Genomic DNA, 121,896 nt, shown 5'->3' with positions numbered 1-121,896 from the left:
AGGCCATACAAAGAGCGGTTTGTTTCAGCATGAACAGATACATGTATGCACCTCGGAAGCAATTCAAGTCAAAGGTATAATCACTTTATAATTTTACTATTAAAATTTTGTGCATTTCTCTACTGCACTAAGGAATACTTTTTGATACTTTCCTATTTAAACACAGTGCATTATTCTATTACAGGGCAGAGTCTGCACATGCGAGGTTAAAGCTATATTTGGGGGATGTCATGTTATCGCTACAAATATCTTTTGATAAAATAGAAAAGATGTTGAAAAATTAGTTCGGAACAATTAAGAAGTCATTTGAGAAATTTATGAACATTCCACGCCACAAACAATTACGTGACGACATTTTTGATCAAGTAAAGTGTCGCATTTCGTTAGAGGCAATTGAGTTCATACATGATCAGCTAGAAAGCTCTTTAGGATATTCAGCTAGAAAGCGCTTTAGAAATATCCCCCCACATAGTCGGCTATTGCAACTGTACGATCAAAATCACACACGGATTGCCATGCATGCACGATTTTGCATATTATCGTTTTATTTCCACTCCAATTCCGCTGTGCAGTATCCACGCTCATTGGACTAGGTTGTCTATGCACGGAAACGAGTTTAATGACGTTGGAACACGATCTGACAGGATATCTCAGGTTGTTGAGATATTAGATGGGATGGATCCACATATGCGAGAGCATATCATAGACAGGTTTATCGATATGACAGATCCATCTCGTAGCACAGTTCAACCTCCATCGTACAACACAGAACATAAAGGTCAACCTGCAGGTAGAGATGAGCAAAGTACACGTCGCATACCTTCTTTTTCAGAGCATCCACTTCAAGATCAAGGACTTCAAGATCAATGACTGCAGCATTGCGAGTGAGAGGGAGAGGGAAATGTGGGAGGGGGTCGAGGGTTCACAACACTCAATCTACAGTTTCATTCATCCTTGATCGCTACATTCATCGATTACCTCAGGTTTATCACTGTTGACGTGCTTGGTGACGGTCATTATGGATTTAGGGCGATAGCTACACAAATCGGATATAGTGAAAATGATTGAAATCGAGTACGAGAGGAGTTTATTGAAGAGATTCGACAAAATTATTATCTATACAGTGTGATTTATTCAGCATATGATTGGGCAAACCGTCAACTACACTTACTGGATTGCTTCATGTCTAGGGCACCGGAAGCATATTGAATGTATGTTCGGCAGTTATTTATCGAATATTAAACATATTTTCTACATGTAGTTACCGAAATATAATATTGTTTTCAACAGTTATTTATCGAAATGTTATGTATGATTTTCAATAACTATACCGAAATGTAGTGGGCTAAGGAAGAAAATATGGGGTTACAAATAGTCGGCCCCTTCAAAAAATGAGTGTAGGTGTCAAAAAAAAAAAAAAAAGTGCAGAATACAATTTCCAAAGTCTATTACAGTATTAGGCTCCATTCCAGAACAAAAAATAAGTCCTTATTTTTTAGAAAGACAATTTCAAGCTCAAAAAATTATGGGCTTATTGAAATATAAAAATATGCAATATGGATCTTATTTGAAAGATCTGGATGAAATCTTTTTTACGATGAAAAAAAATTAAAAAAATATTTTTTATTTACTCATTTTTTTAATTTAAAAACGTGAAATAAACCGTTTAAGACTGGAACGGGCCTTACTCCTCCGGTTTCCTCCTCTTCGGCTCCTCGTTTTCTCTCTCTCCCACAGCAGCCCCCAGAGTCCCCACCACCAGCAGTCCACCACCACCGGTCCACCACCACTCCCCAGTCTCAACTCTCAATCTCTCTCTCTCTCCGACCTCGAATCACCCTCTCTCACTCTCTCTCTCAGAGGCCATAACTGAGGGAGACTCTCCAGTCCACCACGCCACTCCTCCTTCTGCCGATCGCCCCACCGACCACCATGGTACTGGGTTTTTCGAAATGAAAGCACTGAGATCGCTTAGAACACTCGCCCTCCTTTCTCCTCCTTCCAAACCCACCAAAGCCCAGCTCAATTCACCCGTTCTTTACCGCTTGTACTCCGCCCAACCTCACCAAAACGACGCAGTCGCCGCCACCTCAGATGACGAGAGTGGTGAAAATACGTTTGACAGTACCCAATACACATTACCCAACAAGGGTTTTGATTCAATAACTTCAAATCCGACTTGGGATGAGAAGTATAGGGAGAAAGCGGATCGAGCGGTATTCGGGGAGGAAACCAACGTTAGGAATTTGGTGAAGGAAGAGGAGAGGAAGCGACGTGCGGCTGCGCTTGCCAGGGCTTTGCTTGAGGCGGCGTTGGACCGGCCGGATGAGGACGAGGAGGAAGAGGAGGAGGGGGATTTGGTGGTGAAGGAAGAGGATCAGAAGTCATTGTCTGTTGGCATCATCGGAGCGCCCAATGCGGGGAAGTCAGCCTTGACTAATTACATGGTTTGTGATTGTATGTTTGATTAGTATAGCTGATGATGCAGTTTGGGTGTTTGATTTTGAGCTCTACAGTTTGTTTAAGGTCCCCTTTTTAGTACTATCTATGTTTGTATATGTCCGTGCTGAAAATTATAGGATGTCAACTAGATTGTAGCTGATGACAGCCTGATGTGTGTTTGATGGAGGGTAAGAGTGAACAAATTCGAAGATTAGGAGGAAAAAATGATATGAAGTTATGAACACGTACATGACAAATTGGTTGGTGGGAAGTTGTAAAGTGGAAATAAGCCATGTATAATCTAGTGTTGAAAATGCATAAAAAGTTCTTGGAAGATGATTTTTTTGAGAAGAAAGTGAAATCACTAGAAATATCTCATTCAAATCACATTACAATCAGTTGCAATACATCTCTACATATACATAATACACTGAGCTTTAACTAACTGAATTACGCACATTCATATTTACATCCACTTGATCAGTGTGCCATCGCATCGACTCACTAGCAAACTTCTAACTCAACTGAACTATGATCCAGTGCTAGTCAGGCTCAGTTGAATTCAGTGTGCCTAAGATGTTTTACGGATAACAACTCAATTTAAAGCCACAAGCCCCTCCGTCTCCGATGTGGCAATTTACTTCACTTTTTTTGAGTTTCTTGTTCTACTTAACATCTATCATTCTGCTTCAACAGCTCGAAGTAGTTGGAGTGTTGGACTGATGCGAGAGAATTGACTTTGGAGTGTTGGACCAATGTGAGGGACTGGACTAACATATCCATCATGAATGAGCGAAATGATTCCCTTGTTAAGCCCAAGGGGGTAGCCAATAGCCTAGTGGCAATTTAAAGACATAATAATTATCTCTGGAAGTGCAGTTCATGAGTTTGAATCTTTTGTAGCGCTTAACCGATTTGGGCCACCCCAAGGGCTTATGCTTGTTATTTGCTTTGTATGTGTGGGACAAGCCGGGGATAATGACGTGAAGCTTTTTTAAACACCCTTCTTACCTGAAAAATGAATCCGTGGTTCATCTTTTGTGACACATTGTTGCTAGTAGTGGATGCCTCTAACTTGTTCCCACGTATTTACATTCCAACTTACTATGGAATTGGATGGTCCCTCTTGCATTTTCTCTCTTGTTATAGCCAGACTTGATTTTGAGCTCTGCTTCTTCTCCGACCTTTAATGGCTAATTAGCTAATAACATTCTTGGTAATTTTGCATCTTTGAGACCTCAATCTTGGATTATTGAAGTTCCATCCTACTCTTGAATGTGGGACGTCTAAAAAACTTAGAATTTTGATAATGAAATGGCAGCACATGGAGATTCCCAGGTTTGAAGATGCACTAGATGGATTTGTTTCTGTATATCTTATGAAAAAACTGTTGGAAATCATACAATTGATTTGCATTTTTTCTTTTTGTGCAAGCAGATATTTATTCATAGAGACATTGTGTTTTCAATCAGACAATTGATTTGCATTTTCTCTTATGTGGTTGCATTGTTTTCTGATTAGGGTTTACTGCTGGAGTGACTGCATGTATTTTTTTGTTTATGGTTGTACATGTTATTCCTTTTAGGTTGGGACAAAGGTTGCTGCTGTTTCTCGCAAGACACACACAACTACTCATGAAGTATTAGGAGTGGTGACGAAAGGAAATACCCAAATTGTATGTCACTTATCAACGCAAGTCTTTATCGTGTTCTATTCTAGATAATATTCTTTGTTATTTCTCCTCCACTCGCAAGAAAAGCTTATCTCTTCTAATACAAAAGTAGAGTCTCTACCTTGGTTGCATGTTTATATAATATTAAAACTGCAAGATCCACATGTTTATAGTTTGTAATTGGATGACATTGTTACAGATATATATATCTTACTGGTTTGTCGATCAGTGTTTTTTTGACACTCCAGGAATTACACAACGGAGGATGGGTTATGCTTATAAGGACGACATCAAAGTTCGTGTTGAAAGTGCATGGAGTTCTGTTGACCTATATGATGTGGTCATAGTTATATTTGATGTTCATAGACACCTTAGCAGGTTAGTGACTCCTCACTTGGATTTTGAGGAAACTTCCATGAACTGTACACTTATTTGGCTTTGAGCAAACTTCTGGTTGCCCGTTGACTGACAAGTTATCACTTTGGCTTAGTGAACTTTCAAGTTTATGGTCTTTTGATTTTTTCTTTTTTTTTTGGGTGATATCATCAAACATACTAGGTGTTGGTGGCTGAAAACTATCTGGTGCCTACATTAGGTTCATCAATTTTCTTGGAATTTTACGTCTTCAAGATCAGATATTAGTGTAATGTTTTAAGGAAAAAGCTAATTACCACCTATAGGGCTGTGGGTAGGCTTGATGTAGGTGTGGAAAGAGTACAGAAATATGTAACAGGAATGTGCAATGTTCTTCGTTTTATCCTCATTTTAACCCTGCGCTATAGGCGGTTTTTAGCATGACCGTACTACTCATTGCCTTCAATATGAAAATTAGGCAATGTATGCAGAAACAAATGAAGTCAGAAGGTAATGGAATACCGAATTCCCATTCCCACTTCTGTGATTGGTTGCCGGCATGGAGAGGCATGTGAATTGGACGACTATTCCCATTTGAATTCCTCTATTTGGTTACATGTGATGAAATTCTGGAATAGAAGGAAATTTAATGCCTAAATGACAAATGTACTATTCTACACATTGTAGAATTTCACACAGTTCTGGCAAAATGAGTCCAATTGAATCAAGACAGGCAGATACTTGTGTGTCAACTGCTTGATAAAAGTTAATAACAGTAGAAACATCTAAATGGTAGGAGAAAAAAGGAATTGTTTCTGAATCAGGCACCAATTATGTAGTGGTTAAACATTTCATGACTCCTCAAATCACTCAAACATTACTTATTTGATTTGTTGAATTTTTTGGACTTAAACATCTTCCGGTGACGTGGTCCACTTTGAAATTGTTGAAATTCTGAAGGGAGTATAATTATCAATTGGGGAAAACCCGCACCCATTGAGTACATAGGTTAATTAGTGATGGTTCAAAGTCTTGCGAGATGATGGTCTACAGTGTTTGATTAAATTGAAAGAAGACAATGATTGGTTTAGCCAATGGACTTTATGCCTTGATGGTATTCTACTCAAGGATGTTTCATGATAGTAGTTGTTATTGTATAATGATCAGACAATCTTCATCTGTAATTCAAGAACGTGCATCTAAAAACTCATGCGACAAATAAACTCCCATTGTTGATACACTTGGCCTATATCCCCACAAACTTTGGGTGTAGGTTGTAGTCATGGGAAGAGTCTCAGTGTAAAGTGGAGGTAAGGCTGTGTTTACCTACTCCTCTACCAGACAGTGGGCGGGAGCCTTGTACACTGGCACAACCTTGTGTTATTTCATTTTTTAATATTGTTCTAGCAGTTGTGGTTCTACTATAGAAAGGAAAAAGGTGTTGTGTGCCAACACATTTTTCTAGGCTCTACTTCGTATATTTTGATACATGTTTGACATAGTTGCGTCTATTGAATTGGAATATACTCTGCATTAGTGACATAGTGATTTCATTGTTTATTATTCGTTACGTTCCTTTTCTGGTTCATTGAACAGGCTCATGTGTGAATATAATGTGAAATATTCTTGTGCATATTTGATAGTAGATGTACCTTCTCTTGTATACGTTGTAACTTGATATGATCATTGGTCACTTAATGGGTTTAATTCGTTCTCCGATACAGGCCAGATGCTAGAGTGATTACATTGATTAAACGTATGGGCTCACTCGTGAACCCAAAACAGAAGCGAGTGCTATGTATGAATAAGGTGGATTTGGTAGAGAAGAAGAAAGACTTGTTGAAGGTGGCTGAGCAATTCAAAGATCTACCTGGATATGAAAGGTTAGTTCTCTTCTTGCTGAAAGTTGTCTGTTAATGCTTGAGATAGGCTATAGCGCCTTGATTTATCTTCTTCTTCTTCTCCTTCAAGGTACTTCATGATCTCTGGGTTGAAAGGTTCTGGAGTAAAAGATCTAACTCAATATCTGATGGAGCAGGCATGTTTCCTTTTAGTATTGCCACCTTTCATAAATATAACCTGCTGAAATCTATTATTTTTTTCTTATAGCATTCAGGAACGCGTGCTCATTCTGAATGTGGTACTCCACAATTTTTTTGTCTTCATGAATGTTATTTCTTGATGGCAAGGTTCATTGTGTGTGAATTATAAGTTTGAAAACTTCTGCACATGTTGAACATCTACTACTATTATAAAAGGAACACCATTGTGGTGTGAACATCAATTTTGAGGCTGGCTCACAGTTTAGTTTCCTGAACTAACCCTTTTAACTACCTAAAGAAACTGCCAAGAAGGAAAAAACATGCCACCCTTATTTTGTTCTCCCTTCTTTTCTAGCTTCACATCTCAGATTTCATTTCAGATTAATCTCAATTGAAGATTTTTTTACTTTCCCTCTGCATAATAGGTTCCAACTTTTGTATGCACCTGATGTGCAAACATGAGACATGGCTCTTGCTTTCAGGATTTGCCGCCTTCATTTATCTTATTAGGTTGATCATGTCCTTTGCATCTATGCATGCTTATTATATATCACGACTTCTGAGTTAAGCATATGTGCATTCTGCTCTGTATGTTGTAAGATACCATTTACCATTGAACCGCAGCACCTTTATATGGTTTTTATCGGGCCGAATCTAGACGTGACACTAGTACTGTTAGTATGCTTGTCCAAACTGCAGTTTGCCACATCTTTCCCACACCCCTTAGGAAATTGGAATAAAATAATGTCTTGGGTTGGCTCTTTCTTCTGGACACTTTCCCCCTTCAGTGTTTCCAACCATTGCCATGCATATGTAGGTGGAATTGGGGAGCTTAAATGGTGGAGTTGATAGAACCCTTTATGTTTTGTACATTACTGTCTGGGTCCAGGTCTTTCCTACTGGTGTTTCTAACAATTGAACGAAAGCTGCAGGCTGCATTTGAGTATGATAAATTGATTTATTAGATGCCCAAGGCTCCTTGTGTTGTGTAATTATTGCATTTTATGGCAAAAAATGGAATATGCTCATACAGTTTGTTACCAATTGTCCAATAACTACTTCATAATGCTTTCCCTTTTTGGATATTGTTTCTTTGGCTTTATCGTCTTTGGGAAATAACTTTCTTATAAGATGCAGCTATTCTCACTATGGGCTGCGATTTGATCCTGCCTTTATTCAAGTGCTACCATTAAAAGGGGGAAAAGAAAAACAACGAAAATAGATGTCCAATTGTTAATCAAAAGTTTCTTTTAGAAACTGCTTCATGTTTGTTTTTTTGCCATTGCATGTGCCAATATTTGACAGTTCTCTCATGTTGGGTTAGATTCCTGTTGCATATTTCATTTTAACAAAGATGTCAAATTGGCAATTAAGGAATAATCTCATAGATTCTGCTTCATAATTGTTTATTTTCCATTGTGTACATTGTAAACGGTCGTATTATGTTGGCGCATTGGGTAGTTCTCTTTAAGCAATTCATTTTAACAAAAAGAAGCAAAATGAGTTTTATTCTTTGTCGTGGCAAATACCCTTATAACTTCAGCATTTATTGTCCATTAGGTTTGCTCAAATCATTTACCCAATGCAAGTTATGTTAAAGCCATTCTGCTTGATTCTCTTCATTTTCACTGGGGAAGTCATGTACCTAATTTAGTCACTTCATCAGTTTTGTACTTCGTGTAGGCCGTTAAAAGACCTTGGGATGAAGATCCCCTTACAATGAGTGAAGAAGTTATGAAAACCATATCTTTGGAAACCGTGCGCGAAAAGTTGCTGGACCATATACACCAGGTTTGCTTAGCTTCCTACAACTACCTGTCGTATGACAGAAGATTATTTGATTTTTCTGGTGTTAATTTAATACATTTTTTGTATTTCTTTTATCTAACTTATTTCACGAGGAGTTTAAATTGGGAAAGTTGCTTTTATTTCAGGAAATCCCATATGACATTGAACATCGCTTGGTTGATTGGAAGGAGTTACGAGATGGTTCTCTTAGAGTCGAGCAACACTTGATCACTCAAAAGATGAGCCAGCGCAAGATTCTTGTTGGGAAGAATGGCTCTAAAATAGGGTACATTCCTAACCCAATCCCAACCAATTCAGGCTAGCTATATTAATCCTTAGTTGCCATTCCCCTCTATCAAGAGGCACATGCTCAGTTTATCATTTTTTCTTGACAGCATCCCATTTTGATTTAGGTCTTCCACTAAAATGATTACCTAATGGTTTTTGTTGTACATGACTAAACCATCTTAATCTATTCTTTCGTAACTTTCCTCAAATATTGGTGCTAATTGTACCATTTCACAAGTGTTATGTTCACTGAAGCAGTTTTTTTCTTCTAGTCCTGTTACTGTTGATTTCTATTTTTAGAGGTACGCCTCTAATGTGGTTAGGTGCAACTCTAAACCAATTGGTGTAGGTTTTTATTGTGATTTAGGTAGCTTGTATTCTTGTATTGGTATAGCTTGTATTCTTGTATTGACCAACTGGTGCATTTGTATTGATATAGCAAATCTTCTCCAACTTTTCAACCTTCAATTCGTGTCTTGCATCAAGAAGGCGTAGATAGGAGCATTTTCTAAACACCCCAAAAGAGATCAAACTAAGTCTAGGTAGTAGCATAGCACCATCAAAGTCTGTCTATTAATCCTCTAATGCGTAACTGCATGTTTTTTTTCCTTCTCTCAATGCCTGATCTGAAAAACAGAACTTTGATGGCCAAATACCTTTTCATTTTTTTTATTTTTCCAACCCAACAAAACGTAAGTAAATTAATTTAACTACTTCACTTCCTTTTCTCTCCCTATATTTTCCCTTTCATTTCTCGTTCGCTTCCATGATCTAATCACAGCTTAGAAAATTTCGTGAAATGAAATTAGCAAAATTAAATCAAGGACTCCTAACATGACTGGTTACTAGCTAACATAGTAGGAATCAGGATTATGTTTGCATAGGTCCGACATCAACTTGACCACATCAATCTACTCTTGTGGGGAGAACTTGGTCTCAATGATTGTCTTTTTTTTTTTTTTGGCATCAATTTAGCTTCTCCAGTACCGGTGTTTTTTTGTGTTTTGCTTATGGGAAAGTACAAACACTCTCTTTTACGACTTCATCATTCTCCCTTCAATTTCAATCTCCTGTACATCTATCTCCATTTTTTATCTGTGGCCAAACCAAATATTTCGTGTTGACCTTGTATTCGAGCATTCAGCCGAATTTCTTTCTTTACTTCATGTTATGGAGCTACCATTTCTCCGAATGCATTCTTATCGAGGAATTTCTGCTTGCTCTTTCACACAGGAGGATAGGCATTGAAGCCAATGAAGAGCTAAGATCCATATTTAAGAGAAATGTTCATCTCATTCTTCAGGTTAGATTAAAATGATGCAGTTGGCTAATGAAGAATATGTTGCCGGGTACCATTTTCTACGATGCCATTTTTTGTGTGTATATAAAATATGACATCTACTGTGTGTACTGTATTTGTATCTGAGCAGCTGACTTGCGATGCTTCTCTTTATGTACGTGATTAACAGATTGGTTAAGGGCTATTTCCCTTTTTTTTTTTTCCTTCCCTTTTCCCATTGTTCGCTTTTTTGTATTCTATAAAAAAACGCACAGAAGATATATGTTTACCCTCTCAATTTGTTGAATCCTTCCAGTTTTCGTACCATGTTATCCTTCCTTCAGACTTTTACTTATTCATTTACGATCCCGAGTTTCCAGACACATTGCACGTCCGCTCGGGTTGAGGCTGCCAGCCCTCTTTGTTTGAAGCTTTGCCAGGAAGCTTCTACTTGTTGAAGCTTTGTTTCTTATTGCGTTATGCTACTAAGCATTTGAAATTTGTACATGTATCTTAGTGCGTCTAAGAGGGATATGAAGGCAACATTCTGGGAGTGCAGTACTTTTCTGATAGATCTCCTTTAGGTAACATTGGCACATTCAGAACACCACAAGAGGGGTGAAAAAGTGGGGTTCAGATACTCTCTCAACTTCTCTTTCGTTATCTTGTCAAGGTTTCTTTCTCCTTGCGATGGCTCGCGACCTTTTCCGATCGAATGGCTCGCGTCCTTTTCCGATCGAATGGCTGAAACATATCTCGCACCGCCACCATTTAAGTAAACCGACAGTGTTTTAAAAGTTTCTTACGGCCATTCAAACGGCAGCCTAAAGCTGCTTGTGCTTCTCTCTCTCTCTCTCTCTCTCCATATGTAGACATGTCCATTCGTGCACAGATTGTGTGAAAGATCAGAGGGCTGTCCTGTTCCTGTATATGTCCATTCGCGCACAGATTGTGTGAAGGAACAGAGGGCTGTCCTGTTCCTCATCACTACCATTCTATTGAAGCAGCTCTGGTTATACTCTATTGGGTAAATATCAATGGCACCCCTTGAGGTTTTCCTTAATAATAAATGTCCCCTTACTTATGGAGAGTGACTGTAAATCCCTTACAGTTTCAATGTTCATATCACCGATTAGGGCTATAAACTAACTGAGCAGCTCGCAAACTCGGCTCGGCTTGTTAAGGCTCGGCTCAGCTCGACTTGTTTACTAAATGAGCCAAGCTTGAGCTCAAGTTTTCGGATCATTTAGTAAATGAGCCAAGTGGAGCTTGGCTTGTTCGACAAAAGCTCGGCTCGTTAAGGGTTGCTTGACTCGATTAAAGAAGCTTATTTAGTAAAAGACTAAGCTCGGCTCATTAAGGCTTGAGCCGAGCTCGAGCTCGAGTTTTTGGCTCGTTTAGTAAACAAGCCGAGCTCGACAAAGCTTGGGTTGGCTCATTTACAGGCCTATCACCAACAACCCAATCAACAATTGTTCGACTAGACATGTGATGAAATTAGTCAGAAGTGCTTTATTTGACAAATATACACCCTTTTCTATGATAACATAAATTTGTTCTTTTTTACAGAACTGTTCCTTCGGGGAGTACAAAATAGTGGGTTGTCAATAACTTTTATCATTTATTATCAAACAACTCTTCTAGTGTGCAATACAAAGTCATTTGGATTCAAAACAAGTGAGTTAATATTTTTTATTACTTTTTACTTTCAGAAAGGTTGATTTTTTAAACATAAATTACTTTTTACTCATTCCATCATGTGTTCGGATAGACAATTGTCGCGGTGAAATGCACATAGAAACCTCATAGGATTCATTTGCCGTGTATCAGTCATAATGGAAAACCTCAAGGGTTGTGGAAATTTGCCTGATTTTAATTTGTAATACAATGTCCACCGATATGCTTGGTCCTCGTTTCAAAATCAAGCCCTAAGCCATATTCCTCTTCTCGGCCACTTTGATTTCAACCTCTCTTTTACAGAAATGATATTGGTACCGACCTCCCGGTACCGAAATCGTACCGCCGGCCGCCGGTGGGCCGTCTCCGGCCACCGGACGGCCGATCCGAGCCGTCCAAAAATTTTAAAAAAAAAAAACGAGGGGGCCTACGCGGGAATCAACGGCATCCGAGGTGTTTAAGGTGCTTGATCCGAGCACCCTTTTTTCGTGTATATATGTATATTCCCGCGAATATACATATATACACGAAAAAAGGGTGCTCGGATCAAGCACCTTACACACCTCGGATGCCGTTGATTCCCGCGTGGGCCCCCTCGTTTTTTTTTTTTAAAATTTTTGGACGGCTCGGATCGGCCGTCCGGTGGCCGGAGACGGCCCACCGGCGGCCGGCGGTACGATTTCGGTACCGGGGAGGTCGGTACATGTAGCACTACTCTCTCTTTTATGCGTGCGCATGGCACTGTTATTTTCCTTCATGGCTTCACCCAAAAGTATAGACTTTGTACGTATGGGCGGGGAGGGTTAATTTGATTGCATAATGCATATCATGATATGATGGTTTCATCCAAAACGGGAACACTAGGTGATAGCGAAGAGGAAGAGAAGGCGACACGACCTGGCTAGCGGGAGGCTTAATTTGGAAGTGAAAAAAACAGTTTGTGTACTGTTTTTCAAGTCTAAATCCCAACGAAGTAACTGTAAAGGTAGAATTGAGAGAGCTGGCATTTTTTATTTTTTTATTTTTTGTGTGGCTAGAAGGGCCTCAATATGGATCTTGGATAGTGTGTGTATATATCACACAATGAGCTTCCATTAAGGGATTCCTTAACTTGCTAAGTTAAGGATCTTATGAGTTCGACATTGTTTTCGATCATATTTTGATGATCTGAATATTAAAATAGAAGTGATGGATGAAAATAGAGCCAGTGCGTTAGATATGCCAAAAAAAAATTACGAAGGCTTCTCGTTTCAAAAGTAACGGATGACCGTTTTCATTGTCATTTCTACCTGGTACTGTAACGTCTGTAATGGCAGCTGCAAAAACCATAGCGACAATAAGGGCAAAACCTATGGTGCATGATGTGGTTGTATCTTTCATCCATCGCTCACCCTCCTTTACCAAATCTTGGTGTGTGTCAGAAAATACTTCTGCACGTGTCAGTCCATCGTTATTCCTTCTCTGTCACTAGGCGGTGTAAGTATTTTTACTCCCTGCATCAATCAAGTGATTTGGAATCAGAAGGACTTATAAAGAAAGCAGACCATTGTATGTAGCTGTTCTTTTATCACCGATTGAATTCACCATATATATACATGGCAGGATATGATGCACTCGTCAGATTTTTATTCACATATACTTGAAGCAAACATGAAAAGAACCACGGGCATCCAACTAAGCAGTCTTGCAAGAAAGCAGGATAAAAAGTGCAGTGACAAAAAAGCATTTGTGAATTATAATAATTTTTCTTTTATTAATTTCCTTTACATGGTGGAGAAGGGGCAAACTAACCTTAAACCATTGCATTTCTCGCTGCATTTGTAGAACTGCACCAGCAACACTAGCTTTGAGATTGATTTGTTGCTCATGTCCCAGACGTGCAACCAAATGCAGAACGTTGTTCAACGAATTGTCCACTCCATATATATATTTCCAGCTAGTTTGATGTACGAGATTGAACACACATTCACGGTGATTTAGAATTGCATATGTGATGATGTTTAGGTCTCCTAGACTCACAAAAAACAATGCCGAAGGGTATGACAATACAATCTCTTCAATAAGTTCGGGTATCCCAACACTAACTGCTTTGCGCAATGCTGCCTTAAATATCTTTTCCACCTCTAAGATATCTTCTAATTTTGCAACTTCGTTGCAGAGGGATTTGACAAGATCTAGTGCCTGATGGTGTTTCAGTTTATCTTTTCAGATGCTTTCGACACGCGGCACTGTAAAATCTTCTTTTTGAGAATGCAATAACATTTTTCAAATGAATACTAGTCTATAACTTGCATTGGCATTGAAAGTGGAGGTCCGCACGGTAAACTGGTAAGGGATTCCTCACTGGATCCGTGGTGTATATTAGTCCGGTTCCCTTAAGGGATCCCGCACGGGCTTACTGTGCGGGACTCCCATTTCCCAATCGAATTGGGACGATCCGAGCCGCTCAAAGTGATCAGAACGTGATTTTAAGGGTACCCGCGAGAAATCAGCAAAAAAAAATGATCGGGAAGGGCTTGATCAGAGCAGTTTTTTATTGAACGGTTCAGTAAAAACTGCTTGGATCAAGCCCTTCCCGATCATTTTTTTTGTTGATTTCTCGCGGGTACCTTTAAAATCACGTTCTGAACACATTGAGCGGCTCGGATCGTCACAATTCGATCGGGAAAGGAGAGGTCCGCACGGTAGACTGGTAAGGGATCCCTTACTGAATCCGTGGTGTGTGTGTGTGTGTGTGTGTGTCTATATATATATATATATATATATATATATATATATATAATCACAGTATCAATCCTTACCAAGTTTTTTAGCGACATCCCAAATCTTAATATGCAATCTTTGCCGCACTGCACAATAAGATTCTACAAGTACTCAATTTACTAAGTAATCACATCTAACAGAAATCAAAATTTACTTGAAATGCAATGGGAATGAAGTCACTACTCATGACTACCTTCTTGACTAGTCTCTACTGAGTGAGAGTTGACAAAATGGGGTCATTTATATCATCAAGATAGTTACAGCTATCAACTACTACATATACTATTATACTAATGAGTTTTTGGGGTTGATAGGAGAGCAGTGCTAATACACACCTCAGAGTCGTTTGAAATCGTAACATTGGGATAAGAATTCAAAATATTTGTATAAAAGTTCATAACATTTGCATATATATACAAATTGCTACAATAGCAAGTTGCTACAAAAGCTCTTTTTGAAGTCTTCAAAATTCATCAAAACCAACGAAAAAAGTTGCATGAAAAGCTTCAAAGTTATCATAATCAGTATAGTATCATTTCTTTTTTGAAGAAGAATACAAATTAGAATTTATAGTCTGTATTCAAGTTATCTAGAATCTGTGCATTTCAAGTGTAGGAGAGCAATAAGCTTTCCACAATTACGCACCCAAGCTTTCTGTTAACTCAAGTGTCTAGCTTAAAAGAAAATTAGCTCAAGCGTCTAGTGAATATAGATATTGTTTTTCGTTGTCGCTAATTATCACTTTTGTTTGTGAGAATACCTTATTTTTATCTTTGAGTGAATTGATCTCACCTTTCCTCCCAACGAAGAAAGGATCTTGCCCATCTAAATGAGTTTTTCATGTGCACGCTTTTTGAATTGGTTACTTCATTTCTTTGGAAATTAGTGCCCGTAAATTTGTGTAGCAAAGATTGTAACCGTTTGACACTAATTAACAAAGATAATCTTGGCTGTTTCCAAATTTGCTACTAGCACTTCTTCTTTTTTTGTTATCATTTCTCCGTTTAGTTTCCTTGTAACTGTTTGACACTAATTAAAAGTTTCTTGGCTGATCAAAAAGAAAAGAAAAGAAGTTATGTGTTGTGATAGCCAAACCAGATATGCAACATTTGGCCTGATTCTCAATGTCTCCGGCCTCTTCCTCCTCCTTCGTTATGATGGCTTACAATGCCTTCGGATTTCACTTGAATTCCTACATGTGATGCAAAACAAAAAGTTACACGAATCATGCTGAATTGCGTTTTGAGCTTTAATTTTGTAGTAAGTAGTAATACAATAGACTTATTTTAGAAATTGGGTAGGTAAGTGGTACACCATAACAAATTATATCAAGCTAAAGAAAGAGGAGAGAAAGGCCGAAAGAGACTAACCCCAATAGATTAACCGGTACCAGTATTTTGAGGGATTTCCACTCCGGAATGAAGAATGCTTTTCGGCAATTATTTCGAAAGGATTGGGCTCTGATACCTTGCATGCCATGCATGCCAGCGCAGGTTTTTGCTGAAGCAGTTCTAAAGCAAAGTCTGTAGCATAACTGATGGAAGATAACAGTCAGGCAATCATTCGGATGTTATTCCACATTTAACATCTTAGACAGTGGCGGCTTCATGACTTTTTGGTAGAGTGTTCAGAAATCACTTTAGTAATTCAATAACCAACAATATATGCACAAAATCTCATATGTTAGTATAAACAGTGTGGTTAAAAAACATAGACCCTATTCCAAAGAAATAGTTTACTAAACAAGTTGAGGAAATTAAAAAAAAAAATTCATCAAAAAAATTCGAAAATGTTTAAGTTCTTGCATGGCTTACGTAGTTGACAATATTTTGGGATGGAGGGATGTAGTTTTATAGTTTCTCTTTCACTCTTGAACAAATAAAACAAAGCTTCCAAACAAAATCCTCGCTTCTCCTTCTATTGTTTTTGACAACTTACGAACTCGGCAACTCCTTTTGCTTTTTGTGTTGTTCTTTGATTGAATAGGCTTGAATTGCTCGATTGTATCGTCTTGAATGTTCGATTTTAGCAGACATGTGATTGTATATATCACAAGGGAAAACGCGATGCAATTTTTTTTGAAGCGGCAAAAATATTATTAGGGAGACTCGATAGGGTCAAGTCAATCTTTAGATGATTTTCAATATTTGAAAACACGTCAGTTTCAGTTTGATAGATTGTTAAACTACTTTTGTTCTATTTTAATGGATAATCAATCTTTAAAAAAATGTATTTTGGCTTATCCTTTGACTATGGATGTTGGTAGTTGTTGTTGTGTTTTTTACTTATTTGTCAAGTAAGGAATAGAGAGATGTTTGATGTTGAAAATTTTTCAGTTATAACTTGGCTCCCGAGATTCTTAATCCTAACTTCGCCACTAACACAAAGAAATACAAATCAGGCCAGTATACCTTTATTTTTCCTTTTTGGTTCTTAATATATAAAATCTTCACAATTACGAATATTAAGTCGTCTATCAATGAGAATAACTACCATTACATATAACAGAAGCTAAAACGACTGCACGTGCAAGTACGTAGTAGTAGTATTTTGTGTTGCAAAAAAGTGTAAAAACAAATTAATTAATTAATTAATACTCACCATAAAGTTCACACGCACTGTGTGATTCCAAGCAGAAGCTAGCGAAGCACCCTTCTTGTAATCCTCCAATATGTCTTCTACCCTGGTGACTTCCTTTAAGTAAAGAACCATGTCTTTATGCCCGTACGGGCTGGCAGCGTAATGCATGGGAGATCAGGTGTATCTCCAATTTGGTACCGTCCTCGAGAACATTTGTGACATCCGATCTTTTGCTGCCTAATTTCGTTTGGTCTCCTTCCTTCTTGTCATCTTCTGCAGTACTGTAACGGAGATCAGGTAGTACTGTATCTCCAGATTTGCCCACAAGAACATTAGGAAGATCATCCGAGTTTCTGCTGACTAACGCTTTGGCTCCTCCCTTGTTGTCAACTTCCGCAGAGCCTGCAGATTTGCACGCAAGAACATTAGGAAGATCGATCCGCGTTTCTGCTGACTAACTATTTGGCTTTGGCTCCTCCCTCTTTGCCAACTTATGCAGCGCGCGTAATGGTCATGATCGGGTGCATGTATCTCCAGATTCGCGCACACCGACATTAGGGAGATCCGGGTTTTTGTTGACCAACATTTTGGCTCCTTCCAGGTTGCTGACTTCTGCGGCGTAGTGAAGAGCCGGCCGTGCATCCCCAGCGGTCGACTAGACGTTCAAGATCCTCCTGTGGTGTCATCTTCTCCAAAAGCCTCCTCACGAAGGGATCTCTCCCCGGTGATGAAGACGTGATAGCGAGATGAAGCGCTAGCTGTTTCTAAGTAAAAGACCGGTGATGTGGCACCTGATAGCATTTGGTTAGTAGTCTTCGATGATTTCCATGGCTTTGTTCCGATCCCCGTTGATTGCAGCTTTCTGCAAGGCTAGATAAAGGGGGCCCTTGCATATGTTTTTTCCCAAGAGAGAAAGAGAGTAAAATTGTGTTGAATGTCATGAGATTTACGTACAGCACCGGAAAGCCAGCTCGTATATCTCATATCATATAAGTAGTATAAATTAAGCACCGGAAAAACTCAAGTCAAAGTAAAACTTTTGAGTTAAAAACTTATATCAATGGCATAACTGTAACATCGATCTACTTTAAAATTTCAAACATTCTAAGTACTTATATTTAAGTCCCTCTTACTTCGAGTTAAAATTAATCATTTGAATAAGTTTGATTTGACTCGAGAAGTTGAGAGTATTCTAATTGCGTTTTTATAGAAAATCTCAAAGGGCTGGGGTAACCATCAAAATTAAACCATATATATTTCAAAATCCTATGTCAGTAAAATGGACTCTAACGAAAAGTAGGAAACTTGCTACACCATTTAAGTTTAGCTAGCTCTCTTACTCTTCAAGTTTGAATAGTGAGAAATGAGTTCTCAAACTTCCATGTCATCAATTTTTTTTATTTATGGTTGGCAAACTTATTAATCTTTTTGGCAAAGTGAGTCCCTTAAATTAAGCAAAAAAGTAGTAGTAATAATAAAGAACATAAAATTTGAAAAGTCCATTGGAGTACACTTGTTACAAGTGGTTATTCAACTTGTCACATGTGTCACCAAAATTATATATATTTGGTATAAAATTATGTTATCTCCCTTGGAGATGCTCTTCCTGAAAGTTTGAGTGGAGATTTGAGTTACGGCATCGATCTCTAGCTCTTTTTACCGGACGTTAGGATTTCTAAAACTGGAAATCTAGATTTAATTACTCAAAATATCTTTGAAAAAGTTTAGTAATTACCAAGTCGCGGTATTACTGATCTATTCACGTCAAATATTTCCTCCAACTTCGTCCACAAATCTTTAGCCGTATGTTTTTTAGCTGATCAGTGCACTTTTTCTCGTATGCGGGTCTCTTCATTGAGGTTTGCCAGTATCCATCCTTGTACAAGATTGTCCGATCTTTTCCAAGCCTCATCTTGGTTGCTTTCTGTTGGGCCCGGAGTGCATCCATGGATTTGGTTGATCGGTCCGACACTTTCCTCCGCAGCCGCGGCTGGGATGAATCCAATCAAACCTCGTCTATCAAAGAAATACAAATCATGCCAGTATATATGTGTGTGTGGAAAGCAATACAGCTTAATAGATTATTGTATTCAATCATGATGCCAGCTCGTTACAGGTCCCACCAAGCATTTTTTGTTATAATCTGAACCGTACATCTTGTAGAATATGAACTGTTCAATTTTTAAAATTCTTTCCACCAAATGTGGAAAGCTTTGATTTTTCACCACAGTCCGTTACGGGTCCCACCAAGTATTTTTCTACAAGATGAACAGTTCAGATTCTAACAAAAAAAGTCTTGTAGGACCCACATACGGTGGTGGAAACCCCATGATTTCCACCTATGGCGGATAGAATTTACACTCTTGTTTATGTTACTCAACCTTTCCATCTGATACTTTGATAGTTTGCTCATGGTGATATAAATTGTATGGCCCATGCATGCACTTTTAAATTAGCTAGGAATAGGACTCAAAACATCTTCGTACGTACCTATCAACTTTAATTTGTACGTACGAAATGTAGTAGTATATCAGGCGTCTCCTTCTTCTATATATCTCAAATTGGAATACCTTTACGATTTTGTTTTTCCTTTTGGTGAACTTCCTGGAGAAGATTGAATCAGTGGTCAGCTGCTAGACTCGATCAGGGGTGGGCCTAGTTGCAAGTTAGTGGCGCGGTGAGGCACGTGCCACCTGCTTTCAGGAAAAAGTTTTATTTTACACTAATTGATATAGTATTACGCACTTACTCGTATCCAAAAACCTTTATTTTTTAACACAAAAAATTATAACATGACAGCGATTTGAAAAATGAAGGGTTCGGATAGAAAAAAAACTCTATGACTTGCATTTAAGGGCGGTAGAAGAATTCAATCAAGTCTTTAGTTTTGTTTTAACAAAAAAAAGAAAAAAAAACAAATCAAGACCAAAACAATGCTTGACTTTACACACTTAACCTTTGTCTTCATCTTTCTATAAAATAAAATAAAAACTGACAATATCATTAGACTCTCATTAATTAGACAGTGCTACTCTGAACCTCAATATTCTTGACTACACCACCGGCCTCGATTGTAGTGGTAGTTCGGGGGATTGTTGTGCCTCGGGAAAAAGTAGATTTAATTATATGCTCCGAAATTACATTTCATCCCAAGCTTAAAAGAAAAAATAATGAAAATTTGATCCCTGTTATTAATGTTATAGAACTCGTAAAGTAAAAGTACATACTCCGTAAAAAATCAAATTAATCGGATATTGTTAACCTAGTGATCGAACCATATTGATTTTGCAAAAACGAACAGCAAGTTTAGTTTCGGGATTGCACTTCCTGGATAGTTAACCTATTCCATCGTGTGGGGGTTGTTGAGATTAGATTGACGTATTATTTTTGGAGAAAGAAATATTTTGTTTTGTTGAGCTCTACAAATTAAATTGTCTCAATCACACTTTGAAGCTTTGGGGTAAAACTCCCTGTGGACACCACAATTTAGGAGCACCAGATCGAGGTCCCCATGTCCCATTTTTTAGCTTAAATTCTCTCCACCATACGTGGAAAAACCGAAGTTTCCATCACCTCCATTTTTGAATCTCACTGTGCGTTTATTGCAATAATTGAAACTGTTCATCTTGTAAAACCTTCAAAGTAGTATATCCACGTAGAAAATTAATTTGACTGGACATCGATAGCTACATTAAAAATTGTATTTTAGTTTGTAAAATGGACGGTATGATGTTTTAAAGTTAAACTATCTATGTCCGTCTATTTTCTAAACCAAAATTTAATTTTTGATATACCTATCGATATTCGATCAATTTGATTTTGTGCGTTGGTATATTACTCTGTGAGTCCTACAGGATGAACTGTTTCGATTATTGCAATGAACGCACAATAGGATCCACTGTGGAATCTTGGGGTTTTCCACCTATGGTAGAAAGAATTTAATCCCGTCCCATTTTTGTAGTTTCTGATCTTTTTCATCTTCATATAAACACCTTCATATTAGAACAAAAAAAAGTGAATTAACTGAATGCACTGGAGTTTTGACACTGACAAAAACAGTTTTGGCATTATCACCACCAAATTTACTGTCAGAACTTTTTCTACGGCAGAGAAGAAATTTTTTTTCACTTGAAGGAGAAGAAATAAAGATTGTAGACTAATGCACAAAAAGTAAAAACAAGCATCGATCACAGCTCAGAATTAATGCAAGTAGAAACACTAACTAGGCAAGCAAAACTAGCAAACCATCTTGAACCTGATTTAGAGCAATTCTAGAAACGTAACTGTCAAGGGTTTTTGAATCGTGAAAAGATAGGAATTTATTAATCTTTGGAAGAGATTACAAGAAATTAAAAGGATCGGAGACGCGACTGCATCACAATAAAAGAAAGCATCTCAACTATGTTAAACACCCAAACTCACAACATCATCAAATGGGCGAGTTTGGGTCAAATTGGGTAAATTATTCGTGGATTGGGTCTTTAATTAATGGGTCATTTACCTATTTAGACCCAATTAGTTATGAGCCCAATTACCCATACCCAATCCAACCCATTATTTGAAATCAAACCCGACCCGTCCATTAACCCGGCCAATTACATATATACGTATTAATATTTAAAATGACTAAAATTCCCATATACACTAAAATGACCATATTACCCTTATACATTTTGACAACCAAATTACCATGTATACTAAAATTACCATAATACCCCCATATACTAAAATGACCAAATTACCCCTGTATACTAAAATTACTTAATCGAATGGAGATTCTGCTAAAATTTTAGCATCTAGTAAAAAATGATTTGACCAAATTGACTAGATCAAAAAAAAAAAAAGACTATTGCCAACTTCAAAAGTTTTCTTCGAAAACAAAAAAAAAAACTTTTCAAAAATGAACCAAGTTGAGCAGCTCATGGCTCAGCTCGACCCTTTAGTGACCGAGCAGAGTTTAAGCACAAGTTTCTTGCTCGTTTTCTAAACAAGTTGAGATCGACACTCCAAAGTTCGGCTCAGCTCGCAAAAGCTTGGCTCGTTTGTATAAACTCGGCTCGTTTGAGCTCGAGCTCGAATTTTAGGCTCATTTAATAAAAGGGTTGAGCTCAAACACTACGAAACTCGACTTGGCCATGCCGTAGAAAAATTAAAAGTGCAAATAGCAGGGTTATGATAACAAATCAATTAGCAGGGGTAGTTATACTGACCTTCCCTTCGGGTTTCTAACAATTAATACTGGATGCTATCAATTAGCAGGCGAATTCTATGTCAGAGTCGAGTGGAGGAACAATGAGATTGATGAAAAAAATTTCAGTGCCGAGCGGGTACCACGTGGTGTCCGTTCAGTGCATCCGAGCCATCCATTTCAGTTTTGGATAGCTCGGATTTTGGAGAGAGAAAAATGAGAGAGAAAGAGGAGAGAGAGTGGTAGGGTGAGAGGAGAGAGATGGGTTGGACCCATTCCGACCCAACTAATAAATGGGCTGAATTGGATCTATTTTTTAGTGGGTGGGTTTGGATTGATTAATGAGTTTAAGTTTAATTTGCCACCCCTAATCATATGACATGTTACACATGTAGTATCCTAAGCTAGCAAACCCCCCATCATCAAGTATCCTAAGGATTCAGCAAACACCATCAAGGATGTCTTGGATTGATGAAGAAAAAAGTACACTTTCATACTGCTTTTGGTCAAGAAATTTAAGTAGAATTTGAAGAGTTTTGGAAAATATATCTTCGTTAGAGAGATTCATGCATGTGCATGAGAAAAAAAAAATGCTCAGATGAAGGAATCATTTTGCAGTGTGTTCATAAAACGTACTACTTTGAGTAAAATATTGGTTTTGTATTTAATTTTGCCCTTTTTTATTGGGTAAATTTCACTTACCTCCCCTGAGGTTTCTGATAATTACAGACACCTCCCCCCACGTTTTGAAAATTGTACTTACCTCCCCTCTAGTTTAGTTGTCGGCTGCACATAACCCCAACCGTTAGTCAGTTGTCACTAAAGGTGACGGAAATTGGAGAGGTCAGCCAAAAATGGAGTTTCATTTCCCATTTTGCCCTTATCTCGTCTTTAGCCTTTTATACCCTCTTTTTCATTTTGAAAAATGCAATAAACATACACCAAAACACCACGTGTTCTACACCAACAATTGAGAATACATGTTCAATATTTTCGGCTAACCAAAAGTGACTTTTTTGTTGTCCTTTCTAAACTTTTAAGTTTTGGAAAAAAAATTATTACTTTTTTATGGTTTCTCTACATAAGAGGAATTTAAGAAGTAGAAAAATATGGACCAATTGAAAATTTTAACTTAAAACAAAATAAATGAAATAAACAAGATAAACCAGCTTATTTTGATTATTTTGGGATTTTTCTAAAGTTTGAAAAATATGGTTCATGGTGTTTTAATTTTTTATTCTACTCGTTGAGACAAACCTAAAAATTAAAAATAATTGCCTCAAAGTTTAAAAAGGTTCACTACTGATGAGAAAAAACCAAGAAAAATAGTAAAGTTTTAAGGTCCATAGATTTGTAAGTGAATGGGTGGTTGGTTCTTAATTATTATCAACTACTTATTTATTTTTCTAGTTTCAGGCTACACATAAACATATATAAACTTATGTATAAATCTTTGGCATTTTCGTGAAATTAAGCTTAGTTTAGCATGAATGAAAATTTATTTTTTTTGTGTGTTCAGGAAAAAAAAACTTGCTTGTATCCTCAACTTGTATAAATATAAATAAGTCTCCGTAAATAACCAAACATAACTCTTTTAAAACCCATCTTAAAAGCTCATAAGTATTTAACTTTTTTGAGCCAACGAAAAAATAAAAATAATATTTGGCATCTCAAATTAATTTTTGCTACAAAGACCAAAAAAAACCTACTAAAAAAGTTTTTTAACTGTCCAAAATAATATTTGGCATCTCAAGTTTTTTATTTCTTTGTGTTAGAGAACTTTTATTATCTTTGGTTCAATTTTATACTTGTACATTGAATGATTAAAGAAATTCATAAAAAACTAGATAAGAATAATGAAAATAAAAGGTTTCAAAATTTTATTTTTTTGAGATTTCATGCAGAGAAGAGGTGACTGATCAAATGTTAATGTGGTTAATTTTGTGTTTTTTAAGTTATTTATTTATACAAATAGACTAACAATATAGTAAGAAAATTTATGAAGGGGTAAAAAAGTAAAAGCACAAGTTCTGTTAGCAGAAGTTACCCGACAACTCTGACAAGGGAGGTAAGTGCAATTTCAGAAACGTGAGGGGAGGTTTGTGGTGTTGTCAGAAACCTCAGGGGAGGTAAGTGAAATTTACCCTTTTTTATTTTGTAAAGACAAGAACTTATTTCGAAAATTTCATTACTTGTCTTGGAACGACAGAAACTTTTTTTTTTCTCAACAACACAAAAATTATGGCATCAATGATTTGAAATGTACTACTTTGAGTAAAGTATTGGTTCTTCATTTAATTCTGCTCTTTTTTCTCTTTTCTAAAGACAAGGATTTGTTCCGAAAATTTATGTACTTGTCTTGGGACCATATCTCAACAGCACAAAATTTGTGCCATCAATGATTTGAAACCTACTACTTGAGTAAAGTATTGGTTCTTCATTTAGTTCTGGTATTTTTTTCTTTTCTAAAGACAATAATTTGTTTTGAAAATTTTAGTACTTGTCTTGGGATGGTAGAAATTTTTTTTTTCAACAACACAAAAATTGTGGCATCAATGATTTGAAACGTACTATTTTGAGTAAAGTATTGGTTCTTCATTTCGTTCTTCTCTTTTTTCTTTTATAAAGACAAGAATTTGTTCCGACAAATTTCAGTACTTGTCTTGGGACGACAGAAACCTATTTTCTCAACTACGCAAACAACGTGCCATCAACAATTTGAAATGTATTATTTTGAGTAAAATATTGGTTCTTCATTTAATTCTGCTCTTTTTTTCTCTTTTCTAAAGACAAGAATTTGTTCCGACAAATTTAGTACTTGTCGTGGGAAGATAGAAACCTATTTTCTCAACGATGCAAAAAAAGTGCCATCAATGATTTGAAACATACTATTTTGAGTAAAGTATTGGTTCTTCATTTAGTTCTAATCTTTTTTCTTTTCCAAAGACAAGAATTTATTCTGAAAATTTGAATACTTGTTTTGGGACGATAGAAACCTATTTTCTCATCAATGCAAAAACTGTGTCATCAGTGATTTAAAATGTACTACTTTAAATAAAGTATTGATTTTTCGTTTAATTCTTTTCTCTTTTCTTTTCTTTTCTAAAGACAAGAATTTATTTCGAAAATTCCGGTACTTGTCTTGGAAAGACAAAAACCAATTTTCGGGGAGACCAAGAAATGAGATCTGCTCTAAACTCTTCACATTGTTGATGAAGCGCGAGCGCGCGAGAGAAGAATATGACACGATCCTACAAAATACTCTTAAAATTAAATTAGAGGAGGATACATGATTCAATTTTCATTTTGGGGATTTCAAAACTTTGGGCCCATACTTTCACAATTATTCTAAGTCAATACCACTCATACGTAATTTCTCTACCTGGGAAAAAAACAAGGGGGGGTCTCCCTCCCTCGCTCTCTCGGAGAACAACAAAAGAAAAAAAAAACGCAAAACGTTCAACGTAAGATCTGCAAAGAAAATGTTTCTCTCTCTACCCCCTCTCTCTCTAAAACTTCTATTCTAGTACCATTTTAGTTCCTCTACTCGATCATTGTAGAAAAACCACCATCAGCCACATTGAGCAAGCGAGAGTATCACATATACATCCAATCAGGTAGAGGGGATGGCTTTCATGGCGGTTTTGGAATCAGATCTACGCGCTCTCTCCGCCGAAGCTCGCCGGAGACACCCTGCCGTCAAAGATGGCGCGGAACACGCTATCCTGAAGGTCATAATTTCATTTTCACTTCTTTGCCTATCGTTGCAATCAGTGCATTCCAAGTCAAAGTGTAATCTTTTTGTTGTTTTTTCTTTGCAATAGATAGATTGTTTCTGGTGAATGAGTATGAAGATACGAATTAGATAATTAGCTTGAAGCTTTAATTGAACAATAGAGTTCTGATTATAGTTGGATTCAGTGTGCGTTTCTGCTATATTATTGGAATACAGGCCAATGACAATAGCAAGTTCTTTATGCTAAATGGACAATAGTCAAGTTGTTTCTGCTGAATGGTATTTTAGTTGATATGTGCGAGGAGAATTGCCAGTCTAGAAGTGCGCAAAACATAGGCTTTAGTTCATTTAGTCTATTTAGTTTAGCGAAAACCCCCCCTTTAGTGAATTCCAAGTCAATATAAATCTCTACGTTATTTTTCTCTGTGGCATAGAGATTGTGTCTTATTAACCCCCCCCCCCCCCCCCAAAGAAAAAGAAAAAGACAAAAAGAAAAAAGAAAACAAAAAAGGTGAGATTGTTTCTGATAGGCATGTATGAAGAATCCGGATTAGCTCGAAGTAGAGAGAAGGGATGGCTTTTAGCGTCGATCCCATGGTTTTTTACTGGAGTAATAGAGAACCAAAATGCTTGTGATAGATGGATCTCACATAATAAAGCTCAAATGGAAACGTCAACTCACTTGACTCTTCTCATAAAGAACTGATACTTCTTCAAATTCTTCATTAAAACCCTAAGAGTGCAGTTTTTCCTATCATTTTCTTTTCCCTTGATAAATCGCTGTTTAGATCCTTGATTAATGACAACATAAATATCACCGCAGCAGTATGAATGTAGGTATAAAATATATGTATCTGCAAACGCACTAGCTGCCCGGCGCAAGTTCGCATTCAAGTTGTTGATGAAGTATATATGTCAGCCAGTTAGCCTAGTGATATTGTTGCGTCTTAAAATCTTAACAAGTTCGGGAAATAGACACGTCGATGACAATGTTTTGTAGAGTTAAATGTACGAGGTTTGCATACATTTTGGAGATGTTTTGGTGCGAAATAAAGTGTGAATAGGTCAATATGTGCAGATGCTCAAGTCAAAGTCTTCTATGATCAAATTAGGAATCATAAGCTTGTCAAAATTGTAAGTTAAGGGGCTGGCAAAGACATAGTTTTGCATTCTGCAAAAATTTGTATGATGTTAACTTCATAAGACCACGACTAGGTTTCTTTTCAGTATAGTCATTTGAAGTACCCAAGTACTGGTTGATAGTTCGAGTATGCTTAGTAGTTTAACTGAGTTGAGCTGGGTCAGAATTTATTATGTGTATCTTGTAGTGATGGAAAGCAAAACTTTTGATTTCCTTTACTTTCTTTGGTTGGCCAAAAGTGGAGCTGAGTTAGTGGTTCCTTTCATAATGATCTTGATTTTTGGTCTAACTTGAGCTGTCACATAGAAAGAATGTAACATTGGGATATTTTTGGATGCACTAATGAGACCTGAGATTGATCTTTCTTTTTGCTTTATATGAAATTGCAGCTCCGGTCATTGTCGACCCCTAATGAAATTGCGCATAACGAGGACATACTACGGATCTTTTTGATGGCTTGTGAGGTTAAAACTGTGAAGCTCAGCGTTATTGGACTTTCTTGCCTGCAGAAGCTCATATCTCATGATGCTGTGGCTCCTTCAGCTTTGAAGGAGATACTTGCGACGCTGAAGGATGTACGGTCAAACCTCTATTTGTTAATTATTTCTTATGCTAGGGATAAAAAGATCAAGGGTACTTTTGTGAAGCTATAAAAATGTGACCAATAGATTTCTTCTGAACCCACTAATACTTGTGATAATTAAAGAGCATGCTCATCATGGTACATATGCTTTGTTTAGAAATGGGATCGTTTATAAAGGAAAGTTGTCTGTAAGTTGGAATATACTAATGTCTGCAATGCTATAAAATCATAAACTCGATGTTCAACTTGGTGCGTAAAGCCAAATGTATACTAGAATAATGCAAGTTAGAATTTCTGAACTGTTATTGCCAATTGTACTGTAGTGTACTATTCCCGTTTTGAATAAGCTAGACTTTTGTGCTACTTAATGAGTGAACTAGTAACAAGCTTCATGCTCAAGGATTTAGTAGTACTACTATTTAAGCTTTAAATCTCTTATTTCGCCTCAATGGTGAATGAGAATATGTCTCTAACTTAAAAGAATGTAAGAAGCAACAAATTCTTAAGGAGCTTGTGCTCAAAGAAGAAATTGGATGCTATCAATGTCCCAATTTAGGAAAGAAACAAGTAGGAGTTTGAAGGCGATGCGAAATTGGTGGGGATTAGGGAAGTATTAATGGATGAAGAGCACTGAAGTCCTCTTGTATGATATGTTGACCCAGTTGTTGCTTCAAATTAAGAATACAGGTAGAGTTACTTTTGGAGATAAAAATGCCATCCACTTAAACAACTGATACCATAGTGCTAGAAAAAGAGAGATGAACAATGACAAGATAATCAGATTTAACATACTGAAGCACAATGACGCATAATCTATCAAATCAAGCGCTAGGGGAATGACTCAGAACATAGAGATCCTTTCATAGGTGACATTCAAGGTGCTGAATGGTGGAAAAAAACATATTGGATGGTTGATCTATGTACATTGTTCACATCCTTTTGAATATCTGTATATAGGAATAAATTCTTTATGTCGAGATTGCTTCTTGAAGTACACATTGTTACATGGCAATCATTAGAAGGAGGTTTATTTGGAGCAACCTCTTGGGTTTGTTTCCTTGTGGTAGTCGGAGATTTCACCTTGTTGAATAAGCCGTAACATGGGCTCAAACTGTCTCCCCAGCACGTTGTTAGTTTGTTTTTTGCTTTTAGATGCACTGCAGCTTACATGATGTTGTAGATTGTGAGTGGTTGAGATGGTCATTACAGTGATGAGTGCAATGGTATTTTAGTCAACATTATTTTTGTAGCACAAGTTTCATACTGAAGATTTGGACAACCGAGGATACTCATTTGGTATTGAAGTAGCCACAAAGGGCAAGGCATCTCTTCCAGGAAGAATATATGTCATTGGTTGGTTGAGTGAGCTAGGGATGGTGGGGTTTAGACATTTAGATTCTCCTACCATGCTGACACTAAGCTAGTTGCAGACTAGGGCGTCAACCAGGATGATATCGACAAGTGGATGGCAGCTGAATTGTTGGACACTTGGGACTGTTATTAGACTAGATATTTCTGTTGTTGGTTAGTCAATGCTTGGATGCCCCACTTACTTGCTAGTGAATCTCTCTCTGGAAGCAGGTTTACTAGTTTTCTGCTTGTTGGAAAGGTGATTTGGTGTCGGCGAAGGTTAAGAATTGAACTAGAGGTGTTCACAGACCCGTTCTGTCTAGATCTATTGTGAACTAACATACAAACTGGTACCTAGGGTTCTGAAAATTTTGGAACCAAACGGAATCGCAGAACATTTGTAATCAAACCGGAACCTTACAGCAAAAAATAGTTCGGTGGTATTCGGTTCCTCAGTTTATGCTTAAGCAAATTATCACCACGGCATACAAATTATCTAGTTCGACAAGAAACTATTTTGCCCTTACAACCATCCTAAAGTCAACAAGCCTAGTTCAAAATTTAACAATATTCTCTAAAGTAGCTTTTAGAGGTGGACAAATCCCATCAGCTGTTAAAGAAATCATTGCATAGGCATAAATATGTTTGTATTGAGAGGGAGTAATGAATTAGGAAATGATGTGTAAAAGGGTGTATTGTCGATTAAGTTGATGAATAATGGGGAACGGTTCAGTTTTATGGGGTTGTTTTAGGTATACATGAACCGAGTCACAGTTAACAGTCCAGAATTACTTGGAAAATGAACCAAATTGTTCATTAAAAAGCCCAAGCAAACCACACGGTCAGACTTGCCCGGACCATTGGTTTTCCAACACCCTTAAAACAATGGTTTCTCAATCACGCGCTGAGTTTTAATTTAGAGCTAGTACACTTGCCGCTTGTGAGTTGATGTTGCAAATTATATGTTACACGAATTTGGTTTGAAGTAGCATTATGTCATAGCCAAGCAGCTATTCATCTTTTTATCCAATCTTGTGTTTCCTAAAAACAAACAAATCATGTTGAGGTCGATTGCCATCTATTCGAGAGAAGCTGACAGGTGATTTGACGACCCTCTTGGGTCTATTAACGAAATTGTTCTGTGGTTGACTAGTTTATTAGATCTGTAACAAGTCCAGAACGCAACCCATGCACGCACCAGCTTGGGGTAAGAAGACTGTAGGGATGGCAATTTGGGCCGAACCGATGGGTACCCGAACCGATAACCGAAATTTTCCAAAATTTTCCCGGTGGATATGGGTATGGTTGAGGCCTTGGATAAACAAACGGGTATCGGTTCAGTTATGGTTTTACTGCTACCCGAACCGATACCCAAACCGAACCGAAATTGTAATTACAAAAATGCCCTTTATATATATAAGTATACCAGTATTGTCTAGGGTTACTGGGTTAGACAGAGTCGCAAACTCACACAACACCTGCCGACTTCTCTCATTCTGACCTTACCTCTCTCTCTCTCTGGATCGCAACTCCTTACCCTTCTCTCTCAAGCGGTCACAGGCGATCGTTGTCTCGCCAGTTCGGCTGTTCCTCTATCATCCAAACAGAGCCTTCAGATCCTTCCAATCTTCCATGACTGTACATGGTTGTATGATCTGTTACAGCAAGGGTTTGAAACCCCCCAACTAAGATCCTGTATGCTCTGTTTGTAGTCATTTCTGGTGAGGATGGAAGAGCTGCGATGAGAGCTACGATGGAAGAGCTGCTGTTGTGCTCTATGATGGAAGAGCTATTTTGTGTCTTGATTTACAGATAACACTCAAACACAAACTTAGGAATGTAATTTTTCGATTATAGGTTGATGCCTAATGATTGAAACGATTGAGTTTTCCATGGGACAAACCGATTTTTCCATCTCAAATTTGGTTACCCGAACCCCGTTTGGTTCGGTTATGATTCATTCCTCCCCTCCCCGTTCGGGTATCGGGGCGGATTCGGTTTCGGGGATCGGCATATCCGCCCCGAATGCCATCCCTAAAGACGAGTGTGTTATGTGTTGTGTATCTGGATGCCAGTGTGTAAGAAGCTTTTAGTACACAAGTTGTTCAGCCAGTTATTCTTGCAGTTCAGATAAGAAAGTCATGAGTGCATAGGCCCCTTAAAGAGAGACTTTTGCTCCAGTTGCTCCCCCCCTCCCCCCCATCATTCCACAGCAAAATGTCCACTTAGCTCCTTGGTTCTTGGAGGTACACTGGGGCCACTGCTTTAGTGGTATTTTGAGAGCAGCCACTTTGTGCATATATTGCCAATGATCTATCTCCAGTCTTCCCCCGCCCATACCCCCATCAATTGGGGACTAGATGGGTTGTGTTATTGTTGTAAAACTCGATCATAACCTCAATCTTCATTTTCTTTATTCCGATCAAACCTCTCACCGTGCCTAGAGGCAGTTGGTGAAAAGTATCATCGGAATTACTATCTTGGACGATAATGTCTTCTAATCCTTGTAACCATTCTGGTTCCGCTTGCCGCAAAACAATTTGCATGAGTTGGTTTACTTGCTATCTCAACTCCCAAAACATATCTTCGATGGAACATTCACTACTTAGAGCTTTTGCTGATCTACTTCTCTCGTTGCTGTGATGATTTGGATTTTAGTTTCCTTATCAAACAAGGCTCTGATACTGATCTGATGCAACCCAGATGGCAAGGGTAGCTAAAAATCTAAGAGACCAATGAAAGAGGCTTCGACTCTTGATAGGAAAAAGCTTGCTGTCCAAAGGGTTTAGCAAAGCTACTATTATAACCTACTTCAGAACAGTCCTTAGACTCTTGATAGGCTTAAGAATAACTCTAGAAAGGTGTTCCTCTTTCCTCAATTCTCAGAAAATGTAACATGAAGTATGACAACCTTCCTCAGACTTCATTCTTTGACTCCTGATTCAATGAGTCATTTATTACTTTAGACAACTTGCTCTCTCACTGCCACGATATACTTTCTCTGGCTTGAAAGAGATCGGAGGATCTTCCAGCATAAAGCAGAACCCAAAAAGTTGGTAGTCAGAAATATTGTTGGTATCATCAGAGATTACCTGTGCTCTATATCTCAGGTGGTTCCATCTGTCCAGAACAGGCTTTATGCCTTCAATGGGGTATTCCTGCCACAGTTTTGCTGAATAGGTGATGGCTGTTTAGATTGTATAGTTTGTCTTCTCTGTTGTTTTGTTTGTTTCAGTTGTGTAGTGGTTGAGACGGTTTGATTGTTTTTTTGGAGCTATTTTTGGAGCTCGGTTGTGTTTAGCCAGGGGTATGCCCCTGTGTAGTTTGTATCCTTGTTTGGGCTTTTCAATGGATTTATGGAATTGTGCTTATCAAAAAAAAAACTAACTTGCATGTACTATTATTCAGCCATCTCTTGTCTTATTCTTGCCATGCCTATTGTGGCTTCTTAGTTCCAACAACAGTTATTGCATTTGCTGCATCAGATTTTCCTTTTGGTACCTGCTCATACAAGCCCACCTTTGAAAAAGGGGAGATATAAGTGTTTTTCCAATATATTTTGGTTGCACTTTTTAACGGGATTTTATAATTTATTTGTGCATCTTTATGCTCTATTCATAAATCATAATGACTATCAGTTCACAGCCAAGCTCTTATGTTGCCTGATTTTCCTTCTTTTTATTCTTCCCCAGCATGCTGATATGGCTGATGAGAGTGTTCAACTCAAGACCTTGCAGACGATATTGATAATATTTCAGTCACGTTTACAACCTGAAAATGAGGTGAGAGCTGATCTTATATTTGTACTTCTAAGTTTGAACCAGATCTCTTATAGCTGTCTTGGTTTTTTTTTTTTTTTTTAACGTAAGGTGATTTGGCAAATGACGCATTGGACTCTCATTTGATACTGATATATCTGTACATCTCCATTTGAAGTTTGAATGTCTGATGACCAATGAATATCTTGGGCATTTTTTCTGAGTTCTTTTTCTTTCTTGAATTTGGATGAACCAAACCCTTTTTCAATCCTACCAAAGATTTATAATTAGATTGACTTCTGGGCTATTGGTTTTGTAATAAATGACCAGTGACCACAGTTACCCATCTTACAGGCTTAAATAATTTAGCCTGTTTGGGTCTTATACAACAACAACAACAACAATAACAGAAACCATCTAGTCCCCAATCATTGGTCCCCAATTATTGGGGTATGGGCCGGGGATGATTGGAGACAAACCTAACCTTTGGCAATATATGCACAAGGTGTCTGCTCTCAGAAAACCACTTAAATACGTTTTGCTGTTTGGGTCTTATAGATATAACAAATGACTGATATGATTGAATACTTCTTATCTTAGATGAGGAATCACTTGCATATGGTCAGATAGCATTGGATTTTGTATTCATCGGACATCATCTATTAATTGATCTATGTTTTCTCTCCTTTTCTTGGGCAAAGGCTATGTTAATTTGTTGAAGTTATAGCTTTTGTGAATACTTTTGAGTCTAATTGGTTTTAAACCTTTTGTATTACATGGTTTAAAGTGCCGGAGCATTTCTCTGTTATATCTGTTTCATTGTTCTGGTTTCCTAGACTGGAATCTTCATCCTACTTGTCCAATAGTTAACTTTCTTCAAAATTTCGGAGACTTTTTCTCTTCTGGCATGCGTTTAAGATATGGGAGGAGGTATGACTTCTCATTAAATATTTGACCTGGAGTAAAATGTTTCTAACTTGGTCTTCAGACCTTTCCACTCATTTGGTCTTTTCATGCTTAGTGCACCATAGGAGGTAATCTGGCTACATAGGACCACCCTTCCCTAGTCAGAAAGAGGGAAATAGTAATGGAATACTTTTGCCTTACTATACTGTACATCGCAGGGAAATATGGCTCAGGCTCTTGGTATTTGTCTCCGGCTTCTTGAAAACAACAGATCGTCTGACAGTGTGAGAAAGTAAGTTCACATGTTAACAAAAGTTGAACATTTCCAGAAACCTTTAGCTGTTTATGTTTCCTAATTGCCCCCTGAAGTGATTTTCCATTCTAGCTTCAACTATTTTAACATAACCTGCATAATAACTATCCTCATCATCTTCATGTGAATCTATTTCAGTACTGCTGCAGCGACCTTTAGACAAGCTGTAGCATTGATTTTCGATCATGTGGTTAGTGCTGAGTCTCTTCCTGCTGGCAAGCTTGGTTCTGGAGGATACATTTCTCGAAGTAGTTCAGTTACTAGTGATATCAATCGCAGTATTAATCGTGCAGAGTATGGGATTTCTCATTATTGTAGATTTTTTTCTCCATCTCATTGCTGTCCGTTTAGTAGATGGTTGTGGGTTGAAGATTTGTCATCAAACCTACAATGTACGAGACAATGTCAATCTGATGTATGCAACTATGCATGCACAGGCATTCTCATTTTTATGTTAATCTAATTGATGGTTTATTGTAGATACCTGTTCCAGTGGGGTACAGTGTACTGCATAAACTGTAATCCTCTCTTACATGGCATGAAGTTGTTGATAAATTTGCACAACTGACACTTAGCCTCAACAGGTCACTGGAGCATGATTTTATATCTGGAGGGCCATCGTTGATGAGGGAGACCCTAACTAAAGCTGGAAAGCTTGGGCTTCGATTGCTCGAAGACCTGACAGCTCTAGCTGCAGGTGGATCTGTATGTGATAATTTAAAATTAGCAAATTGTTCTTGTTGTTGCATTCTGGCATGTTTTCTTGTCGGACTTGTCATTAGGAACTGAGCCTGCTTTGGTAGTAGTTAGTATTTGTTGAGCAGACAGCAAAAATCATTATTTTGCTGCTTATTTCAAGTTTTTACTTGTTTAACTCATGTATTTTATGTCTGGTTCTACTCTCAGGCAATTTGGTTACGGGTCAGTAATATTCAGCGGACATTCGCACTTGATATACTTGAGTGAGTAATCTTTGTTCTTGATAACTGGTATCCCAACCTAGCATTCTGATTGCTGTTATCATGCATCACATTCTCATCTCAGCTCATATGCACCTTCCATTCCTCCATTTGCTGTCGTTTATTGAATGGTCTTTCTCTAAGAAGCACAAGTACAGAGGGGAGACTAGCATGACATGGTCATATCGACACGTCATTTTCCAAAAGAATTGGATGCGGACACGTAAAGTAGTATTTTTAATAATTATTAAGGTGATTATACGCTAACCAATTCTATCAAAAGGAGTTGAGTTAGGGGGGGGGGGGGGGGGTGTCACCTGATGGATACACTAAGAGTTGGTGTGTGGGGGTGGGGGGGGTGGGGGGGTGTTTGGGGTTGGTTATATAAGGTCATAACTGGTTGTGAATCTTGTGATATGTTGTCTAGGAGGAGCAACTGCTGTTAATGAATGGCCCGCTGTTGCGGCCCTAGTTCTTTTAAGTTGTCTTCCAACTACCTGACTAAAATCTGGTGGTTACGGCATTCCTTTTATAGGAAGTCTTTTAGTAAGCTTGTGAAGGAGGATGGAAAGTATGTTCTTAATATGTTGGATCTTCAGGTATCGTTTGTAAGACATTCATCATATTGGAAACATGTCCTATACTTCAGAATATCATATGAATCCACTGTCATGCTCATATAGGAACAAACACCTCAGTCTATGTGTTAAGAGACTTACTTAAATGGTTGGAGAGACGCATTGACTTAGCATTTGAATGTAGGGTCATTACCTTGCAGTCAACCAATCGACAATATTGTGTTCATCTCTTATGTAGCACCGATATGGAGACGCGGCACGGCACCAACATCGACACTCCAACACATAAACTTTAAAAATTAGAGGACATGACATGTTTGAGGACACATTTAAAAAATATTTTGGTATACTATTTTAGGATAAAAAATAAAAATGAGGCTCTAATTGTAGATGGCGGCTTCTATTTGCAACCCACAATTTGCTAAATAAAACCTACACTTTTTTTTGTACTTGTAACAATTTGCTAAATACAACCTCAAAAGACCCCTCAAAGTTCCATATTTACCCTTCCTAACAAAAACCCCAATTTCTTTCCAAAACTTTGAACTTCTCCCTCTTCTCTCTCCCGCTCTCTCTCCATTCTCTGTTCAGATCCTCCGCCACCTCCACTGCCAGCGAAATCCATCACCACCATCAGCAAACTCCATCACCCCCTCCAGTCACTCCATCTCTCCTCTCCACAGCTCCTTCCCATCACCCTATCGTTCACTGCCGCTAACACCACAAACTTTGTAAGATTCAAAAAATCTGTCCCGACGCTGTCGGATTTTAAAATCTGGAAACTGCATATATTTTCATATTTTAAAATCCAAACGTTGCACGTATTTTCATTTTTTAAAATCCAAAAATTGGACATCTTTTCGAGTTTTATATCCGAAGGATTTTCGAACCATGCTTGAGAGTTGAGAAATATATAAAACGTTCAGATCTTAAAATCCAACAAAATGAACTACTTTCGGATTTTAGAATCTGAAAAATATGTGCATCTTTCGGGTCTTAAAGTCTGAATGTTGTATATATTTCTCGTGCATGGTTCAAAAATCCTTTGGATATTAAAATTCGAAAAGATGTGCAATTTTCGAATTTTAGAATTTGAAAATATGTGCATTTTTCAGATGTTAAAATCCAAAATACCTTACGAATTTTGGGACTGGATATCCAATATTGTCGGGAAAAACTTATTGATGTTGATTTTGTTGTGGGCTTCTTTGTGCACGGTTTCGGCTCCCAAACCACCATGTCTGTGGCACCATTGATTTGTTTTCCATTGAGAAAAAGATGAAAAATGGAAGAGGGGAGTGATTTTTTTGTGTCGGATGAACGAGGAAGATGGAGGGAGAAAATTTCATTGATGAACAGAGAACGAGAGAGAGTTGTAGCAGTCAAGATATGGTGATATAGATGGGAAGTTTGTGACTCAATGGAAAATAGTCGCCAGCCATGGAAGGGGTCCAGCTGTGGGTGTCGATGAAAGGAGAAGGATGAAGATGAGGAAAGTTTTACACATTGGGGCATTCTTGTCTTAAATGTTCTAATTTTTTAATGGGCTGTATGGAGTAAATTGTGGGCTGCAAATAGAAGTCCCCTTGTAGATATGTAACATCATATATACCTTAAATCATATTTATGGTTACGTCAGTCACATAAGTATTTTAACAAGATGCATTTCTTAATTTATGTGTCTTCATAAACAATAAACCATCATCTGCTGCACAAAAAACATGACTTTCCTAAGTTTTATTTGTACTTTACTGTTTTGTTTATCACCCCCGACTTGTTTTGTGAGTGTCTAGAGCATTTTTTAGAGTGTCCCAGTGTGTCCATACAAAATACGTTGAGAAAAATAGTACACTTTAAGTTTGAGTGTCATACACGTGTAAGAGAGTGTCGGTATCAGACAAGTGTCATACACCCGTACGTGACCTCCAACAAAGTGTCTATGCTACATAGTTCATCTCAAAATGATTGTTGCTAAACCTAAAAGTGGCAATCAACTGAATCAAGTAAGACAGTCCTTAAGCTTCCGAACTCTTTGAGATATGGTGTTATATATGGAAAATTTGAAGTAAAAAGCGATAGGGTAGTCAAAGTCCAAGAGGCAGAAAAAGGACCTAAGGATTTGTGCACGAGCATTGATATAGTTATACTTTGCACCTATATACGGATACAAGGAATCGGTCCCTAGCACATTGATGTGAACATGCACGTGTCTAGACGTTTTTATAATGCTTATTTTGTTGCTTTATAAGGAATCAAGTTACTTGAAAAGGCCTTTTGCATTATTCAAATAAGAATATTTAATGTAGAAGCTAAATTATTGTGTGCCCATTTTTTCCAATAGAACTGAAGATATGTGACTTGGTTTTTTGTTGGTACTTGGTGATTATGCAGGTTTATACTGTCGAATTATGTGGTTGTCTTCAGAACCTTGGTTTCATACGAACAGGTGATTATAACGGTATCATCAATTGTGAAATATTGTACGTGGCAATTTACGTATGATAGTGAACTTTTACTTAAATCGTGAATTGAATCGACTGGGAATCGCAACTATGATAGTGAACTTTTACTTAAATCGTTAATTGATTCGACTGTGAAGCATAGATACCATCGAAATTTTCAAACTATTACAAACTTGTTGGGATTAAAACGCGGAAGCACCCAAGCGCCGAGATTCAAACACAACCACAATTGCAACCAATGGAAGTTCGATGAAAAATAAAATAGAGAGAGACACACAAGATATACGTGGTTCGGCAAAAACTGCCTACTCCACGGAGAGGATCCCGTTCTTTCACTACGAGAATTTCCGTACAAGTGCACTTGAGTATGAAATAACCCACACCCAATCCTTATACACTCACTCATACAAGAACACACTCTCACCAAGTACTAGACTTGACCCTTGCACACACAAAACTTGCAGTAGAAAAACCCGTGTAACCGGCAGCTCCCAAAGGAGCTGCCCCCACACACAAACTGTTTTTCTTCCACTCTTATTCTCTCTGTGTACCTCCCGAAAAACTCTCCCTCAATGCCATTATATAGGCTCCAACAGTCCAACCCATGCAATCAATACACTTTACATATTCCAAGCATGAAGATGTAAAGCCACGCATGTCAACAAGAACAAGGGACCAGCTATCACCAGCAAACTTTTCGGGAAACCAAGAGAGAAATTAAACCTGTGCAAGATTTTGACTTGGGTGGAATTTGAACCAACGCCATTGGGAACCCGAACCATCCCAACAAAACTTTGTCTGCATTTTGATATTAAAGATATGTTATGTACATACAAAGCTTAAGCTTAAAATGAGGATATAGGTCTTTTAAGGTTGGGGCTTCACACAGTTTTCTTCAAGCGAGAACTCGATTGGGCAAAAAGCAGACAGTCCAAGAGAAGGGAGAAGTGACAATGGGGAAAATCCTTGACTGCTCCTAGAGCTACATGGGCAAAATTAATTTTGATGGGAGTAAACAAGAATATGGATATGGGAGGTTCGGGAGTTATTGGGCGGAAGAGTATGAAAAGCTTTGTGGCAGCAAGAAAAGTGAGCTATGGAATTAGAGATCCCTTGCTATTGGAAGCAATAGCAGCAAGAGAGGGTCTATTATTTGCGAAGGAACTGGGCCTGCAAAAGTTGATTCTTGAAGGGGATGCAAAGCTTGTTGTTGATATGTTTAACAGGAAGATAAAGACCCAAACAATGATTACAGTTATTTTGGAAGATATGAGGCGTTTTTTTCCAGTTTCGAAGAGGTATTGATGCAGTTTGTCAAGTGTACAGTGAATGGTGCTGCGGATTGTGTAGCTACGCATGCTTTTGGTGGGAATGGAGTATGTACTTGGGAATTTACTCTGCCCAATTGGCTCCTCTCCTTTCTGCGAAGGGAAGGATGCCCCCTATGATGTGTTGGCTTATTTGCTTTGATATCATCAATAAAATCTTTTAAAGTTTGGACAAAAAAAGGATGATCATATAGTCTAACACATCAGAAGCTTGCTTATATGGAAAGAGATGTGGGTCCAAGGATCCAAGTTCTGTCCTCATTTACGAACCTATATGATTCATTACTCTATGACTTAGAAATTAGAGGAAATAAGGACTACATAGTGAAAAATATGCATTCCTACAGGATATCACTCTCAACAACATTCATAGCATCGGATATCAAAATTTTTAAGAAAAAGCAAGTGAAACCATCTTACAACCACTCTTGGTCCGTGCCTTATTTTTTGTTGCATTCATCATTGGCACAATCTTTACTTGTCTGTATGTGTGTGTCTTAGTTTATTCAAACAAAAGATGATACAATGTTTTTTTACCAGTTGCTTGAGATCCTAAAGCTCTTAGAGAGAATGGAATTTGACTATTTTTATCAGTAGCAGCTTCTGTTTAAAAGCCAGCATGATTATACAGGTCTTGCGCCACCAGATATGTTCACTTCTCATGACTTCACTACGTACCAATGCCGAGGTGATTTTGTTGAAACATCAATGATTCCTTTTTATATGAGCATGCTTCAACTTTTATGAATTATACATTACTGAATTTCTGTATTTTCATCACAATCTGATTTAAATCAGCTTGAAGGAGAAGCAGGGGAACCTTATTTCCGGCGCTTGGTCTTGCGATCAGTAGCGCACATAATAAGGCTTTACAGTTCATCTCTTATTACTGAATGTGAGGTACAATTATAATCTGATTGTTCTGCTCTGATTCGTTCTAAAATTTCAGTTAGATACTAATTGTACTGCTGGATGTTGAAAATAATGCCAGTGAAAGCCATAGTCGTCTTTTCTTGGGTCATAATCTAGTCTGACCTTGTTTCTTCTGCAATTTGTAAGGTTTCCAAAAGGATGAAGTGTTCATTACCTTGTCTGCCCTACGTTTCTTCAACTTTATGTTTCACTAAGCAGTAGCCCCGCGCTGCAGGGACAGAGACAGATTTCGGGTAGATGGGTCAATTGCAATGTTTATGAGCAGAGGCGTATTTGGCAATGACTTTATGAACTATTTTGTAGACAAACATTTTTACTCATATTTCACCGTTCATGGGAACAGGTTTGTTGTATGTTAACCAAAGTTCAACTTGCCAATGTCCACTCCAGACGCTTAGCAAATCAATTAAAGTACTAATATGTTTGCGGTACAAAACCCAATTGATGTAGGACAGAATCGAAATAGTGCTATTGATGATTAAAACATTTAAAAAAATACAATAAACAGGGGCTGTTTTGGGGCTGTGAACCGTGTAAAGAGAAGAACAATAAGGGTTTGAAGAAGATAGATTCAGGCCTCTCACCTAGATTACCATAGGCATCACACCTAAAGCTTTAGCATCACACCAAGTTACATCAATTTTTAGACTCAACAGACATATGTTGAATACAAAAGACTATTCCTATTTCCTAGAGATCTAGGAACAACGGGAGATGAACCATTGCACAATCACTATGGCAATAATGTGATGAAATGAACTTAAAAGATGCATTCAATGAATAGAAACATGTGGTTAAATGTATCTAAGTGCAAAACTAAGTAACTTAGTAGACTCAAATATGACCAAAGGAATACCCCTTTATCCCATGATTTCCAACCTTGATTACGGGTTGCATCACCAAAAAGTAAGCCTTAGTTACCATGACTGTAGCACTTTTTGGTGGTGGATTTAAGTTCAGTATTTTTGTAATAAGATAGCAATAGAAAATCTGTTATGAGGAGTCTACATAAATAGGTACATTTACAGTGCTGTTCAACTTTCTTCTGAATAGAAATTTCTGCGACCATTGAGCATATCGATGTACTGGCAGTCCTTGTAAGTTGTCAATGATATTGTTAGGACCTAAGAGCATCCACAATGTAATAATCAAAACCAAAAGGTTGCTAAAGTTAGCAATGTGTCATGTGTGCTCAAAAAAGTGCTCACGATGTAATAATCAAACTTAGCAACCTCTTAGCAACTCGTTAAATTTGGGCATTTGGATAATCAAATAGCAACCTTTTGCCAATAACCAAATTTATTGGACCCCAAATCTTCTCAATCAAGTACAACAACCATGGAAAAGTGAAACTCACTCTCTATAAAGCAAATGTTTTATTGGTAGGTGAAACTCACTCTCCACTTTGGCAAGTGGTTTTGCATTTAACAATATTGATTACTTTATGGATTTTAACAAATGCTCTCCACTTTCACTTATTTTGCTAGATGCCATTCAATGTAGACCATTAGATTGAGAAGAAAAAAAACTGACCGTTTGAATTTTTGCCAACTCATTTTGATTATGGGCAACAAATAAACAATGTGGGATTTGACATTGTTAACTTTAACTACTTCTAAATGGATAATCAAAATCTGATGTGGCAAGCTATGTAGCATGGACACGGATACAGATACTGACACGGATGCAGACACGACAATTCTAAAAAAATGGGGATACAGACATAGCGGGGGACACGCCATGTGGATAAATAAATATATGTGCATATATATATAAAAAATATATATGAACCATTGTATATGAATAATTTCACAAATTGTATAAATTTTTTTCAAAGGCATAATTACAGTTTAACCCAAATGTTTTGAATAATTTCATATTAACCCCCCAATTTTTTTTAAAAATATTACATTTTGACCCCAGCCGTGTCCCCGCGCAAAAAATAATAAAAATTATTGGACACGCCACGTGTCGTGTCCAATACATGTCCCCGTGTCCAACACATGGACACGGCGCCCTTTTGGAGTGTTGGTGCTTCATAGGTGGCAAGTTTTGATTATTACATTGTGGATGCTCTAAGAAGCACTGACACGCTCGATCACCCCGCCTATGTCCTTGACATTTAGGACACATAGCCGGCATGCAAAAAATAGTCTCAAATTTTGTGATATAGTTTTGAATTTTAGACATGTTGCGGACACTACTAGACTCGTCATTCATTCTACTCACAATTGGGGTGACAAGGAAGAAAACAATAAATGGTTTTGCAAATCTAGAAAAAATTCGAGTTGGGAATCGTTGATAGATTTGACATTGCTGTTCAGGATCATTTTTCTCTAAATAGTTGATCATTGATGGGTTCAACTTAGAAATCGTACGTATGTAATATAATGAAGTTTGAAAATGGATACGGTGGCAGTGTGTGCATATTTTATGTCATCTCTTATGGCCTAGTACAAGAGTTAGCAAAACACAAGCTGGCATTGAATGGGCTACTTTGAATGCACCTAAAAAGAAAGGAAAATTGTCGGCTAGTACTATAGCTGATTAAGCTCACACTCACAATACGAAGCCCAATGCCTTTTTTGACATAACCTTTTTTGTTTTGAATGGGGCACATGACATAATTAGGTCCCCTAGTTTTGCCCAAGAACCCAAAAAAGGATTAAAAAAATGTTTATGCTTCTTTATATTTTATTGGATGGGAAACTCTTTATCCTTTGTTAAAACAGGAAATAGGGACTTGATGTAGAAAGAAGATTTTCCCTGCAACTAGTATATTGTATGTTACTCCATTATATATATACAGTCCAGTTCCTATCCACACACTTACGGTCCACACCGTCCGCAACTCTCATTTTCCGATCAAATTTTGATGATCTGAACCGTTCAATGTGTTTAAAACGTGATTTTAAGGGTATCAGCTAGAAATCAGCTCAAAAAATATCGAGAAGGGCTTGATCCGCGTAGTGTTTTCATAAAATAGTTTATGGCAGCATTTATGAAAAAATGCTCAGATCAAGCCATTTCCGATTATTTTTTGTCAATTTCTGGCGAGTACCTTTAAAATCACGTTTTAAACATATTGAGCGGTTCGGATCATCAAAATTTGATTGGAAAATGAGAGGTGCGGACCGTAAGATGGTGTGGACTTGAACCGGACTATATACAGTCCAGTTCCTATCCACACCCTTATGATCCGCACCTCTCCTTTCCTTTCCCGATCGAATTTTGATGATCCGAACCGCTCAATGTGATCAAAACGTGATTTTAAGGGTCCTTGCAAGAAACTAGCAAAAAATATGACCGGGAAGGGTTTGATCCGAACAATTTTTCATAATAAAAATGCATTTATAGCGTTTTTATGCTCGGATCAAGCCCTTTCCGGTCATATTTTTTGCCAATTCCTCGCGGGTACCTTTAAAACCACGTTTTAGACACATTGAACGGTTCGGATCATCAAAATTTGATCGGAAACTATGAGATTGAGATTTGGAGTGTTTTTTTAGGTGTCCTCGGAACCGCCCTGTATATATATAGATAGATATATACATGTGTATGTGTATATATATATACATTTATAAGGCTTTTTGTTTATTTCTTATGTGAATAGATTCCAAATGTATTTATCGACGTGTCCATCTGCTAATTTGTAGAAAATTTGCGTGTCTGGATGTTCGTGTCATGTCTTGTTCATGTCTAGTGTTAATATTCGTGCTTCTTAGGTTAGGACTAGTTTATGTTGACAATTAGTGACGAGTTGGCGTAGTTACATAAGGTAGAGCTACTTGGAGGAGTGATTGAGTACGTACGTGATGTAAAGCTACTAGGAGGTGTTTGCTACACCACGTGTGAGTGTGAAAATGGTGCAACACTCGAAAATGTGTACGGACAATTTGGAATGCGTTGTAGAAGCTTCAATGGTTGCTTTCTAGTCAACTTTGGATAAGTTTCATTTGGTAGCCATTTGCTCGTCATTAGGGAGCCTTGACAAACACGAGGACCATGGAGGTAGGCTGGAGATACCTTAGACCTTGTTCGGTTAAAGGTTTTGGATTTTGGATTCTAATCATTATCCTATTTCTCTCCAATCATTACTCTCATTTTTCTCTCAATCTCTCGCCAATCATTACCTTTATTTCTAATCATTACTATATTTCTTTCTACACTCATTACCTACAAATCTAAATCCAAAATCCCAAAACAAACGGGGTCTCAAGTATCAAACTTTTGTCAACCTTGGTTGACTAGCCACGGGCTTGTCAACCAGTTCTGTGGTCTTACTTCTGGATATAATTCTGAAAGGTTGAATGATTGACCATACGAAACTCTTGGTTGACCAACTGTGTTTTGATTTGGCATAGTTAAAAATACCGGAACTTTGTCAAGCAGTCTTAGTCTTGTCAAAAGCCTTTGAAGATTAAATCTGAGCAGAATGAAAGATGTGGCCGACAACGTGTCGTGTCGGATTGTGTCCGGAGAGGTATCTAATCGTGTCGGGTATCGTTTCTTGGATAAAAACCGGAAGTAAAGTTTCGGATACTCCTTTTTCCATGTCGGGCACGAGTCGGCAACGTTTGCGGACATTTCTGTGTTCTAGATGTCCAAGACTTTGATATGCGAACTCATTGAATATGTTGATGCTTCTTAGAGGGCACTTTTTCTGTTTCTCTCCAAAATCCTTGTGGATGGGACGTCTTTTTACTCTTTGGTAAACCAACATGTCTAAATGTTGTATTGCCATATGCAATTCCTGTATGTGTTACCTTTAGTAATAAGGTCCATCAAAATCTTTTGAGCTATGGTATTTGTTTGTTGCTGAGTTTTAGGCTAACCAAGTAAATATCTATTCTTTCTCTGCTCATGTACTTGGATATTTATCCATGAATCTTTGATCTCTTAGTTAGATAAGCATGCTTTTATTTTTCTGAATGCAGGTTTTTCTCAGCATGTTGGTGAAGGTTATTTCTCTTGATTTGCCTTTATGGCATCGCATTCTTGTTCTTGAAGTCCTGCGGGTAAATTTAGTGACCTAGTGGGCAACAAGTTCTTTTTCCCCTCTCTCTGTCACACACACACACACGCAGATGTATTAAACAGTATGTAAATTGCTTGCAATGAGCGAGTGCTTTATCTAATACTTGGGAGCTTGTAACTGGACAGGGTTTTTGTGTGGAGGCACGGACTATGCGGATTCTTTTCCAAAACTTTGACATGTAAGCTTGATGGCTTTGTCTTATTTTCTTGTTTTCTGGTAGTGCCCAAAGAGTTGGTATTCTCGCAAAGCAATGACTTGGTTCCATGTTCCTTGTGATTAGTAATTATTGCATTGACAAATCTAGATATTGCGGGTTTGTGTTCTCTGACTAAACGATCAGATGCCATGGTCATTTCCAATAGTTATGGAATGTCGTAATAATTAGTGTTGATCGATTCGGGAAAGAAAAGGAAGTTAAAACTCTACACTGTTATGAGCATAATGTCAAATGAATTATAGCAGATGAAAAACAAAGAATAATTGTATTGCTAAAGGTTGTGAATAATGCAAAGCTAAAATGGTTATATAGTCTAATCTTATTAACCTTTGGTACACCGTAATGCAACCAAAATGACTACACTACCCTGACAATAAACGATAGACAAATGATATATAGATACTATGTTTGCCAAGTAGAAAGAGAAAACGAGCTGTCGTGTCTTCTTGCAGAAATAAGCCATTTGAAGTGAGGACTGAACAAACGGTAGTTAATAGTGCCTGATTGGAGATGCTGCCGAACGAATTGACAATTGATCTCGACATGCTTTGCATGGAAGATTTAATTGCTGGAAATCTAGTTGGCATTCTTGTTATCATAATAGAGAACCGTAGAAGACAGAAGAGAAACATCCATGTCTTACGGAAGCCAATGGAGCCAAACAATTTCAGTAGTAGCAAAGGATATAGCGCTTCAGCAGTAGAGGGAGCAATAATTGATTGTTTCTTGCTTCTTGGGAAAATGAGGAGTCACCAAGATAAACAAAAAAACTGGACTTGACTCTTGATCAGAGATATTGTTAGCCCAATCAGCATGAGTATAAGCTCGAAGTAGAAGATAGTAGTGAGTGATGCAGTCCATTTTAGAGTGTGCATTTCATTTTCTTTCATGGTTATGTGCACAAAAATTGCATTAGGTCTCTAGGCCTGCCCTCTCTGATGCCATTTGGCTTTGATTTGGGGGCATGGTTCCGCAGCAAAACAGGTATAGGGGGGCCACTGTTTCAGTGGTATTCTGAGAGCAGTCACTTTGTTTATTGCCAAAGGTTAGGTATGTCTCCAATATTCCACCGCCATACCCCCAATGATTGGGGACTACATGGGTCTTCTTGTTGTTGTTGTAGTGTTAATGAGTCTATGAATAGGTGTGAGTCTTTCATTTGGTGGTGTTTGATGTATTGATATTTGAGAGCGTAGACACTTTGTAACTCATTTTTGGGATTTCTCTCTCTTAATCAATCAATATTCTAAAAATAGCTAGGCGCTAGTCGGGCAGAATTGATTGGCTGCCTAATCTAGGCGTTGGACCATTGCCTAGCACCTAGGCCGGGACTAGTCGGCTGACTTTTTGAACACTAATCAATCTATCACCTTGATTTGGTTGCATTAGAATGTCACTGTACAATCACTTTGGCTTGCAGAACCCGAGCATTGTCGCTAGTCAGATCTGTTTTATTTCAAGGAGGTACAGGTCGCTTGAAGGTTGATTTGAACAGTGGAGGGTGTGATTACGGTCCCAATTAGGTCTTGATCGACTTCGAAGGAGCTGATTTGGGTTCGAAATGGGTTTTCTAGGTGTTTTCGAGTATAGGTCAGTGAGGAGCTGATTTTATGGTTAGATAGAGTTATTTAGGGTTTTGATAAAATATTCCGGTGTGGTTAGGGTTCCGGTGAGATAAGGACTAGGATTTGAGCTTAAAAAGCTCTGATACCAAATGATGCAACCAAATCAAGGTGATAGATTGATTAAGAGAGAAATCCCAAAGTGGGATACAGAGAGTCTAAACTCCCAAATATCTATAATCAATATATCAAAAACTACCAAATGAAAGACTCTCATCTATTTATAGACCCACTAATACTAGAGGACAAAAAATGAAATACACACTCTAAAATGGATTGCATCACATTCGAGCCCTTTTGCAACCAGATGTGTGTGGTACCACTCCCTTCGAACCATTTTAGACCATTTAAGGTATATTGAGAAGGTTTTGAACCCTACTTGACCAGATCTGGACCTGTGCAGCGTCGTTAGAACTTGTTTTGAGTTCGCAGAAGCCCTAAATCGACTCTAATCTGAGTCATGACCCCTAAATATAGTCGTTACCAGGTTATCTGACTAGATTTCAAACTACCAGCAAGGGATTTTGAACCCTAAAAGGTAGTGATTCAAGGCACAAAGATTGAAATCCACATTGTCACGAATTAACATTTAACTGCTTGTTCAATATTTTTATACTTGCGATTACGAAGGTCTCAGTAAAATTTCAGGTCAATCGGACTATGTTTGGTCATTCAATATCATGTAGCTAGAAATCAACCGAGAACTGCATGATTGTTTTCCCGATGGTCTGGTGATAATGTTGGAAAATAGATGCTGCCACTGGAACGTCCCCAAAACCTTTGGGGACCGCCCTGAACAAATTTACATAAACCTTTTTAGGACGCATTTCGGGCATCCCAAACGTGACCTTTTTCCTTTACGACCAAGTAAAGCTATGTTTCAACTTTTTGTGGTGCCACATCTCCCAATTTAAATCCACAAATTTGTGCTTCATGACCACGTAAACTATGTGTCAACTTCTTGTGGTGACACATCTCTCCATTTTAAGCCACAAATTTTTTGCTTCATGACTAAGCGAATCCCTTATTTTGACTATAAAGTATAAATAGCATCTCTTTCCTCCATTTTTCAAGAGAACTTCCGATTCCAACTTCTCTCTACCTTCTCTCTAGCCTCTGAATACTAGAGAAGCTCCGCTAAAATACCTACTTTTTCCTATATATTTCCCTACTTTTCAGGCTTTTTACCCTTTCCCTGCCATGGCTATACCTAGATTTCCCCAATAATCTTGGGCGATCTTCTGGCAGGAAATGGACGATTGCTCGGAATTTTTGGGAAAATCTGGGTATAGCTTTCGGCAGGGAAATCAAGATTGACCGTTGACTGGGATTTCTGGAGAAATCTGGGTATAGCCTCTGACAGGAAATGGCTGATCGCTACTGGGCCGAGCGGCGCAACAGATTGACGATATTTGCTTGGCTCAGGACTAGCTAAGCTATAGGTTTCAAAGTAAAAACTAGACAATTTTGAAATACATAATTGGAATTTACTTACAGATTCCAGATGATGGCTCGGGAAAAGTCGAGCAGAGCTTCCGGCGAAAATTAGATGAAAAGTCCTGGTTATAGCCTCTAGCAGGAAATGGAAGATTGCTCAGGATTTATGGCGAAATATGGGTGTAGCTTCTGACAGGAAATGGAAGGTCGCCCAGGATTTTTGGGAAAATTTGGGTATAGCCTCTGGCAGGAAATGGAAGATCGCCCGGGATTTCTGGAAAAATCAGGGTAAAGACTTTGACAGGAAATGGAAGATCACCTGTGAGTTTTGAGAAAATCTGGGTATAGCCTCTCAGTTGATTTCTAGCGCTGTGCCCAATCGCATGATCAAACATAGTCCGGTTGACCTGAAATTTTATTGAGACTTTCGCAGTCGCAAGTATGAGAAATCCTAGGGTTCAAGAAATTTGATCTCGAAGTACGTGATCAAAATTATTATCCATTTTAGAAGATGTGGTGTCCGTAAAAATAACGAGTTCCGTTACGCACAAAACTTGACGTGAGGCTTAGGGACATCATATTCAATATATAAGACGTTTGGTGATTTTCAAGTGCGTGCAAGGAGTTTTGAGCACAAATGGCCTGTTTTACTGGAGGCTGGCAAAGTCGTGTGACAATCCAGCAGTCAATTTTATCCGATTTTGATGAGGGCTGAACAGATCTCTCAGTAATGTTGGATCAAACACATCTGTCGGCGTCAATGTGAGAATAAATCTCTCAAAGGCTGTTCTGGCCGGTTGATCAAAATTAGAGTTACTGGGACCCGTTTTTTGACCATTAAGCAGAAGGGGGAGTCGGGGACTATGCTTGTCCCAAAATCATGTGCATCATGCCTAGGCTATGCACATGCAGATGTTTTTTGATGCTCGTTAAAACGAAAGGCCGCACATCTTACCGTGGGAGCAATATGATACTTATTGCACCCTTTTACCTGTGCTGGGAATTGTGCGTCTCTCTATGTATAATTTACTTAATCGTAAGTGATCCTGATTGGTTCAATCCAGGGAATCGTAATGTCTCTAATTATCTTTAATGGTAATAGGTAGGGCAAAATCTGGTGTCAACAGCTGTGATGATTCTCAAAAGAGAAGTTGCTAACTTGAAGTATAAGGTGAAACATTTGCTAACTCCTACACCCAATCAAACGTTAGGTCCATCTATTTCAATCTTCATGTTAAATATCAAGTTTACACAATATCATCCAAATTAGGGATTGTCTTTTCATAGATCAATATACTACTTGAACACAAAAAAATAATTAGTTCCCAAACACACTACCTGCATTTTAAGTAGCTAATAGAAAACCCTACCTCAAAGAGCAAAAACCCAAATTGCTAGAAACCCTAGGTGCTCCAAGCTTGATCGTGTTGTAGCCCACCAAGAACAATCTTCCTCCTAGCCTTGATTGCTAAAAATATGATGAGATGAAGTGGATACCCATGAGCACGTAGGAAAAAAGAGAACGAAGTTCTCTGATCCTTTGAAGATTCAAGGGTAGAAATTGCACTAGGACCCCTCCAAGTATTTGACTCTTGCTCCACCTTCTAACATGTTACAAGTTATTACACTAATGCTCCCATGACTACCAATTTATTATATATAAATCAACTCTAAATGTTAGTAATCTGTTATACCATGGCACACAACTCATGCCAGATCAACCAAACATACATACACACATATATGAACATCTATATAAAAAAATATTTTGTGGCTCTCATAACTATTAATTATGATAAGAAGTAACCACATTACTAAATAAAATAAATTGAACAGTCAGGATCCCATAAGGGATCCTTTATTTTAATAAAATACCGACCTCATGATCCCGATCAATTTTCGATGATCCAAACCGTTCAATGTGATCAGAACGTGATTTTAAGGGTCTCCGCGAGAAATCAGCAAAAAATATGACTGGGAAGTGCTCGATCTAAGCAGTTTTCATTGAACGGTTCAATTAAAAACTGCTCATAACAAGCACTTCCCGGTCATATATTTTGCTAATTTCTTGTGGGGACCCTTAAAATCACATTCTGCACACATTGAACGGTTCAGACCATCAAAATTTGATCAGGAAAGGGGAGGTCCACATTTTAACAAAAATAAGGGATCCCTCACTTGATCCATGGTGATAAATTGAAATTAGACACGGGTCTCTACATATGTAACGATCTATGAAGCACCGACACCTCTAGACGTTGAAGAATCGCAGTGTCAGGACACCTCGGAGATACGTACGGGACACACCACGTGGCTTGTCCCATATTTTAATATTAAATTTTGAGGGGGACACAGCAGGGGCCAAACTGCAATTTTTTTAAAATTTTGGGGGCCAAACTGTAATTTTTGAAAAAATTGGGGGTCAAACTGTAATATATTTTTTTAAATTTGGGGCCAAATTATAATTTTTAAAAAATTTGTGTGTTAAACTATAATTATTTATTTATATAAATAAATATACACGTGGCGTGTCCCCCGCCGTGTCCGTGTCCCCATTTTTTTAGAATTCCCGTGTCCCGGTGTCGGTTTCGGTGTCCGTGTCCATGTCGGTGCATCATAGGTAACGATCAATACTGTCTGTATCTGATACCGATGCATATCCTGACTCCTGAGACCACAATGTAGAACAATTCTTGGTATGCATTTTTGGGTCCGTTTCATTACAAGTTGCAACTTAAGCTTTTTGAACAATTGGTGGTCTAACATGCATATCATGATTTTTCTATCTAGCCAGAATACACGTTGTTGAGTGTCGTTTGTTTCCCCACTGTCCTGTATGCTCATTTTTCTATATAGCCAGAATATGCTGTAGTTCACTAGTTGAGTGTCCTTTATTTCCCCACTGTGCTCTATGCCTCTACTTCTTATCATATTCATCTGCACCCACCCCTAGAAAAAGAGCAAAAAACGAAATCAGTGCTACCATGCAAGTGATGTTTTTGAGCGGGTGAGCTACTTTCAAAAGATAACCTTGTGTTGGAAATGTTTTTAGATTATGTTAGTGTTGCATATTGAGGATGAAAATGTTACCACCATTTTAATTTCGAAGACACTTCACTTTTTGACAAGTAATATTGACATTGGTGGTAGTAACTTGACCAGTTTCTCTTAAAGTTTCTATTTGAAGAAAATAGACCTCTTAACTCTTTCTTTGTGAAAAAACAAAAAGGGGAACTCAATCTTCAGTTCTCGTCTAGATTTCCTTTATTATGCCTATTGTTTAAGTCATTGCTTGTGATCTTCCTCACAGGAATCCCAAGAACACGAATGTTGTGGATGGTATGGTAAAAGCTCTTGCCCGGGTTGTTTCAAGTGTACAGGTTAAAGATATACCCCACTTAATCATCAATTTATTGGCCATAGCATAGTTTCTTACCCTACTAATGTATATGAGTTCCTATGATAGGGTTTTAAGTATGGACACCTTGAAGCAAAATTTTGGGTAATGTACACTGTTCATCCACGTTTGTGAAATAAGAAAGCTTTGCATACATTATAAATTGTTATTGGACTTGGGGCGTTGAATTTATATCTTATATAAAAGCCGCAGATACGTTTTCGTTTGTCATCTGATAGACTTCAAGTCTTCAAATATAATTACATATGCATAGATAATATTCGAATCCCGACAGCAAAGATATAAAAATAACAATAAAAAGGTTAAATAGCATTAATGAAGTGGTCCTATGGGACACACGGTATTAAATGATGTGTCATTTAAATTTTAGGTCAGAGGATTGGGGCGCATAACCTCTAATTGCATTTATAGCGCCAAATCGTATGGACCCATGATGTTAAATTTCTTGAAACAGTCCTCTGACCATAGTTACTGATAACTTTGAATAAGTAAAAGTAACTTTAAACAGTACCATAGTAACTTTCTTTTGGACCAAAAAGGCCTCTTGGTGATCCTGGGACCCACAATCTTTCCTTCAAGCTATCAGCTTATATTGATAAGAAATATGCACTAAACTTCTCTATGAAATTGTCTTGTCCTGAAGGTGGGACGGCAGCTAGATATGACAAATCAGCTTTTTAGCAAGACGTGAGCTGATTTTTATCAGGAAGCTTAGATAGGGACATGCAGCTCGTTTCCATGCTCAGAATTACTTAAACAAGATCTCCCTCTGTCAATATGAATTAGGTTTTATGCGCCTTGTTTTGATGGTAATAAACACCCATTTGGCATGCTTCTTGTGAACCAAGGTCATCAAACAGATCACCCCAGATCTCCTAATATTCCAAGAACCATTTTTCATAGAATTTGGAAGAGTTTGGATCACACAATGACTAAAACTTTCACTTGATGGAGGCTTTAGCCAATAGATCTCCAACATGTTTCTGGAGTTCTTCCCCCTCTCTTGGTGACCTGGTGAAACCCCCTAGATTGCTTTGGTAGGAGGCTCATCCGGGCACCAATTTAACAAAATGTTTAATATCTTGCATGGGAGATAACTTGGATGGGAACGTTTGAGGGAAAGCATCAGTGTAATATCACAACAGTTCCGCAAGTGCGGGTCAAACTCTGTCATAGTCGGCATGGAAAACCAAACCAAACCAAATTAGGCTTCATGAACGCAACAGCTAAGAGCCTTTCCGTCTGTTTTTCCTTTGGCCATTGACTCTCGTCTATATGCAATTTTTTTTGGATACTGAGGTTGATATTTTTTATACTTATTGTGCATGATAAAGGAAATTGTTGTAGAAAGTACGCTGCCTTAAATATTCCTGGAATGGATGTAACATTTTCAGGTTCAGGACACCAGTGAAGAAAGTCTGGCAGCTGTTGCTGGAATGTTCAGTAGCAAAGCTAAAGGTACATGTTTATTGAGCTGCCTGGTTTGTTGGTATGTGATAAACTATGGAAAGATGAGGTGTTATCTTGTCAAATTTGTGGGTTGAGATGACGAATAGCTTCTAGGCTCTCTCTTTGCTGCTGCCTGATGCTCAGCCCAACATTTTTGTCAAAAGGGTTTCAGTTTCAGACTCAGGATGGGGCCTTAATTGGAGGATATAATTTTGGTCTCTGTTTTATTTTTAGTTTTTACTTTTGTACGTAGCTTGCTTTGCTCCTCGTGATGTTGGTTTCGTTTCTTTTCTTCCCCTGGGTATGGCCCGGTATTAGTGTAATTGTTCCATGTTTACAGGAATTTCTTTCATGCCAAAAGCAAAAACTATATGGTTGTTTTGTGTGCTTTACTTTTTTCCTCTCTTTTTCAGACTGAATTACCATATTTTGTTGAATTTTGTTGAAAATATTATTGTTGTTAGCTTCAACTTTTGAGGGTGAAATCTGAAAAGGGTACAAGTTCAGAACTTAAACAAGATTAGGTTTTTACCAGCTATAGATGTTCACTGGGAGAGAGAGAGAAGAAGAAGGGGGGTGCGAGGGTGGGGAGATACTATTCACACACCCCTAAGTTCTGAGTACCCACTTCTAACTTACTCATTCCTCAAAACTACCCCTTATTTCTCTGTTCCCACCCTATTTCCTTCTCTTCGGCCACCGCCCGGCGCCCTCCACTATCAGTCTCCTTCCTTCAATCTTGGAACTTTGAACAAAGTTAAGAAATAATCTACGTAAGTTCTATCAAACTTAAAACTAATATTAAAGTAGGTCAAAATTTCAGTAAGACACAGAATTAAATTAATGAACTACTCTTGAGAAAGGAAAAAAAGAAACAGAATGAAACACTGGTTCTTGCATTTTCGCAGTAGAACATACAGTTCCCTCAAACAAATTGGGTCATCAACAAAATGTCGAGAACAAAATATCACTGAATTTTTTCATTTCGACTCCCTAAACTCTGCTGTTTTTGGAAGTTATATTGGGGAAACAATTCCCACAACCCAGATGATAATAGTCCCCAAAACACAGACCAAAGTAAACAAATTCGAGTCTTGAGCATTGATACTTTGTTCTTTCGGAACTTTTCCGAGAATCCCAGCAGGAAAAAACCTCACTTGATTTATAGGAGAACTTGGGGCTGGTAAATAAGAGAGAAGAATCCATGGAGCTTTGGTGTTTGATTTTCACTTGCCAAAATGCCGCAGCATTGTTGGAACTCCACCGCCAAACGAAGCAGGGGTGTTCAATTCCCAACCACCAATGAAACAGCGATGTTCTATTCCCAAATGACGAACAGGTGCATAGGGTTTGGATCTGGTGAATTGGACGAGTTTCAGCCACAGTTATATGCTCTCTCTCTGCTCTCTCTCTCTCGAAACTCTCTCTCTCAACTCGAAATCGTCAAATCAACTCCAGAGATGTCTAAAAATCCGCTAGTGGGAATCATTCTAGCTTCTTTTATCTGAACCGTCCTTCCCAGATCCAATCCTAGTGAGGAGAAGATGAACTCAACTCACTCTCTCTCTCTCTCGAAATCGTCAAATCAACTCCAGAGATGTCTAAAAATCCGCTAGTGGGAATCATTCTAGCTTCTTTTATCTGAACCGTCCTTCCCAGATCCAATTCTAGTGAGGAGAAGATGAACTCAACTCAACTTTGAGATTTCTGAGAGGGAAGGTAAAGGAGGTGGCTGGGGAGGGGTGGAATGGTGGAGAGGAGGGCTGGAGTGATTTAGCTTTTGGCAGTGCAGGGTGAGGCAAGGCAGTGCAATAGTGGCTGCACTGGCTGGGTTGGGTGGTGGATGGTGTTGGTGAGAAGATGGCAGTTTGCGTACTAATAAATAAGAAAATCAACGCGTTTGGTTTGGGTACTGAGAAACTTGGGAGGTGTGAATGGATTCAGCATGAGTCATGGGGAAGTTCTGATATTACCCCTTGTGTGAGCTTTCTGTGCTCACGAATATCATTAAGGGCCTGCTCAGCATCCATCAGCAGGAAGGCCTCCATGTATCGGGAGATGATGATGAGTCTGTAGTTTACATGATTGAGTTCAGTGGCAGAATGCCTTGTTCAGGTGTTCTTAATATATTTTCTCAAGGATTCGTGATCTGTGGGCAAAGATCGATCATATTACTTTCGAGACATTTTAACGTGAAAGGTGGCCGGCCATTCGTCAAGGCCCAGGAATCCGCTGGACATCTGAGCGGCGGGATTGGATACCCGGGATGGGAATGCATGCTACGAAGGCTAGGGTCGAATCTGATACATCAACCGTTTACTCAATATCCTTGTACGAGTCAACAATCTCTACACAAGATGAACCTTGGTTTGGTGAATTGAAGTTGGCCTGTGCATGAGCCTATGCAAACAGGTTTAAAAGTGGTGGATAGCCTGGTTCCTATAGGCTGTGGTCAGCGAGAACTGATAATCAGCGACCGACAAACTGGAAAAACCGCTATTGCTATCGATACCATATTAAACCAAAATGTTCAGTTTTAGGGTAATCATAATAGGGAGAAAACCCATTAGAGTTAATTTCATTCAACGTAAAATATATATATACAAGCTGTATAATAATTGCACTACGGTCCTAGATACTTAAACTAATTACATGATAAGACATATAATTACACTAGATACAAATAGATCCATCATCTAACACTCCCCCTCAAGTTGGTGCGAAGATATCAATCAAGCCCAATTTGAACACAATAGGATGAAAACTCTTGCTACCCAGCCCTTTTGTGAATATATCAGCTAACTGATCTCCAGATCTCACAAACGGCATACATATCAAACCCTCGTTCAATTTTTCCTTGATGAAGTGTCGATCAATCTCTATGTGCTTCGTTTTGTCATGCTGAACGGGATTATGAGCAATGTTAATGGCAGCTTTATTGTCGCAGTAAAGTTTCATCGGAACACTATCAGCAAACCCCAAATCAAGTAACAAAGTTTGGAGCCACAAGAGCTCACAAACACCATTAGCCATAGCTCTATATTCAGCTTCTGCGCTAGACCTAGCGACTACCGATTGCTTCTTACTTCGCCAAGTAATCAGATTACCCCCAAGGAAAGTGCAATAGCCAGAAGTAGAGCGCCTATCATCCACAGAACCAGCCCAGTCAGCATCAGTGAATGCCTCCAATCGCAAATGGCCATGATTAGAGAACAAAATTTCTTTTCCTGGAGCTGATTTTAGATACCTCAAAATACGATAAACTGCATCTAGATGTGAAGTACGAGGATCATGCATAAACTGACTAACAACACCTACTGCATAAGTAATATCTGGTCGAGTGTGGGCCAAGTATATTAGTCGACCCACAAGTCGCTGATACCTCTCTTTATCAGTACGCTCCCCCACATCTCCACTAAGATGATGATTCACCTCAATAGGAGAATCTGCAGGTCTACAGCCCAACATGCCTGTTTCTTCCAAAAAATCAAGTATATACTTGCGTTGGGAAATAAAGATACCTCTATCAGACCTCGCTACTTCCATTCCAAGGAAGTATCTCAATGATCCCAAGTCCTTAATCTCGAACTCTTGAGCTAGACGAGACTTAAGGTTATGAATCTCACTCACAACATTGCCTGTCATTATTATGTCATCAACATAAACAATAAGGACAGCAATCTTACCATTGCTTCGCCGGATAAACATCGTATGATCTGCATGGCTCTGCTTGTAACCAAAACTCAGCATAGCCTTAGAAAACCTGCCAAACCAGGCTCTAGGTGACTGCTTCAGCCCATAAAGTGCCTTCTTTAATCTACACACCTTTCCTTCACTTGCAAGAGAAGAGAAACCTGGTGGAATATCCATATAAACTTCCTCCTCTAAATCACCATGGAGAAATGCATTTTTCACATCAAACTGTTGAAGAGGCCAATTCAAGTGGGCAGCACACGAGAGGAGAGCTCGCACAGAATTCATCTTCGCTACCGGAGCAAACGTCTCCTCATAGTCAATACCATAAGTTTGAGTAAAACCTCTGGCAACAAGCCTTGCCTTGTATCTCTCAACTGTACCATCAGCCTTTTGCTTAATAGTGAACACCCACTTGCAGCCCACTGGTTTCTTCCCTCCTGGAAGTGACACTAGATCCCAGGTGCCATTCTTTTTCAAAGCTGTCATCTCTTCTACCATAGCTCCTTTCCACTTAGGTATCTTGAATGCATCTTGCCAATTCTGTGGAATAGATATAGAAGAAAGAGAAGAGACAAATGCACGGTACGAAGGAGACAAACGGTCATAAAAAACAAATTGCGAAATAGGATGTTGAGTACAAGATCTAACACCTTTTCGAATAGCAATAGGACGATTGTCAGGATCCATAGGAGGAGATTCAATAAAAGAAGAATCATTACCAGAAGAGTCAGCTGAGGAATTTGGAACTGGATTGGGTGATTGTGATTGACAAAGTGGTAACGTACATGAAGACTTTCCATTTTTCCGTCTAGCATACCTCTGTAAGCCAGCTCCCTGCAATCGTCGTCGTGTAGGTAGTTGTTCCTCAATGTCACCACCAATATCATGCGTTTCCCTTTCAACAAATACTGGTTCCTCTTTAGTGTTTTCCTTCTCCCCTTCACTATGATCATAGAAAAATTTCTCCCCCTCACTATGATTATAAAAGGTAAACATCTCTTCCTCCTGTTGATGCTCCCCCTGAAGAGATGGTTTAGAGGGAGAATAAAAAACCTCTGTTTCCCAAAAGGTAACATCCATAGAGACAAACATCTTCCTTGAATAAGGATCGTAACACTTATAGCCTTTTTTGGTAGGAGAGTACCCAACAAAAATACACTTATGGGCTTTATGTCCTAGCTTGCCCCAGAAGGTTTTGGGGCATGAACAAAACACACACAACCAAACACCCTAGGTGGAAGAGTCGTAACTCGACAACTGCTTGGCAGGCACTCAATGGGTGTTTTAAAATTAAGGACACTTGATGGCATACGGTTGATAAGATATGTAGCAGTTAAAATAGCTTCTCCCCATAAGTATTTAGGAACATTCATAGTGAACAAAAGAGATCGAGCGACCTCAGCAAGATGACGATTTTTACGCTCAGCGACTCCATTTTGTTGTGGAGTGTCAACGCAAGTCGTCTGAAAAATAATACCATTATCATCTAGATATGTCCGAAAAATCTTATCAATATACTCAGTCCCATTATCACTCCGAAGAATTTTAATACGTGTATCAAATTGAGTGCACACCATCTTATGAAAAGATTTGAAGCAGGAAAATACTTCATTTTTTGACTGGAGTAAGTACACCCATGTGGCACGAGAATAACAATCAATAACAGTAACAAACCATCGATAGCCCTTTAAAGAAGTAACAGGAGAAGGACCCCAAACATCAGAATGGATAACCATAAATGGAGAATCACTTCGTTTATTAATAGGTGCATAAAAAGAGCGTTTATGTTTTTCAAACTCACAGGCTTCGCAAAAAAACTGATCCATAGGACAATGTTTAACTAAAGTAGGAAAAAGTTTCTCTAATATCCCAAAAGAGGGATGACCCAATCTACGGTGCCACCGATGTAACAAAGAAAGAGTGGAACTCATATCTGCCCGTAGAGCTTGTTCACATGATAAAGATGGCTGAGATGGATGAGGTGCATGCTCTAGATAATAGATACCACCATGTGCTTTACCACTGCCAATCACCTTCCCCGTTTCCAGTTCCTGAAAGATACAGTGAGTAGGAAAAAATGTCACAGAACAGTTTGCAGAATGGGTAAAACTACTAACTGAAAGAAGGTTAGTGGCAAAGTTTGGAATATGAAGGACTGAAGAGAGAGAGAGATAGAGGGAGAATAGCGAACGGAACCTTTCCTTGAAATAGCAGAGAACGATCCATCGGCAATTCGAACCTTATCCTTACCAGAACAAGTGGAATAAGAATCAAAAACAGAGGAACAACCTGTCATATGATCTGAAGCACCAGAATCGATAATTCAAGGAATACCAGAGGAGGCAGTAAATGCACTAGCTGGAATACCTGAATGAGCAAAATAGGATGCAGTAGGAGCTACTGTGGAAGTAGGAGCTATAGTAGAGGAAGAATCAGCCTGAGCCATAAGACGTCTGAGAGCTTGCATCTCCCCCTGAGAGAAACCGCCAACAGAATCAGAAGGTGACTGAACTCCTGTACTGAACCCAGAATCAGACAAGGTAGCAAACTCTGAAACATGTGCCTGAGCCTGAGAACGCCCGAGACCACGACCTCGACCTCCACGTCCACTGCCTCGCCCACAAGAAGGACGACCATGTAACTTCCAACAGAAGTCCTTGGTATGTCCAGTGTTGTGTCAATAATCACACTGGAGTGACATACGGTCTATGGTCCCACTGGTAGTACCAGACTGAGACTTTCCACTGCCAGACCCAAACTGTCCCTGTGGAATAGCAACCAATGCAGAACGATCAGAAGTAGGAGCTTGTAACATAGCACCCCTTCTGCTCTCCTCCTGTTGAACAATGGCATAGGCCTCTCCCAAAGATGGAAACGGAACACGACCCAACACCTGCACTCTAATTGGATCATACTCCACATCAAGACCAGCAAGAAAGTCATACACACGCTCTTTCTCTATTCTTTTTAACCAAGCACCAGCATCAACGGAACAGACTGCTTGAAACCCCTGATAATAATCAAATTCTTGCCAGGCCCCACTAAGATCAGCAAAGTAAACAGCAACAGATCGATTGTGTTGATCCATAGTACGAAGTCGCTTTCGCAACTCAAAACACTGAGCATCATTGCCCTGCTGAGAATAAGTCTGTGTGGCAATAGTCTAAATCTGATATGGAGTGTTAAGAAGCAAGAAAGGACTACGAATATCAGCCTTCATAGAATTAAACAACCAAGTCATGGCTAAAGATCGACGAGACTTAAACGTCTTGAGTTCAACATCAGTAGTAGGCTCAGAAACAGGGCCTTCAATGAACTCAGACATCCCTTTAGCTTCAATGGCTAATGTAAAAGTACGAGACCAAAGTAAATAATTTGTGCCATCCAGTTTGATGGGACAAATATCCAGTGGAGGGTTATCCAGAGTCCCCACACGACTCAACTCATCCTTGCCACTAGCGGAAGCCTGTTTTTTCTCTTCTGACATCTGGAAAGCAGAACAATAATGCCAAACAAACAATAAACAATGTTCCCAGCAACTTTAGAACTCCAAAAATAAAAAATAAAGGTTGCAAAAACCCTAGAACCTCAAAAAAAAATCAACTGAATACCTTCGGATCTGACTGAAACAGTGTTGAAAAAGAAAAAAAAATAGATTTGATCGGCGAGAACAGATCTGATCGACGGTGACGGCAAGCCCCACCTGATCGAAGAACTCTTCACAAAGCACTGTTCACACGATAACTGTTCACGATCACTATTCACGACACTGTTCACGCGGCCGCTGTTCACGATCACTGTTCACCAGAAAAGTACTGTTCACGCAGCGACGAGAAGAATGTCGTAGGTCGCCAGGTTCTATCGCTTTGATACCATGTTCAGTTTTAGGGTAATCATAATAGGGAGAAAACCCATTAAAGTTAATTTCATTCAACGTAAAATATATATATACAAGCTGTATAATAATTGCACTACGGTCCTAGATACTTAAACTAATTACATGATAAGACATATAATTACACTAGATACAAATAGATCCATCATCTAACACAAAAGCAAATGAACTCAAGGGCCACCTCGGAGAGTGAGACATTGTATTGTGTCTATGTAGCAATTGGGCAGAAACGCTCAACTGTGGCACAATTAGTTCAAATTCTTTCCAAAGCGAATGCTTTGGAATATTCCATTCTTGTAGCAGCCACCGCTTCGGATCCTGCTCCTCTGCAATTTCTGGCTGTGCCATGGGGGAATATCAAACTCTTGGGGTCGTTGCTCCGCATGTTGTTCTCCCGGTGCGAAACAGTTGGTTCCGTAGTTTTAGAATTCTGCTGATCCCAAGTATCAGAGGATGCGCATCCCAGTCAGGCAGCAAGCATAGGAGCTGAGGTCGATTTATGAGATCGATAGCATTAGAGATTGATTGTGCGACAGTGAGGTCTATTGGCTTTCTAGCTTTAAGAACTAAGACGGGGGTTATGCTAAACACAAGAAATTCACATATATGATTGTTACATGTGAATGAAGATAGAATATTGGAACATGTTACATGCATATACATGTAACGCGTATTACTTCCCGCCCTCTAGTTTGATGTGTATTTAAGTTATCTTTGCCCCCCTATTGAGTATTGAGAGAAGTAGTGAGACATCAGTTTTAACTTCCGGAATACGTGTGCTAATCTTTCTGCAGATCTTGCATTGTTTTTATTCGAATGTTTGATCAGTCCTCTGTTTGGTAGTGTTTGATGGTGACACCACATGCCTATTTTACACCTTTGGCAGGGATTGAATGGATCTTAGACAATGATGCGTCCAATACTGCTGTTTTGGTTGCTAGCGAAGCCCATGCAATAACATTGGCCATTGAAGGTTTGCTAGGTGTTGTCTTTACAGTGGCTACTTTGACAGATGAGGCAGTGGATGTTGGTGAGGTAATTCCTTGTGCATATTATTATGTACATTCACGCAGGCAGAGATATATTTGCCCACAACGGAAATAAATGGGAACTGTATTCGGACATACAGATCATATTTGGTATATCTGCAACATATCACGGTTCTTGTTATTGCTTCCTATTGTAACTGACTTGTATATGTCCGCTCAATTTCTTATTCTCAAATGTTCCTTTGAATCAGCTTGAATCCCCAAGATGTGACTCTGACCCACCAGCAAAATGTACTGGGGAAACTGCAGTTCTCTGCATGTCTATGGTTGATTCAATGTGGTTGACCATACTTGATGCATTGTCCCTAATTCTGTCTAAGTATGTTGATTTTCATTTTTATGTCGTTACTAGTCTTAGGATATTCCATTTTTTTTTTTTTCTGACCTGTTAATTGTTAAGGTCCCAAGGGGAGGCTATTGTATTGGAGATATTGAAGGGCTATCAGGCTTTTACTCAGGTAATAGTAGGTTTATTCAATTCACAAAGATCTTCTAACTCGTCTCCTTCGTTAATTAGCTACTTTTAGGGCATTTCCAAGCCACCTCTATTTTCTCTATTGTTGGAGGAAATCTCACTCCAACCCACCCTCCATTTCCTCTATTTCACAGAATGCACTTTAACACTCCAAATATGGAGTATGGGAGAAACAAAAAGAGGATCCTCCAAATTCACTTTTTGAGTATAACATGACAAACGTACTAGATTTTGGAATGAAAGTGAATAATGATTGAAGAAGTGAGAAGTGTTTAAAACATGGATGAGATATAGGGATATAAAGATTTATGGTTGGAGTTCATATTGTGAGGCGAAGTGGGATATAAGGATATTAAGATTTATGATTGGAGTTCATATTGTGAGGCGAAGTGGGATATAGGGATATAAAGATTTATGATTGAAGTTCATATTGTGAAGCGAAGTCCCACATCGTTTGGGTACCAAAGATATATAAATAAAGTAAAAAGCGTGAGGACAACCTCACTTCAATAGCTAGCTTTTCGGGTTGAGTTCTACCCAAGACCGTGTAACATGGTATCAGAGCTAGGTACCAGAGATGGGTAGGGTGTGTGACTTTGGCCTACAAGTGGCAGGTGTTACCGAGTGAGCATGTTGCGCGTGAACGAGTGTGTGTACCGAAGTTTCACATCGTCTGGGTACCAAAGTAATATAAAGTATATAAGCATGTGGGCACCCTCACTTCAATAGCTAGCTTTTGGGGTTGAGTTCTACCCAAGACCGTGTAACACATATGAATAATGAAATTCTATATATTCTCTCCTTTTATTATCATTATTATTATTATTATTATTATAAGATGTTAATGTCATCCTCTCAAATGGAGAAATAGAGGATATTGGGTTGGAGATGCTACTGATACACCCAGGCCCTGTTATGAATTTTTCTCTCTTTTGAATGAGCAGCTTTGATTGTTTACTTGTCAAAAAAAAAAAAAAAAAACAGAGCTGCTTTGATATTTAACTTCTAAATTAGATGACAGATTGTGTCATGTGGTAATTACTCAGGCTTGTGGGGTTCTTCGTGCTGTAGAACCATTGAACTCGTTTTTGGCTTCCCTGTGCAAATTTACAATCAATATTCCCTCCGACCCTGACAAGAGGAGGTGCGTATATTGAGGAACTCACCAACCATTGGTTTTCGTTGGATGACTACTGCGGAGGCAGAATTCTTTGAAGGCTATTATAACTACTTTTTCTAGTGACATTATGGACTCTTGGATTGTGCTGCTCTTGTCGTGAATGTGGTCTTTTTCTTTAAAACCTGTGGTTTCTTCAATTTTTTGGAATTCAAGATGCTTGTTTTACTTTGTAGTCTACAATTACTTCCATATAGATCATTCATTTGGGTAATTACATAATGTGTCACTCATCATATGTGGTTCATTTTGTCATATTTGCCTGTTAAGTAGGACTGACACGGCTAGGTAACACAACACCAGACACTTCGCCCAGATTCCAAATAATGGAGGACAACACTCTGGGGACACATTTAAAAAGTATAGGTAGGTGCTTTTGCTATCTGCATGATGTTTAAATGAAAATTGAAAAATACAAACCGAAGACTATAATTACAAAAAAAAATATCATATATGCCATCTTTCACATGTGGTGTTACATTATTTTGCCATTACATCATTCACAAAAGCATTCCATCAAAAAGTTTTGATCATTCGGACATGTTATTACAATCTGTCAACCAATATCTATCACACAAAAAAGATTTCTAACCTTTAATTTTAGCCTTCTACCTTATTTGGCACCCCTGATGTGTCCCGAGAATGTCCACAAGGTGTCTCAATAGTGTGTTTATATGTGTATTCTTTAGTGTCCCTAGAGTGTCCAGGTGAACAAGATTGAAAAAAATAGCACTCTTCTAATTCGGGTTCCGGACACAATCCGATAAGGTTCCCACACGGTCGTTATATGCCCGGTACCGTACAATTGCATTAATCATGTTGTACCTGAGGAATTTGATCAGTTGTTACATTGGCTGTCATGATTGAGAGGGGGATGGAGGGTTTCATGCTGGATGTGTGTTATACTTCTTGGATTTAATTAAATTGATGTGGTCTACCAATTTGAATGTGATGTCAAAAAGATCCTTATGTAAGCTTGTTGTCTCTTCTGAAATTTTCTCATTTAGTTCTGTTGGAGTTCTTTGGAAAAGAATGGATGAGGATTTCTTATGTGATAATATTTTTAAGTAAATCATTATATTCTTTGCCATTTTTATATTTGGCAACTTCTGTTGACTGTTTGTGATGGAGAATTCTCCATTTCATCTTTGGAGGAGTTCAAATAGCAAGTGCTTTTTTGTGATCTTTATATAGTTGCTTCTACCCTGACTATCCACTTCTGGACAAGTACTTATCAAAAGGAAAAAAAAACTTCTGGACAAGCATGTTTTCCCTATGTTGAATAGATGATCAAACATAATTGGCATGGTGTTCTCTTTTATCAATTTTACCTCTTATAGTAGTTTTTCTCTTTCCATCCGAAGTAGTTGTGTAGGGTTAAAATCCATAAAGATCTTGCTTCAATTGATTGTAATTCCATCGTTAGTGTTTAAATAAGTGTTGATTCAAGATCAACAAAGACCTTACTTCAATAAATTTTTTTGGATTTTTCTATCACTGTCTCATGGTTTATACCCAAATTTCCTTTGGCTTTGACGTCCAATTTCAGAAAGATTGACAAAATGACTGATGACTTATTTCTGCAGTTCTTCACAATCTCCTGGTTTAAAACGTTCTGAACATTTGGTAGATCAAAGGGATGGCGTTGTCCTTACTCCGAAGAATGTGCAGGTATGTATTTACAATGCTTGTCTTACCCACTAGTACTATGTTGATCCCTTCTACTTGATTTCTTGTTAATAAACTTAAGGTTGTCTTACTGTCTGCCTTTTGCTCTTGGCAAGTCAGGCCTTAAGGACTCTCTTCAATGTAGCTCACAGACTACACAACGTTTTGGGCCCCTCTTGGGTTTTGGTATGTCTGCCTTTCTGCATTTCCATATCAAACCAGTGAGGTTTGTTCTTGTAACTTTATCTTCCAATGTAGGTTTTGGAGACTCTAGCAGCTTTAGACCGAGCAATCCATTCTCCTCATGCAACTACTCAGGTTTTTTGGAAGATCATTCCTTAAAATTCAGTAATCAAATAGTTAAATCAGTTTCGCTGTGTGTGGTATTTTATAGTTTGTCGTACTTACTTTGTAAATTGTCTGTGCAACTTTATTTTCATGCATCTCAATAAATAATTTAAAGCAATCATTCTTTTTATTTTCAGGTTAGTTGATAAGAACTGTTTTATTCCCGGTAATCTGATTCTTTGGCCTTATTACTTATTAGAGCTCAACGTAGGGCTGCAGAACCTTTCCAGCTTGAGTTGGAAGTTCACGCACCACAGTTCAATGTGCTTATGTATGAGTGATAGTTATGTTAGTTTTATTAACAAATAACCAATGATAAAATGGACTATGATGCTCTAGAGTTTAAAGAACTGAAAAGGTTAAGGTGAAAGAATTCTTGTAAAAGTTCAAAGACCTGAAAGATGGGAGGGACTACATCCATAGAGTGTAGGGTTTAGCTTGATGAAATTGAAATTACATCAATCAAAGTGAAATCTCGCTGAAACAACAGGGACCAATGCCCAATGGCGTAATTTGTCCTGAGGAGAATTCTGTTGGTGGTTGAACTCAATGTTGCTGATATGTCAAGCACAACTTCAATTTGAGTAGTTTAGTGTTGTTCCAGTCTATCCTGAAATGTGCCTGTATCATGGGTAAATTGAAAAGCAACATCTTGCACATGATTCTTGACCATATCCTTGATAGATTTGGAACAGGAGACCAATAGTCTCATTGTCCCAATTAGTTGGCACTTCTTTCATTTCGGAACAGCCTATCCTCTTAAGTCCCCTTGGAAAAGCCCATTTGTTTCTTTAGACGAAGAACATAATAGGTGTGTGACTGGTCAAGGGAGTGCAACCCTACATTGAATCATTTCTTTCACATGTCAGATACTTTGGAGTTTAGAGTGGTGTATTGGTCCTTTTAATGTTTGGCCTTTTTTTATGTTCCCCGCGTTCCTCTGTAAATGAGCGGTATCCTCTTGATGCCTTTTCTATAGAATTTATTACTTATCCAAAATAAAAAATAATAGGTGTGTGACTGTCTTTCAGTATTTTATTCCTCTAGTACTGATTTTCCTCTTTCACTTGCTCCCTGTTATTTTTATTGTCCTTTTCTTTCTGGTTTTTTTTGCCACTGTAATTTATAGACTAAATCTCCATTATCTAGTGCATTGTAGCACAAGCCAAAGCACATGTGGTTCAATGTTCCATGTCCCATGGGAATATGAACCTAAAGTTTAAGCAATTGTGGTTTCACATGTGACGAACTGGTTAGGAGGTATAGAAGAAGGCTGATTTACTATTGGCTATCCATTCTCAAATTGCAACACTTCTTATTTAGGCCATCTAATATGCGGAAGCTTTAGCTGTTACATATACATAAGTCCAGACATGTCTCCACTGCGAGTCATGATTTTAGCCTTTTGCGAAGCCAGGCTGCTTCATTTGTGAGGGAAGACTAGTTGAATTCAAACATCTAACGGCTTGTCGAACTAGGTTCAGATCTTTTAGCCTTAAGATTCGGCCACACTGAATACTACTAGTATAACTTGATTAGAAGACGGAGAATCATGGTAAATTGGTGTTGTATGTGCAAAAGGGATGCGGAGACGGTCGATCACCTCTTCCTTCATTGCCCAATGGCTTGGGAGCTTCAGACTTTGGTGTTCTCTTGGTTTGGGATTCAATGGGTTGTTTCAAGTAGTGTCATGGAACTCTTAATTGCTTGGAAAGGTGCTAGAGTGGGAAAAAGAAGGAAGCGTGTTTGGGATATGATCTCTCTTTGTTTGATGTGGGTGATTGACGTGAAAGGAATTTGAGATGCTTTGAGGGGATTGAAAAGCCTTTATTTAAAATTAAAAGTTTTTTGTTAAATAGCTTGTATAGTTGGGACAAGTATGATTGTTTCCCATCTCTTGACCAATTTTTAGATTGGTTTGAGCTTTTTCAGTCGAATAGGAGTGCAAGTGTACAAGGCCTTTTTGTCTCGTGGCCTTCAATTGTAATGGGCAGCGTTCCCTTAATGCCTTGTTGGTAATATAATCTTTTACTTATAAAAAAAAATGAAGTTCGTCATTTCATTTGATGTGTGCTAGTCAAAATCCCAAATGTATTTGCAAACCAATGCGCATTTAAGCTTATACGTACTTGGCAATATTGTTGCATCTATTCTTTCCTTTTATAGTGTCTTAAAAACAAACAGTGGATCCGTAAATGTCGATTTGTGATTGTTTTAATCATGTACTATGATTTTATGGGTTTTTTCCTCGTAGCTTTATTCCAAATAAGGTCATTATCGAGTACTCATGAAGCCATCGTTGTGTTATACTTGTAGGAGATCTCAACCGCTGTTCCAAAGTTTACAAGAGAGTCATCTGGTCAATACAGTGACTTCAGTATACTCTCTTCCTTGAATTCTCAGGTGAGGTTGTCATTTTTAGATGTATGTTTTTTCTTTGGGTTATCAAGAATCTACATGCTCTAACCCTTGTTATTTGTTTCCTGTGAAGCTGTTTGAGAGTTCAGCATTGATGCAGATATCTGCAGTTAAATCACTTCTTTCAGCACTATGTCAATTGTCACATCAATGCGTAACTGAAGATGTGAGTGGTGTTGGACAAGCATCAAGTCAAAAAATTGGAAGCATCAGTTTTTCAGTGGAGAGAATTATATCCATCCTAGTAAATAATCTTCACAGTAAGTATGGAATGACATTAGAGGAGTTTCTTGTGCATAGTTTTTTATTTCATGCTGCCTCTAGTATTCTTTTTGAGATACTTCTACTTCTATTAAGCTCATTATATTCTTCTTGTTTTTGTTGTTAGAATACCTAAACATCTAGAGTGCCAGATACACGGACTCAATTCATTTTCTTATCATAATTATTTTTTTTCTTATCAAGATAATAGTGGTGTCTGATGGTGGTAGATTCCTTCTCTCACTCTGATTATTTTCATGATAGCCTTAAGCTTTTTTCTTCATTTATCATATCTCTATCCTTTGCTCGTGTCTGTTGTTGGATTCACCTTATTACGTCACTTATGTACTTTTTATTTATTTGTAATGTGACAAGCCTGCCGTAGGATTAGATCTGTTATCCTACTTATCAAGCTTGCTTGATCTCAACTTGATTAGATATTAGTTGGTGCTCATATAAGTACTAGTTCTTTTGATGGATAAAATATTAGCTATAAATCAAACTTTGAGCTTGATGGCTAACAGATACTCAGAAATTTCCAGTGAACATCCTAAAGTAAGTTGCCAAGAGTTCGAGATTGTCACCAAAACGAGCAAGATTTTGAAATCCTTGTCATGCCTCGGTTTTGTGGGAATCGTAATATGGACAATGATTTCATGTTTTACGTAAAGCTCCCTGCTGCTATAAATAGTAGAATGGTCATCATAATAGTGCAATTAAATCCATATGTTTGTAGTTACTAGTATTCAGGATAAATGCCAACCACTGGCCCTTCACTTAGCAATATACCAACTACGCAACGTGAATGCCTGCATAGATGTGACATTTTTATTTGGACTTCATAAATTGAGCGTTGCTTAATACTCCCTCTCCAATTCCTATCACATTATAGGTTTCTGTTTGCATAATGCAGTACTTTTTAGTTGTAAAAGTATAAGATGACAGATGACTTAATTTTCTCATTTTCTCAATTTCGTATTCTCTTTGGTTCTTTATTTTCTATAAACTCAAAACTGAAGGGAACATCACGGTGGCTTTAGTGACTTCCGCCTGAGGTGCCACCGACCATCTCATATTTTTGGTCCTTTCAGCCGCAGACATCGTTAACCATGCCACATATGATGCTATATTTTGATGTAGTGCCTTTCACCTAAAATCCCCCACATTTGGTGGAAGGAATTGATTCCTGTATATCTCTTGATTTATTATCCAGATTTGGGTTTGGTCTTCTAAATAAGGATAGATTCACGTTTATGAATTTACTGCTCCTTGTAGACTTAATGTAACATAATTCTGCTTCCCCAATACTTCATGTTTATAGCTCACCTAGTCACCTTAGACTGACTTCTTTAGTCATTCTCATTTTTTGACTCTTGAGGTAATGTTTCTTATTTGACATTGGCAATTTGCTTTATTTCTTGTGTCCCAGGGGCTTTTTTTATTGTGGTGCTACCTGTTGAGATGTATAAAGCCTTCCTTTTGGTTATTGTAAACAATTGGACTTGTATTTTCTTGTTTTATATTATTTGGTCTGCCACAAAATTGTGGAGTATTTTCATATCTAGTATTGTGGGTGTCTCAAATTGTAATTGACTATCTGATTGGTCTTCTGGATGTTGGCATTTTGATTGTACGTATACATAATTGGATATGTGTTGCATGACTAAAATTTTACATTAAGACTATCTTGGGAACAAAATCAAAGCTTTTGGACCATCGAGCATTTGTTATCTGGGTGAGCATGCTGCCTTGGAGTAAATCATCAAAGGTGGCATTCTCTCTCCAGAAACCGGAGTGGCAGATGTCTGGTTGGATTATTTGCCTACTGATGATAGATTAACTCACTTTGACGGATCTTATTGGAGTAACATATGGAAAAGGTCCTTGGCTGGCTAGAATGTTTTCAACTACTTTTTTCATCTGTTTTCAAAACTTTGCCGCTCTTATTGTGAACTTGTGATATCTCTGAAACTGCATTTTTTTTAAATTTTATATACGTGAAATATGGAATCTTATAGTGGAGGACCATAAATGTATTGACAAAGATGTCTTTTCTGGATCTCAACTACAATCATTTGCTTTGTTGTAAATTTTATCTACTCTGTTACAGGAGTGGAGCCTCTATGGGATCAAGTTGTTGGGCATTTCCTCGAGGTGGGTTGGAATATATAGTCAATGGAAGCTTGAGACTGATGGTGTTTCCAACATTTACTAGTGTGTTGACATCCATATATTTGCAGCTTGCTGATAATTCTAATCAGCACTTAAGAAACAAGGCTTTTGATGCATTGGACCAATCAATTTGTGCCGTTTTGGGGTCAGATCAGTTTCAGGAAAATGCAGCATTCAGACTACATGTCGAATCATGTGATGTGAGAATTGTCTATTCTCTTGCTTAACAGGCAACAGCTTAAGAGTCTTTTTTTTATTTCATTGACACCTCCCTCTCTCTCTAGATGGAAGATTTGCATACAGAATTGAGATCACTCGAGTGTGCTGTTGTGTCACCACTAAGAGTACTCTACTTTTCAACGCGAAGCAACGATGTTCGTGCTGGAGCTCTAAAGATTCTTCTGCATGTTTTAGAGGTAAGTCGCTACATATTGGAATTGACTATATGCTACTTTACTTTCTCTCTCTATTTCTAAGCTTTGCCTTTGTTTTTCGAATTGCTTTCAGATGCATGGAGAAAGGTTGCATTACAGCTGGCCAAGTATTCTGGAAATGTTGAGGTTTGCCTTCTACTTAAGAACTCGTTTCCGCTTACCTTTTGTTAATTGGGTTGTCTTTTATTGGCTGAGACTTATTCATTTCAATTTATGTTAAAGGTCTGTAGCGGATGAGTCAGAAAAGGATCTTGTCACACTGGGATTTCAGGTTATCATCACTTGATTATTACATCTGTGTTTTAGCGATGCTTCTGACTATCACTGCATGGTATATCAGTTTCCATGAATTGTAGCAAAATACCTAAATTGTCATTAAAATAATAAAATGGTAGAGTCAGTTTTTTTTTTAAAGGCGAAAAATTTCATTAATCTTGAAGATTTACAAGACAAAATGGTACCGTCAGTGATGCAATCTTATCGCAAGATGAAGTTAGATGTGACACGAAAATACGATGCAATGGTTTTGTGCAGAAGTTTGGGCAATGTTAATTCCTGCTTCTCCGGCTTACTTCTGGTTTTAAAAAAAAAAAAAAATTCCTTGTTTTCCTTCCTTCTGGCTACTTCAATCCTTCTTGTGTCTTGTAGTTTGGTGTTCCTATGTAATGCCATATTGGAATTTTGCTTCTGCATCTGTCCTGCTTAACCTAGTGGACATGTACATAATATAAGAATAAGTTTGGCAACATTTAGATCTTCTCCTTCCTTCTGGCTACTTGATCAAGTTTGCATCTTCCTTTGTCTTCTATAATTGATTTGAAAATAGTGTGAGGGTTTTATTCAGAAGTTTGGCGACGTTGATTACATCTTCTCTTCCTTCTGGCTACTTGAATCCTCCCAGTACGTTTTATATGACTGCTACATCTAAGTAGTTCCAAATGAATTAATCTTGATGTTCGACATCAGAAGGACAGACTAGTAGATTTGTATGCTTTTGTTTTGCAATTAATTTTCAATATTCTTTTAAGCTTGTTTGGTTAGGTAGTCGTATCTATCGGCCAAAAAGATGCCGGCGGTAGATATATTGTTTTATACCATGTCACTATAATTGCATAATGATGAAACGAAACTGGAAATAGAAATATGTTACATCTATGTAGCACGGACACGGATACAGATACGGATACGGACACGAGACTCGGCAATTCTAAAAAAATGGGGATACGGACACGGTTGGGGACACGCCACGTGTATAAATAAAAAATAAATAAATATATGTACATATGTATAAAAAAATTATGAACCATTGTATATGAATAATTTCACAAATTGTATAAAATTTTTTCAAAGGGAAAATTACAGTTTAACCCAAATGTTTTGAATAATTTCATATTAACCCCCCAAAATTTTAAAAATATTACATTTTGACCCCTAGCCGTGTCCCCCATCAAAAAATAATAAAAATTATTGGACACACCACGTGGCGTGTCCAATATGTGTCCCCGCGTGTCCCTGCCATGTCCCCGTGTCCAATATGTGGACACGGCGCCCTTTTGGAGTGTGGGTGCTACATAGCATTACATCATTATGTCATGATCCTAATTTTATCTATGTATTCTGTCTTCTGGTTCTTATTCTTTTATCTTTCTCCCCCTGTCGTTATATACTTCAGATTCACTAGAAAGTCTTTTGGATGCTTGCATTGTGGAAGTAATACTTCCTTTTAAAGTTGTAACGTATAAACAGGCCAATATGCTCAGATAATAACTATGTTTCATGCTTCTCTATTCGTGCTTCGTAGCCCCTCTGTATGCAACTTGCACAGAGCACAGCAATTCTCCAGGCAGGCTTTGTTTTAAGAACAACATTCCACCAACTAAGAATACAATTATCCTGGGAAAGAAAATAATTTATTGATGAATAAGTTGGTGGAGGCTGATTTGTAGTACTGGCTTCATGTGTTTGATTGTGTGGATAGAAAAAGGGCCATTTTGGTTTCCTTATAATTGTAGAAAAGAGGATTTTTTTGGCATCTATGGATTCAAAGTTGCTGATGTACAAGATTCTATTAGCAGATCTAGAGGTAACTTAATGGTAGAAGTTTACTATACTGTCGAAAAAAGGGTGAGCAAAGTTATTTCAGAAACCATGGGACATGCTCCTGATATGGTCAAAAACCTTGGAGGGCAGTGTAATCATCTCTTTGAATAAAGTTGCTGACAACAGAATATGTTAAATCTACTTCTATACCAAAAAAATTGCTGAAATTGAAGTTTGATTTTACTGTTTTTCTGTTCACACTTATCAAAAAGCATTTGTTTTTTAAACGCTCATTTTACCTTCAGCGTCTTACCATATCCTCAACTATAACAATTGTTTTTAATCGACAAAACAAAGCTCAAATGTCACATCTTGACTACTACATTTACTTTCATCTTTGACAGATCTCCTTTTCATGCATTTATTTTTCACTTTCACATGCTACAGCTGCTGTAATAATATGGCATTTTTTTTATCCTTTTTTTTTCTTGTACTCCCTCCGTCCCATTTTGTTTGTCCATTATTCCTTTTGTCTCTTTTATGTCTACTAAGTACATTTTTCAATGTGAATCTTCAAAAATATGCAATATGGATCTTATCTGATAGATTTCAATTTGTTCTATAATACAAAGTTGTCGAAATCATGAAAAACATTATAGATTGAAAGATATACGCAATAGACACAAAAGAGACCGAAGGAATAATTGACAAACAAAACGGGACGGAGGGAGTATAAGTTATGTAGTTTATGCCAGGGATGCTTCAGGTCACTTGTCCTTTTACAACATGATCTGTATATTGTGATACTTAGAGCTACATTTTAGATTCAAGCTGATTTAAAATTTTCTCTGCTAGAGTCTACGCGTCATTATGAATGATGGGCTCTCGTCTATTCCTGCAGACTGCCTTCATGTGTAAGTCTCAGTTTTAGTATTTACAATAACTTATTCCGTTAGTGCAGTTTTTTCTTTGCACCCTTTGTCCTGGTTGCCCTTCCATAGTTGTATATATCATTGTGAACCTTACAATGCTTTTTTTTTTTCTTGAAAAGCATCCTTACAATGCTTGTTAGTTGAACTATGATGCTAACTTTAATCATTTGGGATTGTACAAGTGCTACTACCACGACATTTACATTTGGGATTGAATAAAACATGAAAATAAGAAGTGACATGTAGTGATCCCAAAAGCTATCCCCATAAGTCCAACATTTATTCTTCCACAAGGAATTATAGACCTACCCGTGGGTATACGGATATTCTTTTCATCCATGGTCTAAAACATTTTAGTCTTACATTCTATGAAATTTTTCAAAATTCATTAACATTCAGTGTGCACGTCGAAAACTAGGTTGATTGAACCTATTTTTTTCCTCTAATAAAAGGTCCATTGAATTACAGATTCGTCAGCTAGGATGTCCTCAAAACTAGAGTTAGATTAAATAATTCATATTGGAAATATGGGCCTACAGATGGAGTTCTGATCCACGACGGGCTTGAATTCTGATATGCACCATTGACACATAGAAGGTGATGACTGACGAGTATCACCCATAGAGCCTTGTCATCTTTTTTTGTGCAGTAATGCTACATACACAACACATTTGCATAGATCCAACCACACCCCTCACATACATGTGGGCTCCACAAATGGGACCCACATGGTGGGGCCCACATTTATTTTAGAGCAGTTTGGTTGGATCTGTGCAATTTCCGTTTTGTGTCCACATTTAAGCATTAAAAATCACAATTCAAGTGTCCAACACTATTTTTGCAACATGTCTGACACTTGTTAGATGTCTGATTTATAAATTACTCCATAACCGAGTTTCTCAGATACTTACTAACATGGGATTATGAGAATGGAACTTGATGTATCACATTTAAATTTCACTTATGATTGATTGATAATTTTGAAAGATATGTTAATGAATTATTTAAGAGGAGGATTTAGGAGGATGAAATGTGCATTGCTCTTATGCATGCTTGCTTGCAACTTTGTCTGGAAGACCTGATAATTAACTAATATGGTCTCCGTGTTCTTGTTGATGTCAACATGCAAGAATTTACTTATCATCACACATTGTATAGTTGATATGCAATATTTACCTGAATAAGAGGGAAAAAATCGAAATAAGTCACACTACCATGAGAGTTGCATTTCCTAGCTGCGTACAAGCCCTATTTGTTAAATAATTTTTTTAGTCCATCTGGAATGTAATGGTGCTATATAAACTTAACCGCATATTTGGTTCCATACAGTTCACTGTATCGCTAATGTGTACATCCTACTTTTTATGCAAATAACATATCCGCGTGTCTATGTCGAGTCGTATCCGTGCCTCTCGTGTCCTTGTCTGTGATTCTGAGGTTATAGTACATTGTTAGTCATCCTATGTAGAAGGTGATGGTGCATTGTTAGTCATCCTATGTAGAAGTATGCACCTCATTAGCCATCCATTGGGAGGTTGAAGATAGATATTGGTTCAAGAGAAGGTGGATGTAGCTCATAAGTTCTTGACTCGTTGATTCAGCATCTTCCATTTGAGTATTTGGAGCTATTTTGAAGGATCATCCTGGGGAAGAGTCTTTGTAGGCCCCATTGGAGAAAATTGGAAGAAGGTGAGAGGGATGATTAGCTTTGTTTTCTAGAGGAGGAAGCCAGGTGGTATACCTTATTACTAGTCTTTGTTTAGGATTCTTTTGGGTTGCCATAAAATTTGCCAAAAAAAATTTGTTGGGGTATGGATGAAGGAAAGGGTCGTGAATCTCGTGATATGCACCATGAGGAAATAATGGGATTAGGCCTCCTTTTCTGAAATATGCTATTAGTTTTACGGAATTTATGTGAAAACAAATCAAGACAATAAAATTGCTCCCTTGCACCAGGAAATCAAAACCAAAACTTTATTCTCCTGCATCAGTATTAGTACCTTATTGGTTTTGTGGATCAGCTTTTATTAACAAAAGGTTAGGGCTACAAACAAAACAAAGCGGCATACCCCTCAGCAGCCACACCTTGGCTGATTATGAAGTGTGTACAAAGAAAAACAAAATCAATGAGCCTGTTTCTGCTGCCTTGGAATAGTAGTAGAAGCTCCAAAGCTCTCCAAACTTCCCTATTCTCCTGAGATACCTTCTTTATCCAAGACCTTAACCTATACCGTATATCAGTTAGTCCAAATAACAGCCAAAGGATCCTTACTCTAGACTAAGATCCTGTAATTCCTCTCCCTCCATAGTTGGTGAATAGTAGCAGCTGAAGAGAGCTTAACACATAATTCCTAAAAGAGGAGCTGTTGGTTTACTGAATTATCTTCCGACTCTGATCTCCAATGCTCAGGCCTTCTATGAATCTGATACCTCTTAGAATAGCAGACCAGACATGCTTTGAGAACTCACAACTTATAAACAGGTGATCATGACTCTCTTCTCATTGACTGCATAAACTGCAACTGGGATCTTCAAACACAGCCCACAATTTGAATCTGTTCCTTGTGGCTAACTTCTGCAGGCAACGTAACGATAACTTGAAGTTCCATTCGGGGAGATTCCCTTTAAACCAAGCAACATTATGCCAAGGTCTAAACGTTCATTTAGAGGCACAAGATGATTTTGTAGTATAAATCCCACTGGAGGATGGAAGCTACACCGCACTATCAGATTGTTCACCTGGGGTTAAAGGGAATCGGGAGTTTGCTCCATGATTTGTTGCTCAAACCTATTACTCTGGCTTGTCCAATTTTAGGTCCCATTTTGTATGATGGCCACCACTTTAGTGTACCAAGATTTCCCCAAATTACAGGTACCACCTCCCCAACTCTTTGATACAGAGGGCCTGATGATGCCAGTTATCCGTCCAAACATAAGTATCTTCCCCATTTCCGCAGACTTGATCAAAGGCTGCCCCAATGTCCTGAGATTTAGCACTTTCCTTTCCACAGCATAAACTGTCCCTTAAATAATTAAGTGTGAACCTGAGCGTAGTTGCCTTATTGCATTCCTTCAAAGGCTTAAAGCCTAACCACCTCTCTCCTTGGTTGCACAAATAGAAGACCAACTGACTTTAGCCTCTACTTGCTTGAGGTTTCACCAGTTCACAAAAACGCCTTAGGAACCCTTCAATGTCCCCTTTACTGGATGACAAATAATGAACGGGCAACTCCAATACACTTGTACACGGAAAAGGATAGACTGAATAAGCTGCATCCTACCTCCATAAGATAGCCATTTATCGGACCCAGATTGAATTGAGTGCTGTCATCATACTTGAGCCTAATGGAAATGAGTGGTACCCCAGGCTAATTCATATGGAAGATGCTTTCTGGAATGAGAAAATGATCTTCACTTCCTCCTCAACAGCATTGGTAACCCCAGGGAAAAAAAAGAAAAGAAAAGAAAAGAAGAAGATAGAGATCTTCTACAGATTGGGTTGCATACCTGAATAAGAATAAGATTTGTGGAAACTTTATATCCAACTCAAAACCAATTGGCAATGAGGGGAGAGGTTGTCTAGGCTCATATACTAGTTTCCTAGGTGATAATTAACTAATGTGGGACATGTTCCAACACTCCCCCGCACATGCGACCCCTGAATCACGCGTGGAGAGGTCAACAAATGATCCTAAACATACGGATCACAACTAAATTAACAAAGTGCAACTATGGAACAAAGGGGAAAAGCCTATGAAAACCTAGTTCTGATACCATGTTAAAGCATCCAACTCAAAATCAATTGGCAATGAGTGGAGAGGTCCCAAATGTTGTTAAGTGATCTTGGATTCCATACCCAAGCAATGTGGGATAACTACTCTAACACTCCCCCTCACATGCACTGCATTTAGCTCTGTGGCCACTTTTTGGGTTCTATCATTGTGTAGCCTTTTTTGGGTCTGCCATTGTGAGGTGTGGGATTGATTAACTTTTGTTATAAAATTTACGATGGAATGTGCCTGCTCTGATTCCATGTGGAAGTTTTATATCCAACTCTTAAACCAGTTTAATGTGGGACAAATTCCAACAAGATTAATCAAGAGACATCTTGACCACTTCCAAAGATGTTTTATCAGCCTCACAATCACAAATAAGTCATCTGCAAAAGCAAAATGGCTTATCTTTGACATCCTACATTTAGGATGACAAGAGAAGCGCCCCAGTCAATCTTCTGATGCAAGATAGTAAAAAAAAAAAAAAACCTCCATGGCAATGAAAAAGAGGTACTTGTAGAATATTTGACTTGCTTGTACCTTGACACATTGCTCTGAACTTAGTTCTATTTCCCTAGTTTGACAAAACGTGAACAGCTAAAAGATTGCGATTTAAAAAGACACTCCCTAGGACTCTAGGACCCCACTGTGTTGGCACATATGGTCCCTTTTGAAGCAAGCCACAGAAACTGGAGTTCCTGTCCGACCACAACTAGTTGGATAAGGCTTTTTTGTTTGGAGAACTGCCATTTTTTGTCCTACATATAATAGAAGTTATCAAAGATCAACAGTTATGGGCTAATATCAGTATTAATATAACTTTTGCAGATGCATAGATGTTACTGGAGCATACAGTGCTCAAAATACAGAATTGAATATTAGCTTAACTGCCGTAGGCCTTTTATGGACTACAACTGATTTTATTGCAAAGGGGCTTCTTTATGGGCTCAAAGAGGAAAACGGGACAGGTTCAGGTGGTCTTGTCAATATGGTTACTTACTAGGTAGTTGTCTGCGCTTTGAACTTACACAAATAGTTTACCCTTCCTCCGTGCTACGACATTACAGGAATTCTGGATGTGCAATCCACTTCGAAGCAAATGGAGGATGTAAACAGGGAAGAAGAAGCTGCCAATTCTATGAATGGATTCAGCGACCAAGCCCCCTTGATAAATGTAGTTGATCGTGACAAGTTGCTGTTCTCTGTTTTCTCATTGCTTCAAAAGCTAGGAGCTGATGAGAGGCCTGAGGTTTGATAATTTGTTTGGCTCGGTTTTTTGTACATTTTATCATTAGAAATTTATTACCTGCATGGAAAATCTCTATTATCAGTTCGATGAAAACAGTTCTCAAAAGTTAAGTTGTCCAAACTGATGGAACATAATTCCATATCTAAGCTCTCGACTATTAAAAATCTAGTCCTGGAACTCTCCTTGATTTTTTGTTGTGATCACTGCTGCTTTGTTGCTAGTTATTCCGTCTACATGTTTGATTGTCTTATGTGGCGCCTTGGTAAAACATATAACAGAAGCCCCTTTGCAATAAAATCAGTTGTAGTCCATACAACAGAATTGTTATATGTTGTTGGTTAAACAGTATATTCAATTTGCAGGTGCATGAATGCATCTGTACTTATGGATATCACCATTGTAGAGAAAACTTCATCTCCTTTCCTATATATCCTGCTAACTTCTTTATTTATGTCTTGTAAAAGTTTCTGATTCCATTGCCAGTCCGGATGTGTTCTACCATTCCATTAGGAAGATATGTAGAAGTGTTTATTGGTTTTGCCTGATGTATGTTAAAACCTTTTGACTGCGGGTGGGCCAACGTTTATCAGGTCAGAAATTCTGCTGTCAGGACACTTTTTCAAACACTTGGAAGTCATGGGCACAAACTTTCCAAGAGTATGTGGGAAGATTGTCTCTGGAACTATGTCTTCCCAACATTAGAACGTGCTTCACACATGGTAAACAAAAGATTACAAGATAAGAAAATGCATCATGAGCTTGTTGCCTTTCTTGACAGTTCATCTGGGTGTAGGCTGCAACCTCATCAAAAGATGAATGGCAAGGGAAAGAGCTTGGAACGCGAGGTGGAAAAGCAGTTCACATGCTCATCCATCATAGGTAATATGAATTTTCCCAAACAAAGTTTTCTCCTTCCTCTTCTGTTTTTTTAATTTTCAGTGTTTTTTTGAATATGGTAACCAGTTGCTCAAGCTATGTTCTCTTAAATGGATTTGCAGCCGTAACACTGCTCAGAAACAGTGGGATGAGACACTTGTGTTGGTAATGGGTGGAATAGCACGACTTCTACGATCTTTCTTTCCTTTTCTCAGAAGTTTGAGAAACTTTTGGTCCGGTAAGTCCCCAATTTCACTTTTTACTGCCCTGATAACTCTAGTTGGTCAAAAATCCGTTCACTTATTGTTTAGGTGTTATATGTCTTCAGGATGGGAATCACTACTGCTTTCTGTTAAGAGTAGCATTTTACATGGTAGTAAAGAGGTTTCTCTTGCAGCAATAAATTGCTTGCAGTCCACTGTCATTTCTCATTCTCCTAAGGTAAAACATTTTGTAATTGCAGCTACCTCTATATCCCGGAACTAAAATAATCATTAGGACTATTGTTGTGTTGGAAGTCCCACTCTGATAAGCTTCTAGTTAGCTGTGTTACATAGTACTGTCTGCATCTGTTTATCTTCTAACTAAAGTGATGTGAATCAGGGAAACTTGCCAATGGATTACCTCAAATCAGTTCTTGAAGTTTATGAGCTTGTTCTTCAGAGTTCAAAGAATTATGGTGGTAATGCAGCTAGCAAGGTGAAACAAGAGATTTTACATGGTCTTGGTAATACCTTACAGCAACTTGGATCACAATTTTCTTAATTTCATTGTCCCAAATCATATACTCGAGCACGTATTGCGATCTCTTAAAAAATAAAGAGACCATCTTATCTGTGAAGTGCTTGAGGCAGTCGTCGTGTTTTCTGTTGTGAAAAATGATATGATTGTGAAGACATGGACGATATTTACTGATTTGATGTTTCCTTGTTCCAGTTTAGGGTATTTGCATTGCAAAAGAAGCATGATTGTCTTTCTTTGCACCTTCAATTTCTGACAGGAGAACTATATGTGCAAGCACAAGGGATGTTTGACAATGGCATGTACACCCGGTTACTAGTAGTCGTGCATACGGCATTTAAACAGGACAGTACTACCAATAACAACTTTGAAGCAGAATTTGTAAGTCAGTTTTCCGATCGACATTTTTTTTTTCAACCCTTAATTCATAATGCTAACACCTCGGATTGCTACTGCATTTTGTAGTCATTTTGGTTTCTGGCCATGGTACCCAATATTACAAAGAGATGTAAGAAATCTATGGGGAAATTAATAAGTACATGCTTTCTATCTTGATACAAAAAGCATGTTTTGTAGGTTATTGATCTTGAAGGGGGAGAATTATGTCTATTACTTTTTGGTTCCTCAGGATTCTAGATAAAAGAGTCAAAAGAAGGGCTATCTATCCTTTACCTGTTAAACAACAGAAGTGTTTTCTCGTAATTGATTTACCCAGAAAGCTATGTGTGGTTGTAGTTATGATTTCTCTATGTGCTACGATTGTGTTCTTCTTAAGTTACCAACTTTCGAAAAGATTATGCTGTCAAGAAATGGGTCCAACAATGTATATCAAGCTACCTAGCACCTTACCTCACGTGCAACCCCGTCTTGCACATGGAGATGCAAATTTTCATAGATAGAGCGAAACAGAATACGAAGGGGAGAAGCAAAATGCAAACGGGGAACAAATTGTAGAGAGACTTGAACTCAAGACCTCTCCCAACCTCTGATGCCATGCCAATTTACCAACTGTCCCAAAAGCGGATCAAAAAAATGTCCCAAAAGCTTAGGTTGTTAGGAAATGGAGTTCACCTCTTGGCAAAGGACAGGTGCTAAGATCAGTACGTGTTTGAGACGTGGACTTCAGCGTAGAGCCCAAATGGTGACTTCTAACCAGATATTATGTCACAACCTATTGGGAAGGTTGTAGTGACACCTCATGTTTGTGCCTTGCCTGCTAAGGGCTTAGAATTCGGTTGACAAGCTAAAAATGACAAATTAGGGAGCAAGGTATGCCAAACAAATTGGGAAATGGAAGGAAACAAAGTTAACAAACACAAGTGCACCAATTGCTACGCTATTACTAGAGTGTAGACAAAAGTAGACAAAACTGTAAAAAAGTGAGAATGAAGTCAGCTAGGCTTCTAACGAAAGAACAAGCTTGCTAATTTTAGGAAAAAGAAGCAAAATGCTAAATAATCTAAGTTGTTGGAACTTGAAAGTAAGCTGAAAGGCTGAGAAGCTTGAGTTGGAAATTGGCAGTGTCTTAGGGCGCAGAGCCCTAGGCCTAACCAGAATTAACCTATTTATATCTGAGATGTATCCATTTTCTCCCCGAGACTAGGCATGCTTGGGCTCTGGATGGATGACAAGTGTCCCACATCTCCAAACTTCTTCCTTTTATCTCCAAACCATTGATTCTGATGTGAGTCCCCTTGATGGCTGCCATGTGAAGAGTTGAACCAGTCTTCATCCGAAATGCTTCCACTTTTCCAGGGCTCAGGCCTTGGTTCTTCTCACCCACTAACCACGTCTTAGCTAGAAATGGCTTCCCTGGGTGTCACATGACGAAAAACCCTAACACTTACAGGGAGGACTTACCTGTTCTCGGGCGAGTGCGGATGTAATCTCACCATGACTCAATCTTTATGTATTTGCCCGTCGTAGTGGTTGGTTAATGCATAAGCCCAAGTTAATGCCAGGAATATTCTGTAGGGATTCCCTGAGAATCTGCCAGAGTGAGATCCGTCCCTGAGATCTTGATCACCCCCGAACTATAGGAGGTTGTCGGTGAACACAAGGCAGGGAAGATCTGGTGTATCCTTGCCATATTACAATTGGCTCCTTAACCTTGATCCTCTTAACCTGAACCCACTATCCGGGCTTTCACGCCACATCATCTTATCATTAATTTTGCAAAAATTGTCAAAAGTGGGTGTAAACAAATCAACGAGCTTATGTTTTCCAATTCTAAATTGTAAAGCTTTCTCCTTGATATTCTATAGAACTAATTGGTTGGGAAGAATTTCTTGTCGAGTTTTGTAGGACACATTTAATCTTGGGAGCGAGGAAGATAATTTGAATTATGGATAGCCTCTGAGTTTCCACTGCAGATGAAAATCTTGCTAATTAGATTTCAGATTCTTTTCTTCAGGGCCATGTTCCACCTTTGCAGCGTACAGTACTCGAAATCTTACCTCTGTTACATCCAGCCGAGCATCTTTCTTCAATGTGGTCCCTCTTTCTAGGGGAAATTTTGCAATATCTTCCGATATCTGATTCATCTCTGCAGAGTGCAGAGGACAAGCCAGAGAAAACCAGCACTGGGCACCATGTTCATGGTAGTAGAATTGGCACCTGACCTGGATTTGTTTTCTGTTTGGAATGAGCAAAACTTTGAAAGTAAGTTTTATTTCCACAGGCAGTAATAAGATGATAAAGCATCAGATGCCTGATTCTAGTTCCGCTAACACGGAAGACCCATCTCTTAGCGCTGGATCAAACACTTGTGGTACAATGGCGAGCATCCCAGGTTATCTGCTTGCTGAGAAGCTCGTTCCTGTCCTTGTGGATCTTTTCCTACAGGCTCCAGCGTTAGAGAAATGCACTATTTTCCCTGAAATTGTTCGAGGTCTTGCAAGGTAAGATTTGCTCAATGCCGTCACGCTTACAAAATTGTTTAACGCTGAGATGTGAAAGTCTGCGGGTGTATGGCTTTCATGTTGGTCATTCTTTTGTTATCCTAGCGGAGTTATAATTTGATCTCTGAACAAGAGAACCAATTGATTTACTAAAGTGGTAAAAGGGTTCTAATAAATACTGTTGCCCTGGACTCATTTTCTTGCATACCTTTGCCCCTTGGTGATAGCTTCTCATATACTGGTAACTGATAATGTTTGGCCTAAGACGCAAGTTTATTAATGCTACACAATATTGAGATGACCATGATACAGATATCCCAAGAACAGATTCAACACGCATTACTCCAAGGCATGTGTAATTTATTTTTGCCTAACCAGATGAAAGAAGAACTAATCATTTCCTTTAAACAGAACAAGGCATTTCATCTATCATGCAATCCTAAAACCAGCTTGCAAGTTTACAGAAATGTTCTCACAATTGACAGGCTTATATGTTGTGTGAAGTGCAGGATTCTGGCTTAGCTACTCCAAGCTTTTCTTTGTTTTTACTTGTCCTGCATACGCATGAAGGGAGTTTAGATAGAATCCAGCAAAACTTTTTTTTGTTTTGTTTTTGGGGAAATAAATCCTAGTTAACCTAGTTCCACTGATAATGATCTAGTTACTTGTCAGTGATCTAAATGATGGGATTCTCTTTAGACATTTTTGTCTCTTTCTTAATTGCCTTAGCTCTCTGTATTTCTGAGTTTGATTCATCAGCTCAAAATAGATACAAATACATGCCCTTTTGTTAAATCATGGATAGTTCCAAGGTTTCCTTACCCCTCATTGTTACACTCTTTCTACGCTTAGGATAGAGTTGTTAATGAGATGAAGCTATTCATAGTTATTTGATATACAGGTGCATGACAACAAGAAGAGACAGCCCTGAAGGCTCACTTTGGAGATTAGCTGTTGAAGGTTTCAACCGCGTTCTTGTAGATGATACCAGCAAATTAACAGCAACTCGTGGGTCCGATCAAATTATTGGTAAACCTTCAAGAATACGCTTATGGAAAGAAGTTGCGGATGTTTATGAAATATTCCTACTAGGCTATTGCGGACGTGCCCTCCCTCCCAATTCTCTATCCACTTCAACTCTTGCGGCTGATGAGTCTCTCGAGATGAATGTTTTAGACATATTGGGTGACAAGATTCTTAAGTCGCAGATCGATGCACCGCCTGATGTAATCTTCTTGCTTGCTTAACTCCTACACATATCACACGTTGACTTTGCAGTTACAGAAACCTGATTTGACGCACTTCATGGAGGAATCATTATTGTTCAGTCGTACAATTCCTAGTTGTAGTAACAAATGACTATCATTAATGTTAACACTCAGCAAAATGACTATACTAGAGATAACAAGGACAAGTTTACAAGCTTATAATGATAATAGCAGTAGAAAATGTCATACGAAAAAATTTTAATTACAAATTTCAATGAAAATTATAATAGAGAAATTGAGGCCGAACATCCAGGCCACATTATGAACCACCTTTGGTTCAGGTAGGGATTCAACTACTTGAGGGATCCCCCAATCGTATAGTTGGACCTTTTGGTAGAGCAAGGATAATCAAACCCCAGGCTCTTATTTACTCATCTTTTGGCCTGCTTCTGAACATGGCTCATTTCCTAATTTTACAATTGTTTATAAATGGCTGTTGGTCTATGCTTAACACAAAGATTCCATTGTTTGTGGTTATCTTCTTTATGAACTGCTTTCTTTCTTGGTTGGAAGCTACTGCACCAGACATCTATGAGCACCTTGCTTCTCCCTCAGTGACAATGGCTTGCAAGTTTCATTATTCTTATTGAACTTTGTTTTGACAGATTTTGCAACGACTAGTTTCCACCCTGGATCGTTGTGCATCAAGAACATGCTCTCTGCCTGTTGAAACTGTGGAGCTCATGCCCTCCCACTGTAGCAGATTCTCTTTGGCTTGCTTACAAAAGTTATTTCTCTTGAGCAGGTAACAAATTCCTTGAGGTGAACATTCATTCTTAGGTGCCTGTACTTAATATGTTACTACGAATGCTATTGGTTTTATTGCTTTTGCAACTTACAGTACTGGTTGACCGTGTGGAGTTATCGATCCAATTCTTCTGTTTGAGGCAATAAAAGTCTTGTTTTGACCATATTCTATCTTTTGTTAAAACAGTTAACGGATGAGCACTAGTCCAGTTAAGATTTTTGGATTAATACAGTGATGAGTTGTTGGCAAATCCTGCCAACATGCACTTTATTGCTGACTGCTATTATCCGCTCAATCACATCATTAGTTGATATGGAATCAGAATAAAAACATCTGGTTTCGTGACTGTCAACTGTCAAGTCCTTTTTTGTTTGTTTCAAAAACTCTTTCTATGCCTCCAAGCTTTGTTTTACCTGTTTATTTATGTGATAGTAATTTGTTTTCAGTTGCCACGACGAAATCTGTGGCTGGAATCTGGCTCGATCTGAAGTGAGCAAAATTTCAATTATGATACTCTTGACGAGATGCGATTACATCTTGAAAAAATTTCTGATCGACGAGAATGACTTAGGTGGGGCACTCACTCCCTTACTCTTATAATTGAATGTTGAATATCTCTCCCCTCTAAGCCTGTGTCACAAATCAATGAATTGTAATCACACTGTATGTATATGTAGGTGACCGTCGATTTCCTGCAGCAAGACTTGACGAAGTAATATTTGTCCTTGAAGGGCTGGCTCATCTGGTAGTACATTCTGATACTGTGTCTGTTCTTCCTTTACATCCATACTTGAAAGGAGGCCTTGCCAAGGAGAATGGTGACAAGCGTCCACACCTATTCATTCTGTTCCAGTCTTTTTGTGAGCTTGTTATATCCAGGTAAAACGCATACGTTGCGATTTTTAAATATGAATTGAGTAGACAAGTGGAAGTACCGGGAATGTTAGAAATGAGGTTTTATGGCTCCTGAGGCAACTAGTACAGCAAGCTATGACCTTAGAACAATCTGCATTTTGTTCGGATTGTCGCTAGGTTAAAGGTATTACTTTTATGTACCTTCGGTGAAGTGATGTAAACTCTTGACAAAAGCATGTGATACAAAACTGGACACAGATATTGCTATCTGGTTTGTTGAATATGTAAATGAGAGTATCACAACTTGATTAATGGCAACACAGTAAAGGATGTGACTCTGCAAGTTCAACTTTCATAAAGCCCTGAGGACCAAATGAAGTTTGTAGAGTTGGTTGATCCCGTGGAAACATAGACCAGTAATGAAACCTGTAGGACTGATAAGCCCCATCTTTAAGCTGCACCTAGGGCTACAAAGCATTTGAAGAACATTGACTGAAACTATAGCACTAACCTAGTAACATATGATTGGTAATCACTAATCACTGTTTGCCTTACAAATTAGAACTGCGGGAATGGTTTTTGTTGATGGATAGCATTAGTTTGGGTTGTATGATATGGGGAAGAAAGAATGAAAGAAAAAACATCTTACTTTATTCCTATCAGGATAAGGTTTCTAATCATTGACTTACACCATGCGGATGAATTTCTCATTAACGGACATCTTGTAATGTGTTACTTTTTGATTTTGTGTTTTCGGAGAGGAATAAGTATTCTTACAACTTGTGAACCTTTCCATTGGACAGGGAACATAAAGTAAGAGAGCTAGTGCAGGTATTGTTAAAATTCATCAGTACGGAATTGGCGCTGGAGAAAATAAATCTAGCTAGTTGAATCATTGAAGAAAATGCTCTCTGTTGAGTTATTCAATTATGTTTGTCCATGTGAGGCTCACCGGAGGAATTTTTTTCTTTTCCTCCAATTTTCATCGTTTCATATTATTGTTGTCTGTACATTACGGAAATCTAGTTTGATAGATATATGAGAATTTGTCTCAGGGCAAGTATTTAGTGGCCTTGTATAATGAAGTAGTTTTGTGACTCAAAGTTTCATTAGTTCAAAATGTGAACAATCATCTTTTGGTTCGTCAGGGAAGATGTGTTCTGTATTTGTTGATAGTGTATAATGGAATCCTTATTAACTTGGTTACTAATGGATTACATCACCAACATTTTGAGTTATTCCCGGTGTTGCTTCCAATGTATTACTCCATTTTCTATTTTGTTAAACGTGTCCGCAAGCAACAAAGGTCAGCCTTGTTCGTCCACCAGTCTCACTTGTAACTGATGAAATATGTTTATTGCTTCTACTTGTAAATAGTAAAGCATCGCACAACCACCTTGTTTTCATTACATGCTTGGTTTAACCTCTTCGAATTCTGCTGGCTTTGAAAGTATTCGAAGAGCGGAGGTTACTCTGTTTAGGAGGAGAGATGACATTGAAGAGCATGTCTATCTGAAGGTTGAGAGATATATTACATATTCTTTATCAAAAGGTAGACAGAAATTAAATGGTTCATTTTCAGATTCTGTTGGCATTTGCCTGTTTCTATTGCTCGGGTTTACCAACTCATTTCTACTACCCATTCAGATGTTTCTTTCACTGCTTCGTACCATTGATTATTGATTGCTAGTTCTGTATTATGTTGTGTTTATAGACTTCTCCTTATTGGAATCACAGAGTACATAGCAAGATATTTTTGTTTGCTTTCGCTATTTTTTTCACTAGTTGTGCTGCTTTGTGCACATGCATTGCAAGAATTTTTTTTTTTTTTTTTTTTTGTGTAGGTTATTCGCTTGTTCGTTTTGGGTTTCAAAATCCTTGCACACGGTCTCGAATAAAATTCCTCTATCTATGTATCTCCACTCGTTGCTCTCAACAGACTCACTCAAAACCCAAATCGAACAGAATGAGTCTTTCAAGCATTAGAAATTTCAAATGTTCTCTAACATAAACTTAAACGAAACCTTTGAAATGACATAGCTGTAATAAAAAATGATGCAATTACAAATTAAAGGATGCAATACAGAATTTTATTAATTCGGGTAAAAGTTTAGGTGTCTTTGAAGTTTAATAAAATTTTGAGTAAACTTAATTTTGATATATATTTGAGTTTATCCAAAGTTTGAGTTAAAAATATTGGAGGGCCGGTGGCAGGACCGATTTTATAGAATTTGTACAAGTTCGAGGCGTGGCTAGATAAGGTCCAAATAATCAGCCATGAAAATACCATCCACGCTAAATTGAATACAATCTTCGTTTTTTTTTTTTTTTCTGATCAAAATTGATTCCAATCAAATCTCAATCAAATCTCCTCTTTTATTTTCTGCTCGTGTGTTTTTCCTATTACTTATACCTATTTAACTCTTTTTATTGCAAGCAAACAAATTGACAATTTTTTTCGTTCACTTTTTATGGAGACAATTCTAATTACGCGCAGAAGTTTGGGCATTTGAGTTTATGAATAGATAAAATAAATTGGGTATTCAGAGGCAACAAATATGATTAAGGAACTTGCCGTAATTAAAAATAATAGTAATTGATTTGGTTGAGACGTGTTTCGAATCAATCTAGTGTGGATGATATCTTCATGCCCTACTATTTGGTCCTCTCTTATCTTGCCACGTTGCAAATTATAGAAGAACTCTACCAACAGTACTAGAACCTGGAGATGACCTAGTCGTAATCATAATTATAAATTTTGAAAGACACAAAATAAGATTTTAAGATTTTGAGTAAAAGTTTATGTGTCGTTTAAGCTTAAATAAAATTTGAGAGACTAATTTGATATGCAATATTTTAATTTACTCAAATTTGTAGTTAGAACGTGGAGGATTGGAGACTAAGGCCCCCTTTTGGCAATTTTTTGGTGCAGTTTTTTTTGTTTTTTTTTTTAGTTTACTATCTGTATATCCGTGGGTTGTGCACGAGCATCACGAATTGTACAGATAAGTTAAAAACTTGTATGTCTTTGAGTTTACACGGATAATATTCCTTAACAATTCACAATATGTTAGGTTCCACAACTCTAATCAACGAAACATGAAGTTGAAAATTGAAACTCCTTTTTCGTCCACTGTTTTTCTTTTGCCTTTGGAATATTCAAACAAATCTGTTGATTTTTTTTTTTTAAAGACCTGGAATAAAACACCTACTATTACACAAAATAACATTTTTAAATTTTCAGTAAGAGTTTAGGTGTTTTTTAAGCTTAATTAATGTTGGAGTAAACTAATTTGATATGCAATATTTAAGTTTACTCAAATTTGTAGTTAGAAAGTGAAGGGTTGGAAAGAACTACCAGCTAAGCTAGCACTAGTGGTAGGTTCTTGTCCCCATTCCGTGGAGACTAGTATTCAAGCCCAACGAGGGGCGGGGTTTCAGAGCGATGAAAGTCCGAGACCGCTTATGCTCGTGGAGAAATGTTAAGCATAGCAATGCAAATCAGTTTCTTGTTACATCCTGGAACCTTAGTTCTAGGATTTTCTGTCCTTTGTAATTGCTCTGTTTTTTGGATTTACTTTTCCTAGATGGATAGGTAGGCTCTGATTGTACTGAGGTTTTGACCTCTTGTTGGTCTTGGTTGATTGCCTTATAAAAGTTATCCACACACAAAAATATTCTACTAATCTCCACTAACTATATAATATTGGCAAAAAAAAGTGAAGGGTTGGAGAGGACTGTATTTGGCGCAATATTTTTTTTAATATTTTTATTAGATTTAGATCAAATTTTTATATCACATTGTTTTTCTCAGTGGGAGGAATCGGAAAATATAGAAATGTAGACAAAGGTCGAAAAAAAAATCATATAAGACTACAAAAAACAACCCAAAAATAGAAAAGATTCCCCTCATCAAAAGAAATGATATAAAAAATTTACCTAAAAAGAGTAACAATTAGAGAGAAGATAACTAAAAAGATCGTGCCAAAAGTCCAAATAGGTTAGGCCAAACAGGTTATAAGTCACATAAAACACGTGCACAAGCTTGAACGAAAGTGCGAACGTACAAACAATTTAATGTGAGTATCGAGGCTCACAGAAGAGAGAATTTATTATGGGAGAATTTTTCATAAGTCCACTATAGCACTTTCCAAACCCTTCTATTCCACTTCTAAGTTTCATAACCTACTAAGTCTACTACTAATTTTAATGACAAAAATATCCTACCTAAGAAACAAGGGCCTTGTTTGGCTAACACGAAAATATATATTTTCCAATTTTTTTCGTTTTTATTGCAATTAAGTCGTTGTCGCCGCCGCCACTGCCGCCACTGCTACCACCACCACCGCCGCCGTTGCCGGTGCCATCACGCCACATATAACGTTATATGAGTAACCAAAAACGTATTTTTTCATTTTTCTAGATTTTTTTTATTGAACTCATTACACTTAACATTTAACGTTATATATGTAACAAATTTCTCTTTTTATTTTTTCCTATTTTTCTTGTATTGGTTTTTTAACGTTATATGAGTGATAAAAATTTCCTAACATACAACATTAAATGTGTGGCAAAAATTTTCTAACATTCAACATTTCTTTTTTGTTTTTCTTGTTTTTAGTCTTTTAACGTTATATGCTGGTCCATATAAAACATATAACATTATATGTGAGTTTTTGAATATCTAAATATCACAAAAAAATAAAAAACAGAACATATAAGATTATATTTGAGCTTCTGCAATTCTGAATTTCACAAAAAAATAGAACAGAACATATAACATTGTTACCCAAATTATGCAACCTAGAGGGGGGGTGAATAGGATTGCTAGTAATAATTACCAATAAAAATTTATCTCTAACAATATATGCAAACAATAAGTATGCAATCAAAATAGAGAGATAGAGAGATAGAACCCGTTTATAGTGGTTCGGTCCGGATTTGTCCACGGTCCGGCCCTACTCCACTTCTCCTCAAGCAATTACTTGAAGGTTCCACTAATCTTTAAAAGATTACAACTTGTAAGTCTTGCGGGTGCTTACAAAAACCGAACGCCTCTAGCTTTCCCAAGGAGCTAGCACAACCGCAAGAATTTTCTTCGAAAACTTCTCAAAAATAATAACACCCAAATTCCAACCCGAATTTGGTCTTCTAAGCTTTCAAGTGTTTGACTCAAACACTCACTTAGGAAATACAAGTATGTGAAGAAGGTATGAAAATTATCGCTCACGACTTGTACAAATTTTCTCTCAAGAATAATATGAAAGTGGATGAACAATGAGAATTTTTGGCTTTGATCTTTTGAGAATTTGCTCTTGCAATAATATGGAATGTTGTAGCTTGTGTGTATGTACTCATTAATGAGTTCTTGATGCCTTATATAGCCATCCATATGCTTCCTAGCCGTTGGAAACTAGCCGTTGGAACTAGCCGTTGGAAACTAGCCGTTGGAAACTAGCCGTTTGAAACTAGCCGTTGGAAACTAGCCGTTTGATAGAGTGGTCATCCGGGTGGTCGTCCGGTTGTCACAGCTTTCTGTTCAGACAGCCGGCTTGTCAGCCGGTTCGTCAACCTGTGGCTCACAATTTCATCTAAATAAACCGTTAAAGCATGTATTGAGCTCAATAAAGTCTTTGTAAATATAAATCATGAATCCAAGAGACTTTATGCTATATTTCAAGGTCACGAAAATATTTAGTTCGGGAATCGACTTTTCGATAATTTTGTATTTGCCGAATAAAAATATCATTGAATTAATCATCAAAATAATTAATAGAGATGCATATATATTTTCACAAATTATAATGCGTACATTTTTCAACAATCTCCCCCTTTTTGATGATGACACAAAATGATAGTTTTTATTCAAGTAGGAGTTATGCCAATCTCCCCCTTAATACATGCACCAAAGCAGTTATCTATGATCAACGAGTAATAGCAATAATCATCAGATCATAGCAAGCAATTTTTTAAATTTGCCCAAAATGGCAAGATAGATCAATTAAAACTTGGCTTTTTCTCCCCCTGTGACATCATAAAAAAAAAAACTAAAAATAGAAAAACAATAGGGCCATGGTTCCAGCACCATGCCGCTCTTGCCCTGTAGCACTCTATCTTCGTTCATTGAGAGCTTGGCGTCCTTGATTTTCGTATTCTCGAATAATGGCTGCTACAACGGCAGCTATAATGCCAATCCAATACCACAGAGTATCCACATTTACATTCCATCCGAACCATGGTGGTATTCTCATGGTAAGTAACGCACACAGCAGAATGAAGATAAAGAGTTGCATCCAAATGGTTTGGATAAACAACCTGAACTCTGCTCGTTCGGCATCTCTTTCGTAAAACTCAATCGGTAATCCTTGCGGTATGTTTGCCATTGCTCGATTTTGAAGGATAGAGATTTGGAGAGTTTTAGGCCGAGAAAGAAGGAGAGATAGATAGATGAGGAGATAGAGAGAGTGTTGTGGAATTTATAGAGTATGAGAGAAGTGTTTGGAATGCTGCGCCGAATTGTTTGAAATGCTGCGCCGAAAGAGAGATAGATGAAGAGATAGAGATAGGATAGGGGATGCGGTAGAGATGCGGCGCCGAAAGAGGATAAGAATAGGGGAAGAAAATTGTGTTCGGGTGTTTATTGTTGTGTCCCCTTAATACATGCTCCCCCTAAAAGAGAGCTTTTTAAAGAATGCGAGAGGTATTACCGAGAATGATTATCCCTGCAAGCTTAGAGACAAGAAATTCATATCGGCGAAGTATATAAGAGACAATTTAAGCACTAAGCCATGAAGTTCATACAAACTAAGTGTAACAGACTTAATAAATCAGAGTTAGCAACGCAAAAGCTTGAATAAGTCTCAACCTCACGGTTGTCCGGTTGGACATCCGCTTGGACATCCGACTGACAAATGCAGGTTAAGTCCAGAAATCGTTTAAGAGGAGTAACATTAAAGACCATAAAACTGATTTTCTTCATACCAAACACAGGAAAATGAAACATATGATAAAATGTTTGGAGGGTGATTTCTTTATCAAGATCATTTGTACTCTCCATCAAGTATGATATTTACGAATTCAATCAACTCAACATTGAATCAAAAAAAAACTTTTGACATCAAGAACACAACTTTTTCATAAATGATTAGACATGCCGAGTTCTCGTCGAATGAAACAAAATTGTTCTTCACCAAGGGGTTTTGTGAAAATGTCCGCCAATTGCTTGTCGGTACTAATAAAGTTAAGTTCAATATCCCCTTTTTGAACATGATCTCTTATAAAATGATGTCTAATCTCAATATGTTTTGTTCGAGAATGTTGAATTGGATTCTTGGTTAAGCTAATTGCACTAGTATTATCACATTTAATAGGAATATGATCATATTGCAAATTGAAATCCTCCATTTGTTGTTTGATCCACAATATTTGGGCACAACAACTTCCGGCCGCTACATATTCCGCCTCGGCGGTAGATAGAGCTACGGAATTTTGTTTCTTGCTATGCCAAGACACTAGAGAGTGCCCTAGAAATTGGCAAGTCCCACTTGTACTTTTACGATCAACTTTGAAACCTCCAAAATCCGCATCCGAATAACCAATTAAATCAAATGCAACTCCACGTGGATAAAACAATCCTAAGTCATGAGAACCGCCAACATATTTAAAGATACGTTTAATAGCTTTTAAATGCGATTCTTTAGGACATGATTGAAATCTAGCACACATGCAAACACTAAACATTATATCCGGTCTACTTGCAGTGAGATAAAGTAATGAGCCGATCATACCTCGATACATCTTTTCATTGACGGCCTTACCATTCTCATCTTTGTCTAGCTTAGTTGATGTGCTCATTGGTGTGCTCGTTGGCTTTGATCCTTCCATGCCAAACTTCTTAATAAGTTCTTTCGCATACTTGGCTTGGTTGATTAGGATCCCCTCATTAGTTTGCTTGATTTGAAGTCCGAGGAAGAAGTTAAGCTCCCCCATCATACTCATTTCAAATTCACCTTGCATACACTTAGCAAACTCTTTGCACATATTATCATTAGTGGCACCAAAGACAATATCATCAACATATATTTGAATAATGAGCATATCTTTACCTTTGGCTTTAATGAAAAGAGTAGTATCAATTTTTCCACGAGTAAAGCCATTGTCAAGCAAGAATGAACTAAGTCTATCATACCATGCACGTGGTGCTTGCTTCAAACCATATAAAGCTTTTGAGAGTTTAAAAACATGATCGGGGTATACATGATCTTCAAAGCCGGGAGGTTGTTTGACATAAACTTCTTCATTTATGAACCCATTCAAAAATGCACTTTTCACATCCATTTGATAAAGCTTGAAATTTTTGAAAGATGCAAAGGCAAGTAATATGCGAATAGCCTCTAATCTAGCTACCGGTGCAAAAGTTTCTTCAAAATCAATACCTTCTTCTTGATTATAACCTTGAGCAACAAGTCTAGCTTTATTCCTAACAATATTTCCGAATTCATCTAGCTTGTTACGAAAAACCCATTTAGTACCTATAATAGTGTGATCAAGAGGCTTAGGTACTAATGCCCAAACTTTATTCCTTTCAAATTGATTTAACTCATCTTGCATGGCCAAAATCCAATTTTCATCATCTTGAGCTTCCGGAAAGTTTTTAGGCTCAATTTGAGAAACAAAAGCTTGATTTTCACAAAAATTTCTATGAGACGAGCGAGTGGTTACCCCTTTCGAAACTTCTCCAAGAATCAAGTCCTTTGGATGGTTTTGCACGAATCTCCAATCCTTGGAAAGATCTTGGTTGTCTCCCATGGCATCTTGAGGTTGATTAATAACTTCATCTTCTTTGATTTGAGAGCTTTCTACTTGAGTATCACCATCAACTTTTTCTTGAATTTTCAAGTCATGAATCTCATGTGTAATTTCTAAGTCATCATTATCAACAACATCCTTAGTAGCACAAGGATTAGATTCATCAAAGGAAACGTGAATAGATTCTTCAACAAGATTAGTGCGCTTATTATAAATTCTATATGCTTTGCTAGTAAGAGAGTAACCAATAAAGATGCCTTCATCCGATTTTGAATCAAATTTACCCAAGTCATCTTTTCCATTGTTTAATACATAACATTTACAACCGAAGGCATGAAAGTAATTAATGTTGGGTATTCTACCATTCCAAAGCTCATAAGGAGTTTTCTTGAGGATAGGCCTAATTAAAACTCGATTCAAAATATAGCATGAGGTATTAACGGCTTCCGCCCAAAAATATTTTGGCAAAGAGTTTTCACAAAGCATAGTGCGGGCCATTTCTTCCAGAGTACGATTTTTTCTCTCTACTACTCCATTTTGTTGAGGAGTACGAGGTACGGAAAAGTTATGACCAATACCATGTTCATCACAAAACTTTTCATATAAAGAATTGTCAAGTTCTTTTCCATGATCCGTACGAATGTTAGAAATAACAAAGCCTTTTTCATTTTGAACTCTTCTACAAAGTTTAGTGAAATTAGGATAAGCCTCATTCTTATGAGCTAGGAACATCACCCATGTAAATCTAGAGAAATCATCAACAACAACAAGACAATAATAGTTTCCACAAAGACTTGGAGAGCGAGTTGGTCCAAACAAATCCATATGAAGTAATTGCAAAGGTCTAGTAGTTGAAACAACATTTTTGGACTTAAAAGAAACCTTGGTTTGTTTTCCTTGTTGGCAAGGACCACAAAGTCTATCTTTTTCAAATTTGATTTTAGGAAGACCTTTTACCAAATTTTTTCTAGAGAGTTTTGAAATAGCATCCATACTTGCATGTCCTAGGCGCCTATGCCAAAGCCAACTATTTTGACTCAAAGCGGAAAAACATTTTATATCACAATTACTTAAATCATTGAGATTAAAAACATATACATTTTCAAGTCTTTGTCCAACGAAGAGTGTCTTGTTGCTTTTGACATTTTCAATGATACATTTGGATTTTTCAAAGATAACACGATTTCCTCTATCACATAATTGACTTATGCTAAGAAGATTGTGTTTTAAACCACTAACAAGTAAAACATCTTCAATAATAGGAGAATTACCTATATCACCGATTCCTATGATTTTGCCTTTGTTGTTGTCTCCAAATGTGACATGTCCACCATCTTTAGACGAAAGAGAATTGAAAGCCTTCTTGTCACCGGTCATGTGTCTTGAACATCCACTATCAAGGTACCAACTTCCTTCCTTGAGAGAACTTTTGAAGCATACCTACAATAGTACATCAATTCTTGACTTTTGGTACCCAAATCATCTTGGGTCCTTGAAGGTTAGCATTGATACGGTTCTTAGGAACCCAGACCTTTTTTGCATTAGAAGATGAGTATCCTTTCATAGGACAAGTAGGAGAAATATGACCAATTTTACCACAATAATGACATGTCAATTTAGAATGGCTAGAAGGAGGAACATCTTTTCCAAAAAGATTTTTGTGTTGAGTGGGATTATAACCAATTCCGGCCTTGTGAAAAGAAACCATTTGTTTTCCAAGAAGAATGTCTAAACTTTCTTTTCCATTAGTGAGTTTTGAAAGAGAATTAGTTAAATCATCAATTTGTTTTTCTAAAGATTCGTTTTTGGAAGTATCCTTCAAATACTCTTTTTCTTTTGCCAAAGAGGTTCTTAAACTTTCATTTTCTTCCTCCAAAATATCTTTCTCTTCAATTAAATCATCCATATCTAGTGAGAGATCTTTAGCAACCTTTTTAAGAAATTTGTTTTTAGAAACAACCTTTTCAAATTCTACTTTCAACTCTTTATAGGCAATAAACAATTCATCAAAGGAATAGGATGAGTCGAAATCTACCTCGTTTTCTTCGATGGCCATGAAACACAAGTTAGCGACCTCTTGTTGCTCATCGTCCTCATTGGAGCTACTATCGTCACTATTGTCCCATGCGGCCATCATAGCTCTCTTTTTGTCCTTCTTTGAATATTTTTTGGCATATGGACATTCACTTTTGATGTGGCCGGGCTTCTTGCACTCGTAGCAAATGATTGGATCCTTTTTGCTACTTTCTTCTTTGCCTCCATCTTTTCTTGAAAATCCTCTACCTTTGCGAGATGCTCTATTTTTGAGGAGTTTCTTGAACGTTTTTGTGATGAGCGCCATTTCATCATCCTCACTTTCGTTGCTTGAATCCTCCTTGCTTTTTGATTTGCTTGTTGTACTTTTGAAGGCAAGATCCTTAACTTTCTTCTCTTTTTCACCCTTGAGGTTGTGATGCATTTCCTCCGTCATGAGAGATCCCATGAGCTTGTCCATCGTGTATTTTGAGAAATCTTTGGATTGTAGGATGATGGAGGTGGTAGTGTCCCAATTGGTTGGCATGGAACGGAGCACCTTCCTTGTCATTTCGGATTGACTGTAAATCTTTCCAAGAGCTTTTAAACCGTTAGTAATACTAGCAAATCTAGCAAACATTTGAGATATAGATTCATCCGGTTTCATTTTGAAGAGCTCGTAGCTATGCACAAGAATATCAATTTTGGACTCCTTAACTTGACTATCTCCTTCATGTGACATTTCTAACTTATCCCATATTTCTTTAGCCGATTCACATGCGGAAACACAATCATATTCATTGGGAGTAATAGCACAAAAAAGAAGGTTCATAGCTCTATAGTTCTTTTCTATTGAAGCCTTTTCCGAATGACTCCACTCATTATCTGATTTAGGCATAGTCTCTTCCCCAACTTTCTTAGTAGGAATAATGGGACCATTTTTGATAATTTTTCATAGATCATAATCCGTGGATTGAATAAAGATCATCATTCTATTTTTCCAATGAGAGTAATTTTCTCCGGTGAACAAGGGAGGTCTATTGGACGATTGACCTTCGATACAAGAAACATTACTAGTGGTTGCCATGGATCTTAACTCTTAGATGGTTAAATCTACAAACAAGAGCCGAGGCTCTGATACCAATTGTTACCCAAATTATGCAACCTAGAGGGGGGGTGAATAGGATTGCTAGTAATAATTACCAATAAAAATTTATCTCTAACAATATATGCAAACAATAAGTATGCAATCAAAATAGAGAGATAGAGAGATAGAACCCGTTTATAGTGGTTCGGTCCGGATTTGTCCACGGTCCGGCCCTACTCCACTTCTCCTCAAGCAATTACTTGAAGGTTCCACTAATCTTTAAAAGATTACAACTTGTAAGTCTTGCGGGTGCTTACAAAAACCGAACGCCTCTAGCTTTCCCAAGGAGCTAGCACAACCGCAAGAATTTTCTTCGAAAACTTCTCAAAAACAATAACACCCAAATTCCAACCCGAATTTGGTCTTCTAAGCTTTCAAGTGTTTGACTCAAACACTCACTTAGGAAATACAAGTATGTGAAGAAGGTATGAAAATTATCGCTCACGACTTGTACAAATTTTCTCTCAAGAATAATATGAAAGTGGATGAACAATGAGAATTTTTGGCTTTGATCTTTTGAGAATTTGCTCTTGCAATAATATGGAATGTCGTAGCTTGTGTGTATGTACTCATTAATGAGTTCTTGATGCCTTATATAGCCATCCATATGCTTCCTAGCCGTTGGAAACTAGCCGTTGGAACTAGCCGTTGGAAACTAGCCGTTGGAAACTAGCCGTTTGAAACTAGCCGTTGGAAACTAGCCGTTTGATAGAGTGGTCATCCGGGTGGTCGTCCGGTTGTCACAGCTTTCTGTTCAGACAGCCGGCTTGGCAGCCGGTTCGTCAACCTGTGGCTCACAATTTCATCTAAATAAACCGTTAAAGCATGTATTGAGCTCAATAAAGTCTTTGTAAATATAAATCATGAATCCAAGAGACTTTATGCTATATTTCAAGTTCACGAAAATATTTAGTTCGGGAATCGACTTTTCGATAATTTTGTATTTGCCGAATAAAAATATCATTGAATTAATCATCAAAATAATTAATAGAGATGCATATATATTTTCACAAATTATAATGCATACATTTTTCAACAAACATTATATGTGAGCTTCTATAGTTATAAATCTCACAAAAAATAGAATATATAACATTATATCTGAGCTTCTGTAGCTCTAAGTCTCACAAAACATGACATATAAAATTATACATTCTCAAAACAATATCATATCTTTCCAACAATATTATATATTTCAAAAAATAACATTATATGTTCACATATCATGCCCCCATTATCCTTATTTTCAATCGCGTCTTGAATCCCAAGTTGAATGTTGATGAGACCACGGGGGGGTCGAGCTTCATTTTTTCACAGTTTCTTCATCAAAACCTTCATCGAATCCTTCAAAATTTGTGATTTTCTACCTCTGAATAGCATTCCCATAACCTCTATAGCTACATATATACATATTCAAAACAACATAAACAATATTAATATATCTCAAAAACGAGATATAATATTATATATCTAACCCTAGGAAAAACACATATTACACATGACAGAAGTTCACATATAACGTTATATGCTTCATTGTCTATCACTTATTGAATTGGTCCACGCAACGGGCTCTTCGACTTGCTTCTAATAATATATAGATATATCCATATGTGCTTTTGAGAGGCCGCTGCGCGGATCTATTCAATAAGAGAACATATAACGTTATTAGTTCCTCTTTTTTTTTTTTTTTGAGTTTTACAAGACAAAATCTCATATACAACGTTATATGTTCTTTATGGAAATTGAAATATTTTTTTATGTCAATACAAGCATATATATATATATATATACACAATCCGGATCAAGTCCACACCCTTACGGTCCGCACCCGTCCGCACCTCCCATTTCCCGATTGAATTTCGATGATCCGAGTCGCTCAATGTGATCAGAACGTGATTTCGGTTCATAAAAAAACTGCTTAGATCAAGCCCTTCCTGGTCATTTTTTTTGCTAATTTCTCGCAAGTACCCTTAAAATCACGTTCTGAACACATTGAGCGGCTCGGATCATCGAAATTCAATCGGAAAATGGGAGGTGCGGACCGTAAGGGTGTGGACTTGATCCGGACTGTATATATATATATATACATATGGTCACAAATATTCTCATATAACCATATATAATCATATATGGATATATCCATATGTGTTTTTGAGAGGCCGCTACGCGGACCAATTCAATAAGAGAATATATAACGTTATTAGTTCCTTTGTTTTGGAGTTTTACAGAACAAAATTAGGTACTAAGAGCAAATTGTCACATATAACATATATGTCTTAGTAGAAAAAATCATCTATAATCAAACCACATTGCTAACCGAGTTTCAAATCACATATTTTCACGTATAAGTCGGAGAGGCTGCTACGTGGACCAATTCAATAAGTGATCAACAACGAAGTATATACCGTTATATATGACAGAAGCTCATATATAACGTTACATAGTACAAAAGGTCATATATAACATTATATGTTCTCTTTATTAAATAACATAGAATATTACTAATCTAGAATGTTATATATAACAATATAACGTTATATATTATTATATCTCTCTCTAATTAAGAATGTTTAAAAAAAATGACATTAAATAACAATAAAAACACACAAAAATATATTTTTTGTGTGACACGAAAAACACATATAACCTTATATATTTTTTCAAAAAACACAACATGTTCCAACCTTATATGTCTAGCCCTAGAAAAAACACACATATAACCTTATATATTTATTCTAAAAACTCCAAATATATTAGAAGCAATTCGGAGAGGCCACTGCGCGGACCAAATCAATAAGCGATTGATGAAAATATAATCTTATATATTTATTCAAAAAACTTCAGATCTCTAACCCTAGGAAAAGTACACATATAACCTTATGTATTTATTCAAAAACCTCAAAATCTGATGATAACCGGATTAGACTAAACAATATCGGGTTAAAAAAGGAAAAATACAGAATAATATAAATACGGAAGTCGATCACGAACGAATCAATCACGAACAACAATCAGTCGATCACGAATATCGCATTAAAAATAGAAAAATGCAAAAAAAGATACATACGGAAGTCGATCGCAAACGAATCGATCATGAACGGCAGTCAGTTGATCACGAATAGTCGTCGACCCCCTCTCTCTCTCTCTCTCTCTCTCTCTCTCTCTCGTTTGGACTCTGTTTCCCTTCTGGATATGGAAACAATGTGAATATGGGAAATTTTATAGGAGTGAGATATGTCAGATTAACAGTTTTTAAAGGTAAGGGTATTTTGGACCTGAACTAATTTCTTTTTTAATTGAATTGGACTTAAGGCCTCGCCAAAACTTAATTAGTGGACTAAATGGGTTATGAAATTTAGAAGTGGATTTTATAGGTTACAAATATGCTATAGTGGACTTCCCAATAATTTTTTAATTTATTATTATGTACAAAACTTTGGAACATGTGAAAAAGAAGGAAAAAGAAGGAAAAGTTTTAGATTTTTCCCTTCTCTTGTTTGGTTTTAGAGTGACGAGAAGAGAAAAGGTAGTAATTTTCATACTTTTTTTTTTATTTTATAAATACACCCTATTTTTTGTCCTTTAGTGAAATCTTTAAATGCAACCTTTTTTTATTAGAAAAGACAAGAAATATAGTGCATTTATCAATAAAAAGAAATGTGAAAATCATTTCTTTTCTATTTTTTTTCTTAATTATTTTTCCTTCTCTTCCCTCACTTCCAAACAGAGCTTAAATTTGTTACTGTATTATTCTCCCTCTTCTTCCTCTCCAAATCAAACAAAAGAAATGAATTTTTTTGATAAGTTTAGAAGTCTATTAGACATTAAATGTGCATAAGAATTTTCCTTCCAAGTGAAAATACCCACTTAACCGTTCGCGTCCAACTGTCCAACTCAGCAAGTACTGTACTGTTAGTTACTGTATTTGACAAATTGGGACGGAAGGAGAAAGTTTGAACAATGGGTAGAGTAAATTTTTTTTTATTTTTTTTAAAGTTTGGAAGTCTATTAAATATTGAGTGTAAATTTGAGGATATTTTGAAATTCTTTTTCCTCATTTCCTTTTTTTCTTCCCCATAATAAGTTCCAAACGAAAGGTTGGAGACGCCCTTACCTTAACTGCACATTTGAGATCTTAGAGCTAGGGTTTCTCGCAGACTAGTGTTTCCAATGGTTCCTGAGAGGGTGCTTTCGGCAGAGAGCGGTGCGCAGCTTCAGGAAGGCATCAGTTTGGTTCTGTCTCGGTGGGCTGCCCTTCAGATGGCCGTCGTAAACGAGTGGGGCGGCCGTGACTCTCGCCTCAAATCCCAGCAACTCGCCCCCGACATCTTCTCTTGGTTCACTCAATCCAAAGGTACTCGTACATGTCTATAGGATACACAATTGATGTATTTTTCATTGTTTCTGCTGTTACTTTTGATGGGTTTTTCTTTTTTAAATTCCACGTGTTAGCCATACCGCGAAAATGGAAATCGTGGTAAGTCATAATGGCTTCACCCTTTTAAGTTCTTAGAGCATCTCAAAGGTACTTGTTGTATACGATATGATTGATGTATTTTTCGTTGCTTCTGCTGTTACTTTTGATGGGTTTTTCTTTTCCTTTGATATTCTATGTGTTAGCTATAGCATGAAAAAGAAAAATCATGGTAATTCAATGGGCCTCAGAGCATCTTAGGGGTACTTGTTATATACGATATAATTGATGTATTTTTCGTTGTTTCTGCCGTAACTTTGATGGGTTTTCACTTTTTCTTTTCCTTTGATATTCTATGTGTTTCTAATTGATGTATTTTTCATTGTTTCTGCGGTTACTTTTGATTGGTTTTTCTTTTCCTTTGATATTCTATGCATAAGACATAGCACGAGAAGGAAAAATCATGGTCATTCAATTGGCTTCGCCCTTTTGAGTTCTTACCCTTCTAAAAGAGCATCTCCAGCCCTTAACCCTTTTTTCCACTCAAACTCAAAATTTGAGTACGAACTTTCGAAAGTTCACTCCAACCCGTGACTTAAACCTGCATGAAAATTAAGTTTTTAGTCGAAACAGAAGTATTACACGCTCTAAAGTCATTGAATGGTGATAAAGTGTCCGGTCCAGATGGTATGTCTTTGGCCTTTTTCCAACATTGTTAGGGAGTGGTGAGGGGAGAAGTAATGGGTATGTTCCAGCATTTTTGGAAGTTTGGGGAGTTTGAATGCTTCTTTTGTGGCCTTGATTCCAAAAAAGGAAGGAGCACAAGACATCCGGGATTTCAGACCCATCAGTTTACTTGGGGGTGCTTATACGTTGTTGGCCTGAGTTTTGGCTATTCGTTTGAAGAAGATGGTTCGAAAGGTGGTTTCAAAGACTCAAAATGCCTTTGTCGAAGGTAGGCAAATTCTTGATGTGGTGTTAGTTTTTGCATCTCCTTTGTCAGAGTGTCAGTTTTGGTGAATAGGACTCCAGCCGATTTTTTTCAGACTTTTAGAGGTTTGCGTCAAGGCAATCCTCTCTCCTCCCTTCTTTTTATTTTAGTTATGGAGGTGCTCAGCAGGATGATTCAAAAAGAGGTTGTAGGGGGCTTTTTACATGGCGTCAAAGTGGGAACAGGAGATGGTTTGAGCTTGTTGGTTTCGCACATTCTTTATGCCCATGATACTCTTTTGTTCTGCAATGCGGAGCTAATGGCGGTGGGATACCTTAGATGTGTTCTTTTGTGCTTCGAGGCTGTTTCTGGGCTTAAAGTGAATTTGGGAAAATTTGAAATGATCCCTATTGGGGCAGTCGACGATATTGGTGCTCTTGCTCAGATTTTGAGTTGTAGGGTGGCGTCGCTCCCGACAGAGTATTTGGGATTGCCACTATGTTCAGCTTTCAAATCAAAGTCAGCATGGGACAAAGTTGTGGAAAGATTTGAGAAGAGGTTGGTGGGTTGGAAGCGTCAAGATATTACTAAATGAGGTAGACTCACTTTAATTATAAGTACGCTCTCTAATTTGCCCACTTATTTCATGTCCTTGTTTGTTATCCCGGTTTCGGTTGCAAAAAGGTTAGAGAAGATTAAAAGAGATTTTCTTTGGAAAGGTGTGGGGGAAGAATTCAAGTACGTAGTATCATATAGTTGATTGGGATACGGTTTGCGCTCCTATTAGAGGCAAATGGCTTTGGAGATTTGCGTGTGAAAGGGAGAGATGGTGGAGAACGGTTGTAGTAGCTAAGTACGGTAGTGGGTGGGGAGATTGGTTGGCCCTCAATGTGAGATTGCCTTATGGGGTTGTGCTTTGGAGGGGCATCTTGAATGGTAGGGATGCTTTTGAAAAGAATATTCATATGGTGGTTGGCGATGGGAGTAGGGTGAAATTTTGGGAGCATTTGTGGTGTGGGGATGTCAGTTTGCGAGACGCTTTTCCGAGTATATGTCTTTTGGCTTGTGATAGAGATGCAAGCATCTTTGATTATCTCCATTTTCAGCATGGGGCCCAGTTTGGGGTATTCGTTTGCGCAAGGATGTGTGCGATTGGGAGGAGAATGCTTTGATTACTTTGCTTTCAAGAGTGTATGGTATTCATAGAATAGGTGAAGGGGAAGACGAGATGCGTTGGAGCTTGTCTAAATCCGGATCTTTTCAGGTGAAATCTTACCATCAAGCTCTTTGTAGGAGGCCCATAGAATGCAGTAAACCAATAATTGACTTCTATTGTTCACAATTCTCTAGCCGGATTGTATTTTGCAGCATGAACTGGGTATTGTTTGCATGCAATTACTGGGAGAGTAGATTTATCATTCGATTTTGATACGATCTTCTCCCTTGTAATTTTCTGCTCTTTTTTTTCTTTTATTTTCCAGAGCAATTATATATTGATGACTTAGAAGATATGCTTGAAGAATTTATGCTCTCTCTCAACACAGAGATCGATGATGGCAGCGTTGAGGAGGTTCGTTAGCGATACATAACGAGTTACCCTGCATTTTCAACATCCTTGTTTATGACAATTATGTCACGTGGTCAGATCTTGCATAATCTTGTCGCATATGATCTTTATGGTCCTCTCTTCTTATTTTTAAGTTTGTTTAGAGCACTTTAGAGCTTGGAGCTTGTTTTAGTGCACGAATTTCGCTAACTGAAACTCCCAGGATTGCCCTGTGAACTTTTCCAATTATAAGTGGTCTGTATTTTTTTGTGAAAGTGTAAGTCTGAGTTTGTTGGTTATTTGTACTTTGGGAAGAATAACTTTATTTCTTATTGCACATGTAGAGCCTACTTGACGTGAGAGCATGAATCAGTAATTTCAAATGTTGGGAATTGGCCAAAAGTTTATTTGTTTTTCCAGCTTCTAAGGTCTATGACACCAAGTCCTTTGGCTATTGAAAAAGAAAAAGAAATGTTGTTGCCTTATCTCTTATATGGAGGAAAGAAGAAAATCAAATACATTTAGGCACCTTTTTGTCAGTGTTCTTCATATGTCCTTGCAACATCCTTTGATTGGTATACCTTGGAGATAGGATTTCTTTTCACCATCAGGTTTTATTAAAAAAATTTCCTGTTTCCTGCATTATTATGCTTTTTGGGGTCATTAAAATATTTGCTAACAATGTCGTTGGAATAAACTATAATCGACGTGGGTTTGACTTCTTTAATGGGTTGAAGTGAATGTTCTCCTATTCATATTTACAAATGATTTATAGTAGAAGAAGAAGATAAGCGCATCTGCACCTAATGCCCATTTAAAAAGAAACTTAAGTATGATTAATGACTTTTACCATCTTTATATGTTGAATTTAGTTAATTTGATCAATTTCCTGCCATTTTTATTAGATTGTATGTTTTGCAAGTTATGTGCATTTTCATTCAGCTATGCAATCTCTGCTAATTGGTTGTTTGGTGTTTGTCATTCAAAACAAGGATGTGCAGATAGCTGAGAGATTAATGATCATGCATGAAGAATGTTTGGAAGGTAACTATCAGTCGATCCAAATTTTGAGGGAAGCTGATCCTCCGGCTGTTGTTGTTCCTCAGATACAGGTAGGTTTAGTCCTCCTTGTTTGAAAAGTTTAATGCTCTATAATTGAGAGTAGTTTTCCATTTTTACTGAGCTGTTGCCTCAAGTTTGTACTTGTTTTGGAGTTTTCAAATAATTGAACGATGACTTTAGATGGTTGAAATAAAATGTCGTGAGATGATAAAAAACTCTACTTGGTCAAACATTTGGGGTAAAAGATGGCCTTGCCAGCCGTAAAAAGTAATTCTGAAATGTTCAAATTGTTCCCATCCATAAATTTGTGAGAACAGATTGTAATGAAATAAAATGTCTTGAGATGATGATAAGCTCTACATGGTCGAACATTTGGGGTAAAAGATGGCCTTGCCAGCTGTAAAAAATAATTCTGAAATGTACAAATTGTTCCCATCCATAAATTTTTGAGAACAGATTATAATGGTAGTTGGTTAGATGTGCCCTCCAATATCGCCTGCTGAAGAATTTATGGACAAACTAAGCACTTTCCTCCTATATCAATTATCAACTTCCTCATTGTGAAGTTCTTAACAAGGGAATTATCAATTGAGGAGAGTTAGTGTAGCATTAACTGGAGATTCAAGGCATTGTTTACTGAACAAAGGATATATCTCTCTCCTGTGATGTAGTGCATGTAAACCGCTATTTCAATGCCTCATGGCATCAAATTGGGGTCTGCGTATTATATGCTGGCAGTGTTGGTAATTAGATTGTTTTCGCTTAAGTTGCCTTTTGCAAGCAAGAAAGCCTCTGCCTTACTATTTACTCTGGTATACATAAAAAGCAATAATCTAGAGAATAATTCTATTTGCTACAAAACTTGGATAATTTCATAGCACCGTGATTGAGAAAAGATTCTTGTTTAATCTGCTTAACATGCTAGTGAGAAACAATGTTGGATGCTTAACTTCATTGGTGTGCTACTAACTATTTGACATGGACCTGTGTATGAGTGACGGGTTCAGGTATGTGTAAGTGTCACATTCACCTAATTTTCATCTCAAGGACAAGGACACAGAGATATGCTAAAATCATAATTTGTTAGTCGATTTCTTTTATTTTCTCGGATAAATTCTGTTTCCAAAGAGACTTAGGAAATTTCATGCATAATACAGTTCTACGCATAATTCATGGTAAATATGAATCAAAAATACGTTTGTTTAGTACTATTTAGTACTAAATATGTGGGACACGGATCTCATACCCTTATCTGAGCTGACACCTTTATTTTGTACATTTAGAAGGAAACATGTAACATAGGCTACTAATGGTTAGTCTTTTGCTTCCTAATTGTGCGTCAGGGCGTGGATAGTGACGACGACAACGATGACGATGATTCATCAGGAATGGTAGTTGATGCCCCAAATTTCCATTCAAATCTAAATCGTAAGGAAACGATGGTTGATGAGCCAAGACCCAGTGAGACAGCTGAAGCTGAAGATGGGTGGACAGTAGTGGCCCCTAGGCGGAACAGAGGGACAAGGAACTAAACAACACCCTAATGCCCCGTAAAGAACTGGGTCACTAGTACTCTCTACTTGAGAGATGTCATATTATGTTATCTAGGAAAAAAGTTTTGAATAGAAGCCAAAGGTGTCTTTCGGCTTGCTAGCAAGTGATTTTCCAGGAGTGCCCTGTTTTGGTTTCTCTCTTCTTCTTTTTGCTCTCCTTTCGTTTGTGTGTTTTGCTAGTAAGTTGTCATCGTGAAATGAGCTGCAAACTGGTTTTCTGTTACATGATCCCAACTCCTCAAGCATCATACATACTTGGGTTCATTCATTTTGTTAGTAACACGTACTGTATGTCATGGTGCCTTCGTTTTCTGTGCTTAGTTCATGACATTCAAACCTAGTATATTTAAACATTAGCGGCTGATGGCTAAACTGTACTATCGTTTTGCGGTTACTCATTTTAACTGGTGCAACTTCTGCTACAATGGTTTGCCTCTGTTTTTGCTGACCGTTGAACCGGAAAACCATCTCTCTTTTTGTTTGAGCGAGGGGTTTTGAGGGACTAATTCTACCAGCAATTACTTTAGGAACCGCGCGTGGTATGTAAGCCTGGGTGTAACGCCATGAAGACCCTCGAAAGGAGGATTTAGTTTACTAGAGTGCCATTTCAAAAGGAATTTGCATTTCGCTTGGTTGTGATCGGTCTAGTCTGCACTAATGCATAAAGTTTAGTTCCTCAAAATGCTTTGCTCGCGGGTTCTTATTGTTAGTCCGATATGATTACTTTATCGGACTAACAAATACTAAGTAATACTCCTAAAATATATTTTTCTTTGTTAAGTTATTTTATTGAAAAAAAAACCTCACGCAGCGCGAAGGGGCATTCCCCATAACAGAACACCAAGCCAAACCATACAATATATTTTATGAATATTTGATGGATAGAGAGAGGGTGATAGAGAGTCTGGTGCAGGTTGAAGGAGAAAAGGAATCGGGAAAACATAAAAAAAAAGTAGACCTTTTTGGGTGGGTAGTTTTGCTATGGTTGATGTACATACTCAGCGCTCAGGTTTTTACTGTAGATGCAGGTTATTGTTTTGTTTCCCTTTCCCCACTCCTTCAAATAAAGATATGTGAAGGACAATGCACTACAGGTGCAGGGCGGCTTGGCGTGCTCAATTGAAATATCTTAATAATGATCTGAACCGTTCACTTTAAAGATTACACTAAGTATAATATCCAGAAGAAAAAAAAAATTGATCGGATATCATTATTACTATGGTCTAACAACATTAGTTATACGAAAATGGATTGTCAGTATCATTTAGAAAATTGTACTGTGAGTGAGACAAATTTATCTTTACCGTGTATATTTCAATGTCCCACTTGACTTTGTTTTTGGTTTGGTATACACGTGGTCTTCAGCAACTTCAATAAAATTGAACAATCTAATCACGACAACAAATTTTGAGAAGGTTACATTGAGGCGCCCTAGAGCCCTGTTGCGCATTGGCCCACCACGGGAAACCTTGTCGGATATGTAACCACCTCTTGGAGAAAAATAGGATAAGCAGACCTCCCCTGGCATTGGCTCAAGAGGTTGAACGGTAAGGCTGGTGGTAGCTTGATCATTGTCTCTGAAGTGTCCTTTGCTGTTGTTCTCAACCATTTATGGCGTGAGAGGAATGTTAGAATTTTCAAAAACCCACAAAATGATGAAGCTGGGGTCATTACGACTGATACTAGGTTTTTATTGTAGTTCTTGGAGGAATGCGACGAAAACGAGAAATTATTCAGTGGTCTTGAGGCACCGTCACGTAGTGTTCCAACACCTTTATTCACTACACATTTCTATGGGGTTCATATACATAGTATTGGGCCCACAGAAATGTATGGTGGATAAGGGTGTTGAAGCACCACGTGGCGATACCCAAGACCACCAATAGTTTTTCGAAGAAAACCGAGCAAAATAGAGAGAGAGTGACAGATTCGTGAGATAGTGTTTGCAGTGTCACAGGGCTCTGTTTCTTAGGGTTTTGGTGTTTGGGAAGCTCAGTTTTGCATTCTACTTATTGCATTGTGGGTGTTTGGCAACCCAATTATGAAAACCCATTTTGTAAAATCCATTCTCAGATTTTAAAAAAAAGGGCAAAAGCCAAAATGAGGTCCCGCGCTCCTTTTCCAGGTTTTCCATTTTTCCATTTTCGTGCAATTACTAAAATATCCATACTTTTTTGACTTATTTATCACTTTTTGCTCTGTCTTTAATTTTTCTTATCTTCCTCACCTATTACCCGACAGTAGACACAGTACACACACACACAGAAATTTTTCTTATCTTCCTCACCTTTAAATTTTTTTTTACATCTTTTAACACAATAATAAAGGCCCAAGGCAAAAAGAAATAAATATTTGTACACCTTTTAAAAAACTAATAAAGGCCAAGATCAACTTGGTAAAAAATGAATCCATAATTTATTGAAAAACCAAAAAGTAGATTCCCAAACACCCCCTAACATGATCTCCGACGGCATGTGATTTGTTAAGAAACCAGAGCTCAAACAAAAAAAAAGAAGCTCATTACTATATGGCAAGATTGAGTAGGAGATAGCTTCGAAACCAAATTACCCAAGCCTAAATGCATTGGAGGTAGAATAGCTCAACTTTCTTCCTTTTTTTATTTTTTACTTTCTTTTCTCATTTAATCGAAGTCCTAAAATCGAAAGGAAGTATTCCCTTCGTGAGCTTTCAGCCCATAGTAGTTCAAAGCACGAAAGCACACCTCCATCGCTTCATATACTTCGTTGGCAGAGGAGGTAAACTATCTCGACTAATCTCGGGTTCCGTTTTAATACTTGCTCATGCGTAAACTGTTCTTTTTCCTCCTACAAGCACCAGGAGAAACGAAGGTCAAGAATCCAACCCTCTTTCATATATATAGAGTTGTAAACAAGTCAAGCAAAATACTCCCTACTAGAATACCAATGCCAATAATGCTCAATCTACTTTCTAAGTTAGCTTCGAAACAGTACTGATCTCTCTCTCTCTCTCTCTCTCTCTCTCTCTCTCTCTCTCTCTCTCTCTCTCTCTCTCTCTCTCTCTCTCTCTCCAGATTAACAGGAGCATACAAAGCTGCGAGGAAATAATGACACACATGCAATTATGTAACCAAGGGGATACTTAAGTTTATAATCCTCTAGTCAGCCATAACTATGGAGTACTAGTAGTTTACAATCCTAAATCCACAAGCAATAGTCCAAGCACCAACTCTGCATGCTCGGGGCACCGATGCCTCACAATTATACACACTTTAATACCATCAACCTCCTTTCAGCTTAGAGCAAAATAGGATTAAGGATTCATTGGCAAGAAAATTGCATTCTCCAATGGTTTTCCAAGAACTGTTGAGCAAGTCTGAATTTCTGTTTCGGGGATGCAACAGAAAACACATGGTGTCCCCCAAGGAACAAAATGACAGTCAGAGAATCTGAAGTCACAAGTCAAGGACCATCTGAACTTCTAAAGAACCGAATGGAAAAATGAAGTATCTTAAAGAAATAACTACTTAAGTACAAGTTTTTGCAAGGGTTCACAATAACCACTAGTTCGTAACCATGATTCTGTCAGCCACTCATCGACCATCACCTAAATTAGAAAAGACAAAAGGCGGAAAAGCACGAGCACCATTTACGGTTGATGTCAGTTGTTTTGTGCAATATTTGAAATTGATGATAGAACCAGGTATGCAGCATAATTTCTATCAGTACAGAAGAGTTTGAATTCCTATTTAAGAATGAAGCATACAAGATAAGGAATACTTGATTTCCAACCAAAAGATAATCTTGTTATCATTGAAAGATAAAGCATGCCAGATTGCCAACTAAAGATAGCTCAAACAGAAGAGAGAGAGAGAGAGAGAGAGAGAGAGAGAGAGAGAGAGAGAGAGAGAGAGAAGAGAACTACAAATAAGCCCTGAAGATTTGATGAAGATGTCAAATATTTAAAAGTAGACCAACAGAGGTTCAAGACATGAACAAAAACAAGCATATTGATTCCAACACCAATTATCCCGCATCTGTTTCGTGAAATCATAATTCATGAGCCATACAATCAGAGGAGCCCATAAACCTAGGTCAGACGAGTCTGTAAACCTAGGTCTGAATCAAGAAAGTAATTTAAGATGCCTCGGCAGCTGGTTGGGTCAACCCAAACTTCACTAACAACTTGCTAAGGGAATCTGAAGTGCTCACCTGGTACTTAACTTTCCCAGAAGAGACGAAAACCTCAGCTAGTTCAAGCTTATCAGAAGTAAGACTAGTGCTGTCCATAGTCTTGCTTAGCACCTTGAGTGCCAGCTGTACTGCCTCTTCCCTTGTGATTTCATCCTTGTAATCCTGCTTGAGCATTGACTGAGCTGCCTGGTTGTTTGCACCAATTGCTGCAGCTTTCCAACCACCATAGTTTCCACTTGGGTCACTCGTGTAAAGCTGGAAACCGTAGTTCTTATCCCAACCGGCAAATAGAAATGAAACACCAAACGGACGAAGCCCGCCAAACTGAGTGTATCCTTGTTTGGTGTCACATAGAGACTGAACTAGCTGTTCAACTGGCATAGGCTCCTGGTAAGAAAAAGTATATCGCTGGGCCTGGACCCTAGCTGTGTTGATTAGGATGTTTGCGTCAGACATGATTCCAGCCACAGCACACGCAACGTGGTCATCAATCTTGTACATTTTCTCAGTGGATGTTGAGGTCTGGAGAAGCTTGGAAGTGACTTTCTTTTCCCCAACTAGAACAACCCCATCTTTGGATAGTATTCCAATAGCAGTCCCAGCATTCCCAATTGCTTCCATTGCATATTCAACTTGGTAGAGACGACCTTCTGGGGAGAAGATCGTTGTACGGCTGTCATACCTTCGAGACATCTAACATAAAACACAGGAACCTTGGCAGATTATTCACGGGAAAAAAAAATTACATTGAAGATTATTGTTCTTGATAATGGGTCCATGCACTGAACAACACAGCAATCAACATGAAACACCGAGTAACAGGAACAATGATTTAAAATAGTTTGAGAGCTCAAAACTAGATATACATACTGACATACATAAAATTCATAACCAAATATTTTGCATCCAAGAAACTACACAAATTTAGTTTTAGTGAGAGTGCACGTTTCTATCAAGTGACTATTTGAGGAAGGAACAGAATTTCGTTTTGTTTCCATCAAACAGCAGAAACATTTCTGTTTCCCAGAACACCCAAAAGAAACATTATTGCAATTCCGAAAAATTTATGTTTTTTCATGGAAAGATGTCAATATTGTACAAAACAAACCCAAACATGAGTTCTTTTGACAGATACCCAAACATGAGATTTTCTTACATACTCAAATCCTTTTGACATTTCTAATGTTCCAGCTAAGTTTGTGAAATGTTTTCCAAACTTGGAATGAATACCGCATTTAGGCTACTAGGTGATACTTTATCATACCTACCCAATGCTGCATTTGGACAGACACCAAAGAACAATTAGAAATTTTGCATTTTTTGAGGATGCCAAACTAGTACGTACAAGCAACAAATTCTGAACAATAAAAGTAAAAGGCTCCATTTGGATACCCGGATATTCAAACGCTTAGGGATTTCAAATGTCTATTCATATCAAATTGACCATTTGGATACACTCGGTACTTTGAAGGACTTCAAATTGATGGAATTTACTTTGTTCGGAAAAATTATACACATGATGCATTTCAAGTCATGGCTTTACAAGTTCATAGATTCCAAGATTTTGGTACGACTAAAAACCACCAAGCTCAAAAAGAAAGTAGGTGGAGGTAAAGTTACATCTTCATTCTGCAAGACAAACTAAACATGCAAAATAGAAAATGGAAAGGCCAGGGTTCCTGGTCTGTCGAAGGGCTTGTAGCCCAATGGTATTTCCTAGTCGTTCCCTTGTAGCAGGCTTGTAGCCCAATGGTATTTCCTAGTCCTTCCCTTGTAGCAGGCCAAGGTTTGAACCCCGTTAGGGGCGTTTGTGGACAGCCTTTGGACCCCCTGTGGACTAACTTACTAACTATCTCCTAACCCCCGTTTATGTATACCGCTTGGCAAAAAAAAGAAAAGACAGACAATGATCTAAAATCGCTAGGTTCTAGTCAGGCGGAAAAGGGGCGCCTAGGCGACTAACTTTTAGAACTATGGGCAGGACATGACATTCTTGTATCCACAGTCAGATCAGATGCAACGTGAAAGTACAAAATTAAAAGGAAACAAATACGTCCGTACTTTGGATACTGTTATAACAATCCTATAAGTACGTAAACAAAAAAAGAAAAACCCTAACTCGTCAGTCTCAGAAACTAGTAAATCCAAAACTACAAGTAGTGGCACCAAAATTAGAAAGCAGTGGAGGTAGAGATTCAGCGGAGCACCAATTTCACTCTCCTCGTAGAGGGAGAGAGAGAGAGAGCGCCTTGGATCAAGGTAAACGCGGTCACAGAATTTTCAAGAATTGATGAGAAGCCGAGTTAGAGTATTTTAATCGAGAGGAGAGAATCGGGGGTCGGGATAGCAAAAACAATCCCAATATGGTAGCTGTAATAGAGCGAGAGAGAGAAAAAACAAAACAAAACAAGAGCACGAGGCTTCCTGTTGAAAAATACATAACAAAACCTCACTTTCATAATCACAAGAAACCATTAAGGAAACTTATAAAGCAATAAGATTTACGCAAATTCTAATCTGTCCGTAAAGACTACAAGAGAGAGAGGGGGGGAAACCTAAGGGCATTTCGGGAGACACTACGAGAGAGAGAGAGAGAGAGAGGGAGAGAGGGGGGGGGGGGAGGCAGATACCGTCGAAAGGAGGGAAGAAGTTGACGGAAGGACGGGAGAGAGTCGAGAGTGCTTCGAGCCACTGCTTCAAACCTAGAAAACAGAGACGATGAGAGATAAATTGAGACGAACACACACACACACACACACACACACACATAGAGAGAGAGAGAGAGAGAGAGAGAGAGAGAGAGAACCTCGTATCTCAGTTCGACTTCGCCTCACAGGCCACAGCGCTGCTCTCTTCACAATTTTCAGACTGGAGACCGAACCCTTAAACTGTGTAATATTGATTGATACGAAGGGGTAACTTTGTAATTATATGATTTCAGTTCAGTTCAGTTACGAATCGGTTTGGGTATCTCCTGAACCACAACCGAATTGAACCCGGTCGGTTATCTCACATCTTCCACCGTACCCGCACCCATGAAAAAAAAAACAGTTACAGTTCGGATACTCATTGGTTCGGTCAAGATTGCCACCCTAGTTGTATTTTAGGAGTGGGAGAGCCGTTGTCTCTTTAAGGGGCAGCAGCGTGCTATCTCGGCTGAGCGGTGTCACGCCCCAATCTCGCACGACCCAAGCACGTGAGTTCTAAGGGAAAAAAAAAAAACTCCATATAACGATAAAAGAATATCTTTATGGAAAGGTCCAAGTCAAATGTCATAATACCAAATCAGATCGCGCTTAAAGGTTACATGATTTTTATAAAAAGAAAAAAATTTGAAAGGGTATGCTTGTTTTAAGGGTTTTTCAAAATTGCCAACACCAATGAAAAAAAAAACCTGAAAATTTTACCATAAAGACCAATGAGGCTTCTCACCTCTCCAACAATAGAAAAATTACCTATAAGCGTATTCACGTTTCAAGTTTTTGAGATAGTCAAAATATGTGATTAAATTTATTACAAACCCAAAAGAATACCAAGTCACTGGACTTACAAAATCTTACTATCAAATTAATGGAATACAAGTATACCAACTAAGCTCTAAAAAAATATAACAAATCCAACACTATCATGTCTTTGGATCCACTGCCTTACCTGAAAAAGGTTGGATTATACAACGTGAGTCGACACTCAATAAGAAACGTGCCAAAGGAGAAGACAAGAGAACGCAAGCAAAATGCACAATACACAAAATAATTTGTTCTTGTCTACTTCTTTTTGAATACGTCAATTTGTGAGTATATGCAATATTGTAAGAAAACTTGCATTTTATTAAGCCTCAAAAGATAACCATTGGATATATCGTAACATAGAACAAATGGATACATAATAACTTTCACTCTCACGCATCCAACCGAAATAATGATAAAAATAATCCAATCAAATAATAATCCAAATCTCCAAATACCAAGTTATAACCAAACCTCGTAAGCTCATCTCATCTCATATATTCAAAATCCTTCAAACATGAAACACATCAAATTATAAGTCAAGTAGGAGAAAATAAGAGCACATAAGATTGATGGTCCAAAATAACAAGTTGTGTACCAATCCTAGGAGACTGATCAGGTTCCTAATCATCCAAATTTATGGGCTACTAACCCAAAGGCCTATGGAACACCTTATCCCGCGCGGGTTTACGGACTATACACCGACAAATAAACCTGTTATCCATATGTTTCCGACTACACAACAAGTATGCGGGTTACGGACTATACACCGACAGATAAACCTGTTATCCATATGCTTCCGGCTACACAACAAGTATAAAATGGCCACATCAACGACCAATACATGGCTCACTAGTCTAAATATCAATTATCAACTCCAAATCATCCTTTATTTAAATATAAAAAAATCAATAAAACACAAACATCAAAGTTCAAGTTTCTTAAGCTTGTATGTACTTATCATTTTTCCTTATTCAATGTAACTCTTCCATTACTTACTGTATATACTACAATTGATACGAGAAAAACAAAATGTGCTCTTAACAATATACCAATAATTCATCTATGTACCCAAGATTATATATTAGGCTAAATAATCATCATACACTATCATGAAAAGTATAGACCCATGAACAATACAGAATATACATATATCACATCTACTTAGAACACATTAGGGTTTTCTTGAAATTGAAGGAAAAAAAATACTATAAACTACGAAATTTTAGGTGTATCTCATTATACTTTCCCATATTTAAGCATTTAGCAAGAATCCTACCTCTAAAGAGCAAAAGTCTCCAAATTGATGAAATCCCGAATTTGACAGATTGAGATTTTATTCGGATAAATGCGTAACCCTTTGTTTGTAGATCACGTTTTCTACTTTCCTTTTTACGAGATTCACGAGCCTTAACCTTCGATTTTAGTGTTAAAGTATGAGGGTTTGTGGAGCGTACGAGACAGAGAGAGAAGAACAAAAAAGAAGAAGAAACAGGGAACTCGCATTGAGTTGTCTGATCAATTCCCATGAGTAGAAATTGCACTATAGCCCCTCCACAAATCTTGTTATTGCTCAATCTTCTAACGTGTTATAAGCATGTACACTATGGATCTTAAAACTACCAATAAAAAAATACGGAGTAATAAACTTAAAGGTTTAAAACAATCCCGATACGGCGATACCCGGCCCAAGGCACAAAACTCAATCCGGATCAACCAAACACACGTAAACATAAAAAATAAAAGTTCTTTCTCACAACAAAATTAATTATAATACTACATGTAATCGCATTACCAAAAGAAAAAAAAATAAAAATAAATTAGGCACGGGTCTCTACAAGCAAGGCTCTCTTTGGTCTCGCTCCGATGACCGGAAACGTTCACTTCATAGAGCTCGTCGAGTAAAATAAGTATACCAAAAATTAGCTTGATCAGATATCATTAGTGCCCGAACAGAACATTTTTATTTTGAAAAGAATGGGTTCGAAACATTGGATCAAAATCAAACCCATTATTGGCAACTTATATTTTTTCCGATCAGACACTTAATAATATTTGATCGAGCTGATTTTTGGTACATTTGTTCTACTCGACAAGTTCTACAAAGTGAACGTTTTCATTCATCAAAGCAATACCAGAAACGGCCCCGTCGGCCGGGACAGCAGCTCCCCCGCCTCAAACATGAGTTCTTTTGACAGATACCCAAACATGATATTTTCTTACATACTCAAATCTTTTTGACATTTCTAATAATGTTCTAGCTAAATTTGTGAAATGTTTTACAAACTTGGAATGAATACCACATTTAGGCTACTAGGTGATACTTTGTCAACCTACCCAATGCTGCATTAGGACAAACACCGAAGAACAATTAAAAATTTTGCATTTTTTGAGGACACCAAACTAGTCAAATTTACAAGCAACAAATTCTGAACAATAAAATTAAAAGCCTCCATTTGGATACCTGGATATTCAAATGCTTAGGGATTTCAAATGTCAATTCATATCAAATCAACCATTTGGATTAGGGGTGTCAAATGGGCGGGTTTGGGCCAAATTATGTAAGTTGTAAATGGGTTGGGTCATTGACTCATTTAATTAAACCATTAATTATGAGTTCAACTACTCATACCCGACCCGATCCATTTATTTAAAAACAAACCCGAACCGCTCATTAACCCAATTACAATTTTTCTTTTTTTTTTGGTTTTTTGTTTGTTTATCTTAGATAAGAATGTAAAATTCAGATATACCGATAATAATTTTATAAAGCACACAAAAAAATTGAGTGACTTTTTTCTTTTTTTGTCCTTATTCATTTTTTTTTGCATTTTTTTGTTTTGCGTCAAACTTTTATAACTTATTGATTCGTTTCAACGAGATGAATCGAAAAAGTAAAAATTTTTGATCAAAACTCATAATTTTTTGATTAAAGATAAAATGAGACAACTTTTAATATTCCTTCTCCAAATCGATGAATTGAAAGACAAAACCCTAGCTGTTAATTGGAAAAAAAATGAAACAGAAGCGAAAATTGTACAATTAACATCTATAGGGTCTCATTCAAATGACTATATTCGAGGAAACGTTAAGTAACTCCATTAGTAGAGAAATTTTTTGGTGCCGGGTGGAAATATCCCACGTGGTATCCGCTTGGCACATCCAAGCCGTCCACTATATTTTTAGACTGCTCAAATTTAAATCCTCTTTCTCCTCTCATCCCAATACTTTCTCTCTCTAAATACGAGTCGTCCGAAAAATGACTGCTCGGATGCGCCGAATGGGCACCACGTGGTACCCACCCAGCACTGAAATTTTTTCCCTATTACTCCCTCCGTCCGGATTTAATTGTTCCTAGTTCTATTCTAACCGGCTAAAAAACGGGTTATATCTTTGAATCTATAATGAATTTCATATCGAATATGGATCTTGTTTGATAGATCTCGATTAGTTCTATAATAGTACAATGTTTTCGAAATCACATAAAATATTATAAATTGGAAGATATAATTGTTTGAAAAATTGCACGAACTCCAAAAAAGAACTATTAAATCCGGACGGGAGGGAGTAGTAACGATGAAATTGATATAGAAACGAATAATCAATTTACGTACCTATAATCGGACCTAGCAAACGAGACCCAGCACACTGGGCTCCTTTCTAGAAAAAGTCGGAGACTCCTCACAAACAGTAGCCTCCGTGCATTTTTTGTTGGGTAATCTTTATGACCTATTGGACATTTAAGTTGACCCAATTGGGACCCAATTAAAACCCAATAATAAATGGGTTTGATGGGTTTGAACCCATTCTAACCCAACTAATAAATGGATTGGATTGGGTCCATTTTTAATTGGTGGGTTCGGATTTAATTTGCCACCTCTAATTTGGATACACTCGGTACTTTGAAGGACTTCAAATTGACGGAATTTACTTCGTTCGGAAAAATTATACACATGATGCATTTGAAGTCATGGCTTTACAAGTTCATAGATTCAAAGATTTTGGCACTACTAAAGAACACCAACCTCAAAAAGAAAGTAGTTGGAGGTAAAGTTACATTTTCATTCTTCAAGATAAACTAAGCATGCAAAAAACCTAAGAAACAGAGCCCCATGACACTGCAAACACTATCTCACGAATCTGTCACTCTCTCTCTCTATTTTGCTCGGTTATCTTCGAAAAACTATTTGGTGGTCTTGGGGCATAGTCACGTGGTGCCTCAACACCCTTATCCACCACACATTTTTGTGGGCCCAATACTATGTGTATGAGTCCCATCAAGGACGGAACCAGGATTTTACCCTAACAGTGGCGAAATGTATATTAAAAAAATCTAATGGTGGCGAAACTATATAAGTTGGGCATAATTTATTTTTTTTTTACATATAATAATTGCATTTTCTAAAATTTTTGTCGTGACGGTCGCCGTCACTAGAGCTCCCCTGGTCCCATCCTTGAGCCCCATAGAAATGTGTGGTGAATAAGGGTGTTGGGGCACTGCGTGACGGTGCCTCAAGACCACTGAATAATTTCTCGTTTTTATCGCATTCCTCCAAGAACTACGATAAAAACCTAGTATCAGTCGTAATGACCCCAGCTTCATCATTTTGTGGGTTTTTTAAAAAGGAAAAGCTACTGTCAGCCCAAAGGGCGGACCATAGTGATTATCACGCGCGCGTTAGTCACGGCTTCTTCAATGCACTGACAGATTCATTTGAAAATTGTTGAAGTTCTGAACGAAATGACAAATATAGCCCCCGACTTAATAATGTTGCCTCACCCAACTACTCTCTCTCTCTCCTCCATTGACGATCCCCAATAGCCAAGTTGTTCCTAAAATCTGGCAGGGGCTTTTTCCGGCATCTCTCCATTTACTTTTTCTTTTCCGATTTTCAATTTTCCCCATCGTGTACGCCTCATCTAAAAAAATAACACTACACTTTCACCTTATTTTTTATTGAACTCTGTAATTTATGGGTTTGATATCTCAGTTGGATGTGTGAAACAGGGGGGAATATGGCTCTCTCACTCTTGCCTGTACTCTTTCTCGCATAGCTCAACAGACATGGGTCTTTTTTTTTATCGACAACAAACATGGGTTTTACTTCCCTGTTTTTTTTTTTTCCTTCCATAGATTACTCAAGGTTTTCTTCTTCTATAGATCTAGATACAATTTCTTTTTTTTTTTTTTTTTGGTTACCGATACAGCAGAAGAATAGATGTCACTTTGATTGGGTTGGTGATTGGCTTGTATTGATTTGTGCAATTCTTTGGCTATGGCCTTCTTGTTCTTCCATTTATGCCGTAGTCAAAATTAATATGGGAAGTGGTACACAGAGAAGAGAGATGCATTAATCAACTGTTAGGCACAATTCGGTGCTAAACCAAGTACATTAGAATTGGGGCGGCAAGCACTTGATAAATTTGGGAATCAATTTTGTTAGAGTTCTCAAAATAGTATTGGTTTGTGAAGAGAAAATTGGGGAAGCGCCTTCAGAGTGGAGCTGGGTTCTTGTATGAGAGAGAGGGAATTGGTTAGGGACGCAGTAATGCTACACACACAGCATTTGTGCACAGATTTGTTGTGGGGCCCACTATGGGTCCCACATAAGTAATTCGAGTCGTTCATTAAATGTAAAACATTTTTTCAAAGGCCCCCGCGAAAAATCAACTCAATCCGATGCTTACAGATGCTCGATTCAATCATTTAACTTTTCATTCGAATTTCAGGATAATGAAAAGTTAGATGATTAAATCAAGCACTTATAAGTATCGGATTGAGTTGATTTTTCGCGGAGGCTCTTGAAAAAATATTTTACATTTAATGAACGGCTCGAATTATTTGTATGGGACACATAGTGGGCCCCACAACAAATCTGTTCACAAATGCTGTATGTAGCATTACTGTTAGGGACGGGTAAGGAACGAAGGCTAAAATGGAAATTCTACAAGATATGACAGTACAAAAAGCAAAAGTTAGTCTGAGATTTTTAAAGTTGGCATAAAAGATGTCAGAGCATAGACACGTGTTGTGCAGTCCATTTAAGTCCCTTATTTTACCGTCTTCCAACCATCCGCCCAGTGGGTTGATATTAGACGAACCGTTTTTAAAATTCTAACATTCCTCTCACGCCATAAATGGTTGAGAACAGCAGCAAAGGACACTTCAGAGACAATGATCCACGCTACCACCAGCCTTACCGTTCAACCTCTTGAGCCAATGCCAGGGGAGGTCTGCTTGTCCTATTTTTCTCCAAGAGGTGGTTACATATCCGACAAGGTTTCCCGTGGTGGGCCAATGCACAATAGGGTTGTAGGGCACCTCAATGTAGTTTTTCAAAATTTGTCGTCGTGATTAGATTGTTCAAGGTTGCTGAAGACTACGTGTATGCCAAACCAAAAACAAAGTTAAGTGGAACATTAACATATACATGGTAAAGATAAATTTGTCTCACACTCACAGTACAA

The 121,896-nt window shown here is 37.8% G+C and overlaps 5 protein-coding genes and 1 pseudogene across 12 annotated transcripts; 4 read left to right on the top strand and 2 right to left on the bottom strand.

Annotated features, from left to right (window-relative positions):
* The first annotated feature begins 1,680 nt into the window (after nucleotides 1-1,680).
* LOC131325234 (GTP-binding protein ERG-like) lies at nucleotides 1,681-10,172 on the top strand. The gene is made up of 8 exons (XM_058357372.1): nucleotides 1,681-2,447; nucleotides 4,028-4,117; nucleotides 4,344-4,492; nucleotides 6,193-6,351; nucleotides 6,440-6,506; nucleotides 8,194-8,301; nucleotides 8,445-8,584; nucleotides 9,820-10,172. The coding sequence occupies exons 1-8, from the start codon at nucleotides 1,953-1,955 to the stop codon at nucleotides 9,902-9,904; spliced, it is 1,293 nt and encodes a 430-aa protein (XP_058213355.1). The 5' UTR covers nucleotides 1,681-1,952; the 3' UTR covers nucleotides 9,905-10,172.
* A 2,623-nt stretch (nucleotides 10,173-12,795) lies between these two features.
* LOC131327806 (uncharacterized) lies at nucleotides 12,796-17,017 on the bottom strand. The gene is made up of 3 exons (XM_058360936.1): nucleotides 16,907-17,017; nucleotides 13,334-13,723; nucleotides 12,796-13,035 (listed from the first exon to the last, which is right to left on the bottom strand). Exons 1-3 carry the CDS (start codon nucleotides 17,015-17,017, stop codon nucleotides 12,982-12,984), a joined length of 555 nt encoding a protein of 184 aa, XP_058216919.1. The 3' UTR covers nucleotides 12,796-12,981.
* An 8,485-nt stretch (nucleotides 17,018-25,502) lies between these two features.
* Nucleotides 25,503-87,514, top strand: LOC131325232 (uncharacterized). Of its 5 annotated transcripts, none has more exons than XM_058357369.1 (44): nucleotides 25,503-25,804; nucleotides 27,340-27,525; nucleotides 32,576-32,665; nucleotides 33,766-33,839; nucleotides 33,999-34,154; nucleotides 34,445-34,565; nucleotides 34,767-34,822; nucleotides 37,789-37,843; nucleotides 39,819-39,875; nucleotides 39,986-40,087; nucleotides 45,058-45,138; nucleotides 45,284-45,336; nucleotides 51,745-51,814; nucleotides 53,247-53,310; nucleotides 61,779-61,927; nucleotides 62,133-62,260; nucleotides 62,342-62,399; nucleotides 63,463-63,560; nucleotides 65,180-65,264; nucleotides 65,382-65,447; nucleotides 65,520-65,579; nucleotides 67,926-68,012; nucleotides 68,101-68,287; nucleotides 70,399-70,442; nucleotides 70,529-70,660; nucleotides 70,745-70,876; nucleotides 70,968-71,020; nucleotides 71,117-71,165; nucleotides 73,790-73,848; nucleotides 78,468-78,607; nucleotides 78,707-78,888; nucleotides 79,479-79,607; nucleotides 79,682-79,767; nucleotides 79,887-80,002; nucleotides 80,093-80,205; nucleotides 80,368-80,491; nucleotides 80,765-80,886; nucleotides 82,919-83,105; nucleotides 83,186-83,405; nucleotides 84,307-84,631; nucleotides 85,279-85,418; nucleotides 85,868-85,992; nucleotides 86,099-86,300; nucleotides 87,080-87,514. In XM_058357369.1, exons 1-44 carry the CDS (start codon nucleotides 25,700-25,702, stop codon nucleotides 87,165-87,167), a joined length of 4,956 nt encoding a protein of 1,651 aa, XP_058213352.1. In that variant the 5' UTR covers nucleotides 25,503-25,699; the 3' UTR covers nucleotides 87,168-87,514. The 5 variants fall into 5 exon arrangements, 4 of the variants coding, with proteins under 4 accessions (XP_058213352.1, XP_058213350.1, XP_058213353.1 ...); XM_058357367.1 differs by having other exon boundaries at nucleotides 78,468-78,613; XM_058357370.1 differs by lacking the exon at nucleotides 45,058-45,138 and having other exon boundaries at nucleotides 78,468-78,613.
* On the top strand, nucleotides 46,262-46,355 carry LOC131328163 (small nucleolar RNA snoR100; annotated as a pseudogene).
* Nucleotides 87,515-102,289: 14,775 nt separating the features above from the next.
* LOC131325231 (uncharacterized) lies at nucleotides 102,290-108,070 on the top strand. 2 transcript variants are annotated; one of them, XM_058357366.1, is made up of 4 exons: nucleotides 102,290-102,598; nucleotides 105,071-105,159; nucleotides 106,137-106,247; nucleotides 107,541-108,070. In XM_058357366.1, exons 1-4 carry the CDS (start codon nucleotides 102,415-102,417, stop codon nucleotides 107,727-107,729), a joined length of 573 nt encoding a protein of 190 aa, XP_058213349.1. In that variant the 5' UTR covers nucleotides 102,290-102,414; the 3' UTR covers nucleotides 107,730-108,070. The 2 variants fall into 2 exon arrangements, with proteins under 2 accessions (XP_058213349.1, XP_058213348.1); XM_058357365.1 differs by having other exon boundaries at nucleotides 106,128-106,247.
* A 3,599-nt stretch (nucleotides 108,071-111,669) lies between these two features.
* LOC131325230 (proteasome subunit alpha type-4-like) lies at nucleotides 111,670-116,888 on the bottom strand. 3 transcript variants are annotated; one of them, XM_058357362.1, is made up of 3 exons: nucleotides 116,708-116,887; nucleotides 114,553-114,624; nucleotides 111,670-112,615 (listed from the first exon to the last, which is right to left on the bottom strand). In XM_058357362.1, the coding sequence occupies exon 3, from the start codon at nucleotides 112,613-112,615 to the stop codon at nucleotides 111,866-111,868; it is 750 nt and encodes a 249-aa protein (XP_058213345.1). In that variant the 5' UTR covers nucleotides 114,553-114,624; nucleotides 116,708-116,887; the 3' UTR covers nucleotides 111,670-111,865. The 3 variants fall into 3 exon arrangements, with proteins under 3 accessions (XP_058213345.1, XP_058213344.1, XP_058213346.1); XM_058357361.1 differs by lacking the exon at nucleotides 116,708-116,887 and adding an exon at nucleotides 114,729-114,817; XM_058357363.1 differs by lacking the exon at nucleotides 114,553-114,624 and having other exon boundaries at nucleotides 116,708-116,888.
* Nucleotides 116,889-121,896: the final 5,008 nt, after the last annotated feature.

The sequence above is a fragment of the Rhododendron vialii genome, chromosome 5a (assembly GCF_030253575.1).
Source record: "Rhododendron vialii isolate Sample 1 chromosome 5a, ASM3025357v1".
NCBI classification, from domain to species: Eukaryota; Viridiplantae; Streptophyta; class Magnoliopsida; order Ericales; family Ericaceae; genus Rhododendron; species Rhododendron vialii.
The sequence above is the reverse complement of the archived record's forward strand: the minus strand, read 5'-3'. Positions and strand labels throughout refer to the sequence as shown.

What these genes read in the sequence shown, in the direction of transcription:
- LOC131325234 (XM_058357372.1), top strand. Translation starts at nt 1,953, where the DNA reads ATGAAAGCACTGAGATCGCTTAGAACACTCGCCCTCCTTTCTCCTCCT. An exon ending in CAGCCTTGACTAATTACATG is followed by an intron (nt 2,448 to 4,027) that starts GTTTGTGATTGT and finishes TATTCCTTTTAG; the next exon opens with GTTGGGACAAAGGTTGCTGC. An exon ending in GTTCATAGACACCTTAGCAG is followed by an intron (nt 4,493 to 6,192) that starts GTTAGTGACTCC and finishes TCTCCGATACAG; the next exon opens with GCCAGATGCTAGAGTGATTA.
- LOC131327806 (XM_058360936.1), bottom strand. Translation starts at nt 17,017, where the DNA reads ATGGTTCTTTACTTAAAGGAAGTCACCAGGGTAGAAGACATATTGGAG. An exon ending in CAGTGCGTGTGAACTTTATG is followed by an intron (nt 13,724 to 16,906) that starts GTGAGTATTAAT and finishes AAACACCATCAG; the next exon opens with GCACTAGATCTTGTCAAATC. An exon ending in GAGAAATGCAATGGTTTAAG is followed by an intron (nt 13,036 to 13,333) that starts GTTAGTTTGCCC and finishes TGATTGATGCAG; the next exon opens with GGAGTAAAAATACTTACACC.
- LOC131325232 (XM_058357367.1), top strand. Translation starts at nt 25,700, where the DNA reads ATGGCTTTCATGGCGGTTTTGGAATCAGATCTACGCGCTCTCTCCGCC. An exon ending in TTGTCACACTGGGATTTCAG is followed by an intron (nt 71,166 to 73,789) that starts GTTATCATCACT and finishes TTTCTCTGCTAG; the next exon opens with AGTCTACGCGTCATTATGAA. An exon ending in GGAAAACGGGACAGGTTCAG is followed by an intron (nt 78,614 to 78,706) that starts GTGGTCTTGTCA and finishes ACGACATTACAG; the next exon opens with GAATTCTGGATGTGCAATCC.
- LOC131325231 (XM_058357365.1), top strand. Translation starts at nt 102,415, where the DNA reads ATGGTTCCTGAGAGGGTGCTTTCGGCAGAGAGCGGTGCGCAGCTTCAG. An exon ending in TTGGTTCACTCAATCCAAAG is followed by an intron (nt 102,599 to 105,070) that starts GTACTCGTACAT and finishes TTTATTTTCCAG; the next exon opens with AGCAATTATATATTGATGAC. An exon ending in TTGTTGTTCCTCAGATACAG is followed by an intron (nt 106,248 to 107,540) that starts GTAGGTTTAGTC and finishes ATTGTGCGTCAG; the next exon opens with GGCGTGGATAGTGACGACGA.
- LOC131325230 (XM_058357363.1), bottom strand. Translation starts at nt 112,615, where the DNA reads ATGTCTCGAAGGTATGACAGCCGTACAACGATCTTCTCCCCAGAAGGT.